The sequence below is a fragment of the Triticum urartu genome, chromosome 7A, assembly GCF_056163025.1.
Source record: "Triticum urartu cultivar PI428250 chromosome 7A, HENAU_Tu73, whole genome shotgun sequence".
NCBI classification, from domain to species: Eukaryota; Viridiplantae; Streptophyta; class Magnoliopsida; order Poales; family Poaceae; genus Triticum; species Triticum urartu.
Window position 1 is genome coordinate 131,496,419 of NC_141879.1, and position 144,179 is coordinate 131,640,597.

The 144,179-nt window shown below is 44.4% G+C and overlaps 1 long non-coding RNA gene and 3 pseudogenes across 7 annotated transcripts; 2 read left to right on the plus strand and 2 right to left on the minus strand.

Annotated features, from left to right (window-relative positions):
- The first annotated feature begins 5,754 nt into the window (after positions 1-5,754).
- On the plus strand, positions 5,755-7,946 carry LOC147958506 (protein FAR1-RELATED SEQUENCE 5-like; annotated as a pseudogene).
- A 9,951-nt stretch (positions 7,947-17,897) lies between these two features.
- Positions 17,898-46,713, minus strand: LOC125523088 (DNA topoisomerase 2-like; annotated as a pseudogene).
- Positions 46,714-49,033: 2,320 nt separating this feature from the next.
- Positions 49,034-50,165, plus strand: LOC147958507 (uncharacterized; annotated as a pseudogene).
- Positions 50,166-58,867: 8,702 nt separating this feature from the next.
- On the minus strand, positions 58,868-63,766 carry LOC147958508 (uncharacterized). 7 transcript variants are annotated; one of them, XR_015611942.1, is made up of 8 exons: positions 63,374-63,766; positions 63,206-63,290; positions 62,958-63,020; positions 62,151-62,341; positions 61,711-61,817; positions 60,948-61,072; positions 60,641-60,763; positions 58,868-60,204 (listed from the first exon to the last, which is right to left on the minus strand). It is a non-coding gene; the product is annotated as an uncharacterized LOC147958508 (long non-coding RNA). The 7 variants fall into 7 exon arrangements; XR_015611943.1 differs by lacking the exon at positions 58,868-60,204 and having other exon boundaries at positions 60,217-60,763; positions 62,151-62,274; XR_015611940.1 differs by lacking the exon at positions 58,868-60,204 and having other exon boundaries at positions 60,217-60,763; positions 62,151-62,320.
- Between the last annotated feature and the right edge of the window lie 80,413 nt (positions 63,767-144,179).

Sequence of the window (144,179 nt, forward strand, 5' to 3'; positions counted from 1 at the left end):
GTTCTCATACATGGATCCCATCTCAGATTTCATGGCTTCAAGCCACTTTGCGGAATCTGGGCTCATCATCGCTTCTTCATAGTTCGTAGGTTCATCATGATCTAGTAGCATGACTTCCAGAACGGGATTACCGTACCACTCTGGCGCGGATCTTACTCTGGTTGATCTACGAGGTTCAGTAGTATCTTGTTCTGAAGTTTCATGATCATTATCATTGACTTCCTCACTAACTGGTGTAGGTGTCACAGAAACAGTTTTCTGTGATGTACTACTTTCCAATAAGGGAGCAGGTACAGTTACCTCGTCAAGTTCTACTTTCCTCCCACTCACTTCTTTCGAGAGAAACTCCTTCTCCAGAAAGTTTCCGAATTTAGCAACAAAAGTCTTGCCTTCGGATCTGTGATAGAAGGTGTATCCAATAGTTTCCTTTGGATATCCTATGAAGACACATTTCTCCGATTTGGGTTCGAGCTTATCAGGTTGAAGCTTTTTCACATAAGCATCACAGCCCCAAACTTTCAGAAACGACAACTTTGGTTTCTTCCCAAACCACAGTTCATAAGGCGTCGTCTCAATGGATTTTGATGGTGCCCTATTTAACGTGAATGCGGCCGTCTCTAGAGCGTATCCCCAAAACGATAGCGGTAAATCAGTAAGAGACATCATAGATCACACCATATCCAGTAAAGTACGATTACGACGTTCGGACACACCATTACGCTGAGGTGTTCCGGGTGGCGTGAGTTGCGAAACTATTCCACAATTTTTCAAATGTACACCAAACTCGTAACTCAAATATTCTCCTCCACGATCAGATCGTAGAAACTTTATTTTCTTATTACGATGATTTTCAACTTCACTCTGAAATTCTTTGAACTTTTCAAATGTTTCAGACTTATATTTCATTAAGTAGATATACCCATATCTGCTTAAATCATCTGTGAAGGTGAGAAAATAACGATATCCGCCATGAGCCTCAATATTCATCGGACCACATACATCTGTATGTATGATCTCCAACAAATCTGTTGCTCTCTCCATAGATCCGGAGAACGGTGTTTTGGTCATCTTGCCCATGAGGCACGGTTCGCAAGTACCAAGTGATTCATAATCAAGTGGTTCCAAAAGTCCATCAGAATGGAGTTTCTTCATGCGCTTTACACCGATATGACCTAAACGGCAGTGCCACAAATAAGTTGCACTCTCATTATCAACTCTGCATCTTTTGGCTTCAACATTATGAATATATGTGTTACTACTATCGAGATTCAACAAGAATAGACCACTCTTCAAGGGTGCATGTCCATAAAAGATATTACTCATATAAATAGAACAACCATTATTCTCTGATTTAAATGAATAACCGTCTCGCATCAAACAAGATCCAGATATAATGTTCATGCTTAACGCTGGCACCAAATAACAATTATTTAGGTCTAATACTAATCCCGAAGGTAGATGTAGAGGTAGCGTGCCGACTGCGATCACATCGACTTTGGAACCGTTTCCCACGCGCATCGTCACCTCGTCCTTAACCAATCTTCGCTTGATCCGTAGTCCCTGTTTCGAGTTGCAAATATTAGCAACAGAACCAGTATCAAATACCCAGGTGCTACTGCGAGCATTTGTAAGGTACACATCAATAACATGTATATCACATATACCTTTGTTCACCTTGCCATCCTTCTTATCCGCCAAATACTTGGGGCAGTTCCGCTTCCAGTGACCAGTCTGCTTGCAATAGAAGCACTCAGTTTCAGGCTTAGGTCCAGGCTTGGGTTTCTTCTCTTGAGTAGCAACTTTCTTGCCGTTCTTTTTGACGTTCCCCTTCTTCTTTCCTTTGCCCTTTTTCTTGAAACTAGTGGTCTTGTTAACCATCAACACTTGATGCTCCTTCTTGATTTCTACCTCCGCAGCTTTCAGCATCGCGAAGAGCTCGGGAATAGTCTTGTTCATCCCTTGCATATTATAGTTCATCACGAAGCTCTTGTAGCTTGGTGGCAGTGATTGAAGAATTCTGTCAATGACGCTATCATCTGGAAGATTAACTCCCAATTGAATCAAGTGATTATTATACCCAGACATTTTGAGTATATGCTCACTGACAGAACTGTTCTCTTCCATCTTGCAGCTATAGAACTTATTGGAGACTTCATATCTCTCAATCCGGGCATTTGCTTGAAATATTAACTTCAACTCCTGGAACATCTCATATGCTCCATGACGTTTAAAACGTCGTTGAAGTCCCGATTCTAAGCCGTAAAGCATGGCACACTGAACTATCGAGTAGTCATCAGCTTTGCTCTGCCAGACGTTCATAACATCCGGCGTTGCTCCTGCAGCAGGCCTGGCACCCAGCGGTGCTTCCAGGACGTAATTTTTCTGTGCAGCAATGAGGATAATCCTCAAGTTACGGACCCAGTCCGTGTAATTGCTACCATCATCTTTCAACTTTGCTTTCTCAAGAAACACATTAAAATTCAACGGAACAACAGCACGAGCCATCTATCTACAATCAAACATAAACAAGCAAGATACTAATCAGGTACTAAGTTTCATGATAAATTTAAGTTCAGTTAATCAAATTTATTAAAGAACTCCCACTTAGATAGACATCCCTCTAATCCTCTAAGTGATTACGTGATCCAAATCAACTAAACCATAACCGATCATCACGTGAGATGGAGTAGTTTTCAATGGTGAACATCATTATGTTGATCATATCTACTATATGATTCACGCTCGACCTTTCGGTCTCCGTGTTCCGAGGCCATATCTGTATATGCTTGGCTCATCAAGTATAACCTGAGTATTCCGCGTATGCAACTGTTTTGCACCCGTTGTATTTGAACGTAGAACCTATCACACCCGATCATCACGTGGTGTCTCAGCACGAAGAACTTTCGCAACGGTGCATACTCAGGGAGAACACTTCTTGATAGTTTAGTGAGAGATCATCTTATAATGCTACCGTCAATCAAAGCAAGATAAGATGCATAAAAGGATAAACATCACATGCAATCAATATAAGTGATATGATATGGCCATCATCATCTCGTGCTTGTGATCTCCATCTCCGAAGCACCATCGTGATCACCATCGTCACCGGCGTGACACCTTGATCTCCATCGTAGCATCGTTGTCGTCTCGCCAAGCTTGTGCTTCCACGACTATCACTACCGCTTAGTAATAAAGTAAAGCATTACATCGCGATTTCATTGCATACAATAAAACGACAACCATAAGGCTCCTGCCAGTTGCCGATAACTTGGTTACAAAACATGATCATCTCATACAATAAAATTCAGCATCATGTCTTGACCATATCACATCACAACATGCCCTGCAAAAACAAGTTAGACGTCTTCTACTTTGTTGTTGCAAGTTTTACGTGGCTGCTACGGGCTTAAGCAAGAACCAATCTCACCTACGCATCAAAACCACAACGATAGTTTGTCAAATAGACTCCGTTTTAACCTTTGCAAGGACCGAGCGTAGCCATACTTGGTTCAACTAAAGTTGGAGAGACAGTCGCCCGCAAGCCACCTATGTGCAAAGCACGTCGGGGGAACCGGTCTCGCGTAAGAGTACGCGTAATGTTGGTCCGGGTCGTCTCGTCCAACAATGCCGCTGAACCAAAGTATGACATGCTGGTAGGCAGTATGACTTATATCGCCCACAACTCACTTGTGTTCTACTCGTGCATATAACATCAACATAAATAACCTAGGCTCGGATGCCACTGTTGGGTTTCGTAGTAATTTCAAAAAAATTCCTACGCACACGCAAGATCATGTGATGCATAGCAACGAGAGGGGAGAGTGCTGTCTACGTACCCACGCAGACCGACTGCGGAAGCGTTGACACAACGTAGAGGAAGTAGTCGTACGTCTTCACGATCCAACCGATCAAGCACCGAAACTACGGCACCTCCGAGTTCGAGCACACGTTCAGCTCGATGACGATCCCCGAACTCCGATCCAGCAAAGTGTCGGGGAAGAGTTCTGTTAGCACGACGGCGTGGTGACGATCTTGATGTACTACAGCAGCAGGGCTTCGCCTAAACTCTGCTACAGTATTATCGAGGACTATGGTGGCTGGGGGCACCGCACACGGCTAAGGAATAGATCACGTGGATCAACTTGTGTGTTTCTGGGGTGCCTCTGCCTCAGTATATAAAGGAGCCAAAGGGGAGGGGGGCGCCGGCCAGGAGGAGGGCGCAGGAGGAGTCCTACTCCTTCCGGGAGTAGGACTCCCCCCCCCCAATCCTAGTTGGACTAGGATTCCCCGAGGGGGAAAGAGGAAGAGGGGGGCCGGCCACCTCTCCTAGTCCTAATAGGACTAGGGGAGGGGGGAGGCGCGCAGCCACCTTGGGCTGCCCCTTTCTCCTTTCCACTAAATCCCATTAAGGCCCATATGGCTCCCGGGGGGTTCCGGTAACCTCCCGGTACTCCGGTAAAATCCCGATTTCACCCGGAACACTTCCGATGTCCAAATATAGGCTTCCAATATATCAATCTTTATGTCTCGACCATTTCAAGACTCCTCGTCATGTCCGTGATCACATCCGGGACTCCGAACAACCTTCGGTACATCAAAATGCATAGACTCATAATATAACTGTCATCGTAACCTTAAGTGTGCGGACCCTACGGGTTCGAGAACAATGTAGACATGACCGAGACACGTCTCCGGTCAATAACCAATAGCGGGACCTGGATGCCCATATTGGCTCCTACATATTCTACGAAGATCTTTATCGGTCAGACCGCATAACAACATACGTTGTTCCCTTTGTCATCGGTATGTTACTTGCCCGAGATTCGATCGTCGGTATCCAATACCTAGTTCAATCTCGTTACCGGCAAGTCTCTTTACTCGTTCTTTAATACATCATCCCGCAACTAACTCATTAGTTGCAATGCTTGCAAGGCTTATGTGATGTGCATTACCGAGAGGGCCCAGAGATACCTCTCCGACAATCAGAGTGACAAATCCTAATCTCGAAATACGCCAACCCAACATCTACCTTTGGAGACACCTGTAATGCTCCTTTATAATCACCCAGTTACGTTGTGACGTTTGGTAGCATCCAAAGTGTTCCTCCGGCAAACGGGAGTTGCATAATCTCATAGTTATAGGAACATGTATAAGTCATGAAGAAAGCAATAGCAACATACTAAACGATCGGGTGCTAAGCTAATGGAATGGGTCATGTCAATCAGATCATTCAACTAATGATGTGACCTCGTTAATCAAATAACAACTCATTGTTCATGGTTAGGAAACATAACCATCTTTAATTAACGAGCTAGTCAAGTAGAGGCATACTAGTGACATTTTATTTGTCTATGTATTCACACATGTATTATGTTTCCGGTTAATACAATTCTAGCATGAATAATAAACATTTATCATGATTATAAGGAAATAAATAATAACTTTATTATTGCCTCTAGGGTATATTTCCTTCAGATCGAGCCCAAGTTAGCGTGTGATATTGCTTTGCAAGACCATGAATGCACTAACGAACGACACCGTGATGTGGAAATACGTCCTCCCCCATCATACTTGAGAACTTTAGCACCCCTAAAAAGAGAGCTACCAGCGGCCCATTTTGTGTGAGTATCGTTATCAACATAATTTTTAGAAATTTCTTTAACATTCACTAACTTGTGCGACCAATGGATCATGTAATTTCAGGGTTCAACATGTACTCCCAGTTGTCATGATAACTTAAAACCGGCCTTGGGTATGACATTTAATAGTATGGAAGATGTTGAGATTTTTTACAAGGCTTATGCACACAATGTTGGATTTTCAGTCAGAATTGGGCAGAAAAAGTCCATAGATGATGTGGTGGTCTGGAGGCGATTTCCTTGTTCGAAAGAAGGTTTCCGAACGAAGAAGGAGGAGGAACGCAAGAAGGATTTGAAGGGAGGGAAGATAAGAACACATGCAAGAAAGATTACTAGATGTGGTTGTGAAGCCATGATAACTGTCAAGCGTATGCAGGATGGCAAATACTCAATATCAGATTTTCATGAAGAACACACCCATCAATTTATCACACCCACCAAGCAACATTTAATCAATTCAAATAGAGAAGTCAGCGAGAAGGTCAAGACCACACTATTCACATGTCACGCAGCTAGTATTGGCACATCTGGAGCCTTTTGATTGCTTCGTGTTGGTGAGGGTGAATTTCAGTTTGTGGGGTGCACGAAGAGAGACTTGCAGCATTATCACCGTGACATGAGAAGTACTTTCAAGGATACAGATGCTCAAATGTTTATTGACAACCTCAGAAAGAGGAAGCAAATCAACCCAGGATTCTTCTTTGAGTATGTTCTTGATGATAAAAATCAATTGAAACGTGTGTTTTGGGCAGATGCATTTTGTAGAAAGAATTATGCTTTATTTGGAGAAATGGTGTCTTTTGACTCCACATACAGCACAAATCAGTACAAGATGATTTTTTGTCCATTCACGGGAATAAACCACCATATGGGATCTGTTTTCTATGGTGCTGCCTTGATTATTGATGAGAAAGAAGAGTCGTACAACGGGTGTTTGAAACATTTTTGAAAGCCATGGATGGGGCAGCACCGAGGCTTATAGTAACTGATGAAGATGCTAGCATGAAGGCTGCCATTGATATAGTTATGCCAAACACCGTCCATAGGTTATGCATGTGGCACATAATGAGAAAGTTTCCAGAAAAGGTTGGTCCTTCACTGAAAGAGGATGAACATTTTTACAACTCAGTTAATGCATGTGTATGGGGTTCTGAAAGCCCAGCTGAATTTGAGGCAAAGTGGTCTTCCATGATTTCTGAATTTGGTCTTGAAGAAAACACATGGTTTGCTAGGAGAAATGAAATTCGTGACTCATGGATACCAGCCTACTTTAGAGGTGTATTCTTGGGTGAAACTCTGAGAACCACTTCGAGGTCAGAGAGTGCTAACTCATTCTTTAATCACTTTATTGGTTACAAGCATGCTTTGGTGGAGTTTTGGATTAGGATTGGTACAGCCCTGGAAGAACAACGTCAGAATGAACTCAAGGCTGATCATGATTGCCTCAACTCCATGTCTCCACTGATTACATCATGGGAGATCGAGAAGCATGCAAGCATATACTTCACCCATGAGGTTTTCAAAGCTTTTCAGAAGGAGGTGCGTGCGGCTAGAGATCACTGCTTAATTGAAATCATATTGCAGGAGGGTGATGTGAAAACCACGGTTGTAGGAGGTGATCGCTCTTACAAGTCTAGAGAAGTTAAGTTCAACACAACATCCATGAGTGCTCACTGCTCTTGCATGTTATTTGAGACACGTGGAATTCCATGCCGACATATCATCGTGGTTTTGAGAGGTGCAAAAATTAATGAGCTACCAAGCCATTTCATTCTAGATAGGTGGAAGAAAACAGTTAACAGGAGGTCACTATACGATAGTGGTGGCAACTTGCTTGAAGAGAACGAGAGTAGTTCTTTAGATTTGGCAAAGAGAAAACTGGTTTCAGAGATACACCAAACATTAGATGACACTATCAGGTTGGCTGAACATTCTTGTGAAGAATTGGAAGCGTTGAGAAACGGTCTCCTTGACACGAAAAGAAAGTTATCTGAAAGGGTTACTGCCAATAATCCTAGTAGACAAGATGAATTCGAGGCATACATTGGTTGTAGTATGCCTAATGAAGTTGAAATTTATCCACCAACTGATGTGCATACAAAGGGGAGGTGCAAAAGAATTAAGGGACACTTAGACAAGGGTGGAGAAGGGAAACAAAAAAAGGATGGAGAAGGGAAGCAAAACAAAAGTGGAGAGCGGAAGAAAAATGCCGGAGGACCGAAAAAGCCTCGCACGTGTGGGACTTGTAAGAAGGTTGGCTTCCATGATAGTCGTAGTTGCCCCAACAAGAACATTAGATCCGAATAGGTATTTTCCATACAGTAGTTCTTATCTATGTATATTCGCTTTCAAAAGGTGACTATATATTCCATTATAACTGATCAGATCATTTCTACTTGCAGGTTCTTTTATTCTGATTTGAGTCAACATAAGACTTTCTTTTTGGTCTTGTGCAAGATGGAAATCAAAGCTTAAGCGTTATGTACTGGGTGTTACCACTTTGTATTAATGTTAGACTGTAGTAGAAGAAGTTTATGTGTATCTCTAAATCTTGTGTTGGTCTGAAAATCCTACGAAACAGTGATATGTACTGAATGTTACCACTTGTTTTAATGCACTAGATTGTCTTATTTATCTGAAATGCTCTAGTGGTTATTTGGCATTATATTGGTGGTACCTGTCGCTGATTATTTGAGAGCTCTAGAATCCTTATACATCATGTATACTTATTCCAAGAGGATTCCAAAGCTGTACATATTTAGTTTCTCTGCTTGCTGTGGTATGCGCCAATTTTTTCTTACCACAAACAGATTGATAGAAGGCTTGCACTTTCTAACTGAATGTATGTACTGATGTATGCACTAACAGGATACAATGCTATCTTAGTCAGTGAGTATTTCTCATCTCAACTTGGAATTTCTCATCTCACTTAGTGAGTATGCATTGAAGCACACCATCCAGTCAATATATTCACACACCAAATGTTTACATAGACTTGCTTGATAAATATTTCACATCTCTGTACCTGCAAATATTCAGTACGGTTGTATACATTGTGTTCAGAAACACTATTTTCTAAATTACATGAGAAGCTCATACTACTACTGGATTCTCCTCTCCTATTCTTAGTAAACAACAAACATGCCTTTGCTCAGCTCGATAAACCATCGAGTAAAGCTATTTCAGATACAATAAAGTTGCAAAATTCAGAAATGGATGGTTGTTGAGTATAAAACAGGAAGAAGGAATGCTTGCCTCTGTACTTCAGAAAAACCAAATGACTTGAAAGTTCATTCCGCCACTTTTTTTTGGGTGCTTATAGTTGTAGTAGACTAGTAGGACTAGAACTGGGAGGCATCAGAGATGGCAACGTTTTAGATACTTCAGGAATGGGAGGCATCAGAAATATGCAGCAACCTCTTTATCAACCGTATAAAGTTTTCACCAAACTATATAATCAATGTACACTTAAATATTTGCTTCAACGGAAATGTAGACTTCAATACAATTGTGAATCTCCTAACGTATAGTGAATCACCCGACGAGTCTTATAAAACAGGCGGCAAGCAGGCGCAAATCACCCGACTGGGGCTCCTTGTAGCTCTCTTTTTTTAGCCTCTTTTCTTTTTATCCTTGTTTGATCCTAGGATCCCCACCATGTATTCCTTTTCCGCTGCTTCCTGCTGCTTCCTGCTATCATCAATGCAAGCCAGCAATGCTGGATCTTTCAAAAAAAAAAAAAAAAACGTCTTACAAACAGGGAGAAGGAATGCCTGCCTCTGTACATCAGAAAAGCCAAATGACTTGAAAGTTCACTCCGCCACCATTATTTATGGTTGATTTTAGTTGTAGTAGAGTAGTAGGACTAGAACTGGGAGGCATCAGAGATGGCAACGTTTTAGATACTTCAGGAATGACGACGCCCATCGTCAGTTAATCTAAAAATAGCCGTACAAGGTCCCCAACTGAACTTACTTCTTCGGTCGCGGCCACTATCCATTGTTGAGTACCTTCTAACATCCATGTTCGAAGTTCTGTTGCCATTAGACTTCGGTTAAACTTTGCAAGATTGGCCCTAACCAGCTAGTCTACAACTGGAGACCAGGGGCTTTCCACACCAGAAGATGCATCTCTCTAATTGATCAGCTCCCCGGAATCGATTCGTCTAGCTACACTGGTTATGCCCAAGATTCTGCAAAAGCTGGTCGTGGAATATTTCTCTGCCCATCGCAGTAACCGACTGACGGCACAAAAGGGCGAGGCCCTTGCGGGATCTTGCTACCGGAGCAGGACTCAGTCTTGCTCAAGAAGAAGGGGGACTTTGCCGTCAAAAAGCCGAGGAATAGAGATTGCACGTCCTCCGTTCCGTGAACTCTGGCACCAGATCAGCTTACAGTAGGCCCGTAGCAAGGCAAGGTGCGGGTTCGGCTCCTCCGCTGTCGAATAAAAACTCTGTACGGGAGCTGTTCTATGCTAGAGTTATGGGCTTTTTGTTACAGGAGCTTTGCTACACCTACGTATTTTTTTTACGTTTTTTTAGGATCTCACAAAGATTTATTATGACGACTCAATGTTTACACGGATGAATACAAGTTCACCGGATTGACGTAACTACACATTGCAACTAAACCCAAGGGATAAAGTATTCTTTGCAAGATTATGAGCCTCAACATTCGAGATTCTATATTCATGACTAAAGGAACAGATTGCAAAAGCTCTAGCTCTAGAAACTATTTCTCGAACTACAACACCAAAATTAGCTCCACTGCCCTCCTTAATAGCATAGCATCAACCACTACCTTGCAATCCAAAGCCACCAAAATCCTGGGAATATGTAGGTCTCCCGCTAGTGCCTGGGCCTCCCTAATCACCAAAGATACGCTTTTTTTTTTTACATAACTAACGAGCAAGCTGAGGCGGCCAGATTTGGTTGGGAGGGAAAAAAAGGGCCCTGACCCACCCCGTGAAATTCACGCCGGGGGCGGGGTGAGGGCATAATTAGTTAATGAATGCGAAGAACGTAGCTTTACGTAATAGATTACATAGGTATAGCATTTTTGTTGTTACAAATTAGAATGCACAAGGTGTCATGGCAGTAGACCACTGTCCAAATCGATCATCTGTTGCAATCTGATGGCTCTACTGTGTCCTCCCCCTTCCATCCTCGTGCGCTCTTTGCAGCAATGGAGCGACGACGACCACGACCACCAGAAGTGAACTCATTTTGTGAATCTCATTAGTGAACTTAGTCAACAGTTCATCGGGCCGGCTCTTTAGTCGGACTTTGTGAATATGTTGGCCTGGCCTCCTCGCAATACCCAGATGAACCTCTGCTTTCGCCCCTTCAGTTGTGTGCCAGCTCCATAGCTTTTTGTCCTCAGAAACATGATGGCATTCAGAAGGACATGTAGAGCACCGATGCCAGCGGCTGCTTGTCAAGACAGTCCATACACTCGTGTGGCGTCTTGGGCAACGTCCGAATGCTTGCATCCAGCATTAGATTCACTGGCCTCCGAGTGCTCAGTAAGTGCGTCCATGCCCTCGAGTGTGTGTCACATGTTCATGATAAGGCCGCCGGCCATGGCCAAGAACCCCCCTTCCGGCGACTCCTTCCCCGTCCGAAAGATTGGGAACAACTTGAGGTGGTTATCGCGTAGGACCTGGTGTCCGGGCTCCAACCATTATGTGTTGTATGAGATGGACACATATTGAAGCCTGAACGCCTCACTATTGCTCAACCATGCTTCCTCGACTACGGTGAATGACTGTCCGCCCAGGAAGAACGAATGAACGTTTTTCGTGCATTCAAAATAACCGCTCCTAGCGAACATTTAGATTGGTGTGTGAAAAACGATAAGATTGTCATGTTGTTGTAAAGGATATACCATGTTTTCAAATAAAAATTGTCATGTTGTATAAAAAGATTGTCAGAATATTGCCATGCTGCCATGCGTTTTCGGGGTTTTGCCACAAACGAAACTGACGAGAATTAGCATGCTCAGGATTTTTCGCGTTTTCTGAAAAGAATTGACATGCTACATCAACGTAAATAAATGAGAATTACCATGCTCTACAAACATAGATTGCTATCAGGAATGTGTTCGCTCAAATTGCCATCCCGAGAGAACCATTTAATGCCGTCAGCTCCTAGTTTGGTGAAGGAGGTGTGTGGGAGCGAACGTTTTAGGATTCGTGCATGGGATCCTATGTACAAAAGGGCGTCCGCGTGAGAAAACTAAAAATATGGACTTTAACTCGTAACCGTGCATGTGCCATGCACGCCCAATATTATAGTACATCAGGGAGCTTTACTATGTCGTCTTCCACTCCAATTACTCTTCTCTTTCACTACACAGATGTTTCCTAAGGTTTGGCCGTTTCAGAATGCGAGCTAAGTCTAATGCAGACCTACGCTGACGCCCCCATTTATCCACTCAAAGGATGTGTCGCGTCCTTTGGTTTCAGTTTTTTTTAGTAAACCAAGGTCCTAATTCATGACAAAAGGGTTGCCATCTTTCACGAAGCTGCTACCTTCATATGCACCACAAGTTAGATTTCTTGATCGCGTGTTGTTGCTATATTGTGAGGGTTTCTAGAAGCCATGAAGTTCATAATACGATTTGTGTCGTCATTGATGCACAAACACACTTTATCCCGCTCTTCTTACATAGAATTGGTCATGACATGATATGATTAAGTGGAAAGAAAACAATCAAGATAGGCCAATATGGAGATTATTGTGTAATTAATATTGTTTCCAAGATTAGTTGCAATTGATGATGTTTTCAAAATCAAATTAAAATAATGTAATTAATGTAGACATCATTGGAGGCATCGTGGGCATTGGATATAAGTTGTAGAATGGTTGAGACCATTTGGATGCACTTAACTCGCGCTTTTATAAGTAGTAAGTAGAAGTAGTAGTACATTCTCTTACCATATTAGTCTCACTAGAGCTATTCCTGCAACTCGTCTCTCTTTATTACCAGAAACTAAAATATTTTTGTGTGTCATCCATTTTTGTGTTGGACCCATTCTAGCGCACAGGGAAATAGGCTTGCACTGTCGCTCAGAAAGTCCACGTAAAGAATGCATCAAGTTTTTATGTGCAATGTTCCATGAATGCACATTACAACCAGTAAGAGGGGAATGGAGGTCGAACGCTGGCGTTGCCCACGTCGGATTGGGAGTAGTAGCCAATTGGTTCACGTTTCATGCGGAGAAAAGAAAAAGAGAAGAAAAATGTAGATATTTCGTTTCCTTTCCCACGAAGGAAACTCCTCATTGAGTCGCCACGCACGCACACCTCTTACCCACACGCGGCCTCCTCCTCTCCCCTTCCCTCACAACCCAACCTCTCAGCCTCACTTCCCTCGAACTCCGGCGCCGCGTCTTTTGTCCACGAAGTCCACCGCGTGCCCATCCTCCAAATCCAAAGCCATCGAGTTAGGGCCAGTTCTTTTGGTGGTTTTTTTGGTCTTCTAGTCTTCTAGAATAAGCTGCCCCCTACCCAACTTATTCTACAAGACCAACCAAAATTTTCCTTTTAGAAGCGCACTAGTCAAGTTTTAATTGGTACGCTTCTAAAAAATAAATTTGGTTGGGCTTCTAGAATAAGCTGGGTTGGGGGCAGGTTATTCTAGAAGCCAACTAAAGAACTGGTCCTTAAGGAGGCCGAGCAAGAGGAGGGGGGCGTGGGAGTAGCATCCCACACAACAAAATCCTGATAGACGTCCAACACAGGATGCTCGGGGTGGGTCGTGGTGGTGGTCCATTTAGTGGCGTCGCCCGACGATCTCCATACACGTTGGACTCTACTTTCTAGTGAGATTAATAGCACACATGATTTCTATTTGCATGTGCTTCTTAGGTCTGTAAGAAAAAGGCTTCAGTTATTTGTTTGATAGCCTTTGGTTGGTTGATGCAAAAAAAAGTACATGAAAAGTTTCAATTTTAAGTTGTACTAGCTATGAAATGATGTTCTAAATTATATTTACATCTGTTTGCCAAGCTTACCAAAATCTTTGTGCCAGATTGGTCAAAGGTTGGACATTTGAAGAGAAGAAACTTCATTGGACACTAATATACTTGTGATCAGTAGTATCATCTGTGACAAGGTAAGCTACGAAATTTATCTCTTGGCATCGGTGACATATTGCTATAAGTGTGTTGTGAATTATTTTGCAGGCAACAAAAGGATCATCTCATCATTCTCAAGGGAGCCGGCATCCGGCCGTTGCTATGGACGCCTCACCATGGCCAGGGATTGCAAGGTAGACTCCTTCACTCGGAGTATATGTTACACGGTTTCTTGTTCGACATCAATTTCTGGTTGGAGATTGAACTAAGCAATACACGCCAATGTTTCCATGTCAAGAACATACACATCAAGCCATCTCGCATCACACGCCGCCTATGCATTCACTGAGCAAAGCGACCGTATTTCGCAACAGCAGAACTAGTTAGTGTGCTTAGCTAAAAACTTTGTCTTGTCCCTTTAAGAGTACATTAGCAGTTCTTGAATTGGAAATCGTATAACATCCAAGCTTAGAAGAACATGCAATTTTTCATGATCTTTTTTTCTCAAGGCTTTTTCATCATGAGTTTCCAGGTCAACGTAGATCCTTATTCTTGCAGAAAAATCTGCAGCATTCAGGAACCCCCATCAATCATGTAACATTTTTTCACCAAACAATATAATCAATGTATACTTTAATATCCATTTCAAGAGAGAAGTAGACTTCAATACAACTGAGAAACACTCGCTGAGTCCTATAAAATGGGGAAAAGATATGCCTGCCTCTGCACTTCAGCAAAGCCGGCCAGACTTGAAGTTCATTTCACCACCATCATTGTTGGGTGCCTGCAGTAGTACTAGACTTGAGAGGCATCAGAGAAGCCAGCGTCTCCTATATTTCAAGAAGTAGACTTCAATACAACTGAGAATCACAGCTGCAGCCAGTGTCCATGAATCACAGCTCTGCTGGGCCTGGAGCCCTGGACCTTGATCAACATATGCCAAGATTGACCCAAACAGCTTCGACCACAGCCACAGCCTATGTTGCCGGGGCCTTCCACGCCCAAAGATGTGCTCCTGAAATCAGTTGTCTCTCGGGCGTCCTTTCTTCTGGCTACCCCAGTTGTGTACTTATCATCAGTGAAAGCTGGTGGTCGGAAAACTGACATCTCTCCACCGAAGTAAGCGGCTGGCAGCGAAGGCAGGAAGCCGCCCAGGATCTTGCTACTGGGGCCGCTCTCGAATCTTACTCAAGAAGATGGGCATTTGCTACTGGGGATATTACACATGCTGAGTTCTAGCAGATTGATCAACATCTTCCTCATACCCACCAACACCTTCCACAAACTGATAAGCCACCAACACCTTCCACAAACTGATAATCAAGGGGACTGAACTAAATAGTAGTAGTATTTATGTTAAATTTCACGCACACATTCCTTTTCTTTGGGTTATTATTCAGAAAAGATGTACTGCCTTCTGAATATGACTCAGTGGAGCAGTCCATATGCATACAATCAGTAAATAAAAAAAGATAACTTCTATTGCTGGCGGCAACACAGTAAATTTTCTGTTGTTCACAATGTATCTGTGTAAAATTAGCTAACATCATACTATTACTCTGCTCTCCTGCTCTTTGTTACCATGAGCATGCAAAATGGTAGGTAGTAGCAACGGACCTTTTTTCTCAAGTTGCATCTGTGGATTCTACTCACAAGAAGGAATATACTGAGATAGACGATTGGTAAAGTTGATCTACAGTATTAGGTGAATGGTGTTGGTGGGATCAAACTGATTTTCTAACTATCAGGCTCATGTGATAGTTACATACCAACTCTTTAATATACAACATTAACAATATCAACTTCTGCCCAAGGAAGGCCCAAAGAAGCGGATCTTGGACACTGCCCATGTTGCCCGTCCTTACAACAGATTCATTGCTTATTTGTAAATGAACTACATGTGTTCATCTCCGTATTGACCTGATTAACATTTGTGACTGAATTAATTGTGTTCATATCAATTGATACCCATGTCTTAGTCTCTCGAATATAAATAAAGCAGATCTTTGTCTGTCACAGGTTCTCCTGCTGCTGCAAGTTGATCAGACTGGAATTTGATCCTGAGCAGATAATCTTGAGCAGTCTGGGATCCTTTCTTGGTCGTTTGGATCTGAATACGCAGCTCAATTATTTGAGCATTTGTCATACAGCCAAGACTTCCGGGTTTTTTCAGCCACCGAGTTTGAGATCACCGAGACAAAATAGTCTCCTGAGGCATCAACACAGGCACGCCCAAAGAAAGCATAAGAGAAAGATAGAAAAAAGACCACCAAGTGACCACATCACCAGGGGGCTCGTCGCAAAGAGTGGAACCAAGCGGTGACATGTAGCGCGTCCAACATCTGCCCCAGCCGGCTGCGGTTCCAGTGCTGCAATAACAAAAGGAATTTGAGGGAGTCAGAATGCCCATGTCTTACTTCCAATTAAAGAAATTAATATACGGGATTAGGAATACCTACTCATGCCTTCTCTGCTTGCACTTGTAATCGAAGTCACGAGCCTTGTCTAAACTTGTGGTACCCTCCAGTGCAGTTCGATGACACACCTTGCCTTATACCAGTATAATTGAGCATCAGAATGCAAAAAAAAAGTATAATTGAGCATAAGAGAACTTTTTCGATGGATGTGACCTCTCTCTTCAATAGTCCACAGGTAGAAGGTCAATATGATAGCCGGGCTAGAAGTCTTGACAACATGATAGGCGGCAAAAGCTCTTCTTTGTCTCCTGAGATCTTTTCCTGAAGAGGATTGGATTTGTCACATCCACGGATGGAAGACCGTAGATTTCTGCTTGATTAGCTTGCAAACAATTAACTGTCAGCAAGTGCTCGCAGTGTCACGTTTTATTCAATTATATGTCAAACAAGTGCTTCTGAACAATTAAAGGAACACAAAAACAAGACAATCATTTATCTAAGTTAATTCGATAACACAGTACCATTTTGCTCTAAGGCTTTTCACCATCAGTTTTCAGGTCGACGTGGTGAGCTTTATTTGTGCAGAGAAATCTGCAGCATGCAGATTCTTCTTATCAACCCCGTCAGAAGTTTCACCAAACAATAATCAATGCAGGCTTGAATATAATTGAGAGTCAACTAAATGGGTGGTCTTATCTGGCTGCCAGGTTGTGGAATCAGATAAAACAGAGTACATTTCCTTTGCTCTTTCTATAAAGAGGGGAGAAGGAATGCTTGCCTACTCTATACTCAAGAGAAGCTAACTGACCTGAAGTTAATTTCACCAAGGTTAATTTCGAGTGCCTTCACTAGGACTAGGCCTGGGAGACATCCGAGAATGCAGGCCTTCATGCTCTTCATGTGTCACGACGACGCTGTTTGTTCATCTAGAGACAACCGTATTACAAGGCTCCCAATGGCATTCCATTTCACTTCCTCTCTGCGAAATACGTGCAGTTTCGTTCTAGTCCTTCCTCTCAGAAAAATATGGTGAACAAAACTGTGTCATTTCTACTACACACCGACGATGTCCTGGAGCTTGGCGGTACAGCTCTAGAAATCTGGTCAAACTGGCCGAGAATATAGGACAGATAGGAAGCTGCAGCCCAAATGAATCTTCCCAGTAAACTTGCCATCTCTTATAAATTTGAGAGAAGAGTATGCTATGGCATGATATCCAAAATCAATGCAAATTGATATGAGGTTTCTTTAAAAGTAACATCCAAAGCTCACATTCATTATCTTCCGGCATATGTAGTTATGTACTATGAACAGGGAGACATGTAAATATAGCAGCATGTATTCAAATGTTGCAACTGACTGATCATACCATGACCTTCAAGGAGGTTTCCAGTTGCCAAGCTACGAGAACTTCTATTATCATCTCAATGCCTTTTTAGCTTTCTTTTCGTCATGTTACTAATACTATGGTTTTGTTCATGAAACAATTCTGTGTTGTTTAGCAGATCAATTTTTTTAGAGCTTGAATAGACTGACCAGCTTGTTGGTCAAGTCGGATCTACTATATGATGGGGAACAGGCCGCAATAAAGCCAGGAAGAATATTGCCATTTACTTTTATATATACTTTATTTACAGTATAATTATGGTTTATATGCGAGTGGTAGATCCTTTCAAGGTGCCTCGGCATCTTCTGTTCCTGTTGAACCGCTCACAACTCTTCGCAAAACCGAGCCGCTCTTCTTGTTGAAGGGGGGAGCCCCTCATGTTTTGCACCTTCTCTTTTTCTCTGAAGAAGCACCGGAATTGTCATCAGTAGGCTTGAATATTTCTTCCATCACTTTATGCCTCATGCCTTCCCTGTCAGCTGGCACCCTCTTCCCGATGGCAGTCTTCGGCTTCTCGGCAGCTGCCTTTCCACCTATAGTTTCCTTCTCAACTTCCATGGAAAATTCCCCATCTTCGCCTGTTAAAATAAATTCGAGGCATACCGTTGATCATTCGAGGACCAAGTAATCACACGAGCACGACAGCGAGATTTGTTAACGAGGTTCACTGATATGGCTACATCCCCGGGGCCTGACTACGGGCGCTCTTCCCCGTGACACCGTCACAATACCGCACCTCGGCCACCCGGGCGCCGGCACACGCCGCCGGCTCCCCCTTGCGCGCCTGTGCTAGTATGTTGGCATAGGTTACATCGTGTGTCTACCCCCGCTATATATGAGAGGTCTAGGATATAAGTGTCCTATTAGGACACGACTCCACATCCTATGTAAACATAATACAACTCATAGTCCAACTGTAACCTACCTTGTATACTATATTCGACACAACTCTAACAAACTCCACCTTGGCAAATATTCTCCACCACCTTGAATCCGTCCATGTGTCAAACTTCCATGTACATTGGACTTGAGTTTATCCCATGAGTACCGCTGCTACTCCAAAGACCCCATATATGACTCCACCTGCAACTTGTAGTTCCTTTTTTTCTTGACAACAATCAACACTCAAGCAAAATTAAGTTCCTCGTCACTCTAGGTTGTGCTCCCAACTTTCAGAGTATCCGTCCAACGTCATCACACACTGATCACTGACCTGCGTGTAAGTGAATAACTCACATATTGAGTGTCACACATAAGAGTTACCTGAACTCAATATCACCGCTCCTTTCTTGACTGCCTATCTGAAACTTGAAGGAATTTCACCATTGCTTGTAGTCACCCTGAGTCAAATTCGCAGTTGTCTCATCACATGTATGACCACCAGAGCCCTGGCCCGTCTCCATGTCCCGTGCGTATCGCACGTCTCGTCGCTATTACCGCGTCGAGCCTCTGCTGTCCCGGTCGAGTCTCAAGGGTCGTGAACCACACCACCCAACCCCCACTGCAGAGTACCACCGATCATCACCGACCGATGACGAGTTCACACTTCCATCAGACCACTGGGCTCCAGTCCGAACTGCGTGTCACTCGCTTTTCCCGCTGAATAGGCTTCGACTCTCTGTCGACTTACGCCGTAGCCCCTCAATCAGCACCGAGTGAAGTCCTCCAGACTCCAGCTCCACCTTCAACATGACTCCATGGCAGATGATCAGTCCACCAACGCGCCTCATCGACTTCAAGCTCCGTGTATACATCATCTTGAATCAATCCCGCGCCATAGTCTTGTCAAAGCCGCACGAGCCTCGTGCCTGCACCACGTGTTTCCACGCCCAGAAGTCGGTCACCATCGCCATCACGCTCTAATGTCGTCATCGCCGATCTCACCACCATCTTCTGTATCAACCGACTTGCGTCGATCCGTCAGACTATCTAGTCCGACCCAGCCAAACCTTGTCCAACTGCGTGGCACGCACATGGCTCCCACTTCCATCTTAGCTGACACGACTTTCCGCAACGCCTGCAAGCATCTCTGTTGTGCCAACAATCTTTCACCCATATCTGCCATAACCCAAGTTTTTCAGTTCCGTTGAACTTCTCCACCTATACCCTTGGTGCCAGATTCTTTGTACGATTGACTTGTGAATAAATAACCGAGCTACTAACGTGATGCCAAAGTACACAAACAGCCTCCGCGTACTAATAGCAATTCCAACCAAAGAAAAATCTGGTCTTCTCACGTGACATGGCTTCCTTGGCACAAAACTTCCAATGCTTCTTTTGCTTACCCAAGTCCTTCTACTTCCGGTTTCAAAAAAAAAAAGTCCTTCTACTTCCGATGGATGTGCCTGCCTTGCGGCTGCATATGTCCGGCTCTGAACACGAGGACGCTTAATCCTCCAGGGACTCGGTCCCTTTTTTTTCAAAACAAATCCCGTGATCTCTTTCCTGGTCAACACCAGCAGCTGCTCCTTGCGATCGATAATCACCACGTCGTGCCTTGGTGGGTTCCCACGCTCGGGTCTTGCCTAGGCTGGCCGTCTACGCTGCTACTGCTTCGGTCTGCAGCTTGCCCGTAGCCTCTGGATCGATCCATCGCACTGCAGCTTCAAGAGTACGCGACGCTACTTCCATCAATCCGATGCAACCGCGTAGTTTGATCTCGCCGAGAACTCTGCCTCCTCCCGATTGCTATTCCAAAAAATGCCGCTGTCCGGATCACCCCTCGTCCGTACATGTCACTCGTTGCGACATCCATATGAACAATGTTAATCCACGCCGAGCGCTTCTCTCCTCTAGATCAATGATTCGCATCCTCAAATCGAACCTTGCTTATGATACCACTTGTTAGAATAAATTCGAGGCATACCGTTGATCACCCGAGGACCAAGCAATCACACGAGCACGACATCGAGATTTGTTAACGAGGTTCACTGATATGGCTACATCCCCGGGGCCTGACTACGGGCGCTCCTCCCCGTGACACCGTCACAATACCACACCTCGGCCACCCGGGCGCCCTCTTGCGCGCCTGTGCTATTATGTTGGCATAGGTTACATCGTGTCTCTACCTCCGCTATATATGAGAGGTCTAGGATACAAGTGTCCTATTAGGACACGACTCCACATCCTATGTAAACATAATACAACTCATAGTCCAACTGTAACCTACCTTGTACACTATATTCGACACAACTCTAACATCGCCATCCATGTCTTCCTCTGAAAACTCAGTCAAGGATGACAAGGCCTTCTTTGACGCGTGTCTTCTGCTTGGTTCGTTCTTTCCTTTCTCCAATTCTTTGGTCTCAGCTTCCATGGCACTCGGTTCCGTAAGGATAGAAGCAGCAAGATAGTCTCTCAGCGCAGGCAATCCCTCGTCATCATCTCTGACGGATGCACTTGCCTTCTTGGGTGGTTTCTTGTTTTGTGCTGCAGTCAGAAACGTTGATGCATGTTCTTCATTGTTATCCACAAACGAATTTTCCTTCTGAGATTTGGCCGTAGCCTTCTCAGGTTGTTGTTGGAAATATGAGCAATTTACCGAATAATTTTATTAACAGAAATACTAGATAAAACATGACTAATATAGTAGAGATAAAACAAGTCATGCGTTCGGACAGAGAGAAGGTAAAGAGCATCTGCATATATGAACTTGAACTAAACACATTTAGAACAGACACTAGATGAAGTTGCATATATGAAGTAGAACCTAACACATGTAGGACGGAAAGTAGAGCAAAGAACTGTGTCATGACATCTAACAGAAAGAGCAAGAACACGTACGGGATAACAGCAGTGGAAGTGATGGACTCGGGGTCGGTGTCCTCGCCTGCCATGTCGTCGAGGAGATCGTGGACGTCGGGGAAGTAGTCGTCGGCGACCGGATCGTCCGTGATGAAGCAGCCAGTAGTCGCTGAGCGCTCCCCAAAAACCTTATCACCCTTCTCCCGTACAGGACTCAAAAGGTGCGGTTTCGGAGGCCTACTGTCCCGACCTGTGGTGCACGCCGCAAGCCGGGATGGGGAAGATCGTAGCAGCAGCGCAGTGGTCAGGAACTTGTGGCGAGAGGAGGAAGAGGTTCTGGTGCGTCTCTCTGGGAGGAGCGACCTTCCTTTTATAGGCGCAAGAGAAGGAGGCAAGAGAGCAACGACGGGAGGCGAAACAAACAGCCAGCAGCCGAAGGGCTGCACCGTTCGCATTCGAACCCCACTTTCGCAAAAATCTTTTCAGCTTCCGTGTGACCTTTTGTATACTCGTAGTGCGTGGCAAAAATTTAGATATCGGCTCGGCTCATTCCCGCAACCCGCGGCGCGTCGTGACGTGCCGTGGCGTTGCGAGGCGGGCGGCGGAGGAGGAGCGCGCGTGGATATCCCTCTTGTTCTCACGCTCGTACAAGTGGGGAAAGAACCTCCCTTATAAGGAGGTCCAACTCCCACTCAACTAGCAATGTGGGACTAAACTTTAGTAGTATCCCTTGCCTTACACAAATGGGCTAAGTGGGCCTCTAGGATTTATTAGGAATTTCTGAAACTGCTATTGGGCTAGGCCCAAAATAGACAAAATTTCAGCAATCCCCCACCAGATCCCAGAGGCACACAAAAATTGCCTTTGGTTCCAAAACACTGTTTTATAAACCGGTACTGCAGTGGAGACTGTTAAGTTGAACTTCCATCTAGAACTCTATGCTACACTAGTAAGCAACTTGAACAGTGGACTGGGCCTTGAACTGCAAGTTTTCTGCGAATCTAGCTTCACATAAAGCCTTGACCGATACGTGGCTACCGTGGGTCTTCCCCGCGGGTGGAGCTTATACGTCATACTCCGTGACCTTTCATGAGTTTACTAGAGTGAACCCTACTCTCATAGATTGCGACGTTTGACAATCAGACTCATATAGGTGTGTTCTTCAAAAGATGTTCTGCAGGATAACATCTTTGCTTTAATGCGCCACTTAGAACACATTAAGATATATATCACCTGCCATGCAGATTAGGAGAGTATTGCATCTTCATGGAGTGGTATTGTGAATAGTAAGGATACTCTCCTCTCAGTTGACCAACAGCTTGTCTTCCACATCTAATTCACGGGATCTCCGATCACAAAGAATAGGTTATCAATGTGAACAACTCATATTGTGGGTCTAATACCCATCTCCCTCGATGCATTATCTATCACATTACGTGATAGACCCTTAGTAAAAGGATCTGCCAGATTTTTAGACGTTTGGATATAATCCAATGCAATAACTCCGTAGTTTTTCATTTTCCTGACAGACTTTAACCTTCTCTGAACGTGTCTTGATGACTTCATGTTATCCTTTGAGCTGCTCACTTTTGTGATCACAGTTTGATTGTCGCAGTTCATAAGGACACCCGGTACAGGTTTCTTAACAACCGGCAAGTCATTCAAGAGCCGACGAAGCCAATCTGCTTCAACCGTAGCTGTATCTAGTGCTGTGAGTTCTGCTTCCATTGTTGACCTCGTTAAGATGGTCTGCTTGCAAGACTTCCAAGAAACAGCGCCACCTCCATGAGTGAATACATAACCGCTCGTGGCCTTTATCTCATCAGCATCTGAGATCCAGTTTGAGTCACTATACCCTTCAAGCAACTTTGGATGCCCGGTTTAGTGAATTCCATAATTTGCAATGCCCTTCAAATAACGCAAAACTCTCTCTAGAGCTTTCCAATGCACATCTCCTGGTTTTGAGACAAACCGACTCAGTTTGCTAACAGCAAAAGAGATGTCAGGTCTTGTAGCACTTGCTAAGTACATAAGCGAGCCAATAATCTGAGAATATTTCAATTGATCTCTAGCAATTCTTCGATTCTTTCGAAGTAACACACTCGCATCATATGGTGTTGGAGAGGGCTTGCAGTCACTATAGCCAAAGCGACTCAAGATCTTTTCCACATAGTGAGATTGAAGCAATGTAATTCCACCATCATCGTCTCTCAACAACTTGATGTTCAGAATGATATTAGCCACTCCTAAATCCTTCATCTCAAAATAACGAGATAGGAAATCCTTGACCTCCTTAATAACATTCACATTTGTTTCGAAAATCAGTATGTCATCAACATACAAGCAAAGGATAACTCCCTCGCCCCCACCATGGCGATAGTACACACATTTGTCAGCTTCGTTTACAACAAAGCCTGCAGTTGTTAAAGTTCTTTCAAACTTCTCATGCCACTGTTTGGGTGCTTGCTTGAGTCCATACAAAGACTTCAGCAACTTGCACATTTTTCCTTCCTGGCCATCTAGTACAAACCCATCTGGTTGTTCCATATAAATTTCCTCGTCCAACTCTCCATTTCGGAAAGCAGTCTTAACATCCATTTCATGAACGAGAAGACCATGTGAGGCAGCTAGTGAAAGTAGAACTAGAATAGTGGTCAGTCAAGCCACAGGTGAGTAAGTATCAAAGAAGTCTTCACCTTCCTTTTGGGTATAACCCTTAGCCATGAGCCGAGCCTTGTACTTTTCAATAGTACCATCAGGCCTAAGCTTCTTCTTGAATATCCATTTGCATCCTATAGGTTTGCACCCATAAGGACGATCAGTTATCTCCCAGGTTTCATTCGCCAAGATGGAATCCATCTTGCTACGAACCGCTTCCTTCCAGTAGTCAGCATCTTCAGATGCATAGGCCTCTGAAATAGAACTGGGAGTGTCTTCTATGAGATACACAAGAAAATCATCACCAAAAGACTTTGCAGTCCTCTGTCTCTTGCTCCTAGTAGGAACTTCATTGTTCTCCTCCACAGGACTTTCAAAGTGTTCCATCGAAATGGCAGGTTCGGTAATTGTAACTGGTTCCTGATTCGATGAACTAGGCATCTCCTAATTAGATGAGGTAACCATATCCTTCAAGGGAAAGATATCTTCAAAGAAAGTTGCATCATTCGACTCCATGATCGTACCGACATGCATGTCAGGTATCTCAGATTTTACAACCAACAATCTATGGCCAATGCAATGAAAAGCATATCCCAGGAAAACAAAATCCACAGTCTTTGGTCCAAGCTTCCCCTTCTTTGAAATTGGAGCATTGACTTTCGCCAAACAACCCCATGTTCGCACATAAGAGAGTTTTAACCTTTTCTTCTCCCATTCCTCGAATGGAGTTATCTCTTTGTTCTTTATGGGGACTCGGTTCAGGACATGACATGCTGTCAATATCGCCTCCCCCCACCATGCCTTGGAGAGACCCGATGTGTCTAACATGGCGTTAACCAAATCAGTTAGAGTACGGTTCTTTCTTTTGGCCACCCCATTTGACTGAGGTGAGTAGGGAGGCGTCCTCTCATGGATTATACCATGTTCCGCACAAAAAGCATCAAACTCATTGGAAAAATACTCTCCACCACGGTCGGACCTAAGCCTCTTGATTTTCCGATCAAGTTGGTTTTCCACTTCAGCTTTATAGATCTTGAAAAAGTTCAAAGTCTCATCCTTAGATTTCAGAAGATACACACGGCGGTATCTACTGGAGTCGTCAATTAATGTCATGAAATATTTCTTTCCACCTTTTGTCAAAACACCATTCATTTCACATAGATCTGAATGTCTGAGCTCTAGTGGTGCAAGATTTCTCGTTTCCGCAGTCGTGTGAGACTTACGAGGTTGTTTAGCTTGCACACACACTTGACACTTAGATCCCTTGAAAGTGGTGAAACTAGGGATTAAGTTCAACTTTGCCAGTCGCGACATGCAACCAAAGTTAACATGACAAAGACGTGAATGCCACACATTTGATTCACTATTGTTGCAAACATGATTAACAACTTTATTGCAAACGTTTGATAAGGATAAACGAAACAGGCCTCCTGACTCATAGCCTTTACCAATATAGGTTCCATATTTGGATATTACAAATTTATTCGACTCAAAGACAAGCTTGTAGCCATCTCTACACAGAAGAGATCCGCTAACAAGATTTTTATTGACGGAGGGGACATCATGCACGTTCTTCAGCCGCACGATCTTCCCCGAAGTAAACTTCAGATCGACCGTGCCAACACCACGAACAGAAGCACTTGAACTGTTGCCCATCAGCACGGTTGAAGTCCCTACGGTCTGACAAGACGAAAACATGGAAGTATCACCGCATACATGCACATTAGCACCCGTGTCAATCAACCAATCAGGAGAATGACATACTGAAAGAATAGTGGGAAATATACCATACCCAGCATCCTTCATGTCAGTGTCTCCAATGACAACATTAGTGGTCTTGCCGCCTTTCCCAGGATGACGCTTGTCATAGCGATTAGGGCAACTAGGAGCCCAATGATCAGGATCCCCACACACATGACAAGCACCTTTCTTCTTGCCATTCTTCTTCTTGAAGTTCGTGTGTTACACAGCCTTGTTCTTCCCATCAAACTTTGCTTTTCCATCAAACTTGCCCTTGTTCTTGAACTTGTGGGGCTGGAAGTTCTGCTTCTGTACCACATTGGCACTAGATCCTCCCTCAATACCTCGAGCACGTGTGTCCTTTGCTCTCGCCTTTTCTTCCACATCAAGAGTGCCAATGAGATCCGGGACGGAAAACTCCTGCCTCTTATGCTTCAGCAAGGTAGCAAAGTTCCTCCATGAAGGAGGAAGCTTAGTGATGATACCTCCGGCAACAAACTTGTCCGGTAGCATACAACTGAAGTGCTCAAGTTCTCTAGCAAATGACTGTATCTCATGAGCTTGCTCAACCATGGAGCGCTCTTCAGTCATCCTGTAATCATAGAATTTCTCCATGATGTACAACTCAGTGCCAGCATTCGAGACCCCAAACTTGGCCTCGAGTGCATCCCACATATCTTTTCCATTATCAATTGACGCATAAGCATCAACTATGTTCTCACCAAGAACACTCAAGAGAGCAGCCTTAAACAGAGTATCCATTTTCTAAAAAGCTTGTGCCTGTTGAGCATGAAGCTCTCCTTCAGGTTTGCCGAGAGTGGCGTCATAGCAACTCATGGTTTGAAACCATAAGACTGCTCTCACGCGCCACCTCTTACAGTGGATACCCTCAAGCATAGGAGGTCTCATGGAAGCAGCAAAACCACTCGGGGTAAATTGCCTATAATAAGGTTTTTGGATTGTTGGAAATATGAGCAATTTACCGAATGATTTTATTAACAAAAATACTAGATAAAGCATGACTAATATAGTAGAGATAAAACAAGTCATGCATACGGACAGAGAGAAGGCAAAGAGCATCTGCATATATGAACTTCAACTAAACACATCTAGAACAGACACTAGATGAAGTTGCATATATTAAGTAGAACCTAACACATGTAGGACGGAAAGTAGAGCAAAGAACTATGTCATGACATCTAACAGAAAGAGCAAGAACACGTACGGGACAACAACAGTGGAAGTGCTGGACTTGGGGTCGATGTCCTCTCCTGCCATGTCGTCGAGGAGATCGTGGACGTCGGGGAAGTAGTCGTCGGCGACCGGATCGTCCGTGATGAAGCAGACAGTAGTCGCGCTGGGCGTTCCCCAAAAACCTTATCACCCTTCTCCCGTACAGGACTCAAAAGGTCTAGTTTCGGAGGCCTAGTGTCCCGACCTGCGGTGCACGCCGCAAGCCGGGATGAGGAAGATCGTAGCAGCAGCGCAGTGCTCAGGAACTTGTGGCGAGAGGAGGAAGAGGTTCTGGTGCGTCTCTCTGGGAGGAGCGACCTCCTTTTTGTAGGCGCAAGAGAAGGAGGCGAGAGGGCAACGACGGGAAGAGAAACGAAGAGACAGAGACAAAGCGAACAGCCAGCAGCCGAAGGGCTGCACAGTTCGCATTCGAACCCCACTTTCGCAAAAAAAAATTCAACTTCCGTGTGACCTTTCGTATACCCGTAGTGCGTGGCAAAAATTTAGATATCAGCTCGGCTCATTCCCGCAACCCGCGGCGCGTCGTGACGAGGCGTGGCATGGCGAGGCGGGCGGCGGAGGAGGAGCGCGCGTGGATATCCCTCTTGTTCTCATGCTCGTACAAGTGGGGAAAGAACCTCCCTTATAAGGAGGTCCAACTCCCACTCAACTAGCAATGTGGGACTAAACTTTAGTAGTATCCCTTGCCTTGCACAAATGGGCTAAGTGGGCCTCTAGGATTTATTAGGAATTTCTGAAACTGCTATTGGGCTAGGCCCAAAATAGACAAAATTCCAGCAATCCCCCACCAGATCCTAGAGGCACACAGAAATTGCCTTTGGTTCCAAAACATTGTTTTATATACCGGCACTGCAGTGGAGACTGTTAAGTTGAACTTCCACCTAGAACTCTATGCTACACTAGTAAGCAACTTGAACAGTGGACTGGGCCTTGAACTGCAAGTTTTCTGCGAATCTAGCTTCACATAAAGCCTTGACCGATACGTGGCTACCGTGGGTCTTCCCCGCGGGTGGAGCTTATACGTCATACTCCGTGAACTTTCATGAGTTTACTAGAGTGAACCCTACTCTCATAGATTGCGACGTTTGACAATCAGACTCATATAGGTGTGTTCTTCAAAAGATGTTCTGCAGGATAACATCTCTGCTTTAATGCGCCACTTAGAACACATTAAGATATATATCAACCTGCCATGCAGATTAGGAGAGTATTGCATCTTCATGGAGTGGTATTGTGAATAGTAAGGATACTCTCCTCTCAGTTGACCAATAGCTTGTCTTCCACATCTAATTCACGGGATCTCCGATCACAAAGAATAGGTTACCACTGTGAACAACTCATATTGTGGGTCTCATACCCATCTCCCTCGATGCATTACCTATCACATTACGTGATAGACCCTTAGTAAAAGGATCTGCCAGATTTTTGGACGTTTGGATATAATCAAATGCAATAAATCCGGAGTTTTTCATTTTCCTGACAGACTTTAACCTTCTCTGAACGTGTCTTGATGACTTCATGCTATCCTTTGAACTACTCACTTTCGTGATCATAGTTTGATTGTCGCAGTTCATAAGGACACCCGGTACAGGTTTCTCAACAACTGGCAAGTCATTCAAGAGCCGACGAAGCCAATCTGCTTCAACCGTAGCTGTATCTTGTGCTGTGAGTTCTGCTTCCATTGTTGACCTCGTTAAGATGGTCTGCTTGCAAGACTTCCAAGAAACAGCGCCACCTCCATGAGTGAATACATCACCGCTCGTGGCCTTTATCTCATCAGCATCTGAGATCTAGTTTGAGTCACTATACCCTTCAAGCACCTTTGGATGCCTGATTTAGTGAATTCCATAATTTGCAGTGCCTTTTAAATAACGCAAAACTCTCTCTAGAGTTTTCCAATGCACATCTCCTGGTTTTGAGACAAACCGACTCAGTTTGCTAACAGCAAAAGAGATGTCAGGTCTTGTAGCACTTGCTAAGTACATAAGCGAGCCAATAATCTGAGAATATTTCAATTGATCTCTAGCAATTCTTTGATTCTTTCGAAGTAACACACTCGCATCATATGGTGCTGGAGAGGGCTTGCAGTCACTATAGCCAAAGCGACTCAAGATCTTTTCCACATAGTGAGATTGAAGCAATGTAATTCCACCATCATCGTCTCTCAACAACTTGATGTTCAGAATGACATTAGCCACTCCTAAATCCTTCATCTCAAAATAACGAGATAGGAAATCCTTGACCTCCTTAATAACATTCACATTTGTTCCGAAAATTAGTATGTCATCAACATACAAGCAAAGGATAACTCCCTCGCCCCCACCATGGCGATAGTACACACATTTGTCAGCTTCGTTTACAACAAAGCCTGCAGTTGTTAAAGTTCTTTCAAACTTATCATGCCACTGTTTGGGTGCTTGCTTGAGTCCATACAAAGACTTCAGCAACTTGCACACTTTTCCTTCCTGACCATCTAGTACAAACCCATCTGGTTGTTCCATATAAATTTCCTCGTCCAACTCTCCATTTAGGAAAGCAGTCTTAACATCCATTTGATGAACGAGAAGACCATGTGAGGCAGCTAGTGAAAGTAGAACTCGAATAGTGGTCAGTCGAGCCACAGGTGAGTAAGTATCAAAGAAGTCTTCACCTTCCTTTTGGGTATAACCCTTAGCCACGAGCCGAGCCTTGTACTTTTCAATAGTACCATCAGGCCTAAGCTTCTTCTTGAATACCCATTTGCATCCTATAGGTTTGCACCCATAAGGACGATCAGTTATCTCCCAGGTTTCATTCGCCAAGATGGAATCCATCTCGCTACGAACCGCTTCCTTCCAGTAGTCAGCATCTTCAGATGCATAGGCCTTTGAAATAGAACTGGGAGTGTCATCTATGAGATACACAAGAAAATCATCACCAAAAGACTTTGCAGTCCTCTGTCTCTTGCTCCTAGTAGGAACTTCATTGTTCTCCTCCACAGGACTTTCAAAGTGTTCCATCGAAATGGCAGGTTCGATAATTGTAACTGGTTCCTGATTCGATGAACTAGGCATCTCCTGATTAGATGAGGTAGCCATATCCTTCATGGGAAAGATATCTTCAAAGAAAGTCGCGTCATTCGACTCCATGATCGTACCGACATGCATGTCAGGTACCTCAGATTTTACAACCAAGAATCTATAGCCAATGCTATGAAAAGCATATCCCAGGAAAACAAAATCCACAGTCTTTGGTCCAAGCTTCCCCTTTTTGAAATTGGAGCATTGACTTTCGCCAAACAACCCCATGTTCGCACATAAGAGAGTTTTAACCTTTTCTTCTCCCATTCCTCGAATGGAGTTATCTCTTTGTTCTTTGTGGGGACTCGGTTCACGACATGACATGCTGTCAATATCGCCTCCCCCCACCATGCCTTGGAGAGACCCGATGTGTCTAACATGGCGTTAACCAAATCAGTTAGAGTACGGTTCTTTCTTTCGGCCACCCCATTTGACTGAGGTGAGTAGGGAGGCGTCCTCTCATGGATTATACCATGTTCCGCACAAAAAGCATCAAACTCATTGGAAAAATACTCTCCACCACGGTCGGACCTAAGCCTCTTGATTTTCCGATCAAGTTGGTTTTCCACTTCAGCTTTATAGATCTTGAAAAAGTTCAAAGCCTCATCCTTAGATTTCAGAAGATACACACGGCGGTATCTAGTGGAGTCGTCAATTAACGTCATGAAATATTTCTTTCCACCTTTTGTCAAAACACCATTCATTTCACATAGATCTGAATGTCTGAGCTCTAGTGGTGCAAGATTTCTCGTTTCCGTAGTCGTGTGAGACTTACGAGGTTGTTTAGCTTGCACACACACTTGACACTTAGATCCCTTGACAATGGTGAAACTAGGGATTAAGTTCAACTTTGCCAGTTGCGACATGCAACCAAAGTTAACATGACAAAGACGTGAATGCCACACATTTGATTCACTATTGTTGCAAACATATTAACAACTTTATTGCGAACGTCTGATAAGGATAAACGAAATAGGCCTCCTGACTCATAGCCTTTACCAATACAGGTTCCATACTTGGATATTACAAATTTATTCGACTCAAAGACAAGCTTGTAGCCATCTCTACACAGAAGAGATCCGCTAACAAGATTTTTATTGACGGAGGGGACATAATGCACGTTCTTCAGCCGCACGATCTTCCCCGAAGTAAACTTCAGATCGACCGTGCCAACACCACGAACAGAAGCACTTGAACCGTTTCCCATCAGCACGATTGAAGTCCCTACGGTCTGATCAGATGAAAACATGGAAATATCACCGCATACATGCACATTAGCACCCGTGTCAATCAACCAATCAGGAGAATGACATACTGAAAGAATAGTGGGAAATATACCATACCCAGCATCCTTCATGTCATTGTCTCCAATGACAACATTAGCGGTCTTGCCGCCTTTCCCAGGATGACGCTTGTCATAGCGATTAGGGCAACTAGGAGCCCAATGATCAGGATCCCCACACACATGACAAGCACCTTTCTTCTTGCCATTCTTCTTCTTGAAGTTCGTGTGTTACACAGCCTTGTTCTTCCCATCAAACTTTGCTTTTCCATCAAAATTGCCCTTGTTCTTGAACTTGTAGGGCTGGAAGTTCTGCTTCTGTACCACATTGGCACTAGATCCTCCCTCTGTACCTCGAGCACGTGTGTCCTTTGCTCTCGCCTTTTCTTCCACATCAGGAGTGCCAATGAGATCCGGGACGGAAAACTCCTGCCTCTTATGCTTCAGCAAGGTACAAAGTTCCTCCATGAAGGAGGAAGCTTAGTGATGATACCTCCGGCAACAAACTTGTCCGGTAGCATACAACTGAAGTGCTCAAGTTCTCTAGCAAATGACTGTATCTCATGAGCTTGCTCAACCACGGAGCGCTCTTCAGTCATCCTGTAATCATAGAATTGCTCCATGATGTACAACTCAGTGCCAGCATCCGAGACCCCAAACTTGGCCTCGAGTGCATCCCACATATCTTTTCCATTATCAATTGACGCATAAGCATCAACTATGTTCTCACCAAGTACACTCAAGAGAGAAGCCTTAAACAGAGTATCCATTTTCTAAAAAGCTTGTGCCTGTTGAGCATGAAGCTCTCCTTCAGGTTTGCTGAGAGTGGCGTCATAGCAACTCATGGTTTGAAACCATAATACTGCTCTCACGCGCCACCTCTTACAGTGGATACCCTCAAACATAGGAGGTCTCATGGAAGCAGCAAAACCACTCGGGGTAAATTGCCTATAATAAGGTTTTTGGATTGTTGGGAATATGAGCAATTTACCGAATGATTTTATTAACAAAAATACTAGATAAAGCATGACTAATATAGTAGAGATAAAACAAGTCATGCATATGGGCAGAGAGAAGGCAAAGAGCATCTGCATATATGAACTTCAACTAAACACATCTAGAACAGACACTAGATGAAGTTGCATATATGAGGTAGAACCTAACACATGTAGGACGGAAAGTAGAGCAAAGAACTGTGTCATGACATCTAACAGAAAGAGCAAGAGCACATACGGGACAACAACAGTGGAAGTGCTGGACTTGGGGTCGGTGTCCTCGCCTGCCATGTCGTCGAGGAGATCGTGGACGTCGGGGAAGTAGTCGTCGGCGACCGGATCGTCCGTGATGAAGCAGCCAGTAGTCGCGCTGGGCGCTCCCCAAAAACCTTATCACCCTTCTCCCGTACAAGACTCAAAAGGTCTAGTTTCGGAGGCCTAGTGTCCCGACTTGCGGTGCACGCCGCAAGCCGGGATGAGGAAGATCGTAGCAGCAGCGCAGTGCTCAGGAACTTGTGGCAAGAGGAGGAAGAGGTTCTGGTGCGTCTCTCTGGGAGGAGCGACCTCCTTTTTATAGGCGCAAGAGAAGGAGGCGAGAGGGCAACGACGGGAAGAGAAACGAAGAGACAGAGACAAAGCGAACAGCCAGCAGCCGAAGGGCTGCACAGTTCGCATTCGAACCCCACTTTCGCAAAAATCTTTTCAGCTTCCGTGTGACCTTTTGTATACCCGTAGTGCGTGGCAAAAATTTAGATATCAGCTCGGCTCATTCCCGCAACCCGCGGCGTGTCGTGACGTGGCGTGGCGTGGCGTGGCGTGGCGAGGCGGGCGGCGGAGGAGGAGCGCGCGTGGATATCCCTCTTGTTCTCATGCTCGTACAAGTGGGGAAAGAACCTCCCTTATAAGGAGGTCCAACTCCCACTCAACTAGCAATGTGGGACTAAACTTTAGTAGTATCCCTTGACTTGCACAAATGGGCTAAGTGGGCCTCTAGGATTTATTAGGAATTTCTGAAACTGCTATTGGGCTAGGCCCAAAATAGACAAAATTCCAGCAATCCCCCACCAGATCCCAGAGGCACACAGAAATTGCCTTTGGTTCCAAAACACTGTTTTATATACCGGTACTGCAGTGGAGACTGTTAAGTTGAACTTCCACCTAGAACTCTATGCTACACTAGTAAGCAACTTGAACAGTGGACTGGGCCTTGAACTGCAAGTTTTCTGCGAATCTAGCTTCACATAAAGCCTTGACCAATACGTGGCTACCGTGGGTCTTCCCCGCGGGTGGAGCTTATACGTCATACTCCGTGACCTTTCATGAGTTTACTAGAGTGAACCCTACTCTCATAGATTGCGACGTTTGACAATCAGACTCATATAGGTGTGTTCTTCAAAAGATGTTCTGCAGGATAGTATCTCTGCTTTAATAAGCCACTTAGAACACATTAAGATATATATCAGCCTGCCATGCAGATTAGGAGAGTATTGCATCTTCATGGAGCGGTATTGTGAATAGTAAGGATACTCTCCTCTCAGTTGACCAACAGCTTGTCTTCCACATCTAATTCACGGGATCTCCGATCACAAAGAATAGGTTACCACTGTGAACAACTCATATTGTGGGTCTCATACCCATCTCCCTCGATGCATTACCTATCACATTACGTGATAGACCTTTAGTAAAAGGATCTGCCAGATTTTTAGACGTTTGGATGTAATCCAATGCAATAACTCCGGAGTTTTTCATTTTCCTGACAGACTTTAACCTTCTCTGAACGTGTCTTGATGACTTCATGCTATCCTTTGAACTGCTCACTTTCGTTATCACAGTTTGATTGTCGCAGTTCATAAGGACACCCGGTATAGGTTTCTCAACAACCGGCAAGTCATTCAAGAACTGACGAAGCCAATCTTCTTCAACCGTAGCTGTATCTAGTGCTGTGAGTTCTGCTTCCATTGTTGACCTCGTTAAGATGGTCTGCTTGCAAGACTTCGAACAAATAGCGCCACCTCCATGAGTGAATACATAACCGCTCGTGGCCTTTATCTCATCAGCATCTGAGATCCAGTTTGAGTCACTATACCCTTCAAGCACCTTTGGATGCCCCGTGTAGTGAATTCCATAATTTGCAGTGCCTTTCAAATAACACAAAATTCTCTCTAGAGCTTTCCAATGCACATCTCCTGGTTTTGAGACAAACCGACTCAATTTGCTAACATCAAAAGAGATGTCAGGTCTTGTAGCACTTGCTAAGTACATAAGTGTAACACCCCGGATGTAATTTACCTTTTATGTATCCCAACTCTTGTCGTTTCCGGCACTAAGTTATTTTATTTCCTCGTTGTTGGGTTGTTGCCTTCGTGTGTTTTTGTCTTTGTCATGCATCTCATACCATATCATCATGTGCATTGCATTTGCATACGTGATCGTCTCTTGCATCCGAGCATTTTTCCCGTTGTCCGTTTTGCTTTCCGGCGCTCCTATGTCCTCCGGTGTCCCTTTCTACCTCTTTTCGTGTGTGGGTGTTAAACATTTTCGGATTGGACCGAGACTTGTCATGCCGCCTTGGTTTACTATCGGTATACCGCCTGCCAAGTTTCGTACCATTTGGACTTCGTTTGATACTCCAACGGTTAACCGAGGGACCGAAAAGGCCTCGTGTGTGTTGCAGCCCAACACCCTTCCAAACTGGTCCTAAACCCACCTAAAACTCTTCTATCATCTAGAGCGTTCGATCATGATCGCGTGGCCGAAAACCGCACTCCATTTGGAGCTTCCTAGCCTCCTCTACCCCTATTTAAAGACCTTCCCTGAAATTTCCGGATCAAAACACCCCTAACCCTAGCCCCGCTCCTCTCTGCGTGGGCGGACACGTCCGCCGCCGCCGGACATTCCCGCCGCCGCCACTCCCGTCGCGCCACGTGGCGCCGCCGCCCCACATCGCCGCCTCCTCCGCGCAGGCCCGCCGAGCCCGTGGCCGGCCCCCGCGGCCCATCGCGTCCGCCGCCGCCTGCCTCTTCTCCTCGCCCGAGCCGGTGAGCTCCCGCGGCCGCACCGCCGCGGTCGCCATCGTCGGCGACCTCGCCGCCCCAGGCGCCGCCGCTCTCCTCCAGGGCCGCCCCGCCTCGCTCCGGCCGGCCTCCTCCGACCTCCGGCCGAGCCCCGCCGCCGTCCTCCTCCACGCAGCCAAGGCCGGCGTGCCTCCTCTCCTCCAAGTCCGGCGACGTCCCGCAGCTCCGGCGAACAGTAGCTCCCCGGTGAACCTCGGGTCGCATGCACCCGGATCTGGATCTAGATCATCATGAGGGTTGACTTTTTCCCCTCCAACCCTAATTTTCTTGCATACTTTGACATGCCATAACTCTGCATCCATAGCTTCGATTCGTGCGTGTAGCATATCAAAATGTTCATCTCGACGAGTACATCATTTCATCTCATTGCATCATTTTCATTTGAGTTCATCTTTATGCCCGAAATGCTGTTGGAAGAGGGCTATGTGATGAATATGTCGGATTTGTTTCAGCAAATAGCCGTTTGTCATTTTTGCCATGATTAATGTGTGCATGCTATGATCCTGAGCTCTACATGTGTTTTGATGTATGCCTTGCCATCTTTACAGGGGTGTATACCATGTATTTTTGTGATCTTTGTGGTGACTAGCACAAGCATGCAAAGTAGCTTACTCAATGATGCTGATTTCAGGGACTTAGAATTTCACACAGTCCTTGTCCTGTTCTTGTTTTTATGCCATATGTTCATATTGTTTCCTAGTGATCCGTGCCTTTTTTGAGCATGATCAGTAAGGATGTTTTGTAGATAATGTTGAGATCTTTCCATCTATGTCTTTGTTTGCATTTATGGAACAGCTTAGCTTGAGTCAATCGAGCTCTACTTTTGCTATAAAATGTTCCTGGCAGATTGTTAACATGTTTAGCGATTTTGCCGAGCTTGTTGTTGTTGATCCGTGCATTCTATGTTGTTGTTCTTGCCATGTCTAGCTTATATGCCATGTCTTCTTGCTGGGTGTATGCTTAGATTATCATGCAGTACCTCGTAGTGAGTGCATCGAGCTCGTAAACATGCCTACTTGTTAATCTGTTTTGCATGCTCCAGTTTTTCACTAAGTCTGAATCTGTTTGTGTTTTTGCTATGTTCACATGCTTGCAAATGTATTTTCTGATCACTTTGGCTCAAGGTCACTAAGGGACTTTTGTTATATGCTTTGAGTGGCTTCATGCCATGCCTTCCTTTGCCATGATATGTTCCTGTAGCATGTAGTTATCATGCTCTAAAGTTTGCTTCCTGATGATAAATGCCTGATTTGTTGTTATTTCACTAAGTCTGAAACCTGTTATCTTTTGCACTTTTGCCATGCTTGTTTGAACCTGTTAATGGATGAATTAGCCATAGCTCAGTGTTCATCTTTTGTCAAGCATCATGGGTGGATCCCTGCCATGTATTTTTTTACTATGTTTGGGTGTTGTAGCATATTTATCTTGATGCATTTAGAGGGCTACTTGCTGATTATCGCAGACCGGTGCCACATTTGTTTTGCTTGCCATTTCCAGACCGTGCATCCGGTTCTGGTGATCTTTATATCAATTTCAACCGAAATCATCTCATCTTTCAAGTGGCACTCTTGGTTTTCCAAGTTGAGGCCAGGTTCATTCATTCCTTTCCAAATCATGCATATGCATTACATACCGCATCCCACATATCATACCATGTTTGCATCATAATTGATCGAGCATTGCACGTGGTTGATTGTGTTCCTTTGTGCTTGTTGTTCTTGTTTGGGTAGAGCCGGGAGACGAGTACGTGATCGAGGAGCCTGTTGAGTACGCTTATGAGGATCAAGGCAACTCTGAGAACTTTGCAGGCAAGATGACCATACCCTCGAAATCACTTCTATCTTTGCTTGCTAGATGCTCACTCTTTTGCTTTGCCTATGCTACGATACCTACCACTTGCTTATCATGCCTCCTATATTGCCATGTCAAACCTCTAACCCACCATGTCCTAGAAAACCGTTGTTTGGCTATGTTACCGCTTTGCTCAGCCCCTCTTATAGCGTTGCTAGTTGCAGGTGAAGATTGGAGTTTGTTCCTTGTTGGAACTTGTTTATTGTTGGGATATCACAATATTATCTTGTTTATCTTAATGCACCTATATACTTGGTAAAGGGTGGAAGGCTCGGCCTTATGCCTGGTGTTTTGTTCCACTCTTGCCGCCCTAGTTTCCGTCATATCGGTGTTATGTTCCCGGATTTTGCGTTCCTTACGCGGTTGGGTTATAATGGGAACCCCTTGACAATTCGCCTTGAATAAAACTCCTCTAGCAATGCCCAACATTGGTTTTACCATTCGCCACCTAGCCTTTTTCCCTTGGATTTCGTGGACTCAAGGGTCATCTTATTTTAACCCCCCGGGCCAGTGCTTCTCTAAGTGTTGGTCCAACTGAGCGATGTCCGGGGCTACCAGGGGCAAGTCTGGGCTAGCCTACCCGACGTCTGGCTCATCTGGTGTGGCCTGAGAACGAGATATGTGCAACTCCTATCGGGATTTGTCAGCACATCTGGGTGGTGTTGCTGGTTTAGTTTTACCATTCTCGAGATGTCTTGTAACCGGGATTCCGAGTCTGATCTGTTTGTCTTGGGAGAAGGAATATTCTTCGTTGACCGTGAGAGCTTGTGATGGGCTAAGTTGGGACCCCCTGCAGGGATTTGAACTTTCGAAAGTCGTGCTCGTGGTTATGGCCAGATGGGAATTTGTTAATGTCCGGTTGTAGAAAACCTGAAACTTAACTTAATTAAAAGGCATCAACCGCGTGTGTAACCGTGATGGTCTCTTCTCGGCGGAGTCCGGAAAGTGAACACGGTGTTGGAGTAATGCTTGACGTAGGTTGTTCTAGGATCACTTCTTGATCATAGTTGTTTGACCGTGCCTTTGCCTTCTCTTCTCGCTCTCATTTGCGTATGTTAGCCACCATATATGCTAGTTGCTTGCTGCAGCTCCACATCATACCTTTGCCTTTCCTATAAGCTTAAATAGTCTTGATCGCGAGGGTGTGAGATTGTTGAGTCCCCGTGACTCACAGATTCCTTCCAAAACCAGATGCAGGGACCGATGATTCCGCTCCAGGTGACGCGTTTGAGCTCAAGTGGGAGTTCGATGAAGACTCTCGTCGTTACTACGTTTCTTTCCCAGATGATCAGTAGTGATGCCCAGTTAGGGCGATCGGGGACTTTGTCGCATTTGGGAGTTGATCTTTATTTTGGTTCCGTAGTCGGACCCTGAGTGTATTGGATGAATGTAATGACTTATTTATGTATTTGTGTGACGTGGCGAGTGTAAGCCAACTATGTATCTTTCCCCTTTATTTATTTACATGGGTTGTTGTGAAGATTACCTCACTTGCGACATTGCTTTCAATGCGGTTATGCCTCTAAGTCGTGCTTCGACACGTAGGAGATATAACCGCATCGAGGGCGTTACAATAAGCGAGCCAATAATCTGAGAATATTTCAATTGATCTCTAGCAATTCTTCGATTCTTTCGAAGTAACACACTCGCATCATATGGTGTTGGAGAGGGCTTGCAGTCACTATAGCCAAAGCGACTCAAGATCTTTTCCACATAGTGAGATTGAAGCAATGTAATTCCACCATCATCATCTCTCAACAACTTGATGTTTAGAATGACATCAGCCACTCCTAAATCCTTCATCTCAAAACAACGAGATAGGAAATCCTTGACCTCCTTAATAACATTCACATTTGTTCTGAAAATCAGTATGTCATCAACATACAAGCAAAGGATAACTCCCTCACCCCCACCATGGCGATAGTACACACATTTGTCAGCATCGTTTACAACAAAGCCTGCAGTTGTTAAAGTTCTTTCAAACTTCTCATGCCACTGTTTGGGTGCTTGCTTGAGTCCATACAAAGACTTCAGCAACTTGCACACTTTTCCTTCCTGACCATCTAGTACAAACCCATCTGGTTGTTCCATATAAATTTCCTCGTCCAACTCTCCATTTAGGAAAGCAGTCTTAACATCCATTTGATGAACGAGAAGACCATGTGAGGCAGCTAGTGAAAGTAGAACTCGAATAGTGGTCAGTCGAGCCACAGGTGAGTAAGTATCAAAGAAGTCTTCACCTTCCTTTTGGGTATAACCCTTAGCCACGAGCCGAGCCTTGTACTTTTCAATAGTACCATCAGGCCTAAGCTTCTTCTTGAATACCCATTTGCATCCTATAGGTTTGCACCCATAAGGACGATCAGTTATCTCCCAGGTTTCATTCGCCAAGATGGAATCCATCTCGCTACGAACCGCTTCCTTCCAGTAGTCAGCATCTTCAGATGCATAGGCCTTTGAAATAGAACTGGGAGTGTCATCTATGAGATACACAAGAAAATCATCACCAAAAGACTTTGCAGTCCTCTGTCTCTTGCTCCTAGTAGGAACTTCATTGTTCTCCTCCACAGGACTTTCAAAGTGTTCCATCGAAATGGCAGGTTCGGTAATTGTAACTGGTTCCTGATTCGATGAACTAGGCATCTCCTGATTAGATGAGGTAGCCATATCCTTCATGGGAAAGATATCTTCAAAGAAAGTCGCGTCATTCGACTCCATGATCGTACCGACATGCATGTCAGGTACCTCAGATTTTACAACCAAGAATCTATAGCCAATGCTATGAAAAGCATATCCCAGGAAAACAAAATCCACAGTCTTTGGTCCAAGCTTCCCCTTTTTGAAATTGGAGCATTGACTTTCGCCAAACAACCCCATGTTCGCAGATAAGAGAGTTTTAACCTTTTCTTCTCCCATTCCTCGAATGGAGTTATCTCTTTGTTCTTTGTGGGGACTCGGTTCACGACATGACATGCTGTCAATATCGCCTCCCCCCACCATGCCTTGGAGAGACCCGATGTGTCTAACATGGCGTTAACCAAATCAGTTAGAGTACGGTTCTTTCTTTCGGCCACCCCATTTGACTGAGGTGAGTAGGGAGGCGTCCTCTCATGGATTATACCATGTTCCGCACAAAAAGCATCAAACTCATTGGAAAAATACTCTCCACCACGGTCGGACCTAAGCCTCTTGATTTTCCGATCAAGTTGGTTTTCCACTTCAGCTTTATAGATCTTGAAAAAGTTCAAAGCCTCATCCTTAGATTTCAGAAGATACACACGGCGGTATCTAGTGGAGTCGTCAATTAACGTCATGAAATATTTCTTTCCACCTTTTGTCAAAACACCATTCATTTCACATAGATCTGAATGTATGAGCTCTAGTGGTGCAAGATTTCTCGTTTCCATAGTCGTGTGAGACTTACGAGGTTGTTTAGCTTGCACACACACTTGACACTTAGATCCCTTGACAATGGTGAAACTAGGGATTAAGTTCAACTTTGCCAGTTGCGACATGCAACCAAAGTTAACATGACAAAGACGTGAATGCCACACATTTGATTCACTATTGTTGCAAACATATTAACAACTTTATTGCGAACGTCTGATAAGGATAAACGAAATAGGCCTCCTGACTCATAGCCTTTACCAATACAGGTTCCATACTTGGATATTACAAATTTATTCGACTCAAAGACAAGCTTGTAGCCATCTCTACACAGAAGAGATCCGCTAACAAGATTTTTATTGACGGAGGGGACATAATGCACGTTCTTCAGCCGCACGATCTTCCCCGAAGTAAACTTCAGATCGACCGTGCCAACACCACGAACAGAAGCACTTGAACCGTTTCCCATCAGCACGATTGAAGTCCCTGCGGTCTGATCAGATGAAAACATGGAAATATCACCGCATACATGCACATTAGCACCCGTGTCAATCAACCAATCAGGAGAATGACATACTGAAAGAATAGTGGGAAATATACCATACCCAGCATCCTTCATGTCATTGTCTCCAATGACAACATTAGCGGTCTTGCCGCCTTTCCCAGGATGACGCTTGTCATAGCGATTAGGGCAACTAGGAGCCCAATGATCAGGATCCCCACACACATGACAAGCACCTTTCTTCTTTCCATTCTTCTTCTTGAAGTTCGTGTGTTGCACAACCTTGTTCTTCCCATCAAACTTTGCTTTCCATCAAACTTGCCCTTATTCTTGAACTTGTGGGGCTGGAAGTTCTGCTTCTGTACCACATTGGCACTAGATCCTCCCTCAATACCCCGAGCATGTGTGTTCTTTGCTCTCGCCTTTTCTTCCACATCAAGAGTGCCAATGAGATCCGGGACGAAAAACTCCTGCCTCTTATGCTTCAGCAAGGTAGCAAAGTTCCTCCATGAAGGAGGAAGCTTAGTGATGATACCTCCGGCAACAAACTTGTCCGGTAGCATACAACTGAAGTGCTCAAGTTCTCTAGCAAATGACTGTATCTCATGAGCTTGCTCAACCACGGAGCGCTCTTCAGTCATCCTGTAATCATAGAATTGCTCCATGATGTACAACTCAGTGCCAGCATCCGAGACCCCAAACATGGCCTCGAGTGCATCCCATGTATCTTTTCCATTATCAATTGACGCATAAGCATCAACTATGTTCTCACCCAAAACACTCAAGAGAGCAGCCTTAAACAGAGTATCCATTTTGTGAAAAGCTTGTGCCTGTTGAGCATCAAGCTCTCCTTCAGGTTTGCCGAGAGTAGCGTCATAGCAACTCATGGTTTGAAACCATAAGACTGTTCTCACGTGCCACCTCTTATAGTGGATACCCTCAAACATAGGAGGTCTCATGGAAGCAGCAAAACCACTCGGGGTAAATTGCCTATAATAAGGTTTTTGGATTGTTGGAAATATGAGAAATTTACCGAATGATTTTATTAACAGAAATACTAGATAAAGCATGACTAATATAGTAGAGATAAAACAACTCATGTGTTCGGACAGAGAGAAGGTAAAGAGCATCTGCATATATGAACTTGAACTAAACACATCTAGAACAGACACTAGATGAAGTTGCATATATGAAGTAGAACCTAACACATGTAGGACGGAAAGTAGAGCAAAGAACTGTGTAATGACATCTAACAGAAAGAGTAAGAACACGTACGGGACAGCAGCAGTGGAAGTGCTGGACTTGGGGTCGGTGTCCTCGCCTGCCATGTCGTCGAGGAGATCGTGGACGTCGGGGAAGAAGTCGTCGTTGGGGAAGTAGTCATCGGCGACCGGATCGTCCGTGATGAAGCAGCCAGTAGTCGCGCTGAGCGCTCCCCATAAACCGTATCACCCTTCTCCCGTACAGGACTTAAAAGGTGCAGTTTCGGAGGCCTACTATCCCGACCTGCGGTGCATGCCGCAAGCCGGGATGGGGAAGATCGTAGCAGCAGCGCAGTGCTCAGGAACTTGTGGTGAGAGAAGGAAGAGGTTCTGGTGCGTCTCTCTGGGAGGAGCGACCTCCCTTTTATAGGCGCAAGAGAATGAGGCGAGAGGGCAATGACGGGAGGCGAAACGAAGAGACAGAGACGAAGCGAACAGCCAGCAGCCGAAGGGATGCACCGTTCGCATTCGAACCCCACTTTCGCAAAAATCTTTTCAGCTTCCGTGTAACCTTTCATATACCCGTAGTGCGTGGCAAAAATTTAGATATCGGCTCGGCTCATTCCCGTAACCCGCGTCGTGGCGAGGCGGGCGGCGGAGGAGGAGCGCGCGTGGATATCTCTCTTATTCTCATGCTCGTACAAGTGGGGAAAGAACCTCCCTTATAAGGAGGTCCAACTCCCACTCAACTAGCAATGTGAGACTAAACTTTAGTAGTATCCCTTACCTTACACAAATGGGCTAAGTGGGCCTTTAGGATTTATTAAGAATTTCTGAAACTGCTATTAGGCTAGGCCCAAAATTGACAAAATTCCAGCAGTTGTATCCTGGGTGCTGTTGTAGATGCCTTCGCACGTTCAGAAAAAATATGCTGGCGCTCATATCTTCTTTGCTCCTGTTGAGCTTCAAATTTTGCATCAAGCACATCCAGTTCCTTCTCAAGAGCATCATGATCTCTCAGCCAAAGAATTTCCGGTTCTGTATTAGGCAGGCTTTCAAGTTCGCCCTCTAACTTCTCCTGTTGCGTAATGAGGTCCTCCACATTCTCCGTAAACAAGGCAACGAAAAGATAATGATAATCACTTGCATTAACCCCTGCTGCAGCTTCAGCAAGTCTGTTGTCAATTATTTCTTCTATGGGGTTTTTCTCTCGGAAAGGAGGATACTCCTTCCGCTTCAGCTCCAGCAATAGCTCTACTCTCTCCCTGTTAATGATAATGATGTCCCTAGAAATATAAGCAAGAATAAACCTAACTTTATTCTTAACCTTCAGCACCTCTTTCCTAATATTTTCCACCATTACCGCCTTTCTTCTCGCATAGAATTCGAGCCTCAGGGTGAAGAACTCTTCAAGTACGTCTTCTGGGCTGTCATATTTTCTGATTTTAACTTTATTCTTAACCTACAGCACCTCTTTCCTAATATTTTCCACCATTACCGCCTTTCTTCTCGCATAGAATTCGAGCCTTAGGGTGAAGAACTCTTCAAGTACGTCTTCTGGGCTGTCATATTTTCTGATTTTACTATGTGAGTCAAACAAGTACATTGTTGGTCCTATTGTGGTTGTCAGTTTGAATTTCTTCTCAAGGCCCTCTTGCTTAGCAATATTCATGTTTTGCTCACTCAATATAACCTCAAAATCCACATCTGCATGACTACATCGCGACCTATATCCCTCTAGAAACGGTGGCTCCTTGTCCTTATCCATGCCCTTACCATTTTCCTTTTCCTTATGAGGACACATGGATTTAAGAAAATGTTCGTAATCTGCCGACCAGCAGCGGACGGGAAGCTCAGTAATTGTAAGCATGGTGCAATCAACTTCCTCTATAACACCAGTGATGGTATATGTCACACCAGTTTCCTTTGATCTTGTCTTAGTCAAAGAACCCTGGAACCCCTTGTACCAAGGGTCCATTGGTATAATAGGCTCTTTGTTTAGCATCCTTTTCAGATTAGCAATGATGTCTCTTGGATTATAGTTTGGGACATAACCAGTGCCAACATCTTCACTTCCATTGACCAAAACCATGGGAATGATTGGTATATGCCAACTGGGTTCAATTGACTGTCCATCTTCATTCAAATAGTTCAGAAGAATATCATCATCCTTTGGAAAAATTAAACGGGTGACAGGTGGTAATCTGGTGTAGAGGTCCTTAGTACTACCAGCATCTTTTCCCCCCAAATTTCTGGTCCCAAACAGGCCACCAGGCTCCAAAAGACTAATATTATTGCTGCCAACAAATTCCTGAGCCATTCCTATAATTATGCTTGCTAGACTCTGCTTACTATATGCTGAGTGTGCTGACGCATAACCAATGAGCTCGGTGACAAAAGCTTCTTCAACAAAATTCCTCTTGAATGAGCAAAACAAAACTTTCCTCTGTCCTCGTTTAAGGCCGTCAACCATTGAAGGTACAGACGATTCAAGGTCTGCCATCGGGAAGAGTATCAGCTATTTGTTGATAAAATCACTGTATTTGATGTGTTGCCATTCCTTCCTCCCAGCGATCCATTCACCATCTTTGTCATCTGCCCAAACAAAATCCTTGTGATGGCAGATATCTTCAAAGCAATCCCGACCTTCTTGTGTTGTGCTGGTTCCAAATCCCTTGTAGTACTTTATAGACCACAAACTTGAATTCCCTCCTAACTTGTCTTTGCATGCTTCATAGTCTGGCAATGAGTAAAATGACTTGACAGATTTGCTCATGTTACTGGTTTTCTTGATAATTGGACTGATGAACTCAACCAAGAAAGAAGGAACTTTGAGGAGAGATGGCCAGGATGAGTGAATGAAATTGAGCAGCAACCCTTTGATGTGGGAACCATCGTGGTCAGCAAAAGCCTTCGCTGAATCTCGTTCAGTAAGTATCAAGGTGCACTTTTCAGAGTCCCTCCCACCAGCGTCATCTGCATTCTCTAGCTTAGGGATGGCAACAAAACTTTCCTCTTGCTTCCATCAGTCTTATTTAGTCCCTTGCTTAGTCTGAACTCAGCAAAAGAAAGGAGCTTGTTGACAACACCCGAGTTGGAGACTCTGTTAAGGAAATCTTCAGAGAGCTCGCACTTGGACCCAAAGGTTCCTTGATGAGTGGTCAAGGTCTCTTTGGTCTGTAAATCAAATGCAGGGTTATCAATGAGCGCATTAACAAATACCCATAGGTAGCCCTTCACCGTATGCAATTTCATGTTAGCATGCTTGTTCCTCTTGTTCACAACGCCCATCACATGGTTGGCAATTTGGTCTGCAACGTAGTCAACATGAGTTCCACCTCTTAAGGTCGCAATTCGATTTACAGAACTAACCTGCTGAAACTGGCCTTCATTTAGACTGACACACACCTCCCAACGATCGTTTACCCTTTGGTAAATTCTTGGTAGCTCGATTCCTTCTTTTGAAGCAGAGTCAATATACAGTTGCACGTAATCTGAGAAGCTTTTTGCCGACAACTTCTCACCATTCAACTCAACCTTCACGGTTTCGCCAAGGGTGCCCGCCATATCAACAACTCGCTTCCTCATGAGCGCCACGGCATCATCTTCGAGCACGGTCATGTTGAATTTCGCAAGGTCAGGCTTGAAGGTAACTCTGGTCCAGTTATCTGACGGCTCACACTCTGTAATCTCAGGCTCCGACTTCTTCCCCATGTTTTCAGAGAAAACCTGCTTGAACTTCTTCTGCCAGCGCCCATCAGCGGTCTCGATGACGAACTCGGTGGAGAAGATGTTGGCGAGTACGGCGCCGTAGCTCATTCGCAGCATCTCCGGCACGTAGAGGCCCTCCTCCTGGTGGATTTCGACGGGCATGCCGTTTCCATTGTTGTAGGCAGAGATACAGCACCGCTCGACGTCGATGTCGACCCGGAGGGAGTCCATGGAGGGGTCGCGCTGCAAGTTATCGGCGGCCTGGACGAGGATCTCGTCGAAGATGTTGTGGAGGCCGGGGACGTAGGTGACGGGCCTATGCACCATGGCACCTTCCTTGTAGACCCAGAGCGTCTGCGTGTGCTTCTCGACCGAGCCGACGTGGGTGTCCGGGCGCAGCAGGATTTGCTCCAGCGGCGTGTTCTTCTTCTTGTACATCTCCTCGATAGTGTTCTCCCCGCCGCCGCCCGCGGCGTAGTTGTGCGAGAAGCTGGGGTTCGCCGGCGGCGGGGGACGATGGCAGCACACAGAGGTGAGATTGTGTGTGCGCTAGGGTTTTGGGTGTGGTGGGATTGGGGATTTGAGAATTTGGCCAAAGGACGTATTTTTGAGAACTCGATTCTGGGGACTTCCCTTTCTTGAGAACTCGATTCTGGGGACCTATTCGGCGCTACAGTCGACGAAAAGGATCCCTTGCGCTAGCTAGCTCAGTTCGTGGGCTGCAGCACAAGAACTCCATCTCATGATATCAGCTGACTGCAAGCAACTGGTGTCCGACATCTCCAAAGAAACCTTAGGGACACATGGGGCGATTATTAATAAGATCAGGGCAAAAGCCACTTCTTTTAATTCTGTTTTCATTTTCGAGGGTCGTGCTGTGAATTATGAGGCACCCAAATTAGCTCGCTTTTCTCTTTTTCAGGGCTTGGGCCGCCATGTTTGGCTTGGCACACCCCATGATCTTCGTTGTATCCCACATCATGTGGTTTTCGGTGATGAATAAAGTTCTTTTCACCCCTCAAAAAAAAAGAGGTCTTCTGGTATGTCTCATAGAAACAACGACGTCTTCTGGTTCAAGCCGTTCTTTTTTTTCATTTGCTATTTCCTACTATGATGGCCACCGGTTTTTACATAGTTTATTTAAAATAATTTGAGCATTAGGAAACTTTAAAAATTCAAGCGATTTAAAAAATGCAAATTTGAAAAAAGTTCATTGATTTTTAGAAAAAGTTCATATGTTTTGAAAAATGACAATTTGAAAAATTCATAATTTTTTTACAAAAGTTCATCAAATATTAAAAAGCTCATCGAATTGAAAAAATGTTCACAATATTTGAAAAAAGTTCATGAATTTTGAAAAATAAACTTGATCACAACTTAAAAAATCATTGAGTTTGAAAAAAGTTAACAGTTTTTAAAAAAAACACGGCTTTAAGAAGAATAATAATAAAAGAAAAAAATAAGAAAGAAGAAAAAGGGGTGCAACTGAACACAACAGGTGTGGTTTCCCTCGGCTGCAACGCCGTTAATACAGAATAAAGAGATCTTGGGTTCAAGCTGTTGGGAAACCGGGGCCACCGAGGGGTGGCGGCAGGCACGTGCGTATCGCATGGGGTAGCCCCTCCCGTTTTCCCCATTTTACGTTAAATGGGTACTTATCCCTTAATCCTGGAGTCCCTATATAAAACAACGAGGAGCTATCATTGTAATCTCTGATTATTGATTAATAAAGCTGGTCTTCTCCATATTTCTCTGTGTCATTTACTTCCGTGTATTCGACTACTTCGTTTACGACGCTCGCCCTCGCTCCGCAACCTCGGACCGGACTCGCCGGCGGAGTTGCGGAACACGTTATCAGCACGCTTCGCTCCATCAAGCCTGCGTCAAGCCTGCATCACGTAGGCTTTCGTCGATCCCGCGGAGGTATAAGATCCGATCCCCCTTTTTGCAGAAATGGATTCCTCTCGTTACCGCGATTCCGTTTTTGCGATTAGTTTATTTTTCGGATTTTATCTACCTATGGTGCGCATTTTCCTCCCAAGAACCGAGCTGACGAATACGTCGCCGACCAATGTCGATGTTCTTGGACTAAGAGGAACTTGTTGACTGCAATATAGGGAGTCGGTACGCATCGCGATCCAGATGGTCGCGGTACCGCCGCAAAAGCACCAGATGTGCCATGCGCCGTCGGAGTTCCGGATGAACGCGACGAAGATCGCATCCCGAGATGTACTGGCAGCGACCCCGCTGGTTGCCGGCGTCGCGCCGCTGGCTGCCGCCGCCACGTCCTGCTAACGCCGTGCTCACGTGCCCTACTGGCTGCCATCGCCGCGCTCGCGTGCCTGTTGCACGCGCAGCCGCCATGCCCTGCTTCGAGGCCCGCCGTGCCCGCGCAGGCCTGCTGGCCGCGCCGCGCCGTGGCCGCGCTGTGGCCGCTGGCCGCACTGGCCGGCCCTGGTCGCCGCTCCGGCGAGCCGCGCGCGCCTAGCTAGCCCCGGCCGCGCCCCCGTGTGCGCCGCCGCCGCACCCCGATGCGGGCGCTAGGGGAAACCCTAGCGTCGCTACGGGAAACCCTAGCGTCGCTACGGGAAAGGCCGTCGGCTGGCTCCTGGGCCGGATGGGCCGCGACAGTGGGGATCCCTTCATAAAAAAAGGGGGCGCCGGCTGTAGTGCGGGATTTTTGCAATTTAGCCCCCGTAGTTTCCAGATTTTACGCAAGTTTTATTCCTGCTGTAATATTTCGCGTAGAAGCCCCTGGAACTGTCTGTTTTCACCGAAAACACGTATTTGAGCTTAAAAATGCCTCGGGAATTCAATGTTTGGGCTAGTTTTGGCATACGAGATGCGCTTAACATGCTATCCTTTGTAGCATGATATTATTATATGATTTTACTGCTGTAGATTAATTGTTTAGCACACTTAATCATTTAGTAAGTCATATAACAGCATGTCTTAAATATTGGAACATCATTTTAATTGAATAAGTTTATCAACATCGCATTTGTGCAAAAGATTACCTGCTGTAATCTCATGATTTTTGCATAAATTGCAGATGGCAGGAATTGTCCACAAGGAGTTTGCTGAGTTGGCCCAGACGGGGATGAACTACCTGTCATGGGCTTCGGACTGTGAGATTTTTCTCCAGGGCAGAACCCTCCTGAGGGCGATCGGTAAGGGGACCCAGCTGGCCCCCACCGATCCCAAGTTTGAAACTGAGAATGCGCAGGCTCTGCATTTTCTCCGTCATCACCTGTCACCTACTCTGAAAGATGAGTATATGGCTGAACGGAGTGCTTCTGGCCTTTGGACCGCTCTTAAGCAGCGGTTTGAGCGGCTGAAGTACACTGTTAAGCCACGTGCAGAGGCAGAGTGGATCCGTCTGAGGTTTGCGGACCTCAAGACGGTTGGGGAGTACAATTCGGCTCTACACCGGATTTGTACGACTCTTCAGATGTGTGGTACTCAGATTACCGACACTCAGAAGATTGAGAAAACCCTATCCACTTTCCACCCTGACGCGGTCCTGTCCGCACGGAACTACCGCCAGGGCAACTACACGAGGTATTCAGAGTTGATTGACGTCCTCCAGGTGGCAGAGGAGTAGGGCGAGGTTCTGAAAAAGAACTTTGCCGCGCAACCACTTGGGGGGGGGGGGTTCTCGCCAGGAGGTGAATGCTCTCAAAGTTCGCAAGCCTCAACAGAAGAAGTGGGGCCGCAAGGGCAAGAAGAAGGGCCCTCAGCCCTCCGCCCCGGCTAAGTAGCAAAAGTCGGGCAAGGGGGGGGGGGCAGAGGCCTCAGGACTGCTTTCGGTGTGGCTCGGTGGAGCATTTCTCCCGCCAGTGTCGCGCACCACAGGAGGTCGTTGATGCATATAAGGCCCGGAAGGGCGTGATACGCAACTCGCCTTGGTTCAGGAGGGAGCACCACTGGCGCCCATGGCGGCACCCGTGATGATCTCTACGCCCCCTGCTGCGCCCATCGCGGCGACCCCCGTGGTGCCCATCGCGACGGCTTTGGCTGTCTCTAGTGACGCCAACGTTGCCATGGAGGTTGACCACATGGTGGCCTCGGCGGTACCGCAACTAGATGTTGATGTTGCCTCCAAGATGATTTCTAAGGAGGATCAGCTCACTAGTATGGAGATTGCGACTGAGGTCAATGGCTTCTTCACTGAGTCTACTTAGCATACCCCTTTGGTTATCATGATTCCATGATTTGATACAATAAATTCGATTTGGTTGTAAGCTCTATAAGAGCATAAACTTATTCTTTACTTTGGCGATTGGATGATATTTATTCATTTATTCCATTATTTATACATGATAGTATGTTATGTTCTAGAATGTGTGCATTTATTATTAATGTAGCGTCTTCCTTATTACATTAATTATATGTCATATTTTAGAACGCGTGTGGCGCCCGAATGGAAGAAACGTGCCTTGTCGATAGCGCAACTACACATACCATTTTACGAGAAACTAAGTATTTTGAGTCTATTAAAAAATCTCCAGGAAGTATTATGACAATCGCCGGCTGCGGTTCGCACATAGTTGGCTCCGGACGAGCCACTATTATACTTCCTATGGGAACAACTTTGATCATTAATGATGCGTTGTTGTACCCCGAGTCGACTCGTACTCTTTTGAGCTTTAGAGACATCCGCGCCAATGATTTTCATGCTGAGACCGATGATGAGAACGGCAAGGAGTGCCTACTTATCACAAAGCGGGATGCAAATGGTAAACATGTTATCGAAAGGCTTCCTTCATTCGACACAGGGCTATACTACACTAAAATAGTAGCACCGCATGTGTACACTACCCTCAAGACCGTTTTTAGAAGCTCTGAACTCTTCTGCCTCTGGCACGATAGGTTAGGCCACCCCGGACTTAGGATGATGAGAAATATAATTAATAACTCGCATGGCCATAATGTTAACGTGAAGAACTTCCCAAATCCCGATGATTTCGTGTGCTCCGCATGCGCTAAGGGGAAGTTAGTCATTAGGCCATCGCCCCTCAAGGTGAGGGATGAAATCCCCTCGTTTTTGGAACGTATCCAAGGGGACATATGCGGTCCAATTCAGCCCTCACGGGGCCGTTTCGGTACTTCATGGTGCTCATTGATGCTTCCTCTAAATGGTCCAATGTTTGCCTGCTGTCAACACGGAAGCATGCCTTTGCAAATTTGATCTCACAGATCATACAAATGAGGAATAATTTCCCGAATTATCGTATAAAGTCTATTCGAATGGACAACGCCGGAGAATTTACTTCAAAGGCGTTCGATGATTATTGCATGGCAATGGGAATCAAAGTTGAGCACTCGGTACCCCATGTTCATAGACAAAATGGACTTGCCGAGGCATCCCATGTTCATAAACAAAATGGACTTGCCGAGGCATTAATTAAAAGAATTAAATTCATTGCCCGACCGCTCCTTCAGGGTTGTAATTTACCAACTACATGTTGGGGCCACGCAGTGTTACACGCGGCCAATCTCATCAACTTTAGACCATCGGCCTACAACATCCACTCTCCTGTTCAGCTTACGCAAGGGTCGACACCGAAAATTTCCCACCTTCGCAGGTTTGGTTGCCAGGTATATGTACCAATACCACCCCCTCAGCGATCGGCGATGGGCCCGCTCCGTAAGTCGGGGATATACGTTGGTTATGAGACTGTGTCCATAATCAGGTATGTGGACCCCATGACAGGTGACTATCACACGACCCGTTTTGCTGATTGCATTTTTGACGAGGATCTTTTCCCGACTTTAGGGGGGAGAGAATCAACCCCTTGATGCTAAAAGTCGAGAAATCACGTGGCAAGCCACGGGGATCCACGCTCATGACCCGCACACTGCTGAGACTGAGAGAGAAGTCCAAAAGATAATAGATTTGCAGTCATTAGCAAATCAACTGCCTGACCACTTTAGTGACTTAAAGACTGTGACAAAATCGCATGTGCACGCGCGCAATGCACCGGAAAGGGTTGAAATACCGAAGAAAAATGATGGTATACCCGCTCCCGTCCAAAGGCCTAAAAGGACGAGAGATCCGGCTTCTCAAATCCCAAGTACTCGGGGACGCCCGACGAAAAAGGATAAGAGAGATTTATTACAGCCTGTCACCAAAGTACCCCAAAATGAAACGGGGAGCCAGTCGAGACCTGGAACAAGTATGGAAAATTCAGTGCATGAAATTTCGGACTTAAACTTTCCCATAGGGGAAATACCCAGCGGAGATGTGAGCGCACACATCAGCGCGGGAAATCTAAAGGATTTTTCTCCCATAATGGGAAATTTGGTAGAGCAAGTGTTAGCGCCGGATGCGCTCCATGACGAAATGGCCATAAATTATATTTATACGAGGGAGTCCCTGAACCGAGCAACGGTGGTTGTCGACATTAACTTTGCTACGAAAATTGCCTCAATCATAGATCTTGACCCTGAGCCTAACACGCTCGCTGATTGCAAGAAAAGGTCGGATTGGAAAGATTGGCAACATGCAATTACTGCCGAATTATTATCTCTCAACAAAAGGAAGGTGTTCGGACCAGTTTGTCGAACTCCTCCCCACATTCGCCCTGTTGGCCATAGGTGGTTTTTTGTTCGAAAGAGAGATGAAAATAATAAGGTAGTACGGTACAAAGCAAGGCTCGTCGCTCAAGGGTTCACTCAACAACCAGGTGTCAATTTTAAGGAGACTTATTCCCCGGTCATGAATGGAGTTACCTTTAGATACTTGATCTCGATGGCAGTAAACATGGGCTTGAAAATGAAACTAATGGATGTTGTCACTGCTTACCTGTATGGTAACTTGGATTCGAACATATACATGAAGGTTCCAGAGGGTATCCCCGTTCCGAACCATGATAGAGCAAACAGGGGTCTATACAGTGTTCAACTTCAAAAGGCACTGTACGGACTCAGACAGTCTGGTAGAATGTGGTACAATCGTTTAAATGATTTCCTTCATGTGAAGGGCTACACGAGCAATAAAGATTGCCATGTGTTTTTATACGGCGATCCCAAGATGGATTCTGTATAATCTCGGTGTACGTGGACGATTTAAACATAATCGGTACGCCTGAGGATATTGAGGAAGCGAGTTCCTACCTGATGTCGGAATTCGAGATGAAGGATTTGGGTAAAACCAAGTTCTGTCTAGGTCTGCAACTTGAACATTCCCCTGATGGGATTCTAGTGCACCAGTCGGCCTACACCCAAAAGGTGTTGGAGAGATTTGGATTTGATAAGGCATATCCTTCTAAGACCCCGATGGTCGGAAGATCTTTACAGCCAGACAAGGACCCGTTCAGGCCAAAGGAAGAGGGGGAGGAAACTCTGGGACCAGAGGTTCCTTACCTGAGTGCAGTTGGAGCACTCATGTATCTTCCAAACTGTACATGGCCAGACATTGCGTTCGCCGTCAGTTTGCTTGCGAGGTACAGTTCTGAACCTACCAAGAGGCATTGGAAAGGTGTCAAGGACGTCTTCCGTTACCTGTAAGGGACCAAAGATCTTGGCTTGTTTTATAAAAGAAACCAAGACCTATCTATTATAGGCTATGCCGATGCTGGGTACCTATCGGACCCGCATGATTGCAAATCGCAGACTGGATATGTTTTCCTTTGTGGTGGAACTGCGTTTTCCTCGAAATCGTCCAAGAAAACACTTGTGTCGACTTACACGAACCACTCGGAAATCATGGCACTATTCGAAGCATCAAAAGAGTGTGTATCGCTTCGGCGGATGATCGGCCACATTCAGCAGACATGTGGGCTGAACACCGTACGAACCCCTACCATTATCTATGAAGATAATGCTGCTTGTGTTGCACAAGTCCAGATGGGTTATGTGAAGAGTAACCTCACAAAGCATATTAGTCCCAAGTTCTTCTATGCACATGAGCTGCAACAGTTGAACGAGGTGAGAGTTTTGCATACTAAGTCCCGTGACAATCTTGCTGATATGTTCACTAAATCATTACCGACATCAACCTTAGAGAGGTGTGTGCGTGGAATCGGTATGATGAGACTTAGAGAGATGCAAGGTTCAGGGGGAGAAACTTCACAAACTCGTCGCTAAAATCTCAATCCTGATGATCGAGTACTCAACTCGATGGTTGAGTGGATAGTACTCTTTTTCCCTTGAGTGAGTTTTCCTGATGTTTCTCACACGAGGTTTTTGACGAGGCAATTCGTGCAATACAACAACGTATACTATGTGCTCTTTCTCCATATTTTTTCCCACTGGGTTTTTCGGAGTTTTGAGGCATGGATATACGGATAATTACCCAAGGGGGAGTGTTGGGAAACCGGGGCCACTGAGGGGTGGCGGCAGCCTCGTGCGTATCGCACGGGGTAGCCCCTCCCGTTTCCCCCACTTTACGTTAAGTGGGTACTTATCCCTTGACCCCGGAGTCCCTATATAAAGCAACGAGGAGCTATCATTGTAATCTCTGATCATTGATTAATAAAGCTGGTCTCCTCCATATCTCTCTGTGTCATTTACTTTCGCGTATTCGACTACTTCGTCTACGACGCTCGTCCTCGCTCCGCAACTTTGGACCGAACTCGCCGGCGGAGTTGCGGAACACAAGCCACCCCACGCACTTGTCTTTTGCGTTTTAACGGGACAAAAAAACCTAAAGCAGGTCGGCCCAGCGGGGAGGGCGGTTGCACATCGGTTTGCAGTTTATACGTTAATTGCACCAAATAGGAAATGTCTCGGTTCTGTTTCTTGGGAACTGAAGGTTTGAAGGCGATTTTTTTTTCTTTTTAGAAGAATTTAGAAGCGAATTAACACCAACAGGCCGAGCTGGCACAAAATATATCCGTTTGGATAGCTAAATTGACACAAAATTTATCCATGGTCAGGCAAACTCCAACACAGCACGCCATTTCGTCTGTTTGTGTCGTTTGTGTCCATGTGGAAAAGAACGTGGACCAATCCAGAGAGCCATCTCATTTTTCTGTGTGTTGTGTGTCGGCTTGGACCTATTTTCTCTTCAAATTTGGGGAGAAACTGGGTATGAACGGACACAAAACAGATGTTATGTTTGTCCTTATCGTGCGCTACATGTCCGGCATGGTTCATATGTCATCCACCCACACCCATCCCTACCTCTCTCTCTCTCTCTCTCTCTCTCTCTCTCTCTCTCTCTCTCTCTCATCCTCCTCCTATTCTCTCTCTCTTAACCACCCACCCACCCACGCATGGCCTGCAAATGGAGCACGCCCGGTCGCCGCGTTGGGCACCGGCTGCTGCTTGCCACCGCCGCCTGCCTTCGCCACCGCTTCTGCCCCCACATTGGCCGGATCCATAGCTAGTAAGTCAGCGCCCCCTCCTTTCCTTTCTCCATAGCCAGCAAGAACTCGAGAGAGAGGCCAACTATAGAGTAGGATGTCGTGTGCTACTACCTCGGCTGCAATGACTGGGACCTCAACACCGTCATGCGCTACACCTACCACCCACGCATCGAGCCGCCGCCAAGGCAAGAGCAGCGGGAGTGTCATCGTCCCCTTGGGCGTGGTTGCGGGCTCACGACAACCATGGCGGTTAGGTCGCAGGGGAGGGGCACAGGTGGATGGTAAGGGCATGTACAGCGGTGTCCATTCAGCCGTCTGTAGCACATACCAGAGAGGATATTTGTCTAGCTGGAGGGGGGAGAACTAGGAGAGAGAAGAAGGGCGTCTGTAATTTGGCAGACGGTCGATAGCGCTGGAAATTCGCTAGCTATCGACGGCCTCTTTGCCGTTGTACGACTGGGCGTCTGTAGTTTCCTGAACCGTCAAACCACGTCCTTCACAAATCTAATCCACGGAACATGTTTTGCTTTTCTCCGTCGCTATCTACTCCGGCAAGACCTGCACGGTTGGGGACCGCCGGACTGCTGGGATCGATAGATGCCTCGAACGAATGAGCTGCAGGCCTGCAGTGATCAAAATAATCGATCAACGGATCAGCTACCTAGCTAGGCATCACGCTAGACGTCTATGGAGAGGTCCAACGAGGAACTGATTAGATTCATGTAGGTGCTCCTCGATCGATTCTTAAACGCACTCCTTCTTGGGATGCATCACGCCGGACTGCCGCGCCGGCGCCAACGCCAACGCTGTCGTCAGTCTCTTCACGCTCGGAAGGGGTAGCTGATGGAGGTGGATAATTGGAATAATTTTCACTATAATGGCATAATTTTAGAGGGCTATAGACAGCAAAAGAAGATAGTCCATTGTAGAGGGCGTTTTCCCTATTGTCTGTAGATGACGTGGATCGTTGCTATAAACAGTAGCCGTCTAAACTAATGTACATGCCCTAAGGAGTCAGCTGGTGATGATGAGTGGGCCGTAGAGTGAGCGAGGAGGGTCGGACAGTCGTTCTGGGAGGGCAAAAATGTCGGGAGGGGGGTGGGGTGGTTCATGGTCTACCGGACTGGATATTTCACAATCAGGCGCATGCAAAACTATGAACATCTGCCTCTTTTTTGTTGTGATTTGGCGCTATGAACACCGCACTTTAATTTGCTCGTATTTCTATGAACTTGAAATGAAGAATGACTGGATCGGACCGGACATTTAGGGGATGTGGTTGGATGTCGCTCTGTTATTCGTGTCCACAGACTGGTCTGGACCAGTCCGCTGACAAATAGTGTGTCCTTTTTAGAAGACGCCGTTCAGATGTCCTTAAAGGATTCAAACCGTCAAAATTCTCCTTGATATTTAACGATACTTCTCAATCCCTTTGTGGGGGAAAGAGATTAACCGAACAAGCCACATGTGAATATAAAATTATTATTTTGTGATTCACTAGTAAACCTGTTTTAAATGAATGTGCATCTGTTATTTTGTGGATCCTTTTGTGAAGGAAATATGCCCTATAGGCAATAATAAAGTTATTATTTATTTCCTTATATCATGATAAATGTTTATTATTCATACTAGAATTGTATTAAGCGGAAACATAATACATGTGTGAATACATAGACAAACAGAGTGTTACTAGTATGCCTCTACTTGACTAGCTCGTTAATCAAAGATGGTTATGTTTCCTAACCATAGATATGAGTTGTTATTTGATTAACGGGATCACATCATTAGGAGAATGATGTGATTGACTTGACCCATTCTGTTAGCTTAGCACTTGATCGTTTAGTATGTTGTTATTGCTTTCTTCATGACTTATACATGTTCCTATGACTATGAGATTATGCAACTCTCGTTTACTAAAGGAACACTTTGTTTGCTACCAAATGTCACAACATAACTAGGTGATTATAAAGGTGCTCTACAGGGGTCTCCGAAGGTACTTGTTGAGTTGGGGTATTTCGAGATTATGATTTGTCACTCCAATTGTCAGAGAGGTATCTCTGGGCCCTCTCGGTAATGCACATCACTATAAGCCTTGCAAGCATTGTAACTAATGAGTTAGTTGCAGGATGATGCATTACAAAACGAGTAAAGAGACTTGCCGGTAACGAGATTGAACTAGGTATTGAGACACCGACGATCGAATCTTGGGCAAGTAACATACCGATGACAAAGGGAACAATCTATGTTGTTATGCGGTTTGACCGATAAAGATCTTCGTAGAATATGTGCGAGCCAATATGAACATCTAGGTTCTGCTATTGGTTATTGACCGAAGACATGTCTCGGTCATGTCTACATAGTTCTCGAACCCGTAGGGTCCGCACGCTTAAAGTTCGGTGACGATCGGTATTATGAGTTTTTGTATTTTGATGTACCGAAGGTAGTTCGGAGTTCCGGATATGATCACGAACATGAAGAGGAGTCTCGAAATGGTCGAGACATAAAGATTGATATATTGGACGACTATATTCGGACACCAGAAGTGTTCCAGATGATTTCGAAGAAAACCGGAGTGCCAGAAGGTTACCGGAACCCCCCTCAGGAGAAATAATGGGCCTTATGGGCCTTAGTGGAGAGAGAGGGCTGGCTTAGGGCAGGCCGCGTGCCCCTCCCCCTCTGGTCCGAATTGGACTAGGAGAGAGGGGGCGGCGCCCCCCTTTCCTTCTCCCTCTCCCCCTTCCTTTCCCCTCCTATTAGGAGTAGGAAGTCCTACTTCTACTAGGAGGAGGACTCCTCCTGGCGCGCGAAGAGGGCCGGCCGACCTCCCCCTTGCTCCTTTATATACGTGGGCAGGGGGGCACCTCTAGACACACAAGTTGATCATTTACCCCTTAGCCGTGTGCGGTGCCCCCCTCCACCATAATCCACCTCGATCATATCGTAGCGGTGCTTAGGCGAAGCCCTGCGTCGGTAGCAACATCATCACCGTCATCACGCCGTTGTGCTGACGGAACTCTCCCATAAAACTCTGCTGGATCGGAGTACGCGAGACGTCATCGAGCTGAACGTGTGCTGAACTCGGAGGTGTCGTACGTTCGGTACTTGGATCGGTCGGATCGTGAAGACGTACGACTACATGAACCGCGTTGTGCTAACGCTTCCGCTTTCGGTCTATGAGGGTACGTGGACACACTCTCCCTCTCGTTGCTATGCATCACCATGATCCTGTGTGTGCGTAGGAATTTTTTTTTGAAATTACTACGTTCCCCCATCATTTTGAATGTATTGTCTTGGAGTGTTGTAAACTTTGTCTTCTAGCCGTTGATAAACTGCTTGGTTCGGCATCAAAGTTTGACTTTTCATGCCATTATCTTTCAACAATTAGTAATACTAGATGACCCGTTGCGCCAATGGCGCAAAGAGCGAGAGCAAACCATGCACGTATAAGAATATTTAAACACCGATTAGAGCATAAGGAAATAGATACCGAGGTACAATGTTGATACATGTTCTAAAAAGTTTACGATAGCTTATAACAAGCAAACTACATAGGTAGAGATGCATCATATAGACAGTTGTAGGTATGAAGTGGTGAACATCAGGTATGCTGCATGTGCAATCGGTATGTCGTGTAAGCAGCTCTTCATAGTGGCTGTCATTGCCTAAAGCAAAAATGCCTTCCATATCATCGTCCAGCCCCAAATAATACTTGTTTGTTTTCTGTAGAATGTTTTCTGATTCTAAAGATGTATTGCTAAGATGACACTGTAAGTAAGTGCAGTGTGTGTCTTATCATTTCGGCTGAGATACCCAATGTTGATAGTAACTGGATAATTCTGTGCTAGTTAGCTAATCCTAAAGCTGTCAAAAGGTGATAAAAGAATCGAGAATAGCAAGGGTTTGAGCTTTCTTAAACTGTAGATTATACATGCTTGTACTATTTCTCAGGCACCAAGAAAATAGGGGATCAATAGGTATGACTATGTACCAAGTGATTAGTCAGGTGTTTATTAGGAAGCATACACACACTGAGCAGAGAAGAAACAGCTAAATCGAATGGCATGGAATCATTACTAAAAACAACTAACCCCAATTTTCCTATATATTAATTAACTGGTAAACAAAGCAGTGTCTCTCTCTAATTGTTATAGATGAGTAAGTGAGATTCCTATACAAATGAGGCAAACATAGCATACAAACAACTCAATAAAGCATAAAGCAGGCTGAGAAACAATCTATATAGATTAATAAATATCGTAGATGACAGGAGACAAATCAGTCCCCTTTCCAAGTTTTCACATCACAGACCCACATAATTTTCTAGCAGGAACATGTCACAAGACATTGGGACATATATCTATTTCAGTAGGAAGCAAGACTCAATGCTCACACAAGGTAACACTTCATATCATGGTGGTAAAAGCGCTGCTTATTTTTCTTGCCTGGCTCAAGCACATAGATTCTAAATGGAATTAATTCAACAGGCAAACTTCATACATCTCAAGTCATGATATTAGTCACCAAATTAAGTTCTACTTTAGCCATGGTTGTTCATACATCTCAAGTCATGATATTAGTCACCAAATTAAGTTCTACTTTAGCCATGGCTACAACCGCAAGACACTCAAGTGCTCATAACAGAGAAGAGCATATGTACATGTCAAGTTATGATATTTTTCATATGGTAATAAACACTATTAGATTAACATTGTACGGAATATGTGTGTGCATGCACACGACACAACAATAATAGATTGTGCTCTTCCGCACGACTACCTTTTCACATGGTAATAATAACTTAGGATGGATACTATCTTACAGAATGATTTCTTGATATGTTACATTTTTGTGATGCACTGGTCTTGGCCCTCCTAGGAGGCATAGATGGCTGCTCTAATTTTTAGTTTGGCTGCCAAAACAAATCGTAAGGGGAAAATAAGACAAAACTGAATTTCGAATATACAATCTACAAATCATAACAACAGTGATAAGAATGACAACCCATCTGCAGATAAATATAATCCCAAATTATAAAGCTAGATCATACTGAAGGAAGCATAGGCGTCAACACAAATGCCATAACCTAAATTGTACCAAAAAGAAAGTATTATGAAGTGCAAACCAATTTTATACAAAAAGAACTCTATATTTCCTTAGCTGCTCTAGAAGGCCTATTTGCATCTGTAACCAATGCAGGAGATGCATATACATATGAATCCTAGTTACTTTTTTGTGTGTACCAATAAGGACTGGAAAACACAACGGCACAACACTTTAGAATTCATATACAAAATTCCCATCGCTCTGCTTTCAAGTTCAGTGACAAGATGATGGCTACCTACTACCTGTCATGATGTACTCCATGGCGGTATAGCCATAGGAGACTATGATGTAGGTCAAGATGTGACTCGTCACTGACCGGTCCAGTCTTTCGCTAGGCTGAAGTCAGAGAGCTTTGCATTGTACTCCTGATCATGAATGTAAGCAAGCAAGAAGTATTAGTTTCATGCCACCAGTCATGAAAAATGATAGGTGTTCATTCTGCTTTCTGAACTATTTATGTGAATCATTCTACTATTTTTCATGTATAAGGAGTCTTGAATTTGTGTGGATGAAAGCGAACATCAAAGCGATCAAACACGGTATATATACCTCATCGGGCAATATGTTGGATGTCTTGAAATCCCTGTAGATGACGGGCTTCTCAGCTTCGTGCAGGAAGGCAATCCCCCTTGCAGCACCGAGTGTGGTGGACCATGGCAATGGCAGCATTACCCCTGCATTAGCAAATCACAAGTACTTGAACAAATCTACATAATGTAGTATTTGATACCATGTGAATAAATAATACTCCCTCCGTTCCTAAATATAAGTCTTTTTATAGATTTCAATGGAAAAGGAAAGGATTGTCAGTACATAATTAAACAAAAAATGATGTACGGGGAACAGTATAGAATTAAACACTAATATCCTATTCCAAAAAAATGCATTATCAAAAGAAAAATAATCTTCCTTGCCTCTGTAACACATGCCTCGCCCTTATGAGGCATAACACAAAACCAAGTCTCTGGAATTGAAACCAAGTATTATGAGGCATAACACAAAACAACTCTAAAATCTTTTAAACACACATCATATTCCTCCCCAAGGCCGCTAATTATTCAACTGCGGTGATCTAATCAGATTCACATTTCATGACCAAACAGAGCAAACTCATAGTATGTTACTTGGTCCTAGTTAACTTCAAGAAGTTTTAACAAAATACATGTTACTTCTTTTTGACTGTATATATACTGTGGACCAGAAGCCCCATAATCCTTTATTTCAATCAAAGCAAATATATACAAAGAGACAATAAATGGTCCCAACACGAAAGAAAGAAAGAAAGAAAGAAAGAGAAAGAAAGGAAACTTACCTAAGAGAGCACATCCAAAACCGAAGGGGGGCTTTGGATCCAGGCCAAGAGTGGAGTAAAAACAGGAAGCATGGCATTCCTTTGTATGAATTGTGAATTTCCTTTTCCTGGAATATGCACATGTCAGAATGTAGAATGGATACCATAATTTCCACTAATGCTTACAGTAGAAAATTCAGGTTTTTTTGTTGGTGAAAGTTAACATTAAAAACTTAACTCTAAGAATTCTAGCTCGTATACCTCTATCATCACAACAAGAATTTCAGTAGAGAGATGATTACTAAGGTAAACTACTTTTTCCACTATTTCTCATACACATACAGCTACAAAACATTGATTTTTTCAGGGAACTTAGCACCTGGGGCATACAGTTTAACAATGATAACTTGACATGAAGAATATGTTTGTGAGATTAAAAAGGACGAGAAAGTGGCCCTAACCTGTGCGCAACGACGATGACCTAGTCGGGGAAGCATGGCATGCTGATATCATGTATCCCATTGCGCCGCCAGGAGATCCACATTAGCTTCCCATGGTCCCCACAAGCTTTAGTGATGACCAAAACTGGTACAAATAGTATCGAACATGGTATTGTTTTCTTGTTGATTGCCTGCTTTAGTCAAAACCACAACTAAAAAGGCGGAAAGAACTAACATAAGCAACTATCTAGCTAAATAGATCTGAAAAAGTGGAACCTAATTATTTTCTGCCCTACATCCAAAGTAATGATGTTGTGGTATATCAAAAATTAATAGCTGCCCTCAAAAGAAGTAACTATCATGGAACAGGCAAGGAGAAGAATAATCATTTGGCAGAATTGCTGCACATATCAGAAACTGGAATGTAGAACCTGAAATATATTTTTAGGCTCTAACGGAAATAAAGGGTGAAGAAAAGAAAACTATTAGCTGCCTATGTGTGCACCTGTAGCACAAAATAATCCTAACTTGTACAACCCAAGTGGCCAAAGGGTACAGCTGTACGCCTTAGTTTCATGAACACCAACTAAAGAGGCCAGAAAGTCTTTTTGCGTTTTTGGATTAGGGTTAGGGCCACAAAGAAGGGTAATCCAGCTAGTATGGTTTACTTCCCAACATCATCTCTCGTCCGTGCCATTTTCTATCATTTGCAATCTACAAAGCATAACCTTCATCATTGCAGCCCTAATTTGCAATCTACAAATCATATGACCCTAAACATATGACATAGACTCATATCATTTGAATCATATGGGTTGTGGCCCTAACCTGTTTGTCATATGGTTTACTTCCCAACATCATCTCTCGTCCGCGCCATTTTCTATCATTTGCCTAAAAACTGCAGTATTAGCCTTACTTAAAACAGGAGGGGAAGTCGCATTTGTATCCTAAGCTGCAGTTAAACTATTGCCAAATATCATGTGTGCATAGCTAAACTGATTTGAACTACATGAGACAAAATCATAAATCAATTCTACCAAAACCTACTGACAAGAGAGGGGTGATCTTGCACACACCTCAACCAAAATCACATGTACAGAAGGCAGCCAGATTGATATGGTCGTCGAGGGGAATCATCCTAATGGAGAGCCACAAGAAAATCTGAAAGAAATATAATCAAGCATCAACTTAGCATTTTGTAAAATTGGGAACAGAGAAATAGGAGGAAAATAGAGAAATCATACAGATCAGCACATCCCGGTACCCTTCTCCATGCCCGCGCCAAACAGTAGCTGGTGGTGAGTCGCTCACCAGCCGGCGTCACCTCTCCCACTACGCCGCAGATCCGCGTCTCCGGTGACGACGCCTGGCCTCTGCCCACCTTGTCTCCCCTCTCCTCTGCATCGGTTCTCTCTCTCCTCAATCTCCCATCCTCTCCCACCATCGATCCTCTTCTCCGCTGCCACCGAGCTCTGGTGCGAGGATGGGATGGGGGCTCCTCAGAGGGCAGGGAAAGAACCGGGGAGCGGCGGCTCCTGCGAGATGGGGGGATGGGGAGAGGCGGCGGCTGCACGGGGAGCGTGGGAGTGGAGAGTGGGGAAGGAGGAACCGGACGTGGTGGAGCGTGGGGATTGGTTGTAGGGTTTCACGTTTGACCCTGCTGCGGTAAAACTTTCACGTACGCAAACTCGAAAGAAAACCACCTGGTACTCTCGACCGTACGGCTAACGAGCCCCACCTGTCATCCACTCCTGAAGCAGCTGTAATTGTAAAAAAGAAATTGACGGCTGACCCAGCGCCAGCGGTGAGAATTGAGCGACAGTAAAAGAATTGTGCGGTCGAACAGGCTTGGCGCACGCGGTAGCTCCAGAATGGCGGGTTGGGTAGCGTCCTTTATATGTTCCATATGGTTATGTGCATCTACTATGTAGAGATCCAGGTTTTATCCCCCATTTGAAAAAATACCTAGTGTGATTAATTAGCTAAAAGCTTTGTTTCACCTCCTTGAGAATAATATTAACAGTTCTCGAATTGGTAACTTTAACTAACAATCCAAGCTTAGTAGAACACACTAGTAGAAAACAGGGCTTTGGTCACAGCGCAATATACACATTAGTCCCGGTTGCATTACGAACCGGGACTAATGTGAGCATCAGTCCCGGTTCGAGTGGCTAAAGACATTAGTTCCGGTTCAAATGGGTCCTTTAGTCCTAGTTTGAGACACGAACCGGGACAAAAGGGCATCACATCCTTTAGTCCCGGTTCGTGTCTCAAAACGGGACTAAAGATTAGACCTTTAGTCCCGGTTTGAGATATGAACCGGGGCTTCGTGTCTCAAACCGGGACTAAAGGGCTCATTTCTTAAACTCTACCCCCCCCCCCCATGTATCGCCATTTTAGTTAAAAAAAATAAAATGATAAAAACTTCAAAAAATAAAACCTTCGAGATGTAGGTATATTATTACATCTACTAGTTAGGAAAATTAAAAAACTTAAATTTGGACATGTTTTATGAAAAAGTGTCATGAAAAAGTAAAACGACCATAACTTTTACATACGATGTCGGAAAAAAACGTATAATATATCAAAATGTTCAACACGAAAATCCGCATCCGCATCCGTATAATATATCAAATTTTTAGAATCCTCAGATTCCAAAAGGAAAAAAGATATGCTCAAATTTTAGTTTTTTAAATTTTGGTTAAATCTGGTCAAACTATTTATTCAAGAAGTATTAGTGTTACTACATAATTATTCAAGAATATTAGTGTTACTAAATAATTATTTCAATTTTTTTGAATTTTGGTCAAATATGGTCAAACTATGGTCAAACTACTTACTCAAGAAATATAAGTGTTACTAAATATTTATTGTTTTTTAGAATAAGAGTTTCAAACTCAAACAGTGAAACGTGTGACTTCATGCTCAAGCTAAACTCCCGAGGGTTAATAGGATTGACATCTTACTATTGTCAGGAAAACAACAAGTGTAGACTTGGAAAGGAGGGGGAATAGAACCCGGAAGTTAAGCATGCTCAGGCTGGAGTAGTGAGAGGATTGGTGACCGTTCGGAAAGTTAGATGATTTGGAATGATAAGGGATGATTTGAGATTAGAGGTTAAATTGAGTAGTGATGAGGGGTGATTAGAGATTAAATTGTAAAATAATTTAGAAATTTGAAAATAAGAAAAAAAATCATTTTTTAAATCATAAAATTTCATTTAGTCTCGGTTGGTGTTACCGAGACTAAAGGTGGAGCTCCAAACAACAGCCACGTGGAGGGCATTTAGTACCAGTTCGTATAAGAACTGGGACTAAAGGCGAGGGGCCTTTCGTATCAACCCTTTAATCCCGGTTCCAGAACCGAGACTAAAGACCCTTTAAAACCGGGACAAATGATCATTTTTCTACTAGTGACAGGCAACTTTTTCATGAGCATTTTTGCTCTAAAGCTTTTGCACAACGAGTTTTCCAGTCGACGTAGTGAGCCTTATTGATGCAGAGAATCTGCTGCATGCAGTAACCTCTTTATCTACCTATAATTTTCATCGCCAAACAGTATAATCAATGTAGATTTAAATACAACCGAGAATCAGTAATGTGAAATGTATGGTTGTGAGAATGACTAACCGAGTACATCATTCTGGGAACCATCTATGGTCGTGTGGTTGTTGAACCGAGTACATCATTCAAACCATGTACAATTCCATTGTTCGTCCTATAAAATAGGAAACAAGGCATGCCTCTCCACTTCAGTAAGGGTGACCGGCTTGAAGTTCATTTAGCCACCACTATCCTTGGGTGCATGTAGTTATACCTAGGAGGCATCAGAGAAGGCAGCGTTCCATGCCGTTCAGGAATAACGATGCGCTTCATTAGCGCGTCTAGAGATAACAACACAAAGTCCGGCACAATGCCCTACATCAGTAGTAGCAGTTGTTGTACGGCTTTGTGTGCCTCTTGGATCTTCCATATTCGTGGCCAACATCGATATGGTTTTCCTATAGGGCGAGATCGGATCTGCTATTATCCAACTAGAGCACTTATTTTGTTAATGGTTGGGGCGCTTAACCGGTGATAATTTGGCCCAAGAAGAATAGTGAGCATGTCACGCCCGGCACTGGACCCCAGACCAGCGCGTGCTTCCTCGAACAGGCGGGCCCAAGCGACAGCGAGCCAGGCAAGGGCAAGACAGATTATTTCCAGATGAGCTATGGCCGATTGGGTTAGCTGATCTATGGGGTGCATGCGTGGGTGGAGAGGAGCATATAGGCTCGGTGGGTGTGAGCCAAAAAAAGGCATCGATTGGAATCTGAATCAGACTAACCAGGAGAGCTGCGCTCTCTCTCTCTTAATACTTATCCCCTCCTCCTCTACCTACCCTGCTGTTCTTCCTCCCCTTCCTACCCCGATCCGATCTCACCACTAGTGGTACGTTACAACTTGGTATCAGAGGTCAGTCGATCTGGAGACGGCATACCCGAAACCGCGCTACACCACCAAGCAGGCTAGCAAGACGGCGGCGATGGAGGAGCAGTTGGCAGCGCTCATCAAGTTCGTCAACGACAGTTGGGCAGCGACAGATGCAAGGCTGGATGCGATCCAGACCTCCCTGGAGCTGTGGCGGCCAACGGTGACACACATCCAAAACCAAGTCAACGAGCTGCGGTCACGAGTCGGGCACATCGCAATCCACCCGGCGCTGGCGGCGCCTTCGGATCCAGATCCAGTTCTGGAGGGCGACGCGGTGGGGCACAAGGCTTCCTCCTCGACGCGCAACAGCCTGGGGCCCCACGGGCCAGATGGCCACGGCGAGATCCACAACTCCGGAGGACAGGTTCATGGGGTTGTCACCATCCTGGAACCGCCTCCGGTCAACGGTGCGTTCCACTCCCGAAACTTCCCCCGTGCTTTGTCTGGTCTCGATCTGGTAGAACAAGGGCGAGGAATGGAGAGTAGGGGGTACCAGCCAGGGGGCATGTCAATTGGGCTCTGCCCAAAGTGGATTTTCCTCCATTCGATGGGGATAACCCACAATTCTGGAGATCGCGTTGTGAGAAGTATTTTGAAGTTTATGGGGTGCAGCCAGAGTTATGGGTTCATGCTACCTCTTGAGCTTGCGTTGGATTTCCCCGAAGAGGAAAGGATGATGCAACAGAGTAGCGTAAGTATTTCCCTCAGTTTTTGAGAACCAAGGTATCAATCCAGTAGGAGGCCATGGTCAAGTCCCTCGTACCTGCACAAAACGATAGCTACTCGCAACCAACGCGATTAGGGGTTGTCAATCCCTTCACGGTCACTTACGAGAGTGAGATCTGATAGATATAATATTTTTGGTATTTTTGGTATAAAGATGCAAAGTGAAAAGTAAAGGCAAAGTAAAAAAGCAAAGCAAGGTTAAAGTGATGGAGATTGATATGATGAGAATAGACTCGGGGGCCATAGGTTTCACTAGTGGCTTCTCTCAAGAGCATAAGTATTCTACGGTGTGTGAACAAATTACTGTTGAGCAATTGACAGAATTAAGCATAGTTATGAGAATATCTAGGCATGATCATGTATATAGGCATCATGTCCGTGACAAGTAGACCGAAACGATTCTGCATCTACTACTATTACTCCACTCATCGACCGCTATCCAGCATGCATCTAGAGTATTAAGTTAAAAAACAGAGTAACGCCTTAAGCAAGATGACATGATATAGAGAGATAAATTCATGCAATATGAAATAAACCCCATATTGTTATCCTCGATGGCAACGATGCAATACGTGCCTTGTTGCCCCTTCTGTCACTGGGAAAGGACACCGCAAGAACAAACCCAAAGCTAAGCACTTCTCCCATGAAAAGAATTACCAATCTAGTTGGCCAAACCAAACGGATAATTCGAAGAGACTTACAAAGATAACCAATGATACATAAAAGAATTCAGAGAAGATTCAAATATTATTCATAGATAGACTTGATCATAAACCCACAATTCACCGGTCTCAACAAACACACCGCAAAAAGAAGATTACATCGAATAGATATCCACAAGAGAGGCGAAGAACTTTGTATTGAGATTCAAAGAGAGAGAAGAAGCCATCTAGCTACTAACTATGGACCCGAAGGTCTGAGGTAAACTACTCACACTTCATCGGAGAGGCTATGATGATGTAGAAGCCCTCCGTGATGACGGCCCTCTTCCGGCGGAGCTCCGGAACAGGCCCCAAGATGGGATCTCATTGATACAGAATGTTGCGCGGTGGAATTAGGTTTTTGGCTCCTCCTCTGTTCGTTTGGGGTACGTAGGTATATATAGAAGGAAGGAGTACGTCGGTGGAGCTCCGAGGGGCCCACGAGGAAGGGGGCGCGCCCTAGGGGGGGCGCCCCCCATCCTCATGACCGCCTCTTTTGTTCCTTGGAGCAGGGTCCAAGTCTCCTGGATCACGTTCGGTGAGAAAATCACGTTCCCGAAGGTTTTATTCCGTTTGGACTCCGTTTAATATTTCGTTTCTTCGAAACACTGAAATAGGCAAAAAACAACAATTCTGGGTTGGACCTCCGGTTAATAGGTTAGTCCCAAAAGTAATATAAAAGTGGAAAATAAAGTCCAATATAGTCCAAAACAGTAGATAATATAGCATGGAGCAATGAAAAATTATAGATACGTTGGAGATGTATCAGTTCGCCTGGCAACTCTTCACTTCTCTGGCAACGCAGCTCGCTGGTTGCAGTTGCAGGAAGCGAAGAACGCGAACCTTACATGGGAGGATCTTTGTTTGGGGTTGTGTGACAAGTTTGGGCATGAGCAGTATCAAGCCCACATCCGCCACATTAACATGTTGCGGCAGAAGGGTAGTGTGAGCGAGTACATGAACAAATTTGAAGAGTTGATGCATCAAATCCTAGCTCACAATCCGGGTTTCGATACTGTGTATTTCACTACACAATTCCTCGAAGGTCTCCGGCACGACATTCGCGCTGGGGTCATGTTGCCTCAGCCCAAGGATCTTTGGCCTCGATGCAGGAAGAGCTCTTGGAGGCGATGCCGCGATGGAATTTCAGACGCCAAGACCCAGTGCCTCCACCCACGAAGGCGGCACGGCCCCTCCTCGTGATGGGGGCTCCTCCGGCGCGCCCCTTGCTATAGGTGCCACCTGCAGCCGCGGAAGATCGCTGAGCCTTGGACGCAGCCAACGCTCCAGACCGGGCGGCGCGCGGCGAGGATCGTGTGGCGGTGTTGCGAAATTACAGGCGTGCACGCGGCCTGTGCTTCAAGTGTGGTGAAAGATGGGGGCAGGTGCATCAATGTGCTCCTGCAGTCCAATTGCACGTTGTTGAGGAACTCCTCGAGTTACTGCAAGCAGAGAAAGTAGTGCTATCGAACCAGGCAGACGATTCAGTTGAAGAAATTCTCATGTCCATATCCAAGGTGGCAACGATTGGGAAAACAACGCCACACGATTCGCTTGTTGGGAGAGGTGGCTGGGCTCGAGGTTCTAATCTTGGTGGACTCAGGGAGCTCGCACAGCTTCATGAGTACATCAGTAGCCGCACATATGGCCAACCAGATCAGGCCTATCGAGCAAGTATCTGTGAAGATCGCTGATGGGGGTACTCTGCTCTGTTCGGGGTTTTTTCCAAACTGTAAGTGGCGTACACAGGGTTAGGAGTTTCAGACTCACTTTTGGGTTCTTTCGATTGGCTGCTATGACATGGTGGTGGGCATGGACTGGTTAGTCCAGTGCTGGCCAATGTGGGTGGATTGGGCAGATAAGATCCTCCAATTCCACCACAACGGGGACACTATCCTGCTGCGCGGGGTCCAAAACAACTTGTCTAAGGTAGAACCAATCTCAACAATGGAATTGCACAGGTTGGAGCAGAGCAATGGCATGGCTCATGTCATGATTCTATGTGCGATGACAGAAGGATAGAGGAAGCAAGACTTGCCATCGGAAATTGTGGAGCTTCTGGACCAATTTTCCTTGGTGTTCTCGGAACCAAAAACTCTTCCCCAGCATCGGTCGTGGGATCACACAATTCCTATGATCCCAGACGCGAAACCAGTAAATATATGGTCGTACAGATATACCCCAAAGCAGAAGACAGAGTTTGAACAAAAAGTTAAGAGATGTTGTTGGCCAGTCTGATTGTTCCAAGCTGCAGTCCTTTCGCGTCCCTAATGCTATTGGTGAAGAATAAGGATTTTACTTGGAGGTTTTGCGTGGATTTCCGGCATCTCAATGCTATCACGATTCATAACTCATACCCTCTTCCAGTTATAGATGAATTGTTGGATGAATTGAGTGGCTCTAGCTGGTTTTCCAAGCTGGACTTAAGGGCAAGATATCACCAAATACGACTCGTGGAAGAAGATGAAGCAAAGACGGCCTTCAGAACATACAACGGCCACTACCAGTTCCGTGTGTTGCCATATGGTGTGTCAGGTGGCCCGAGAACCTTTTAGAGTGGCATGAACACAGTGTTCTCCCCCCTCTTGAGACACGGGGTCTTGGTCTTTATGGACGATATCTTGGTTCATTCGAAAACCCTCAAGACAGATATCCGGCTGCTCAGACAAGTGTTGACGCTCCTCCGGGGCAACACTCTTCATGCAAAGCGCTCCAAATGTGAGTTTGCACAACGGCAAGTTAAGTACTTGGGACATTGTATCAGCGAGCGAGGGGTGGCCACTCTCGATGAACACGTGCAAGCAGTTCAGACATGGGAGCAGCCAACGCCAGTCAAACAATTGAGGGGATTCTTGGGCCTCGCAGGGTACTATCGCAAATTTGTTCACAATTTCGGAGTGCTCACGGACATGCTTAAGAAGAATGTGCTCTTTGTTTGGACGCTGAAAGATCGTGGATGTCGCCTAGAGAGGGGAGGGGTGAATAGGCACTTTAATATAATTACGGTTTAGGCTTGAACAAATGTGGAATAAAACTAGCATTTAATTTGTCAAGCAAAAAACCTAAAACAACAAGGCTCACCTATGTGCACCAACAACTTATGCTAAGTAATATAAACAACCATGTGATAGCAATATATATAACATGAAACATTATGGCTATCACAAAGTAAAGTGCATAAGTAAAGGGCTCGGGTAAGAGATAACCGAGGCACGCGGAGACGACGATGTTGAAGGAAATATGCCCTAGAGGCAATAATAAAGTTGTTATTTATATTTCCTTATATCATGATAAATGTTTATTATTCATGCTAGAATTGTATTAACCGAAAACTTAGTACATGTGTGAATACATAGACAAATAGAGTGTCACTAGTTTGCCTCTACTTGATTAGCTCGTTGAATCAATGATGGTTATGTTTCCTAACCATAGACATGAGTTGTCATTTGATTAACGGGGTCACATCATTAGAGAATGATGTGATTGACTTGACCCATCCGTTAGTTTAGCATGATGATTGTTTAGTTTGTTGCTATTGCTTTCTTCATGACTTATACATGTTCCTATGACTATGAGATTATGCAACCCCCGAGTATCGGAAGAACACTTTGTGTGCTACCAAACATCACAACGTAACTGGGTGATTATAAAGGTGTTGTACAGGTGTCTCCGATGGTACTTCTTGAGTTGGCATAGATCGATATTAGGATTTGTCACTCCAATTGGCGGAGAGGTATCTCTGGGCCCTCTCGGTAATGCACATCATTATAAGCCTTGCAAGCATTGTGACTAATGAGTTAGTTGCGGGATGATGCATTACGGAACGAGTAAAGAGACTTGTCGGTAACGAGATTGAACTAGGTATAAGGATACCGACGACCAAATCTCGGGCAAGTAACATACCGATGACAAAGGGAACAACATATGTTGTTATGCGGTTTGACTGATAAAGATCTTCGTAGAATATGTAGGAACCAATATGAGCATCCAGGCTCCGCTATTGGTTATTGACCGAAGACGAGTGTCGGTCATGCCTACATAGTTCTCGAACCCGTAGGGTCCGCACGGTCATATCGCAGCGGTGCTTAGGCGAAGCCCTGCGTTAGTAACATCATCATCACCGTCATCATGTCGTCGTGATGATGGAACTCTCCCTCGAAGCTCTGCTAGATCGGAGTTCGTGGGATGTCACCGAGCTGAACGTGTGCTGAACTCGGAGGTGCCGTACGTTCGGTACTTGGAGCGGTCGAATCGTGAAGACGTACGACTACATCAACTGCATTCTCATAATGCTTCCGCTTACGGTCTATGATGGTACGTGCACGACACTCTCCCCTCTCGTTGCTATGCATCACTATGATCTTGCGTGTGCGTAGGAAAATTTTGAAATTACTACATTCCCCAATAGTGGCATCCGAGCCAGGTTTATGCGTAGATGTTATATGCACGAGTAGAACACAAAGGAGTTGTGGGCGTGGATATATACATATTGCTTGCCGTCACTAGTTGATTCTTGATTCAGCGACATTGTTGGATGAAGCGGCCCAGACCGACATTACGTGTACGCTTACGCAAGACTGGTTCTACCGACGTGCTTTGCACACAGGTGGCTAGTGGGTGCCTGTTTCTCCAGCTTTAGTTGAATCGGATTCAATGAACTGGGTTCTTTCTGAAGATGAAAAAGCAATCACTATACCGCGTTGTGGTTTTTGATGCGTAGGTAAGAATGGTTCTTGCTCAGCCCGTAGCAGCCACGTAAAACTTGCAACAACAAAGTAGAGGACGTCTAACTTGTTTTTACAGGGTATGTTGTGATGTGATATGGTCAAGACATGATGCTAAATTTTATTGTATGAGATGATCATGTTTTGTAACACAGTTATCAGCAACTGGCAGGAGCCATATGGTCGTCGCTTTATTGTATGAAATGCAATCCCCATGTAATTGCTTTATTTTATCACTAAGCGATAGCGATAGTCGTGGAGGCAATAGTTGGCGTGACGACAATGATGCTTCGATGGAGATCAGGGTGTCAAGCCGGTGACGATGGTGATCATGACTGTGCTTTGGAGATGGAGATCACAGGCACAAGATGATGATGGCCATATCATATCACTTATATTGATTGCATGTGATGTTTATCTTTTATGCATCATATGTTGCTTAGATCGACGGTAGCATTATAAGATTATCTCTCACTAAATTTCGAGGTATAAGTGTTCTCCCTGAGTATGCACCATTGTGAAAGTTCGTCGTGCCGAGACACCATGTGATGATCGGGTGTGATACGCTCTACGTTCACATACAAACGGGTGCAAGCCAGTTTTGCAGACGCAGAATACTCGGGTTAAACTTGACGAGCCTAGCATATGCAGATATGGCCTCGGAACACTAAGACCAAAAGGTCGAGCGTGAATCATATAGTAGATATGATCAACATAGTGATGTTCACCATTGAAAACTACTCCATCTCACGTGATGATCATACATGGTTTAGTTGATATGGATCATGTGATCACTTAGATGATTAGAGGGATGTCTATCTAAGTGGGAGTTCTTAAGTAATATGATTAATTGAACATTAATTTATCATGAACTTAGTACCTGATAGTATTTTTCATGTGTATGTTATTGTAGATAGATGGCCCGTGATGTTGTTCCGTTTAATTTCTAAGGTGTTCCTAGAGAAAGAAAAGTTGAAAGATGATGGTAGAAATTACACGGAGTTGGTTCGTAACTTGGGGATTATCCTCATTGCTGCACAGAAGAATTACATCCTGGAAGCACCGCTAGTTGTACCACCCGCGCCAGCAACTGCAGACCTTGTGAATGCCTGGCAGTCGCGTGTTGATGACTACTCGATAGTTCAGTGTGCCATGCTTTACAGCTTAGAACCGGGACTTCAACGGTGTTTTGAACGTCATGGAGCATATGAGATGTTCCAGGAGTTGAAGTTAATATTTCAAGCAAATGCCCGGATTGAGAGATATGAAGTCTCCAATAAGTTCTACAGCTGCAAGATGGAGGAGAATAGTTCTGTCAGTGAACATACACTCAGAATGTCTGGGTACCACAACAACCTGTCTCAACTGGGAGTTAATCTTCCTGATGATAGTGTCATTGACAGAGTTCTTCAATCACTTCCACGAAGCTACAAGAGCTTTGTGATGAACTATAATATGCAAGGCATGAATAAGACGATTCCTGAGCTCTTTGCAATGCTAAATGCTGTGAAGGTAGAAATCAAGAAGGAGCATCAAGTGTTAATGGTCAACAAGACCACGAGCTTCTAGAAAAAGGGTAAAGGGAAGAAGGGGAACTTTAAGAAGGATGGCAAGCAAGTTGCTGCTCAAGTGAAGAAACCCAAGTCTGGACCTAAGCCTGCGACTGAGTGCTTCTACTGCAAAGGGACTGGTCACTGGAAGCGGAACTTCCCCAAGTATTTGGCGGATAAAAAGGATGGCAAGGTGAACAAAGGTAGATGTGATATACATGTTATTGATGTGTACCTTACTAATGCTCGTAGTAGCACCTGGGTATTTGATACTGATTCTGTTGCTAATATTTGCAACTCGAAACAGGGGCTACGGATTAAGCGAAGATTGGCTAAGAACGAGGTGACGATGCGCGTGGGAAATGGTTCCAAAGTCAATGTGATCGCGGTCGGCACGCTACCTCTACATCTACCTTCAGGATTAGTTTTAGACCTAAATAATTATTATTTGGTGCCAACGTTGAGCATGAACATTATATCTGGATCTTGTTTGATGCAAGATGGTTATTCACTTAAATCTGAGAATAAAGGTTGTTCTATTTATATGAGTAATATATTTTATGGTCATTCACCCTTGAAGAGTGGTCTATTTTTGATAAATCTCGATAGTAGTGATACACATATTCATAATATTGAAGCTAAAAGATGCATAGTTGATAATGATAGTGCAACTTATTTGTGGCACTGCCGTTTAGGTCATATTGGTGTAAAGTGCATGAAGAAACTCCATTCTGATGGACTTTTGGAATCACTTGGTACTTGCGAACCATGCCTCATGGGCAAGATGACTAAAATGCCGTTCTCCGGAACTATAGAGCGAGCAACAGATTTGTTGGAAATCATACATACTGATGTATGTGGTCCGATGAATATTGAGGCTCGCGGCGGGTATCGTTATTTTCTCACCTTCACAGATGATTTGACCAGATATGGGTATATCTACTTGATGAAACATAAGTCTGAAACATTTGAAAAGTTGAAAGATTTTTAGAGTGAAGTGGAAAATCATTGTAACAAGAAAATAAAGTTTCTACGATCTGATAGTGGAGGAGAATATTTGAGTTATGAGTTTGGTCTTCATTTGAAACAATGCGGAATAGTTTCGCAACTCACGCCACCCGGAACACCACAGCGTAATGGTGTGTCCGAACGTTGTAATCATACTTTACTAGATATGGTGCGATCTATGATGTCTCTTACTGATTTACCACTATCGTTTTGGTGTTATGCTTTAGAGACGACTGCATTCATGTTAAATAGGGCACCATCTAAATCCTTTGAGACGACGCCTTATGAACTGTGGTTTGGAAAGAAACCAAAGTTGTCGTTTCTTAAATTTTGGGGCTGCGATGTTGATGTGAAAAAGCTTGAACCTGATAAGCTCGAACCCAAATAGGAGAAATGTGTCTTCATAGGATACCCAAAGGAGACTGTTGGGTACACCTTCTATCACAGATCCGAAGGAGTTTCTCTCGAAAGAAGTGAGTGGGAGGAAAGTAGAATTTGATGAGGTAACTGTACCTGCTCCCTTATGGGAAAGTAGTTCATCACAGAAATCTGTTCCTGTGACTCCTACACCAATTAGAGAGGAAGCTAATGATGAAGACCATGTAACTTTAGATCAAGTTATTACCGAACCTCGTAGGTCAACCAGAGTAATATCCGCACCAGAGTGGTACAGTAATCCCGTTCTGGAAGTCATGTTACTTAACCATGACGAACCTATGAACTATGAGGAAGTGATGATGAGCCCAGATTCCGCAAAATGGCTTGAGGCCATGAAATCTGAGATGGGGTCCATGTATGAGAACAATGTGTGGACTTTGGTTGACTTGCCTGATGATCGGCAAGCCATCCAGAATAAATGGATCTTCAAGAAGAAGACTGACGCTGACGGTAATGTTACTATCTACAAAGCTCGACTTGTTGCGAAAGGTTTTCGACAAGTTCAAGGAGTTGACTACGATGATACTTTCTCACCCGTAGCGATGCTTAAGTCCGTCTGAATCATGTTAGCAATTGCCGCATTTTATGATTATGAAATTTGGCAAATGGATGTAAAGACTACATTCCTGAATGGATTTCTGGAAGAAGAGTTGTATATGATGCAACCTGAAGGTTTTTTCGATTCAAAGGATGCTAACAAAGTGTGCAAGCTCCATTGATCCATCTATGGACTGGTGCAAGCATCTCGGAGTTGGAATAAATGTTTTGGTAGTGTGATCAAAGCATATGGTTTTATACAGACTTTTGGAGAAGCCTGTATTTACAAGAAAGTGAGTGGGATCTCGGTAGCATTTCTAATATTATATGTGGATGACATATTGCTGATTGGAAATGACATAGAATTTCTGGATAGCATAAAGGATACTTGAATAAGAGTTTTTCAATGAAAGACCTCGGTGAAGCTGCTTATATATTGGGCATCAAGATCTATAGAGATAGATCAAGATGCTTAATTGGACTTTCACGAAGCACATACCTTGATAAAGTTTTGAAGAAGTTCAAAATGGATCAAGCAAAGAAAGGGTTCTTGCCTATGTTACAAGGTGTGAAGTTAAGTCAGACTCAATGCCTGACCACTGCAGAAGATAGAGAGAAAACGAAAGATGTTCCCTATGCTTCAGCCATAGGCTCTATCATGTATGCAATGCTGTGTACCAGACCTGATGTGTGCCTTGCTATTAGTTTAGCAGGGAGGTACCAAAGTAATCCAGGAGTGGATCACTTGACAGCGGTCAAGAACATCCTGAAATACCTGAAAAGGACTAAGGATATGTTTCTCGTTTATGGATGTGACAAAGAGCTCGTGGTAAATGGTCACGTCGATGCAAGCTTTGACACTGATCCGGATGACTCCTAGTCACAAACCGGATACGTGTTTTTATTGAACGGTGGTGCTGTCAGTTTGTGCAGTTCTAAGCAAAGCGGTGTGGCAGGATCTACGTGTGAAGCAGAGTACATAGCTGCTTCGGAAGCAGCAAATGAAGGAGTTCATATCCGATCTAGGTGTCATACCTAGTGCATCGGGTCCAATGAAAATATTTTGTGACAATACTGGTGCAATTGCCTTGGCAAAGGAATCCAGATTTCACAAAAGAACCAAGCACATCAAGAGACGCTTCAATTCCATCCACGATCAAGTCAAGGACGGAGACATAGAGATTTGCAAGATACATACAGATTTGAATGTTGCTTACCCGTTGACTAAGCCTCTCTCACGAGCAAAACATGATCAGCACCAAGACTCCATGGGTGTTAGAATCATTACTATGTAATCTAGATTATTGACTCTAGTGCATGTGGGAGACTGAAGGAAATATGCCCTAGAGGCAATAATAAAGTTGTTATTTATATTTCCTTATATCATGATAAATATTTATTATTCATGCTAGAATTGTATTAACCAGAAACTTAGTACATGTGTGAATACATAGACAAATAGAGTGTCACTAGTTTGCCTCTACTTGACTAGCTCGTTGAATCAATGATGGTTATGTTTCCTAACCATAGACATGAGTTGTCATTTGATTAACGGGATCACATCATTAGAGAATGATGTGATTGACTTGATCCATCCGTTAGCTTAGCATGATGATCGTTTAGTTTGTTGCTATTGCTTTCTTCGTGACTTATACATGTTCCTATGACTATGAGATTATGCAACTCCCGAGTACCAGAAGAACACTTTGTGTGCTACTGCTACCTCTTGAGCACTGCGTTGGATTTCCTTGAAGAGGAAAGGATGATGCAACAAAGTAGCGTAAGTATTTCCCTCAGTTTTTGAGAACCAAGGTATCAATCCAGTAGGATGCTGCATGCAAGTCCCTTGTACCTGCACAATAACTCCTTGCAACCAACGCAATAAGGGGTTGTCAATCCCTTCACGGGCACTTACGAGAGTGAGATCTGATAGATATGATAGAATAATATTTTTGGTATTTTTGTGATAAAGATGCAAAGTAAAATAAAAGCAAAGGAAATAACCAAGTATTGAAAGATTAATATGATGAAGATAGACCCGGGGGCCATAGGTTTCACTAGTGGCTTCTCTCAAGAGCATAAGTATTTTACGGTGGGTGAACGAATTACTGTTGAGCAATTGACAGAATTGAGCATAGCTATGAGAATATCTAGCTATGATCATGTATATAGGCATCACATCTGAGACAAGTAGATCGACTCCTGCCTGCATCTACTACTATTACTCCACTCATCGACCGCTATCCAGCATGCATCTAGAGTATTAAGTTCATGAAAACAGAGTAACGCCTTAAGCAAGATGACATGATGTAGATGGATAAATTCATGCAATATGATCAAAACCCCATCTTCTTATCCTCGATGGCAACAATACAATACGTGCCTTGCTGCCCCTACTGTCACTGGGAAAGGACACCGCAAGATTGAACCCAAAGCTAAGCACTTCTCCCATTGCAAGAAAGATCAATCTAGAGGCCAAACCAAACTAATAATTCGAAGAGACTCACAAAGATAACCAATCATACATAAAAGAATTCAGAGAAAATTCAAATATTGTTCATAGATAATCTTGATCATAAACCCACAATTCATCGGTCTCAACAAACACATCGCAAAAAGAAGATTACACCGAATAGATCTCCACAAGAGAGGGGGAGAACATTGTATTGAGATCCAAAAAGAGAGAAGAAGCCATCTAGCTAATAACTATGGACCCGAAGGTCTGAGGTAAACTACTCACACTTCATCGGAGAAGCTATGGTGTTGATGTAGAAGCCCTCCGTGATGGATGCCCCCTCCGGCGGAGCTCCTAAACAGGCCGCAAGATGGGATCTCATGGATACAGAAAGTTGCGGCGGTGGAATTAGGTTTTTGGCTCTGTATCTGATCGTTTGGGGGTATGTAGGTATGTATAGGAGGAAGGAGTACGTCGGTGGAGCAACAGGGGGCCCACGAGGGTGGAGCGCGCGTCTGGGGGGGGGTAGGCGCGCCCCCTACCTCATGGCTTCCTCTATTTCTTGACGTAGGGGTCCAAGTCTCCTAGATCATGTTCAGTGAGAAAATCACGTTCCCGAAGGTTTCATTCCGTTTGGACTCCGTTTGATATTCCTTTTCTTCGAAACCCTAAAATAGGCAAAAAAACAGCAATTCTAGGCTGGGCCTCCGGTTAATAGGTTAGTCCCAAAAATAATATAAAAATGGATAATAAAGCCCAATAACGTCCAAAACAGTAGATAATATAGCATGGAGCAATCAAAAATTATAGATACGTTGGGGACATATCAAGCATCCCCAAGCTTTATTCCTGCTCGTCCTCAAGTAGGTAAATGATAAAAACAGAATTTTTGATGCGGAGTGCTACTTGGCATAATTTTAATGTACTTCTTCTTAATTGTGGTATGAATATTCAGATCCGAAAGATTCAAGATAAAAGTTCATATTGACATAAAAATAATAATACTTCAAGCATACTAACTAAGCAATTATGTCTTCTCAAAATAACATGGCCAAAGAAAGTTCATACCTACAAAATCATATAGTCTAGTCATGCTCCATTTTTGTCACACAAGAATGCTCTCATCATGCACAACCCCGATGACAAGCCAAGCAATTGTTTCATACTTTAGTAATCTCAAACCTATAAACTTTCACACAATATATGAGCGCGAGCCATGGACATAGCTCTAACATCCCAAAATTCTACATTTTGGAATGTTATAATAAATAGATAGATTGATTGATTGTTTGATTGTTGTGTGATTGATTGAGTGAAATTCGAAACTTTTGAAAGTTAAATGAGAGGGAATAAAAGGACTTTCCCAAACTTTCATTTTTGCATTTATGCTCTCCGTGAAATCAAATACTTTTTATCACGAAACCCTAGAGAGAAGATGACATGACTTCTTCCATTATTTAAATGACGAGGGGTGTTGAAAATATTTGAATTTCATTTGAGAATATTTCCAATTCCGCAACTTTATGCAACTCAATGATTTTCACGAGCGAAGATAAAATGACTTCTTCAAATTATATGAAATATGAGTTGGGAGTTTCAAAGAATTAAATTCAAAGTTCTTTTGAATTTATTTTCAATTTGGAGATATTTGAGTTTTATTCAAATTATTTTTCTCCAAAATAAAAACATATGGAAAATAGGGTAACATGATTCCCTACAATAGAAAAATTGGAGAAAAATTAATTTGAAATCATTTTGGTATTTTTAAAATGTTTTTTGTTGGATTTTAATAGACCAGTAGCACTCTTTGATTTATCTGAATTTGTGTGAATTTTCTTTAATGCTAGAAAAATGTTCATGTCATAGAAAATCTTTTTCTGAAAATTTTGATATATTATATGCCCATATAATATTTTATTTATTTGCTTTTTTTATTTTTATTTGTCTAGAAATGTTTTTTTTAAAAAAAATTTCCTCGCCGACTAGGCCGGCCCAGCACCAGGCCAGGCCACGGCCCAGACGCAGCGCCGCCTTCCTCCTCCCGTGTGCATCGCGGACTCGCCGGAGTCCAGCGCTCCTACGCCGCCCGTCGCCCCCTCGCGCACGCCAAGCCACCGCCTCGCCTCCCCTATAAGTCGCTGCCCCGGACCCCGATCCCCTCTCGCTCCTCTCGCCGCCGCTGCACAACCACGCTGCCACTGCATCTCGCCGCCGCCTGCCGCTGCATCTGCTGCTGCTGTTGCCGCGCCGCCGCCGCTGCTGCTGTCCGCGCCGCTCGCCCCCGACGCCGCTACCGCACACCGCTGGAGCCACCGTGCCGCCGTCCCGTCGCCGGGGATCGTCGGAAATCACCGCCGTTGCTGGAACCGCCCGCCGGCCGATCCACCAGCCGACTCGCCGGTTTCTCCCGGTCCGGTATAAAACCGTCCCCGGTTCGCCGGTTTTCCTTTAGGTTTAGGTTTTCTTTGGTTTTGTTTAAAAAAACTGTTTTTTTGTTTTAGTTAAGTAATGAACGTTTTCTGTTTAGGAAGTTTAATGAACGTATTCTTTCTATAGATCTGCGTAGCGAACGTTCGTTCGATAGTTTTTTTTCCTTTTCTTATTAATTTCGGCCAGGGACCTATATGTGAGGATTTTCTTTACAGATCAGCCCCTGGTTTTCAAATGACTATAACTTTTTACTCGTTTGTCCAAATCCAACGAAACCAACGCCCACCTCTTTGTTACGATCTCCTCTATCCATTAATCCAACTCAAACATGTTTTTGAAAAGTATAAAATTTGAATTAGATCAGATTTGAATTCAAACTTCGTTTGATCATAACTTGAGTTTCGTAGCTCCGTTTGAGTTGATTCTTTTTGCAAATCGAAGCTCTTGACCTAAACTTTCTGATAAGGCCAAATTCACATAATTTTGGTACTGATAGAAATTGTTTTATGTTGCAAGAGATATTTGCTTGGTTTTGATGTTTTCTGAATCGTCTTCTTTGATCTTTCTGGTCTTTTGAGTGATTGCTTATGTGTGGTTACTATTGCTTGCTTACGATAGATTGACCGGAGTGTGACGAGTAGAACTATCAAGAGTTATGAGTGCGAATCATCTTCATCAACATTGCAGGCAAGTTCACACTTTGATCATACCTTTCCTACTACCCAGTTTTATTGCATTAGATCAAATCCTCAAATATTGCATGATTAGGATCTAATTAAATTGTGGGATGGGAAGTAGTTGAGGTAGTACCTATTACCTGTTTATTATCAAACCTTTGGGAGTTACTTCTACGTTGCTTATTGTGCCATGCTATGCTAGTAGACGTGGATTGGGTGAGTGATATCCACGACAAATGTGAGTTTGTTAATTAATGGTTTATCTAAGGTGGCAACTTAAACACACATCTGGGTGGATTGAGGCACCTGGGTAATCCAGGATTTGCCTGTTTTCTTTTGGACCGCCACCCAGGCTCAAAGGGATCATGAGATTATTCATGCTAGAAACTTCTGTGTGCAGCCACAAGCTATTATGGGCTCTAGCATAGTTGACTAAGTCGTGCGAACTCTTACAGTGGTAGACTAGCAGATGTAGGGGATGTAGGTGGTACGGTCTACCCGATCATAAGGTGCTAGCCCTTCTGAAAGACTATGTCTCGGTCATCCGTTTCTCAAACACCATGCAGTGCGAGATATCCAACGAAAGAGATCGAGTCTTGTGGGGAAAAGTGCGCAAACCTCTGCAGAGTGTATAAACTAATCATGGTTAGCCGTGTCCCCGGTTATGGACATCTTGAGTATCTAGTACCTGGATTATCATGTGAATCTCATCATGTTACTTTAAATTAAGTTTGTTGGGTTTAATGATGTTACTTAATTGGGATTGAGAATGCTGTCAACCATTCTCAATGTTCAACCACCACCATGATAGTTAAATAAAATTTATTCCTTTGTAGTAGGGAAAAATTGGCTTTTCGCAAAACCCTATAACCATAGAGCTTTTCCACCAGCCAAATATGCATGTAGTGATAGCCTTTATTCATCATTCTCTATGGTGTGAATTTGCCAGTACAATCAATGTACTGACCCTTTGTGGCCGCAACGTCTCATGTTGCAGGATTATCTTACGACGAGTAAGTGATACGTTAGGGTTACGATTTCTACACTCAACTTTGCCGTTGGTGTTGATGGGAATCCACAACCTTGTTACTTCCGCTATTTGGATTGAGGTAATAGTATTTACGTTACTTTTACATGTGATTTACCTCTGTTATAAATCCTCGAGTACTCTGTGTGTCAGCATACCGATCCAGGGTTGACACTTAAGCACAGAGACTTGATCCATTCGGGTCGGGTCGCTACAAGATGGTATCAGAGCACATGTTGACTGTAGGACGTGACCCTAGAAACTGGCAAGCCCATAGCAAAGATTTTTCTATACAACTTTCCCTTTCAAAAAGATCTTTTACCTCTCTTCTCTTGTGAGCTTATTCAAAAATTCCCTTTAGTGAGACCATACCCCTTTCCCCTTTTGACCACACGAAGATTCGACTGATGAGACCACTCCAAGAAGTTCAAGATATTGGACAACTAAGACCGCTTCAGAATGAAGAGGATTTTACTGTGCATCTGAATAATGGAAACTACAACGGTTGAAGACTCCGAAGACTAGGAGATTTTGAAGGCTCTGAAGAATCCCTAGATTTGTATGACCTAGGAAGGCTACCCTTATGGAACTTGGCAGACTATGGAAGCTGCCAATACTGAGATCAAGGTGTATCGGAGAAAGACTGAAACAAGGAGCATGAGAACTCGAAGTTTTGTCAAGAAAACCCTAAGGCAGGAGATATCAACTATGGAATGAAAGCTCATGGAAATGACAAGGGCAGAAACACGGTTATCTGTGATGACATCGCCCGCTGATGCTATTGTCACCGTGCTGAGTTAAGGATGCATTTCTTCGGAAGGATTGGATGGTAGAAGGCTGATGGAGCATCTATCAGCAAAGGATGCAGTTTTAACCTTAGCGGTGTATCACCAGGATCTGGAGTAGTACATCAAGAAGTTTAAGGTGGAGCTCCATGAAGCCGTATTAGACAAGGAAGCATTTCGTGAAGAACTTAGGAACCAAAAGCTGAAAGTAGCCAAGCTGGAGGAGCTACAACCTCGAGATACCGGAGATTTGTCAGGAACTGAAGGACAGTATGACCATGATTCAGGTGAAGGATGTTGAAACCATAAGTTTGGAAGGCAACTCCAGAATATTAAAGGACATCACGAGAGACTTCGCGTCAACAGAGTTGATCTGGCAAAAGAACTTGAGAAAGACAAGCATGATTGGAAGAAGCCATTGGAGGCATGAACAAGGCTTGAAGAGTTTGGAGACGTTGAAGATTTATTGACCTTAGAAGACCAAACCCCTGTTATATACCTATGTTAGATACGACATTTGTGAGCTGTCAATTGTTTGATGTTTTTCCCGACAGCCACAAATAAAATCTGTCTTTTCAAAACTTTTGTTTGTATTGTGTGTATCCCTCTCTATCTCTCTTATCTCACCCCAAACCCTTGGACCCAATAGAGGATGAATGAAGATGAGCTTGTATTTTCTAAACCGATGAGTCAATTGGAGACAGACCGATGGATTCAGAACATGGAGGATCACATGGAGAATAACCCTATAGTTGGAAATGATATGACCCAGCATGCTCTTCAGTGCTTTGAAAGAGGTGCTGCTACTTGGTGGAGGATGTACCAAACCATCAATGGATGGCAAGGAGTAACCACTTGGAAAGAATTTAAGTTGACTCTGCCAAAGTCTCGGCTTGTGTCCCAGAAGTTGAAGCCTTATGGAAAGGATATGAAGAAATCTTGTGCATGCAAAATTTGTGGAGAAATAGGACACACCCATAAAGAACACAATGATGAATGCCCTAATTGTGAAGGAAGTCACCCAGTTGAAGAATGCTCAACTAGGCCGATTACTTGTTTCTTGTGTGAAGGGACTACCCACTATCCTGCTCAGTGTCACATTTACCCCATGGTACAACGAACCATCCAGCAGAAGAAAGAAGTAAAGGAAGGAGCCCTTATGGAAATTTTAGAAGAACATGTGATGAAGGAAGAGACAGAGGACACGCCCAAAGAAGAACTAATTAAACCCTGCACCAAGTCATGCTATTCATGTGGAGAAGAAGGACACATCTCCCAAAATTGTTTGAATGTGGATCTAGTAGAATTCCCGATAGAGGAAGTAGAATATGACCCACAGGAGATAGAAGCCCTGATTGGAACGGAAAAGTCCAGGAAGAGAAGCAGGTTGGATTCCAGGAAGGACCTGAGTCATATCACCTGTTAAAGGTGCAAGGAGTCAGGGCACTACCTCAACAGTTGCCCAAAAAGGAAACCTCGATACTTGTCAGAAGTAATATGTTTTCATTGTAATGAAGCAGGGCACTTTGCCAGAGATTGTCCCAAAGAGAAGGAAACTTGTGCTAGATAGTTGAGTTTGCAACAAAAGAAATGGAGTAGTAGAAGTGAGAACATTTTCTCTTATATTGAGGTGTTGAGTTGAGATATGTAATGGAAAACCGAGAGATTGTAATCATTAGAGAATGAATAAAGTTAGCATCGTTGGTACTGATATGGATTTTATGAGTTGTTACTCTATGAAGAAGAATTTTGGCCATTCTGAGGATATGAGAAATATGGTCTAGGGAAGATTTGTGCATTTTAAGGGTGGTAGTACCCTGTAAGAACCGTTGACCCCTGGAAAAGATAAGGATACTCCACTGAGTGGATTTCGGACAAAATGAATACGAGTTTTGTCTCGATATGTGTGATACCCCAAGAGTATGTGGGATGAAATTGGAGACCGTCAGATGTTTTGGACCAAATGTGATCAAGGAGTCAGAAGAGAATGTTAAGTTGATTCGAGATAGACTGAAGGTAGCTTAGTCCAGGCAGAAGAGTTATGCAGACTTAAAAAAATGCAAGGAGGTAGTCTATGAAATTGGAGACAGAGCATGTCTTCATGTGCCCCCTCTGCGAGGAATTAAAACAATTTGGAGTTAAGGGAAAATTAGCCCCGAGATTTGTAGGACATACTGAGTTTTGGATTGTATGAGAGAAGTGGCCTACAAGTTGGAGTTACCCAAAGGACTGTCAGGAGCTCATGATGTATTTCATGTTACACAGTTGAAGAAGTGCCATGCAGAGATGGCCAATATTCCCCTGTAAGGACGTTTGACCCTGGAAAGGATAATGATATTCCACGAAGTGGAATATGGACTGCATAAGTATAAGTTTTTATCTCGGTATGTGGGATATCCCACGAGGATGAAGAGATAAATTACTATTGGATATAAAGGAGGTATGATGTCGAAAATATGGATCAATGGAAACTCCATGATGAGTCTGAGTAATCATGTCCTAGTTTGGTGTCAATAGAAGGAAGGAAGACAATACAATTGGATGGATTTAAGAATACTAGGAAGTTGGAATAATGATCAGTTGCCCGATGATAAGTTCAAGGACTACAAGAGATGAGATGGGCCATAACCCACATGCCCCAGGACCTGCCAAGAAGCAAGCACATTCTTGCTGAAGGAAAAACCCTGAAAGAAGTTACGATTTTATCGACAGACGATCTTATAGGAGTTACGCAAAACCTGAGAGTTGTGAAGGAACGATAGATGGTTGTTTGGCTTGCAGAATCTATGGATTTAACCCAACTTGGTTCGTCGACAAGAGAAATTCTGCAATGCTTGTGAGGATGACCGAGTGTTAGAATGCGAGATTCACTAAAGCATATACAGGGTAATGATTTGGGTGCGGGATGCATTGATCACCATACTGACTTACTCTTATTATTCGCCTTGCTATACGGGATGGTAAATCTGAGTGACTTACCTATAGTAGAGAGACGACGATCAAAATCCTGTTTAAACCTTAGAATGGTATAACAATTTTTCCCTTGTATAAGGCAGCTTTTGCCAACCGTAGGTTATACGGTGAGGATCAACCCAGACCCATTTCCTGCAGGAGAAACCATAAATTGTTGACCACCATGAGATATCGATTAGTTGTTTAGTACTGACGCCAGACCCGTCAGCTAAGAAGACCCAATCTCAGAATAACCTTACCAAGAAGAAAGTACAGAAGAATTGAGGAAAAGGTTATGCTGCTACCGGAAGAGCCAGAGAAAGAATCATCCCTACGATCTGAGAAGACCGACACTGTTAAGAATAAGGATGAAGTATATGAGTTTTGATGGAACAGTAACCATGCTTCTAAGGGTGGTAGCACCCCAAACCCCCTCCTGCGACAATTGATGGATTTTGAGAAGACCCCGAACCTAACCTATTTCTTTCTAGCCTCTCCGAATCTCGAGGACGAGATTCATTTTAAGGGTGGTAGGTTTGTAACATCCCAAAATTCTAAATTTTGGAATGTTATAATAAATAGATAGATAGATTGATTATTTGATTGTTGTGTGATTGATTGAGTGAAATTCGAAACTTTTGAAAGTTAAATGAGAGGGAATAAAAGGACTTTCCCAAACTTTCATTTTTGCATTTATGCTCTCCGTGAAATCAAATACTTCTTATCATGAAACCCTGGATAGAAGATGACATGACTTCTTCCATTATTTAAATGACGATGGGTGTTGAAAATATTTGAATTTCATTTGAGAATATTTCCAATTCCGCAACTTTATGCAACTCAATGATTTTCACGAGCGAAGATAAAATGACTTCTTCAAATTATATGAAATATGAGTTGGGAGTTTCAAAGAATTAAATTCAAAGTTCTTTTGAATTTATTTTCAATTTGGAGATATTTGAGTTTTATTCAAATTATTTTTCTCCAAAATAAAAACACATGGAAAATAGGGTAACATGAGTCCCTACAATAGAAAAATTGGAGAAAAATTAATTTGAAATCATTTTGGTATTTTTAAAATGATTTTTGTTGGATTTTAATAGACCAGTAGCACTCTTTGATTTATCTGAATTTGTGTGAATTTTCTTTAATGCTAGAGAAATGTTCATGTCGTAGAAAATCTTTTTCTGAAAATTTTGATATATTAGATGCCCATATAATATTTTATTTATTTTGCTTTTTTTATTTTTATTTGTCTGGAAATGTTTTTTTTAAATTTCCTCGCCGACTGGGCCGGCCCAGCACCAGGCCAGACCACGGCCCAGATGCAGCGCCGCCTTCCTCCTCCCGTGTGCGTCGCAGACTTGCCGGAGTCCGGCTCTCCTACGCCGCCCGTCGCCCCCTCGCGCACGCCAAGCCACCGCCTCGCCTCCCCTATAAGTCGCCGCCCCGGACCCCGATCCCCTCTCGCTCCTCTCGCCGCCGCCGCACAACCACGCCGCCGCTGCATCTCGCCGCCGCCTGCCGCCGCATCTGCTGCTGCTGTTGCCGTGCCGCCGCCGCTGCTGCTGTCCGCGGCGCTCGCCCCCGACGCCACTTCCGCACCCCGCCGGAGGCACCGCGCCGCCGTCCCGTGGACGGAGTTGCTGCCCGCCGTCGCCGGGGATCGCCGGAAATCACCGCCGTTGTTGGAACCGTCCGCCGGCCGATCCACCACCCGACCCGCCGGTTTCTCCCGGTCCGGTATAAAACCGTCCCCGGTTCGCCGGTTTTCCTTTAGGTTTAGGTTTTCTTCGGTTTTGTTTAAAAAAATTGTTTTTTTGTTTTAGTTAAGTAATGAACGTTTTCTGTTTAGGAAGTTTTAGTGAATGTATTCGTTCTATAGATCTGTGTAGTGAACGTTCATTCGATAGTTTTTTTCCTTTTCTTATTAATTTCGGCCAGGGACCTATATGTGAGGATTTTCTTTACAGATCAGCCCCTGGTTTTCAAACGACTATAACTTTTTACTCGTTTGTCCAAATCCAACGAAACCAACACCCACCTCTTCGTTACGATGTCCTCTATCCATTAATCCAACTCAAACATGTTTTTGAAAAGTTTAAAATTTGAATTAGATCAGATTTGAATTCAAACTTCATTTGATCATAACTTGAGTTTCGTAGCTCCGTTTGAGTTGATTCTTTTTGTAAATCGAAGCTCTTGACCTAAACTTTCTGATAAGGCCAAATTCACATAATTTTGGTACTGATAGAAATTGTTTTATGTTGCAAGAGCTATTTGCTTGGTTTTGATGTTTTTTGAATCGTCTTCTTTGATCTTTCTGGTCTTTTGAGTGATTGCTTATGTGTGGTTACTATTGCTTGCTTACGATAGATTGACCGGAGTGTGACGAGTAGAACTATCAAGAGTTATGAGTGCGAATCATCTTCATCAACATTGCAGGCAAGTTCACACTTTGATCATACCTTTCCTACTACCCAGTTTTATTGCATTAGATCAAATCCTCAAACATTGCATGATTAGGATCAAATCCTCAAACATTGCATTGATTATCTATTAGGAAGTGGTTGAGGTAGTACCTATTACCTGTTTATTATCAAACCTTTGGGAGTTACTTCTACGTTGCTTATTGTGCCATGCTATGCTAGTAGACGTGGATTGGGTGAGTGATATCCATGACAGATGTGAGTTTGTTAATTAATGGTTTATCTAAGGTGGCAACTTAAACACACATCTGGGTGGATTGAGGCACCTGGGTAATCCAAGATTTGCCTGTTTTCTTTTGGACCGCCACCCAGGCTCAAAGGGATCATGAGATTATTCATGCTAGAAACTTCCGTGTGCAGCCACAAGATATTATGGGCTCTAGCATAGTTGACTAAGTCGTGCGAACTCTTACAGTGGTAGACTAGCAGATGTAGGGGATGTAGGTGGTACGGTCTACCCGATCGTAAGGTGTTAGCCCTTCTGAAAGACTATGTCTCGGTCATCCGTTTCTCAAACACCATGAAGTGCGAGATATCCAATGGAAGAGATCGAGTCTTGTGGGGAAGAGTGCGCAAACCTCTGTAGAGTGTATAAACTAATCATGGTTAGCCGTGTCCCCGGTTATGGACATCTTGAGTATCTAGTACCTGGATTATCATGTGAATCTTATCATGTTACTTTAAATTAAGTTTGTTGGGTTTAATGATGTTACTTAATTGGGATTGAGAATGCTGTCAACCATTTTCAATGTTCAACCACCACCATGATAGTTAAATAAAATTTATTCCTTTGCAGTAGGGAAAAATTGGCTTTTCGCAAAACCCTATAACCATAGAGCTTTTCCACCAGCCAAATATGCATGTAGTGATAGCCTTTATTCATCATTCTCTATGGTGTGAATTTGCCAGTACAATCAATGTACTGACCCTTTGTGGCTGCAACATCTCATGTTGCAGGATTATCTTACGACGAGTAAGTGATACGTTAGGGTTACGATTTCTACACTCAACTTTGCCGTTGGTGTTGATGGGAATCCACAACCTTGTTACTTCCGCTATTTGGATTGAGGTAATAGTATTTATGTTACTTTTACATGTGATTTACCTCTGTTATAAATCCTTGAGTACTGTGTGTGTCAGCATACTGATCCAGGGATGACACTTAAGCACAGAGACTTGATCCATTCGGGTCGGGTCGCTACAATAGCACTATGGGTGGAATAGAATATGATGATGGGGGTTATGTGGAGAAGACAAAAAAGGAGAAAGTCTCACATCAACGAGGCTAATCAATGGGCTATGGAGATGCCCATCGATTGATGTTAATGCAAGGAGTAGGGATTGCCATGCAACAGATGCACTAGAGCTATAAATGTATGAAATCTCAACAAAAGAAACTAAGTGGGTGTGCATCCAACTTGCTTGCTCACGAAGACCTAGGGCACTTGAGGAGGCCCATTGTTGGAATATACAAGCCAAGTTCTATAATGAAAATTCCCACTAGTATATATGAAAGTGACAAAACAAAAGACTCTCTATCATGAAGATTATGGTGCTACTTTGAAGCACAAGTGTGGCAAAGGATAGTAGCATTGTCCCTGCTCTCTTTTTCTCTTATTTTTTCCTTTTCTCTTTTTTTGGGCCTTCTCTTCTTTTTTTATGGCCTTTTTCTTTTTTTATTTCCTCACTTGGGACAATGCTCTAGAAAATGATGATCATCACACTTCTATTTATTTACAACTCAATGATTACAACTCGATGCTAGAACAAAAGATGACTCTATATGAATGCCTCCGGCGGTGTACCGGGATTGCGATGAATCAAGAGTGACATGTATGAAAAATTATGAGCGGTGGCTTTGCCACAAATACTATGTCAACTGCACGATCATGCTAAGCAATATGACAATGATGAATGTGTCATGATAGACGGAATGGTGGAAAGTTGCATGGCAATATATCTCGGAATGGCTATGGAAATGCCATAATAGGTGTCGAGTAACGTAGTAATTTCAAAAATTTCCTACGCACACGCAAGATCATGGTGATGCATAGCAACGAGGGGAGAGTGTGATCTACGTACCCTTGTAGACCGACAGCGGAAGCGTTATATTAATGCGGTTGATGTAGTCCTACGTCTTCACGATCCGACCGATCCAAGCACCGAAACTACGGCACCATCGAGTTTCAGCACACGCTTAGCTTGATGACGATCCCCGGACTCCGATCCAGCAAAGTGTCGGGGAAGAGTTCTGTCAGCACGACGGCGTGGTGACGATCTTGATGTTCAACTGTCGCAGGGCTTCGCCTAAGCACCACTACAATATTATCGAGGATTATGGTGGAAGGGGGCACCGCACACGGCTAAGAAAACGATCACGTGGATCAACTTGTGTGTCTAGGGGTGCCCCCTGCCTCAGTATATAAAGGAGCCAAGGGGGGGGGGTGTGGCCGGCCCTAGTATGAGGCGTGCAGGAGGAGTCCTACTCCTACCGGGAGTAGGACTCCTCTCCCTTTCCTTGTCCAAATAGGAGAGGGGGAAGGAAGGGAGAGTGGAGAGGAAGGAAAGGGGGGGCGCCGCCCCTCCCTCCTTGTCCAATTCGGACTAGGGGGAGAGGGGGCGTGTGGCCTGCCCTGGCAGCCCCTCCTCTTCTCCACTTTAGGCCCATGAGGTCCATTAACCCCCCGGGGGGTTCCGGTAACCCCCCGGTACTCCGGTTTTATCTGAAACTTCCCCGGAACACTTCCGGTGTCCGAATATAGCCGTCCAATATATCAATCTTTATGTCTCGACCATTTCGAGACTCCTCATTATGTCCGCGATCATATCCGGGACTCTGAACCAACTTCGGTACATTAAAACTTATAAACTCGTAATATAACTGTCATCGAAAGCTTAAGCGTGCGGACCCTACGGGTTCGAGAACAATGTAGACATGACCGAGACATGTCTCCGGTCAATAACCAATAGCGGAACGTGGATGCTCATATTGGCTCCCACATATTCTACGAAGATCTTTATTGGTCAGACCGCATAACAACATACGTTGTTCCCTTTGTCATCGGTATGTTACTTGCCCGAGATTCGATCGTCGGTATATCAATACCTAGTTCAATATCGTTGCCGGCAAGTTTCATTACTCGTTCCATAATACATCATCTCGCAACTAACTCATTTAGTTGCATTGCTTGCAAGGATTAGGTGATGTGCATTACTGAGAGGGCCCAGAGATACCTCTCCGACAATCGGAGAGACAAATGCTAATCTCGAAATACGCCAACCCAACATGTACCTTTGGAGACACCTGTAGAGCTCCTTTATAATCACCCAGTTACGTTGTGACGTTTGGTAGCACACAAAGTGTTCCTCCGGTAAACGGGAGTTGCATAATCTCATAGTCATAGGAACATGTATAAGTCATGAAGAAAGCAATAGCAACATACTAAACGATCGAGTGCTAAGCTAACGGAATGGGTCAAGTCAATCACATCATTCTCCTAATGATGTGATCCCGTTAATCAAACAACAACTCTTTGTCTATGGTTAGGAAACATAACCATCTTTGATTAACGAGCTAGTCAAGTAGAGGCATACTAGTGACACTCTGTTTGTCTATGTATCCCCACATGTATTATGTTTCCGGTTAATACAATTCTAGCATGAATAATAAGCATTTATCATGAAATAAGGAAATAAATAATAACTTTATTATTGCCTCTAGGGCATATTTCCTTCAGTCTCCCACTTGCACTAGAGTCAATAATCTAGATTACATAGTAATGATTCTAACACCCATGGAGCTTTGGTGCTGATCATGTTTTGCTCTTGGAAGAGGCTTAGTCAATGGGTCTGCAACATTCAGATCCATATGTATCTTTCAAATCTCTATGTCTCCCACCTGGACTAGATCCCGGATGGAATTGAAGCGTCTCTTGATGTGCTTGGTTCTCTTGTGAAATCTGGATTCCTTTGCCAAGGGAATTGCACCAGTATTGTCACAAAAGATTTTCATTGGACCCGATGCACTAGGTATGACATCTAGATCGGATATGAACTCCTTCATCCAGACTCCTTGGTTTGCTGCTTCCGAAGCAGCTATGTACTCCACTTCACATGTAGATCCCGCCACAATGCTTTGTTAGACCTGCACCAACTGACAGCTCCACCGTTTAATGTAAATACGTATCCGGTTTGCGATTTAGAATCGTCCGGATCAGTGTCAAAGCTTGCATCAACGTAACCATTTACGATGAGCTCTTTTTCACCTCCATATATGAGAAACATATCCTTAGTCCTTTTCAGGTATTTCAGGATGTTCTTGACCGCTGTCTAGTGATCCACTCCTGGATTACTTTGGTACCTCCCTGCTAGACTTATAGCAAGACACACATTAGGTCTGGTACACAGCATTGCATACATGATAGAGCCTATGGCTGAAGCATAGGGAACATCTTTCATTTTCTCTCTATCTTCTGCATTGGTCGGGCATTGAGTCTTACTCAATTTCACACCTTGTAACACAGGCAAGAATCATTTCTTTGCTTGATCCATTTTGAACTTTTTCAAAACTTTGTTAAGGTATGTGCTTTGTGAAAGTCCAATTAAGCGTCGTGATCTATCTCTATAAATCTTAATGCCTAATATGTAAGCAGCTTCACCGAGGTCTTTCATTGAAAAACTCTTATTCAAGTATCCCTTTATGCTATCCAGAAATTCTATATCATTTCCGATTAGTAATATGTCATCTACATATAATATCAGAAATGCTACAGAGCTCCCACTCACTTTCTTGTAAATACAGGCTTCTCCAAAAGTCTGTACAAAACCGAATGCTTAGATCACACTATCAAAGCGTTTATTCCAACTCCGAGAGGCTTGCACCAGTCCATAAATGGATCGATGGAGCTTGCACACTTTGTTAGCTCCCTTTGGATCGACAAAACCTTCCGGCTGCATCATATACAACTCTTCTTCCAGAAATCCATTCAGGAATGTAGTTTTGACATCCATCTGCCAAATTTCATAATCATAAAATGCGGCAATTGCTAACATGATTCGGACAGACTTAAGCATCGCTACGGGTGAGAAGGTCTCATCGTAGTCAATCCCTTGAACTTGTCGAAAACCTTTTGCGACAAGTCGAGCTTTGTAGATAGTAACATTACCGTCAGCGTCAGTCTTCTTCTTGAAGATCCATTTATTCTCAATTGCTTGCCGATCATTGGGCAAGTCAACCAAAGTCCATACTTTGTTTTCATACATGGATCCCATCTCAGATTTCATGTCTTCGAGCCATTTTGCGGAATCTGGGCTCACCATCGCTTCTTCATAGTTCGTAGGTTCATCATGATCTAGTAGCATGACTTCCAGAACAGGATTACTGTACCACTCTGGTGCGGATCTTACTCTGGTTGATCTACGAGGTTCAGTAGTAATTTGTTCTGAAGTTTCATGATCATTATCATTAGCTTCCTCACTAATTGGTGTAGGTGTCACGGAAACCTGTTTCTGCGATGTACTACTTTCCAATAAGGGAGCAGGTACAGTTACCTCATCAAGTTCTACTTTCCTCCCACTCACTTCTTTTGAGAGAAACTCCTTCTCTAGAAAGGATCCATTCTTAGCGACAAATGTCTTGCCTTCGGATCTGTGAGAGAAGGTGTACCCAACAGTCTCTTTTGGGTATCCTATGAAGACACATTTCTCCAATTTGGGTTCGAGCTTATCAGGTTGAAGTTTCTTCACATAAGCATCGCAGCCCCAAACTTTTAGAAACGACAACTTTGGTTTCTTGCCAAACCACAGTTCATAAGGCGTCGTCTCAACGGATTTTGATGGTGCCATGTTTAACGTGAATGAGGCTGTCTCTAGAGCATAACCCCAAAACGATAGCGGTAAATCTGTAAGAGACATCATAGATCGCACCATATCAAGTAAAGTACGATTACGACGTTCGGACACACCATTACGCTGTGGTGTTCCAGGTGGCATGAGTTGCGAAAGTATTCTGCATTGTTTCAAATGTAGACCAAACTCGTAACTCAAATATTCGCCTCCACGATCAGATCGTACAAACTTTATTTTCTTGTTACGATGATTTTCAACTTCACTCTGAAATTCTTTGAACTTTTCAAATATTTCATACTTATGTTTCATTAAGTAGATATACCCATATCTGCTTAAATCATCTATGAAGGTGAGAAAATAACGATATCCTCCACGAGCTTCAACATTTATTGGACCACATACATCTATATGTATGATTTCCAACAAACCTGTTACTCTCTCCATAGTACCGGAGAACGGTGTTTTAGTCATCTTGCCCATGAGGCACGGTTCGCAAGTACCAAGTGATTCATAATCAAGTGGTTCCAAAAGTCCATCAGTATGGAGTTTCTTCATGCGTTTTACACCGATATGACCTAAACGGCAGTGCCACAAATAAGTTGCACTACCATTATCAACTCTGCATCTTTTGGCTTCAACATTATGAATATGTGTATCACTACTACCGAGATTCATCAAAAATAGACCACTCTTCAAGGGTGCATGACCATAAAAGATATTACTCATATAAATAGAACAACCATTATTCTCTGATTTAAATGAATAACCGTCTTGCATCAAACAAGATCCAGATATAATGTTCATGCTCAACGCTGGCACCAAATAACAATTATTTAGGTCTAATACTAATCCCGATGGTAGATGTAGAGGTAGCGTGCTGACCGCGATCACATCGACTTTGGAACCATTTCCCACGCACATCGTCACCTCGTCCTTCGCCAGTGTTCGCTTAATCCGTAGTCCCTGTTTCGAGTTGCAAATATTAGCAACAGAACCAGTATCAAATACCCAGGTGCTACTGCGAGCTCTAGTAAGGTACACATCAATAACATGTATATCACATATACCTTTGTTCACCTTGCCATCCTTCTTATCCGCCAAATACTTCGGGCAGTTCCGCTTCCAGTGACCAGTCTGCTTGCAGTAGAAGCACTTAGTTTCAGGCTTAGGTCCAGATTTGGGTTTCTTCTCTTGAGCAGCAACTTGCTTGCTGTTCTTTTTGAAGTTCCCCTTCTTCTTCCCTTTGCCCTTTTTCTTGAAACCAGTGGTCTTGTTGACCATCAACACTTGATGCTCCTTTTTGATTTCTACCTCCGCAGCTTTTAGCATTGCGAAGAGCTTGGGAATAGTCTTATTCATCCCTTGCATATTATAGTTCATCACGAAGCTCTTGTAGCTAGGTGGCAGTGATTGCAGAATTCTGTCAATGACGCAATCATCTGGAAGATTAACTCCCAATTGAATCAAGTGATTATTATAAACAGACATTTTGAGTATATGCTCCCTGACAGAACTGTTCTCCTCCATCTTGCAGCTATAGAACTTATTGGAGACTTCATATCTCTCAATCCGGGCATTTGCTTGAAATATTAACTTCAACTCCTGGAACATCTCATATGCTCCATGACGTTCAAAATGTCGTTGAAGTCCCGATTCTAAGCCGTAAAGCATGGCACACTGAACTATCGAGTAGTCATCAGCTTTGCTCTGCCAGACGTTCATAACATCTGGTGTTGCTCTAGCAGCAGGCCTGGCACCCAGCGGTGCTTCCAGGACGTAATTCTTCTGTGCAGCAATGAGGGTAATCCTCAAGTTACGAACCCAGTCCGTGTAATTGCTACCATCATCTTTCAACTTTGCTTTCTCAAGGAACGCATTAAAATTCAACGGAACAACAGCACGGGCCATCTATCTACAATCAAACATAAACAAGCAAGATACTATCAGGTACTAAGTTCATGATAAATTTAAGTTCAATTAATCATATTACTTAAGAACTCCCACTTAGAAAGACATCCCTCTAATCTTCTAAGTGATTACGTGATCCAAATCAACTAAACCATAACCGATCATCACGTGAAATGGAGTAGTTTTCAATGGTGAACATCGCTATGTTGATCATATCTACTATATGATTCACGCTCGACCTTTCGGTCTCAGTGTTCTGAGGCCATATCTACATATGCTAGGCTCGTCAAGTTTAACCTGAGTATTCTGCGTGTGCAAAACTGGCCTGCACCCGTTGTAGATGGACGTAGAGATTATCACACCCGATCATCACGTGGTGTCTGGGCACGATGAACTTTGGCAACGGTGCATACTCAGGGAGAACACTTCTATCTTGAAATTTAGTGAGAGATCATCTTATAATGCTACCGTCAATCAAAGCAAGATAAGATGCATAAAAGATAAACATCACATGCAATCAATATAAGTGATATGATATGGCCATCATCTTCTTGTACTTGTGATCTCCATCTCCGAAGTACCGTCATGATCACCATCGTCACCGGCGCGACACCTTGATCACCATCGTAGCATCGTTGTCGTCTCGCCAATCTTATGCTTCCACGACTATCGCTACCGCTTAGTGATAAAGTAAAGCATTACAGCGCAGTTGCATTGCATACAATAAAGCGACAACCATATGGCTCCTGCCAGTTGCCGATAACTCGGTTACAAAACATGATCATCTCATACAATAAAATTTAGTATCATGTCTTGACCATATCACATCACAACATGCCCTGCAAAAACAAGTTAGACGTCCTCTACTTTGTTGTTGCAAGTTTTACGTGGCTGCTACAGGCTTAAGCAAGAACCAATCTTACCTACGCATCAAAACCACAACGATAGTTTGTCAAGTTGGTGCTGTTTTAACCTTCGCAAGGACCGGGCGTAGCCAAACTCGGTTCAACTAAAGTTGGAGAAACTGACACCCGCTAGCCACCTTTGTGCAAAGCACGTCGGGATAACCGGTCTCGCGTAAGCGTACGCGTAATGTCGGTCCGGGCCGCTTCGTCCAACAATACCGCCGAACCAAAGTATGACATGCTGGTAAGCAGTATGACTTATATCGCCCACAACTCACTTGTGTTCTACTCGTTCATATAACATCAACACATAAAACCTAGGCTCGGATGCCACTGTCGGGTAACGTAGTAATTTCAAAATTTTCCTACGCACACGCAAGATCATGGTGATGCATAGCAACGAGGGGAGAGTGTGATCTACGTACCCTTGTAGACCGACAGCGGAAGTGTTATATTATCGCGGTTGATGTAGTCGTACGTCTTCACGATCCGACCGATCCAAGCACCGAAACTACGGCACCTCCGAGTTTCAGCACACGTTCAGCTCGATGACGATCCCCGGACTCCGATCCAGCAAAGTGTCGGGGAAGAGTTCCTTCAGCACGACGGCGTGGTGACGATCTTGATGTTCAACTGTCGCAGGGCTTCGCCTAAGCACCACTACAATATTATCGAGGATTATGGTGGAAGGGGGCACCGCACACGGCTAAGAAAACGATCACGTGGATCAACTTGTGTGTCTAGGGGTGCCCCCTGCCTCCGTATATAAAGGAGCCAAGGGGGGGGGTGTGCGGCCGGCCCTAGTAGGAGGCATGCAGGAGGAGTCCTACTCCTACCGGGAGTAGGACTCCTCTCCCTTTCCTTGTCCAAGTAGGAGAGGGGGAAGGAAGGGAGAGAGGAGAGGAAGGATAGGGGGGGCGCCGCCCCTCCCTCCTTGTCCAATTCGGACTAGGGGGAGAGGGGGCGCGCGGCCTGCCCTGGCAGCCCCTCCTCTTCTCCACTTTAGGCCCATGAGGCCCATTAACCCCTCGGGGGGTTCCGGTAACCCCTCGGTACTCCGGTTTTATCCGAAACTTCCCCGGAACACTTCCGGTGTCCGAATATAGCCGTCCAACATATCAATCTTTATGTCTCGACCATTTTGAGACTCCTCATTATGTCCGCGATCATATCCGGGACTCCGAACCAACTTCGGTACATCAAAACTTATAAACTCATAATATAACTGTCATCGAAACCTTAAGCGTGCGGACCCTATGGGTTCGAGAACAATGTAGACATGACTGAGACATGTCTTCGGTCAATAACCAATAGCGGAACCTGGATGCTCATATTGGCTCCTACATATTCTACGAAGATCTTTATCGGTCAGACCGCATAACAACATAGTTCAATCTCGTTGCCGGCAAGTCTCTTTACTCGTTCCGTAATACAGCATCTCGCAACTAACTCATTTAGTTGCATTGCTTGCAAGGATTAGGTGATGTGCATTACCGAGAGGGCCCAGAGATACCTCTCCGACAATCGGAGTGACAAATCCTAATCTCGAAATATGCCAACCCAACATGTACCTTTGGAGACACCTGTAGAGCTCCTTTATAATCACCCAGTTACGTTGTGACGTTTGGTAGCACACAAAGTGTTCCTCCGGTAAACGGGAGTTGCATAATCTCATAGTCATAGGAACATGTATAAGTCATGAAGAAAGCAATAGCAACATACTAAACGATCGAGTGCTAAGCTAACGGAATGGGTCAAGTCAATCACATCATTCTCCTAATGATGTGATCCCGTTAATCAAACAACAACTCTTTGTCTATGGTTAGGAAACATAACCATCTTTGATTAACGAGCTAGTCAAGTAGAGGCATACTAGTGACACTCTGTTTGTCTATGTATTCACACATGTATTATGTTTCTGGTTAATACAATTTTATCATGAATAATAAACATTTATCATGAAATAAGGAAATAAATAATAACTTTATTATTGCCTCTAGGGCATATTTCCTTCAATAGGTAGGTATGGTGGCTGTTTTGAGGAAGATATAAGGAGGTTTATGTGTGAAAGAGCGTATCATATCATGGGGTTTGGATGCACCGGCGAATTTTGCACCAACTCTCAATGTGAGAAAGGGCAATGCATGGTACCTAAGAGGCTAGCAATGATGGAAGAGTGAGAGTGGGTATAATCGATGGACTCAACATTAGTCATAAAGAACTCACATACTTATTGCAAAAATCTACAAGTCATCAAAAACCAAGCAATACACGCATGCTCCTAGGGGGATAGATTGGTAGGAAAAGACCATCGCTCGTCCCCGACCACCACTCGTAAGGAGGACAATCAAAGAACACCTCATGTTTCAAATTTGTTACATAATGTTTAGCATACGTGCATGTTACGGGACTTGCAAACTTCAACACAAGAATTTCTCAAATTCACAACTACTCAACTAGCACGACTTTGATATTATTACCTCCATATCTCAAAACAATCATCAAGCATCAAACTTCTCTTAGTATTCAAAAACACTCATAAGAAGATTTTTACTAATCTTGAACACCTAGCATATGAAGATTATTTAAGAAAATTACCATGCTATTTAAGACTCTCAAAATAATCTAAGTGAATCATGAGAGATCAATAGTTTCTATAAAACAAATCCACCACCATGCTCTAAAAGGTATAAGTGAAGTACTAGAGCAAAACTATATAACTCAAATGATATAAGCGAAGCACATAGAGTATTCTAACAAATTCTAAATCATGTATGGCTCTCTCAAAAGGTGTGTACAGCAAGGATGATTGTGGTAAACTAAAAAGCAAAGACTAAAATCATACAAGACTCTCCAATCAAAACACATATCATGTGGTGAATAAAAATATAGCTCCAAATAAAGTTATCGATAGAAGTAGACGAAAGAGGGGATGCCTTCCGGGGCATCCCAAGATTTGGATTTTAGGTGTCCTTAGATTATCTTGGGGGTGCCATGGGCATCCCCAAGCTTAGGCTCTTGCCACTCCTTGTTCCATAATCCATCAAATCTTTACCCAAAACTTGAAAACTTCACAACACAAAACATAAAGTAGAAAATCTCGTGAGCTCCGTTAGCGAAAGAAAACAAAAGACCACTTTAAGATACTGTAATGAACTAATTCTTTATTTATATTGGTGTTAAACCTACTGTATTCCAACTTCTCTATGATTTATAAACTATTTTACTAGCCATAGATTCATCAAAATAAGCAAACAACACACGAAAAACAGAATCTGTCAAAAACATAACAGTCTGTAGTAATCTGTAGCTAGCGCAAGATCTGGAACCCCAAAAATTCTAAAATAAATTGCTGAACGTGAGGAATTTATCTATTAATCATCTTCAAAAATAATTAAATAAATAGCACTTTCCAAATAAAAATGGCAGCAGTTCTCGTGAGCGCTAAAGTTTCTGTTTTTTACAGCTAGATATCAAGACTTTCCCCAAGTCTTCCCAGAGGTTATACTTGGCACAAACACTAATTAAACATAAAAAACACAACCAAAACAGAGGCTAGGTAAATTATTTATTAAAAAACAGGAGCAAAAAGCAAGGAATAAAAATAAAATTTGGTTGCCTCCCAACAAGCGCTATCTTTTAACGCCCCTAGCTAGGCATAAAAAGCAAGGATAGATCTAGGTATTGCCATCTTTGGTAGGCAATCCATAGGTGGCTCTCATAATAGATTCATCAGGTAATTTAATTTTCTTTCTAGGAAAGTGTTCCATGCCTTTCCTTAACGGAAATTGGAATCTAATATTTCATTCCTTCATATCAATAATTGCACCAATCGTTCTAAGGGAAGGTCTACCAAGGATAATAGGACATGAAGGATTGCAATCTATGTCAAGAACAATAAAATCTACGGGCACATAATTTCTATTTGCGACAATAAGAACATCATTGATTCTTCCCATTGGTTTCTTAATAGTGGGATCCGCAAGGTGCAAGTTTAAAGAGCAATCATCAAAATCACGGAAACCTAACAAATCACACAAGTCTTTGGAATCGTGGAAAGACTAGCACCCAAATCACATAAAGCATAGAGCTCATGATCTTTAATCTTAATTTTAATAGTTGGTTCCCACTCATCATAAAGTTTTCTATGGATAGAAACTTCCAACTCAAGTTTTTCTTCATAAGATTGCATCAAGGCATCAACGATATGTTTAGTAAACACTTTATTTTGACTATAAGCATGAGGAGAATTTAGCACGGATTGCAACAAGGAAATACAATCAATCAAAGAGCAATTTTTATAGTTGAGTTCCTTGAAATGCAAAATAGTGGGTTTAGCAACATCTAGGGTTTTAATTTCTTCAATCCCACTTTCATCAAATTTAGCATCAAGATCTAAAAACTTCAAATTTTTGGAACGCCTTCTAGGTAAAGGTGGATCATATTCAGTCCCATCATTATCAAGATTCATATTGCAAAACAAAGATTTAATAGGGGACACATCAATAACATTTAGATCTTCATCTTCATTTTCATAGGAACTAGAAAAACACGCTCTTATAAAGGCATCTTTCTTAGCACGCATCCTAGCAGTTCTTTCTTTGCACTCATCAATGGAAATTCTCATGGCTTTGAGAAAATCATTGATATCATGCTTAGGAGGAATAGATCTAAGCTTTAAAGAATCAACATGAAGAGAAATTCTATCAACGCTCCTAGCCAAATCATCAATTGTAAGCAATTTTTCTTCAATCAAAGCATTGAAATTATTTTGCGAAGTAATAAATTCTTTAATATTAGATTCAAAATCAGAGGGCACCTTATTATAATTTCCATAAGAATTGTTGTAGGAATTACCATAATTATTAGAGGGATTACTAGGATAAGGCCTAGGATTAAAATTTCCTCTATACGCGTTGTTACCAACATTATTCCTACCAACAAAATTCACATCCATAGATTCATTATTATTCTCAATCAAAGTAGACAAGGGCATATCATTAGGATCATAAGAAACACTCTTACTAGAAAATAATTTCATAAGTTCATCCATCTTTTCACTCAAAACATTAATTTCTTCTATCGCATGCACCTTTTTATTAGTAGATCTTTCAGTATGCCGTTGAGAATAATTAACCATAATATTATCTAGGAGTTTAGTAGCTTCTCCTAAAGTGATTTCCATAAAAGTGCCTCCGCGGCCGAATCTAAAAGATTTCTAGAAGCAAAATTCAATCCGGCATAATTTTTTTGTATAATCATCCACAAATTCAAACCATGAGTAGGGCAATTACGTATCATTAATTTCACCCTCTCCCAAGCTTGTGCAACATGTTCATGATGAAGTTGCTTAAAATTCATAATATCATTTCTAAGGGAGATGATCTTAGCGGGAGGAAAATACTTACAGATAAAAGCATCTTTGCACTTGTTCCAAATATCAATACTATTTTTTGGCAAAGACGAAAACCAAGCTTTAGCACGATCTCTAAGCGAAAAAGGAAATAGATTCAACTTAACAATATCATTGTCCACATATTTCTTCTTTTGCATATCACACAAATCAACAAAGCTATTTAGATGGGTAGCGGCATCTTCACTAGGAAGGCCGGAAAACGGATCTTTCATGACAAGATTCAGCAAAGCAACATTAATTTCACAAGATTCAGCATCGGCAAGAGGAGCAATCGGAGTGCTAATAAAATCATTGCTGTTGGTATTGGTAAAGTCACACAATTTAGTGTTATCTTGAGTCATCGTGACAAGCAAGCAATACATCACACAAGCAAACAAAATGCAAGCAGGCAAAAAGAGGCAAATAGAGAAAGAGAGGGAGGATAGAGAGAGAGGGCGAATAAAACAGCAATGGTGAAGTGGGGGAGAGGAAAACGAGAGGCAAATGACAAATAATGGAATGCGGGAGATAAGGGTTGTGATGGGTACTTGGTATGTTGACTTTTGCGTAGACTCCCCGGCAACGGCGCCAGAAATGGCTCGTTGTCGGAAGTCAAATCTTGACTTGCGCCAACCTCCCCGGCAATGGTGCCAGAAATTCTTCTTGCTACCTCTTGAGCACTGCATTGGATTTCCTTGAAGAGGAAAGGATGATGCAGCAAAGTAGCGTAAGTATTTTTCTTGGTTTTTGAGAATCAAGGTATCAATCCAGTAGGAGGCTGCACGCAAGTCCCTTGTACCTGCACAAAACAAATAACTCCTCGCAACCAACGCGATAAGGGGTTGTCAATCCCTTCACGGTCACTTACGAGAGTGAGATTTGATAGATATGATAGAATAATATTTTTGGTATTTTTGTGATAAATATGTAAAGTAAAATAAAAGCAAAGGAAATAACTAAGTATTGAAAGATTAATATGATGAAGATAGACCCGGGGGCCATAGGTTTCACTAGTGGCTTCTCTTAAGAGCATAAGTATTTTACAGTTGGTGAACGAAATACTGTTGAGAAATTGACAGAATTGAGCATAGTTATGAGAATATCTAGGTATGATCATGTATATAGGCATCATGTCCGAGACAAGTAGACCGACTCCTGCCTGCATCTACTACTATTACTCCACTCATCGACCGCTATCCAACATGCATCTAGAGTATTAAGTTCATGAAAACAGAGTAACGCCTTAAGCAAGATGACATGATGTACAGGGATAAATTCATGCAATATGATAAAAACCCCATCTTGTTATCCTCGATGGCAACAATACAATACATGTCTTGCTGCCCCTACTGTCACTGGGAAAGGACACCGCAAGATTGAAACCAAAGCTAAGCACTTCTCCCATTGCAAGAAAGATCAATCTAGTAGGCCAAACCAAACTGATAATTCGAAGAGACTTGCAAAGATAACCAATCATACATAAAAGAATTCAGAGAAGATTCAAATATTGTTCATAGATAATCTTGATCATAAACCCACAATTCATCGGTGTCAACAAACACACCGCAAAAAGAAGATTACATCGAATAGATCTCCACAAGAGAGGGGGAGAACATTGTATTGAGATCCAAAAAGAGAGAAGAAGCCATCTAGATAATAACTATGGACCCGAAGGTCTGAGGTAAACTACTCACACTTCATCGGAGAGGCTATGGTATTGATGTAGAAGCCCTCCGTGATGGATGCCCCCTCCGGCGGAGCTCTGGAACAGGCCCCAAGATGGGATCTCGTGGATACAGAAAGTTGCGGCGGTGGAATTAGGTTTTTGGCTCCGTATCTGATCGTTTGGGGGTACGTAGGTATATATAGGAGGAACGAGTACGTCGGTGGAGCAACAGGGGGCCCACGTGGGTGGAGGGCGCGCCTGGGGGGGTAGGCGCGGCCCCTACCTCGTCGCTTCCTCCTTTATTTCTTGATGTAGGGTCCAAGTCTCCTGGATCATGTTCGGTGAGAAAATCACCTTCCCGAAGGTTTCATTCCTTTTGGACTCCGTTTGATATTCCTTTTCTTCGAAACCCTAAAATAGGCAAAAAACAGCAATTCTGGGCTGGGCCTCCGGTTAATAGGTTAGTCCAAAAAATAATATAAAAGTGAATAATAAAGCCCAATAATGTCCAAAACAGTAGATAATATAGCATGGATCAATCAAAAAATATAGATACGTTGGAGACATATCAGTTACCAAACATCACAACGTAACTGGGTGATTATAAAGGTGATCTACAGGTGTCTTCTATGGTACTTGTTGAGTTGGCATAGATCAAGATTAGGATTTGTCACTCCAATTGTCGGAGAGGTATCTCTGGGCCCTCTCAGTAATGCGCAGCACTATAAGCCTTGCAAACAATGTGACTAATGAGTTAGTTGCGGGATGATGCATTACAGAACGAGTAAAGAGACTTGCCGGTAACGAGATTGAACTAGGTATAAGGATACCGACGATCAAATCTCAGGCAAGTAACATACCGATGACAAAGGGAACAACGTATGTTGTTATCCGGTTTGACGGATAAAGATCTTCGTAGAATATGTAGGAACCAATATGAGCATCCAGGTTCCGCTATTGCTTATTGATCGGAGACGAGTCTCAGTCATGTCTACATAGTTCTCGAACCCGTAGGGTCCGCACGCTTAAAGTTCATTGATGATCGGTAATATGAGTTTATGTGTTTTGATGTAACGAAGGTAGTTTGGAGTCCCGGATATGATCACAGACATGACAAGGAGTCTCAAAATGGTCGAGACATAAATATCGATATATTGGAAGCCTATATTTGGACATCGGAATAGTTCCGGGTGAAATCGGGATTTTACCGGAGTACTAGGAGGTTACCGGAACTCCCCCGGTAAATTTACGGGCCTTATTGGGCCATAATGAAGAGAGAGAGAGAGAGAGAGAGAGGAGACCAGGGCAGGCCGCGCGCCTCCTCTCCCTCTGGTCCGAATTGTACTAGGAGGGGGCGGCACCCCCCTTTCCTTCCTCCCTCTCTCCCCCTTCCTTCTCTCCTAGTGCAACAAGGAAAAGGGGAGGGATCCTACTCCCGATGGGAGTAGGACTCCTCCTGGCACACCCTCCCCCCTTGCTCCTTTATATACGGGGGCAGGGGGTACCCCAAGACACACAAGTTGATAAGTTGATCTTTTAGCCGTGTGCGGTGCCCCCCTCCACCATAATCCACCTCGGTCATATTGTAGCGGTGCTTAGGCGAAACCCTGCGTCGGTAGCATCATCATCACCATCATCACGCCGTCATGCTGACAGAATTCTCCCTCGAAGCTCTGCTGAATCGGAGTTCATGGGACGTCACCAAGCTGAACGTGTGCTGAACTCGGAGGTGCCGTACGTTCGGTACTTGGATCGGTTGGATCGTGAAGACGTACGACTACATCAACCGCGTTCTCTTAATGCTTCCGGTTACGGTCTATGAGGGTACGTGGACGACACTCTCCCCTCTAGCTGCTATGCATCACCATGATCTTGCGTGTGTGTAGGAAAATTTTGAAATTACTACGTTCCCCAACAGATGTATCCCGAAGTTCACACCCTTGCGGATGCTAATCTCCGTTTGAAGCGGTGTGGAGGCACAATGCTCCCCAAGAAGCCACTAGGGCCACCGTAATCTCCTCACGCACTCGCACAATGCAAGATGTTCTGATTCCACTAAGGGACCCTTGAGGGCGGTCACCTAACCCGTACAAATGCCAACCAGTGGGGGCAGTCACCAAACCCGTACACTTTGGCAACCCTTGGGGGCGGTCACCGGTACCCGTCAAATTGCTCGGGGCGATCTCCACAACTTAATTGGAGACCCCGACGCTTGCCCGGAGCTTTACACCACAATGATTGAGCTCCGAACACCACCAACCGTCTAGGGCTCCCAAGCACCCAAGAGGAACAAGCTCAAGGGTACCAAGCACCCAAGAGTAATAAGCTTCTCAACTTGTAACTTCCACGTATCACCGTGGAGAACTCAAACCGATGCACCAAATGCAATGGCAAGGGCACACGGAGTGCCCGAGTCCTTCTCTCTTAAATCCCACCGAAGCAACTAATGCTAGGGAGGAAAATGAGAGGAAGAACAAGAAGGAGAACACCAAGAACTCCAAGATCTAGATCCAAGGGGTTCCCCTCACATAGAGGAGAAAGTGATTGGTGGAAATGTGGATCTAGATCTCCTCTCTCTTTTCCCTCAAAAACTAGCAAGAATCCATGGAGGGATTGAGAGTTAGCAAGCTCGAAGAAGGTCAACAATGGGGGAAGAACACAAGCTCAAAGGATAAAGTTCATTGGGGAAGAAGACCCTCTTTTATAGGTGGGGAAAAGTCCAACCGTTATGCTCACAGCCCGCACGGAGCGGTATTACCGCTCGACCTCACGGTACTACCACAAGGGGTAGCGGTACTACTACTTGCGAGCGGTACTAAAAAAACACATCCGTGCCTACCACCACTGGACTTGTGATGAGTTTTTGGTCCGTAGCGGTACTACCGCTGTAGTAGCCGTGGTAGTACCGCTCTGGAGCGGTAGTAAAAAATTACATCCGCTCTTGTCCGCGGTAGTACCGCTGCAGCCTTTTCAGAACAACCAAAACTGCCACAACTTCTACAAACGGACTCCGAATTCAAGGAAACCAAGTTTGTTGGAAAGCTAGCGACAAGGGAAAACACAATCTTGAAAGAACTAACAATAAGAAGGAAATTAGAAAATTCCCAAGAGAAAATGGTGAGAACCCTTCCTCGAAAAAGACCGGTAAAACCTCCAACACCGAAAACGAGATAGAAGAAGCATATGAAATCCGTTTTCGATGTACTAGAGCTTGTCACGAAGATAACCACAAGCTGTAAAATCTAAAAATAAAATACAAATAAGAATCAAGAAATATGATGCAAGGATGCAATGGTTTGAGCTCTCGACAAACGATACGATCACGCTACTCACTTGAGAGCCCCCCTTGATAGTACGGCTATCGATCCTATAACCCGGTCTCCAAACTATCACCATGAGACCGGTAAAATATAAAACCTATCAAGGGAAAATCTTTGACTTGCATGAAGTCCACTTGAGCTAGATGATGATGATCTTGACTCCCTCAAGTTGGACCATCTTTCTTGATTGCGTTGGGTCGATGAAGACTAGATGATTTCTCCCCCATACTCCACTATGGGTGAGCCACTCTTCAGCACATCTTTAAAAGTCCATTGACACCACAATGGACTGCAAGCATCAAGCACTTGATCTCTTTGTGATGCTCCACTTGAACTTGCGCACGGAATTCTTGATCATGATCACCACTTGATGTCTTCCTCTCCATTGGTTGAGTGATATCTTCCTCTTGACGCAAGCCCATGAACACATACATAACCCCACATAGAAATCTCACATAGACCATGGGTTAGTACACAAAGCACAATGGACAATGCTTACCATACCATCAGATCACTTGATCCCACTCGGTGTATCTTCTACGCTTTGTGTGATGATCAACTTGAATCACTCTTTGTACTTAGTCTTGATCAACCTTGACTCTTTCCAACTCTATGACCAATCTTTGGATAATTCCTTAATACCACCTTGGTCAACTCATAAACTCCTTGAAACTAACACATGTACTTCAAGAAATGCCTATGGACAAATCCTCACACTGCCAGATTTACAAAAGGAGCTTGTGGTGGAAACAGATGCAAGTGCCATTGGCATCGGTGCGGTCCTTATGCAAGAGGGACACTCGATCGCTTATCTCAGCAAGGCATTGTCGCCGTGAAATTTGGGACTCTCAGCTTATGAGAAAGAATGTTTAGCGCTGTTGCTTGCGGTGGATAAATGGAGGCCCTACTTGCAGCACTCAGAATTCTTGATTAGAACATACCAGCGCAGTTTGCTTAATCAGACGGACCAACTTCTCAATACTCCTTTCCAGCAGCGGGCCTTCACCAAGGTGGTAGGCCTCCAGTTCAGGATCCAATACAAACCAGGGATATCGAACAAAGCAGCGGATGCCTTATCTAGGCGGGTGCTGGATGCCAATGCTGAACTTGCAGCAATCTCGCTTTACAAGCCGGTCTGGCTGGAGGCGATCACCAACAGCTACAAATAGGATCCGGTAGCACAACAACTGCTTACTCGGCTGGCTCTCACTGCAGACAAGGACGATGAGTTTACCCTTCAGGATGGGGTCATACGCTTCCAAAAGAGCATCTGGATTGGCAATGACGAGGGGATCCAAACATCGTTGATCCGGGCACTTCATGACAGCGCCACAGGGGGGCACTTGGGATTCCACGCTACATACAACAGAGTTAACTGTCTGTTCTTCTGGAAGGGCATGAACGGAATGGTGCAACAGTTTGTTTGGGGCCGCACCACCTGCCAACAAGCAAAAACGGATCGCGTCTCCCCAGCCGGTCTGCTCCAGCCACTACCAATTCCAAAGCAGCCGTGGGAAGTGGTGTCGCTAGATTTCATTGAAGGACTGCCAAAGTCGGGAGGATACGATGTGATACTGGTGGTGGTGGACAAGTTCTCCAAGTACGCTCACTTTATTGCAATGAAGCATCCCTTCACAACTCTGACCGTTGCTACCACTTACATACAAAACATCTTCCGCCTTCATGGACTACCCTTGGCAATCATCTCCGACCGGGACAGGATATTCACAAGCACTCTTTGGCAAGAACCGTTCACTCTCTCCAATACACAGCTCCGGACCAGTTCTTCCTACCACCCCCAAAAAGACGGCCAGACCGAGCGAGTGAACCAGTGCCTGGAAACATATCTCATATGTGTTGTTCATTCGTGCCCCGCTAACTGGATCAAATGGTTGTTCTTAGCAGAGTACTGGTACAACACGCACTGTTCAAGATATCTTCCGATATTCCGATAAATCGGCCGATTTATCGCTTACCGTTGTTTGACCGATAAGATAAATCGGCCGATATATCAGCCGATATGGCGATAAATCGGCCGATATGCCGATAAATTGGCCGATTTAGCCCTTATCATGGGTCGACCGATAAGTTCCCGATAAGTGATATCCCCAACATTGACAACACGTCTTACCACACAGCCCTGGGAAGAATACCCTACGGAGTATTCTATGGGACACTGCCAAGGGAATTCGGGGTTACACAAGTCGACATGTGCTCGGTTCCTGATTTGGCAGCGTGGCAACAAGAGCGGGAGGTGATGAGAGAACTATTGCAGCAACAGTTGAAGAAAGCGCAAGACCGCATGAAGCAGCAAGCGGACAAACACCACACTAATAAGGAGTTCCAGGTTGGTGAGATGGTCTATCTCCGACTACAACCGTTTATCCAAATTCCTTGGCTTAGAGGCCATACCAGATGCTGGCATTCCGGTACTATGGGCCATACAAGATTGAAGATCGCATTGGCGCATTGGCGTACAGATTGGCATTGTCGGAGACCAGCAGAATCCACAATGTGGTACACATCTCCGAGCTTAAGAGTGCGCTGGGTACCAGCGAGAGCGCGGATGAGCAGCTGCCGCCGTCCAACGGCATCCTTCATGCACTTCATGTGCCACTCCAGGTAACTAAATAGCGTATTCTGCAGGTTCAAGGGAAAGCTACGGAGCGCGTGCTCGTGCAGTGGCATGATCTGCCGCCATCCCTCTCAACGTGGGAAGATCCAAAGACCCTCCTCCTCCGTTTCCTGACGACAACTTGGGGACAAGCCGGACTTCAAGGGGGGGGGGGGATGTCACGCCTGGCACTGGACCCCAGACCAGTGCGTGCTGCCTCGAACAGGCGGGCCCAGGCGACAGCGAGCCGGGCAAGGGCAAGACAGACTATCTCTAGATGAGCTATGGCTGATTGGGTTAGCTGAGCTGTGGGGTGCGTGCGTGGGTGGAGAGGAGTATATAGGCTCGGTGGGTGTGAGCCAAGAAAGGCATCGATTGGAATCTGAACCAGACTGACAAGGAGAGCTACTCTCTCTCTCTTAATACTTATCCCCTCCTCCTCTACCTACCCTGCTGTTCTTCCTCCCCTTCCTACCCCGATCTGATCTCGCCACTAGTGGTACGTTACAGAGCATTTGTCAGTACAATAGATGAGTAGAAGTACTTTGTGTTGGATCATTTCCAATCGCCTGACGGCCTCAACAAAGTTGGCAGTCGATGCTTCTATGCCCATTTCTCCTGTCATTTTTTTCTGCTTGTAGGTACGAGAATTATCTCTGGAAATATGTACACATTACGAAAATCAGAAGGAAATGTACCAGGAAGAGACCTCACTCTCATCTGAGATGTTGCATAAGAGTGGTAGTTAGTTGTCGGCTCACCCGTCCAGACCCTAACCTGATGGTACTCACATGTTTCTCCACACTAGCTTAAGTCAATGGAAGGGATAAAAGAAAGTAGACAAAAAAGATAAATAAAAAGGAATAGCACCATCAGAAGGAGATAAAAGTGGCAGGTTGATTACAGCCAGATTGTCAGGCGCAATAATCCGATTGAACGAAGGAAAAAAATAGTGTGCTGTGGTAAAATATCGCGGCCCATAAAATCCGCTACAATATATCACGCTATAGTGGATGATTGTACATTGACTTTATTTAGTGAGACATTGCTCAAAACACTATAGTCGGCTTGTTTTTTCCTAGGATATAAACACACTTACAATTAATCAGGGACTCAACCGTATCACAATTGGCCTCTGGCCGTTATAGTACAAGGACAGACTAACTTATTTGTCGAAGTCAATAAAGTGATCGTACAAGCTATTATTTCAAAATTACGACGTTCACAGTTTTACGATAGGACTTACCATACAATAGCATAAATCTGTATTGTCAACAGATTAGATGTTTATAAGTGAAGCACATCTTCCTCATAGTAGTTTGTTATTTCCTTGTCAGTAATTATTGGCATTTATTGGCATTATAAGTGAAGCACATCGTGTGTGCCATTGGGGCACTTTGCTTACAGCGCAACAAGTATTTCTGTCTGGAGCAAGGGCAGCGGCCATGACGTGAGGAGATTCAAGGCGCCAGTAGCTGCATCCGCCGCTAATGAATTCGAGGCACACCAACAGTTCCTCGCTAGCTCCGCGTCAGCGGTCCGGATGTTATCGTGGATGCTTTAGGATGCGTTTGATTGAAGGTGTGGTATGAATGGGTTGAAACCGTCCAATTTTTTTGATATTGAACCATTCAATTCATCTGTTTGGCTATAAGAGATGAGCTAGTTATTTAGGATGGGACCACCAGTCATGCTTACATGGTCATGCATGCAAAGGGTGACCATTTGATTCGACCGATTTCGTTGGATGGAACGGTTCGGCATCTTCAAGGCATATTCTCTTTTTTTGACTCGAACCATTTAAATGCTTTATAATCAAACATGTCTATTTTTGGAATGATCCCAATCCATCCGCTGCCACCGTTGCAACCAAATGCACCCTTAGTGTGTCTCGCGCCGTTCTGGAGTCGCATGGAGTAAAGGCATGCCACGTACCCCCCTCTATGGTCATGATGGTGGTCTAAGGTGGGAAATTGTCCACCATTCTGCTACGGGACAAATGCCAGTTGCCATGAATAACAGAATAATTCGATAAACATAAACAATACTTGAGTTACTGTGGAAGAAACCATATACACTCTAGCCCACTAAAAATATTTGCATACCACACAAAGGCTAGGAAACCTCCAGTTTAATGTATTTGCGCTATGACCTCTCGAATCCAATGACTTCCCTAGCTAAGTTAAGCTATGTGAAAGTCGTCAATCAAAAGTAATCTATACTTGTTTTATCGATCATCAAAAGCATATTGGCTTTGGAGAGTTAATCTGAAGCTTATGTGTTGTTCTCAACTTCTTCATGGTTCCTTTCTCCTTCCCTTTGGTCCTTTGAGTTTTTCTTTATCATAAGAACAGTAGAAAGAAAAGTTTAGTGTACAATGATCATATTTTGAGTAAAGAAAAGTTTAGTGTACGAGGAAGAATCATATTTTTGAGAAAAAAATGTACAACTCAAAATTCAGTTGCTTTTGAAGTTTGTCTAATAAATGGAAAAAACAGTGAAGTGTGTATAAGAACAATACAAATTACAATCTTCCTCAAAAAAAATATTGAAACCACCTTTCGTTATATCCCAATTCTTGATTTAAAGTAAAAAAAAGGTTTCAGCTTCAGAATTACATAGAAAGGAGGGCAAATGATTTTCATGTCTGCATGGCAACAATATTGACAACATCAACAGTTCAGCAGGATTAGTTTCTTCTACAATATAGGCTGGATATGGTATCCATGACCACTGCTTTAACGGCCTGTCCAGAGCAAAAGACCAAACCTGCGTTACCTGTCTATTCATTTCAAATTTGTTTAAATATTGTTAAGTATCGTGATTATAAGGAAACATAGGATATCATATGATTTATTCTATCTTGTCTTATACTCCATAATATCATATACTCCTATATATATGTCCACGAGACTCAAACAATAAATCATCAATTCCACCAACATTCCTCTCTATTTCTCTTACATGGTATCAACCCTTTGGGCGGTAGCACTGCGACACGTGCTCCACGCCGCCGCCCCGAGGCCGTCCCAGCAGTTGTACCAACCTGCGCGCTGCAGCTGCATTGACCCTTCGGGCCGTAGCGTCCCGGCCTGCGGCAGTCCCCGCGGTTGCACCGATCCACGCGTAGCCTTTATGTCGCCACTTCCAGTCGTATTTTCATGGCACGCGGTCGACACCGTCGCCCCGAGGCCGTCCCACGGCTGCATCGACTCTTGCGCTGCCGCTTTGTCACCCCTTCGGGACGTAGCATGTGTGGCATGCGGTCCTTCCCACCGCCCCGAGGTATTCCCGCCGTCACCCCCACCCGCGTGCTGCTGCTGCGTCGCCCCTTCGAGCCGTAGCGCCGTGGCACGCAGTTCACCCCGTTGTCCTGACACATCGACTTCTACGTGGTATGCATTGCGCCACCTTCCTAGGAGCGGGAACGCCACCGTCCACGCCTGTCTTTGTCACGCTACCGAGTTCTTTATCGCCTACTTTGAGCACCGTTACCGTGCTCCTAACCTAACCGCCGCCGCCATCTCCTCAGGCCACCGCCGCCGGTCTTCTTCTGCCAACAACGCAACTACTACCCCCGTAGCCGCCGCCGCTGTCACCTTCTACCTCTTCATCTTCGTTGAGCACCGGCTCAACAACCATGAAAGTATGTGGATCATATCCTCATTGACTCCCTTTCGTACTTCATCGTACAATATCATGTGGGATGCACGTTATTTGTCATTGACTAACTTTGGTATAGTGATGAAATCAACATGAAAATAATATATTTACCTTGTTACTCCCCTTTATCCAAAGGGCAATGTTTAGATCCGGCACGCCGGCCCAAACTTCCGTCGGTCGCGTGACACGCTGGCACTCACAACGTGCTGCAGCCTTGTATTCCCTTCACGGGAAAGGTTCCGCGCGAGACGTGTGCGTGGTGGGTCCGTGCGAACCGTTTTTTTACCTTATCTCTTTCTTTCTCCTCTTTTTTCCTGGACACACAAGGCCACATCGGTTTTCTTCCACCTCCGGCCCGCGCGACTGAACTTCTCTCGTCCGTGCTCCATTGCCCTCGTTAATAGCTTCAACCGGCTTCAGAAAAAGCTTCAACCGTCCGCATTTTTTGCTACAACCGACCGTCACCGGAACCAGCACTGTTTTGCTTGAACCGGCCGGAGAGGGAGCTGGAACCAGCAATTTTTTTGCTGCATCTGGCGACAACATCTTTTTCGATAAGGAGCTGCAACCCACAACAGCGGGAATGACGATGCTACAAGCATGAACTGGGCACCGGCGCCTGCAAGCGCCGACGTGCTGCACGGGGATGCTTCAACCATCTACGAAAAAGTTGTTAACGGCACTCGACGAAGCTACAAGCAGCGACGGAAATTGCTACATGCGTCATTCTTTCTTGCAGGGACAGGAGAGAAGCAGGTGTTACAACCGGTGCACATCGGAGCTACAACCGTCAACCTAAAATGCTACGACCGGTGGCATTTTTTGCTAGAACCAGAGAAAGAATAGGCGTCGACGGACGTGCGTCATAGCTGCAACCATACTGAAAAATGCTACGTCCGGCAACCAAAAAAGCTACATCCGATTTTGAAAAAAGCTTCAACTGGATACGGGGTAGCTGGAGGTCAGCCACCGCGCAGCCAAAAAAGCTGCATCCGGCGTCGAGAATAGCTACAACCCGATTCTAAAAAGCTTCAAACTGAAAACAGCTAGATAACAATGGCGACCGGCAACGACGGTGCTGCGTGGCGGTTCTGCGATGGGCGCATGGCAAGCTTCGACAGCAGGCTGGTGGCAATGCTGGAACCCACATTTGGTGGTGCTGCAATCAGGGGGTGTGACACACGTCGAGATGCAAGGCGGAGCTGCATCCGGCGAGCTGCATCGGCCTCGGCGATCTGGCTAACATCAGCGTGCTACGATGGCGGGGTTGCTATGGGACGACGGCGAGGGGCGAGCCGGTGGCAGGGGTGGAGGTGCGGGGGCGCGCGGGACATGCATGGAGGGAGTGGGTCAGACAGGGAGGAGATGCGGGGTAGTTCGTGGGAGCGAGGAAGGAGGCGACCGATTCCAGAGCGAAGCGTTTTTTCGATGCGAGCGTGCGTGTGATCCAACAGTCGTTGCGGTCCTGTGCGGGTCAGATCCAACGGCCCGCAGACGACCGGCTAAGTGTTTGGGCCGGTGCGCCGACGCAGATCATTGCCCTTATCCAAAACTACCGAAGTAGAACAAAGTGCAGCAGCACCCACATCCTCATAGATGCCACCATGGGGATAAGCGACGCCTCAAGGTGTTAACATCATTGGTTCTAGAACACGGGAAGAACATGGCTTTCTCCCACAATGCCTCACGTCACACCGGTCACACCCAACCATGGCAAACACTAGTTGTCATCGCCCTCTAATCGCATCCTTCATGCCTACAACATCATGAGGGGCGACCGCGAGGAAGACCGCGGGGGGCCGGCCACGGCAGCGACCCGGTCGACCTCATCTTCTCCGGGCCATGGCAGTCGGTTCTGGGACCTCGCCGGCGAGGACTCTGAGGACTCCGACGAGGAAGAGATCCGGGACGGAGACAACTTCGGGGCGGGGGAGTATTCCCCAACGCCCAGTGATCACATCTTCGAGGCATTACAGATTGTATACTCCGACGAGGAGGCGGCCGGACTAGTTGAGGAGATCGTTTCGGTGACTGATAGAGCTTGGGATGGACTGGGCAAGGCGGAAGCGGTCGAGGTACTCCGGTGGGTTGTGCATCGCCTGACGACACCGTCGGCGATTCGTTCTTGGAAAGGACCTCTACCTAAGGTACGTCTCCCATCTCTTACCCTTGGCGATTTTTTAGGCTCTTGGAAGGTAGTCAAAGGTTGCCGGAAGAAGAACCGGCCGGTGGCGGCGCCGGCGCCGGTCTTGGATCTCCGTGAGATCCAGGCGGCCAGGAAAGCTCGTTTGAATCTATTGCTGGGCCATGATGGGCCGATTTTGGAGGAGGTGGGCTTGGGCGCAAGAGCACCTGGGCAAGTGGCCCAGGAAGCGACCCAAGTCCCCACCGAGATGGGCCGATCGGGGTACGTGGTGCGGGACTCGGGACTCGGGAACACGAGCAGTTTTCGGTCACGTACGGTGCTATCCCAGGATCTCTAAGCCTCACTAGTAGAAAACAGGGTTTTGGTCCAGGCCGAGGTGGCCCATTAGTCCCGGTTCAGTCCAGAACCGGGACCCATGGGGCCATCTGTCCCGGCTCGTGAGGCCAGGGGCCTGCCGGGCCTCGTGGGGGCATTGGTCCCGGTTCGTCATGCCCCTTTGGTCCCGGTTGGTGGGACGAACCTGAAAGAAATATGCCCTAGAGGCAATAATAAAGTTATTATTTATTTCCTTATATCATGATAAATGTTTATTATTCATGCTAGAATTGTATTAACCGTAAACATAATACATGTGTGAATACATAGACAAACAGAGTGTCACTAGTATGCCTCTACTTGACTAGCTCGTTAATCGAAGATGGTTATTTTCCTAGCCATAGACATCAGTTGTCATTTCATTAACGGGATCACATCATTAGGAGAATGATGTGATTGACTTGACCCATTCCATTAGCTTAGCACTTGATCGTTTAGTTTGTTGCTATTGCTTTCTTCATAACTTATACATGTTCCTATGACTATGAGATTATGCAACTCCCGTTTACCGGAGGAACACTTTGTGTGCTACCAAACATCACAACGTAACCGGGTGATTATAAAGGTGCTCTACAGGTGTCTCCGAATGTACTTGTTGGGTTGGCATATTTCGAGATTAGGATTTGTCACTCCGATTGTCGGAGAGGTATCTCTGGGCCCTCTCGGTAATGCACATCACTTAAGCCTTGCAAGCATTGCAACTAATAAGTTAGTTGCGGGATGATGTATTACGGAACGAGTAAAGAGACTTGCCGGTAACGAGATTGAACTAGGTATTGAGATACCAACGATCGAATCTCGGGCAAGTAACATACCGATGACAAAGGGAACAACATATGTTGTTATGCGGTCTGACCGATAAAGATCTTCGTAGAATATGTGGGAGCCAATATGAGCATCCAGGTTCAGCTATTGGTTATTGACCGGAGACATGTCTCGGTCATGTCTACATAGTTATCGAACCCGTAGGGTCCGCACGCTTAAAGTTTCGGTGACGATTGTATTATGAGTTTATGTGATTTGATGTACCGAAGGTAGTTCGGAGTCCCGGATGAGATCGGGGACATGACGAGGAGTCTCAAAATGATTGAGACGTAAAGATCGATATATTGGACGACTATATTCGGACATCGGAAAGGTTTCGAGTGATTTGGGTATTTTCGGGGGTACCGGGGAGTTACGGGAATACGAGGAAGAAGTAATGGGCCTCATGGGACAAGTGGTGGAAGAGAGGAGGTAGGGCGCGCGGCCCCCCTAGCCCAAACCGAATTGGACTAGGGGGCCGTTCCCCCTTTCCACTTTTTCCTCCTTCTCCTTCCTTCTCCTTCTCCTCCTTCGTTTCCTCCTCCTAGTAGGAGTAGGAAAGGGGAGTCCTACTCCTACTAGGAGGAGGACTCCTCCTGGCGCGCCCATAGAGGGTCGGCCAGCCTCCCCCCTTGCTCCTTTATATACAGGGGCAGGGGGCACCTCTAGACACACAAGTTGATCAGTTGATCTCTCCCAGCCGTGTGCGGTGCCCCCCTCCACCATATTCCACCTCGGTCATATCGTAGTGGTGCTTAGGCGAAGCCCTACGTTGGTAGCAACATCATCACCGTCACCACGCCATCGTGCTGACGGAACTCTCCCGTGAAGCTCTGCTGGATCGGAGTTCGCGGGACGTCATCGAGCTGAACGTGTGCTGAACTCGGAGGTGCCGTGCGTTCGGTACTTGGATCGGTCGGATCGTGAAGACGTACGACTACATCAACCGCGTTGTGCTAACGCTTCCGCTTTTGGTCTACGAGGGTACGTGGACAACACTCTCCCCTCTCGTTGCTATGCATCACCATGATCTTACGTGTGCGTAGGAATTTTTTTGAAATTACTACGTTCCTCAACAGTGGCATTCGAGCCTAGGTTTTATGCGTTGATGTTGTGCACGAGTAGAACACAAGTGAGTTGTGGGCGATATAAGTCATACTGCTTACCAGCATGTCATACTTTGGTTCGGCGGTATTGTTGGATGAAGCGGCCCGGACCGACATTACGCGTACGCTTACGCGAGACTGGTTCTACCGACGTGCTTCGTACACAGGTGGCTGGCGGGTGTAAGTTTCTCCAACTTTAGTTGAACCAAGTGTGGCTACACCCGGTCCTTGCGAAGGTTAAAACAGCACCAACTTGACAAATTATCGTTGTGGTTTTGATGCGTAGGTAAGAACGGTTATTGCTAAGCCCGTAGCAGCCACGTAAAACTTGCAACAACAAAGTAGAGGACGTCTAACTTGTTTTTGCAGGGCATGTTGTGATGTGATATGGTCAAGACATGATGCTAAATTTTATTGTATGAGATGATCATGTTTTGTAACCGAGTTATCGGCAACTGGCAGGAGCGATATGGTTGTCACTTTATTGTATGCAATGCAATTGCGCTGTAATGCTTTACTTTATCACAAAGCGGTAGCGATAGTCGTGGAAGCATAAGATTGGCGAGACGACAACGATGCTATGATGGTGATCAAGGTGTCGCGCCGGTGACGATGGTGATCATGATGGTGCTTCGGAGATGGAGATCACAAGCACAAGATGATGATGGCCATATCATATCACTTATATTGATTGCATGTGATGTTTATCTTTTATGCATCTTATCTTGCTTTGATTGACAGTAGCATTATAAGATGATCTCTCACTAAATTTCAAGATAAAAGTGTTCTCCCTGAGTATGCACCGTTGCCAAAGTTCGTCGGGCCCAGACACCATGTGATGATCGGGTGTGATAAGCTCTACGTCCATCTACAACGGGTTCAAGCCAGTTTTGCACACGCAGAATACTCAGGTTAAATTTGACGAGCCTAGCATATGCAGATATGGCCTCGGAACACTGAGACCGAAATGTCGAGCGTGAATCATATAGTAGATATGATCAACATATTGATGTTCACCATTGAAAGCTACTCCATTTCATGTGATGATCGGTTATGGTTTAGTTGATTTGGATCACGTGATCACTTAGAAGATTAGAGGGATGTCTTTCTAAGTGGGAGTTCTTAAGTAATATGATTAATTGAACTTAAATTTATCATGAACTTAGTACCTGATAGTATCTTGCTTGTCTATGTTTGATTGTAGATAGATGGCCCGTGTTGTTGTTCCATTGAATTTTAATGCGTTCCTTGAGAAAGCAAAGTTGAAAGATGATGGTAGCAATTACACGGACTGGGTCCGTAACTTGATGATTATCCTCATTGCTTCACAGAAGAATTACGTCCAGGAAGCACCGCTAGGTGCCAGGCCTGCTGCTGGAGCAACACCAGATGTTATGAACGTTTGGCAGAGGAAAGCTGATGACTACTCGATAGTTCAGTGTGCCATGCTTTACGGCTTAGAATCGGGAGTTCAACGACGTTTTGAACGTCAGGGAGCATATGAGATGTTCCAGGAGTTGAAGTTAATATTTCAAGAAAATGCCTGGATTGAGAGATATGAAGACTCCAATAAATTCTATAGATGCAAGATGGAGGAGAATAGTTCTGTCAGTGAACATATACTCAAAATGTCTGGGTATCATAATCACTTGACTCAACTGGGAGTTAATCTTCCTGTTGATATTGTGATTGGCAGAGTTCTTCAATCACTGCCACCAAGCTACAAGAGCTTCATGATGAACTATAACATGCAAGGGATGGATAAGACAATTCCCGAGCTCTTCGCAATGCTAAAGGCTGCGGAGGTAGAAATCAAGAAGGAGCATCAAGTGTTGATGGTCAACAAGACCGCCCGTTTCAAGAAAAAGGGCAAAGGGAAGAAGAAGGGGAACTTCAAGAAGAACAGTAAGCAAGTTACTGCTCAGGAGAGGAAACCCAAATCTGGACCTAAGCCTGAAACTGAGTGCTTCTACTGCAAGCAGACTGGACACTGGAAGCAGAACTGCCCCAAGTATTTGGCGGATAAGAAGGATGGCAAGGTGAACAAAGGTATATGTGATATACATGTTATTGATGTGTACCTTACTAGAGCTCGCAGTAGCACCTGGGTATTTGATACTGGTTCTGTTGCTAACATTTGCAACTCGAAACAGGGACTACGGATTAAGAAAACACTGGCAAAGGATGAGGTGACGATGCGCGTGGGAAATGGTTCCAAAGTCGATGTGATCACGGTCGGCACGCTACCTCTACATCTACCTTCGGGATTAGTATTAGACCTAAATAATTGTTATTTGGTGCCAGCGTTGAGCATGAACATTATATCTGGATCTTGTTTGATGCGAGATGGTTATTCATTTAAATCAGAGAATAATGGTTGTTCTATTTATATGAGTAATATCTTTTATGGTCATGCACCCTTGAAGAGTGGTCTATTTTTGATGAATCTCGATAGTAGTGATACACATATTCATAATGTTGAAACCAAAAGATGCAGAGTTGATAATGATAGTGCAAATTATTTGTGGCACTGCCGTTTAGGTCATATCGGTGTAAAGCGCATGAAGAAACTCCATACTGATGGACTTTTGGAATCACTTGATTATGAATCACTTGGTACTTGCGAACCGTGCCTCATGGGAAAGATGACCAAAACGCCGTTCTCCACTACTATGGAGGGAGCAACGGATTTGTTGGAAATCATACATATAGATGTATGTGGTCCAATGAATATTGAGGCTCGTGGCAGATATCGTTATTTTCTCACCTTCACAGATGATTTAAGCAGATATGGGTATATCTACTTGATGGAACATAAGTCTGAAACATTTGAAAAGTTCAAAGAATTTCAGAGTGAAGTTGAAAATCATCGTAACAAGAAAATAAAGTTTATACGATCTGATCGTGGAGGAGAATATTTGAGTTACGAGTTTGGTCTACATTTGAAACAATGGGGAATAGTTTCGCAACTCACGCCACCCGGAACACCACAGCGTAATGGTGTGTCCAAATGTCGTAATCGTACTTTACTAGATATGGTGCGATCTATGATGTCTCTTACAGATTTACCGCTATCGTTTTGGGGTTATGCTTTAGAGACGGCTGCATTCACGTTAAATAGGGCACCATCGAAATCCGTTGAGACGACGCCTTATGAACTGTGGTTTGGCAAGAAACCAAAGTTGTCGTTTCTGAAAGTTTGGGGCTGCGATGCTTATGTGAAAAAGCTTCAACCTGATAAGCTCGAACCCAAATCGGAGAAATGTGTCTTCATAGGATACCCAAAGGAAACTGTTGGGTACACCTTCTATCACAAATCCGAAGGCAAGACTTTCGTTGTTAAGAATGGATCCTTTCTAGAGAAGGAGTTTCTCTCGAAAGAAGTGAGTGGGAGGAAAGTAGAACTTGATGAGGTAACTGTACCTGCTCGCTTATTGGAAAGTAGTACATCACAGAAACCGGTTTCTGTGACACCTACACCAATTAGTGAGGAAGCTAATCATCATGAAACTTCAGATCAAGTTACTACCGAACCTTGTAGATCAACCAGAATAAGATCCGCACTAGAGTGGTATGGAAATCCTGTTCTGGAAGTCATGCTACTAGATCATGATGAACCTACGGACTATGAAAAAGCGATGGTGAGCCCAGATTCCGCAAAATGGCTAGAAGCCATGAAATCTGAGATGGGATCCATGTATGAGAACTAAGTGTGGACTTTGGTTGACTTGCTCATTGATCGGCAAGCAATTGAGAATAAATGGATCTTCAAGAAGAAGACTGATGTAGACGGTAATGTTATTGTCTACAAAGCTCGACTTGTTGCAAAATGTTTTCGACAAGTTCAAGGGATTGACTACGATGAGACCTTCTCACTTGTAGTGATGCTTAAGTCTGTCCGAATCTTGTTAGCAATTGCCGCATTTTATGATTATGAAATTTGGCAAATGGATGTTAAAACTACATTCCTGAATGGATTTCTGGAAGAAGAGTTGTATATGATGCAGCCAGAAGGTTTTATCGATCCAAAGGGAGCTAACAAAGTGTGCAAGCTCCAGCGATCCATTTTATGGACTGGTGCAAGCCTCTCGGAGTTGGAATAAACGCTTTGATAGTGTGATCAAAGCATTTGGTTTTGTACAGACTTTTGGAGAAGTCTGTATTTACAAGAAAGTGAGTGGGAGCTCTGTAGCATTTCTGATATTATATGTAGATGACATATTATTGATTGGAAATGATATAGAATTTCTGGATAGCATAAAGGGATATTTGAATAAGAGTTTTTCAATGAAAGACCTCGGTGAAGCTGCTTACATATTGGGCATTAAGATCTATAGAGATAGATCAAGACGCTTAATTGGACTTTCACAAAGCACATACCTTGACAAAGTTTTGAAGAAGTTCAAAATGGATCAGGCAAAGAAAGGGTTCTTTCCTGTGTTATAAGGTGTGAAGTTGAGTAAGACTCAATGTCCGACCACCGCAGAAGATAGAGAGAAAATGAAAGATGTTCCCTATGCTTCAGCCATAGGCTCTATCATGTATGCAATGTTGTGTACCAGACCTGATGTGTGCCTTGCTATAAGTCTAGCAGGGAGGTACCAAAGTAATCCTGGAGTGGATCACTGGACAGCGGTCAAGAACATCCTGAAGTACCTGAAAAGGACTAACGATATGTTTCTCATATATGGAGGTGACAAAGAGCTCATCGTAAATGGTTACGTTGATGCAAGCTTTGACACTGATCAGGACGATTCTAAATCGCAAACCGGATACGTGTTTATATTGAACGGTGGAGCTGTCAGTTGGTGCAGTTCTAAACAAAGCGTCGTGGCGGGATCTACATGTGAAGCGGAATACATAGCTGCTTCGGAAGCAGCAAATGAAGGAGTCTGGATGAAGGAGTTCATATCCGATCTAGGTGTCATACCTAGTGCATCGGGTCCAATGAAAATCTTTTGTGACAATACTGGTGCAATTGCCTTGGCGAAGGAATCCAGATTTCACAAGAGAACCAAGCACATCAAGAGACGCTTCAATTCCATTCGGGATTTAGTCCAAGTGGGAGACATAGAAATTTTCAAGATACATACGGATCTGAATGTTGCAGACCCACTGACTAAGCCTCTTCCTCGAGCAAAACATGATCAGCACCAAGGCTCCATGGGTGTTAGAATCATTACTGTGTAATCTAGATTATTGACTCTAGTGCAAGTGGGAGACTGAAGGAAATATGCCCTAGAGGCAATAATAAAGTTATTATTTATTTCCTTATATCATGATAAATGTTTATTATTCATGCTAGAATTGTATTAACCGGAAACATAATACATGTGTGAATACATAGACAAACAGAGTGTCACTAGTATGCCTCTACTTGACTAGCTCGTTAATCGAAGATGGTTATGTTTCCTAGCCATAGACATGAGTTGTCATTTGATTAACGGGATCACATCATTAGTTGAATGATCTGATTGACATGACCCATTCCATTAGCTTAGCACCCGATCGTTTAGTATATTGCTATTGCTTTCTTCATGACTTATACATGTTCCTATGACTATGAGATTATGAAACTCCCATTTACCGAAGGAACACTTTGTGTGCTACCAAACGTCACAACGTAACTGGGTGATTATAAAGGTGCTCTACAGGTGTCTCCGAAGGTACCTGCCGGGTTGGCGTATTTCGAGATTAGGATTTGTCACTCCGATTGTCGGAGAGGTATCTCTGGGCCCTCTCGATAATGCACATCACTTAAGCCTTGTAAGCATTGCAACTAATAAGTTAGTTGCGGGATGATGTATTACGGAACGAGTAAAGAGACTTGCCGGTAACGAGATTGAACTAGGTATTGAGATACCAACGATCGAATCTCGGGCAAGTAACATACCTATGACAAAGGGAACAACGCATGTTGTTATGCGGTCTTATCGATAAAGATGTTCGTAGACTATGTGGGAGCCAATATGAGCATCCAGGTTCCGCTATTGGTTATTGACCGGAGACATGTCTCGGTCATGTCTACATAGTTCTCGAACCCGTAGGGTCCACACGCTTAAAGCTTCGGTGACGATTGTATTATGAGTTTATGTGATTTGATGTACCGAAGGTAGTGCGGAGTCCCGGATGAGATCGGGAACATGACGAGGAGTCTCGAAATGGTCGAGACGTAAAGATCGATATATTGGACGACTATATTCGGACATCGGAAAGGTTCCGAGTGATTCGGGTATTTTCGGGGGTACGGGGGAGTTACGGGAATACGAGGAAGAAGTAATGGGCCTCATGGGCCAAGTGGTGGAAGAGAGGAGGCAGGGCGCGCGACCCCCTAGCCCAAACGGAATTGGACTAGGGGGCCGTTCCCCCTTTCCTCTTTTCCCTTCTTCTCCTTCCTTCTCCTTCTCCTCCTTCCTTTCCTCCTCCTAGTAGGAGTAGGAAAGGGGAGTCCTACTCCTACTAGGAGGAGGACTCCTCCTGGCGCTCCCATAGAGGGCCGGCCGGCCTCCTCCCTTGCTCCTTTATGTACAGGGGCAGGGGGGCACCTCTAGACACACAAGTTGATCAGTTGATCTCTCCCAGCCGTGTGCGGTGCCCCCCTCCATCATATTCCACCTCGGTCATATTGTAGCGGTGCTTAGGCGAAGCCCTGCGTCGGTAGCAACATCATCACCGTCACCATGCCGTCGTGCTGACGGAACTCTCCCGTGAAGCTCTGCTGGATCGGAGTTCGCGGGACGTCATCGAGCTGAACGTGTGCTGAACTCGGAGGTGCCATGCATTCGGTACTTGGATCGGTCGGATTGTGAAGACGTACGACTACATCAACCGCATTGTGCTAACGCTTCCGCTTTCGATCTACGAGGGTACGTGGACAACACTCTCCCCTCTCATTGCTATGCATCACCATTATCTTGCGTGTGCGTAGGAATTTTTTTGAAATTACTACGTTCCCCAACAGAACCGGGACCAATGGGCCTCGCTCCTGGCCCACCACCATTGGTCCTAGTTGGTGGCTTGAACCGGGACCACAGGCTTCCCTTTGGTACCGGTTCATGCCACGAACCGGGACCAATGAGGTGCCTATATATACCCCCTCGCCGGCGAGCAGAGCACTCCACACTGCTCTGTTTTTTCTGGCCGGCTAGGGGAGAGCTTTGTGGTGCTCTAGCTCACCTCCTATGCACATGAGGTGTTCGATGAAATTCCCGAGCCACACTAGTTAAGCTTTCTCCTCTCGAAGCTCGACCTCAAAGCTCCATTTTCCTCGAGATTTGTCTAGGTTTAGCGGCCCATCACGTCCCACTCCCATCTTCACCGCCGTGGATCGCCCGCACCGATCTCGTCGCCGGCACCACCGTGGTGAGCCTCTTGTTCTTATCTTCTTTATGAAAGAAAAAATTCTTACTTTAGCTAGATAGATACTTGTCTAATTTTCTTACTTTTATTATTGCTTGTTATTATATAGTGCGATGGTTTTGGTATCCGCCCCCGTCGACCCTCGTCCTGGCTATGATTCGGATGTGGTATATATATTATCTTTTTATAACTATTTGGTTCATTTATTGTTTATGACAATTATGCCGACCAACGTGACATAGATTCTATTTATCTAGGAGGTAGTTGAACCGGAAATTCCAACCGACCCTATTGTCGAGAGGTTAAATTAAGTTGAAGAAGAAAACAATTATTTGAAGGAAAAAATAAAAAAATTGAGGAGGAGAAGATGATATTGGAGTTGCATGTTGCGGATGTCGTCGATGATCACAAGATCAAGATGGATGCAATGCGGTTGAAGATGAGAAAGATTAGAAAATATGCCATTCATACCGAGGCTTGGTATCATTATGCCGTTTGATCAATTGTTACCTTGGTTGCGATTATGATCGCATTTGTTTTCACATTGAAATGTTTTACATAGTTTCAATGTATGATTTAATTAATGAGATGCTCTGGAGAGCTATATGTTGTTAGATGAGAACTATGTATGTAGTTTGGTTTTAATGTGATGATGAACTTTTATTAATTTGGTCACTTAATTATCTATTCATGATGTTCTGTAATGGTTTTTGACACACTTAATTATATATAATGCACGTAGATGAACCGGCAATGGATGTACGGTGGCAGACACACCTCCGAGTACATTAAGGGCGTGCATGATTTTCTCAAAGTGGCTGAGGCAAACAAGAAGAATGGTTTTATGTGTTGTCCATGCCCTAAATGTGGGAATACGAAGTCTTACTCTGACCGGAAAATCCTTCACACCCACCTGCTTTACAATGGTTTCATGCCACACTATGATGTTTGGATGAGGCACAGAGAAATAGGGGTTATGATGGAATACGGTGCAGAAGAAGAGGACGATGACAACTATGTGCCCCCTGAATACAGTGATGCTGCAACGGGGGAAGCTGCTGAAGATCAAGAGGAACCAGACGATGTGCCCAATGATGCTGCAACGGGGGAAGTTGCTGAAGATCATGAGGAACCAGACGATGTGCCCGATGATGATGATCTCCGCCGGGTCATAGTCGATGCAAGGACGCAATGCGAAAGTCAAAAGGAGAAGCTGATGTTCGATCGCATGTTAGAGGATCACAAAAAAGGGTTGTACCCCAATTGCGAAGATGCCAACACAAAGCTCGGTACCATAATGGAATTGCTGTAGTGGAAGGCAGAGAATTCTGTGTCTGACAAAGGATTTGAGAAGCTACTGAAAATATTGAAGAAGAAGCTTCCAAAGGATAACGAATTGCCCGACAGTACATACGCAACAAAGAAGGTTGTATGCCCTCTAGGATTGGAGGTGCAGAAGATACATGCTTGCCCTAATGACTGCATCCTCTACTGCGGTGCATACAAGGATCTGAACGCATGCCCGGTATGCGGTGCATTACAGTATAAGATCAGACGAGATGACCCTGGTGATGTTGACGGCAAGCCCCCCAGGAAGAGGGTTCCTGCGAAGGTGATGTGGTATGCTCCTATAATACCATGGTTGAAACGTCTGTTCAGAAACGAAGAGCATGCTAAGTTGATGCGATGGCACAGTGAGGACCATAAGAAAGATGGGAAGTTGAGAGCGCCCGCTGACTGGTCGCAGTGGAGAAAAATCGAGAGAAAGTACTGGCCTGAGTTTGCATGTGACCCAAGGAATTTATGGTTTGGTTTAAGTGCGGATGGCATTAATCCTTTCAGGGAGCAGAGCAGCAATCACAACACCTGGCCCGTTACTCTATGTATGTATAACCTTCCTCCTTGGATGTGCATGAAGCGGAAGTTCATTATGATGCCAATTCTCATCCAAGGCCCTAAGCAACCCGACAACGACATTGATGTGTTGCTAAGGTCATTAGTTGAAAAACTTTTACAGCTGTGGAATGGAAACGGTGTACATACGCGAGATGAGCACAAACAGGAGGAATTTAACCTGCACGCGTTGCTGTTTGTAACCATCAACGATTGGCCCGCTCTCAGTAACCTTTCAGGACAGACAAACAAGGGATACCACGCATGCATGCACTGTTTAGAAGAAAATGAAAGTATATGCCTGGACAAATGCAGGAAGAATGTGTATCTGGGCCATCGTTGATTTCTTCCGACCAACCATCAATGTCGAAAGAAAGGCAAGCATTTCAAAGGCGAGGCAGATCACCAGAAGAAGCCTGCCATGTGTACCGGTGATCACGTGCTTGCTATGGTCAATGATTTACACGTAATCTTTGGAAAGGGTCCCAGCAGACTAGCTGTTCCGAATGACGCTGAGGGACACGCACCCATGTGGAAGAAGAAATCTATATTTTGGGACCTAACCTACTGGAAAGACCTAGAGGTCCGCTCTTCAATCGACGTGATGCACGTGACAAAGAACCTTTCCGTGAACCTGCTAGGCTTCTTAGGCGTGTATGGGAAGACAAAAGATACACCTAAGGCACGGGAGGACCTGCAACGTTTGCACGAAAAAGACGGCATGCCTCCGAAGCAGTATAAAGGTCCTGCCAGCTACGCTCTTACGAAAGAAGAGAAAGAAATCTTCTTTGAATGCCTGCTTAGTATGAAGGTCACGACTGGCTTCTCGTCAAATATAAAGGGAATAATAAATATGGCAGAGAAAAAGTTCCAGAACCTAAAGTCTCATGACTGCCACGTGATTATGACGCAATTGCTTCCGGTTGCATTGAGGGGGCTTCTACTGGAAAACGTCCGATTAGCCATTATGAAGCTATGTGCATTCCTCAATGCAATCTATCAGAAGGTGAGCGATCCAGAAATCGTACCAAGGCTAAGGAGTGATGTGGCGCAATGTCTTGTCAGTTTCGAGCTGGTGTTCCCACCATCCTTCTTCAATATCATGACACACGTCCTAGTTCATCTAGTCGAGGAGATTGTCATTCCGGGGCCCGTATTTCTACACAATATGTTCCCCTTTGAGAGGTTCATGGGAGTCCTAAAGAAATATGTCCGTAACCGCGCTAGGCCAGAAGGAAGCATCTCCATGGGCCATCAAACAGAGGATGTCATTGGGTTTTGTGTTGACTTCATTCCTGGCCTAAAGAAGATAGGTCTCCCTAAATCGCGGTATGAGGGGAGACTGACTGGAAAAGGCACGCTGGGAGGGGCCTCAATAATATGCAGGGATGGATATTCTTGGTCTAAAGCACACTACACAGTTCTACAGAACTCTACCTTGGTTACCCCGTATGTCGATGAACACAAGAACAGTCTGCGCTCCAAACACCCGGAGCAGTGCGATGACTGGATTACATGTGAACACATCAGGACTTTCAGCAGTTGGTTGGAAACACGTCTCAGAGGTGACAACACTGTTTGTGATGAGCTGTACTTGTTGTCCAGGGGACCATCTTTGACTGTATTGACTTATAAAGGATACGAGATAAATGGGAATACATTTTACACGATCGCCCAAGATCAAAAGAGCACCAACCAAAACAGCGGTGTCCGCTTTGATGCAGCAACCGAGAGGGGAAAGGACACATATTATGGTTACATAGTGGACATATGGGAACTTGACTACGGACATGATTTTAAGGTCCCTTTGTTTAAGTGCAAATGGGTCAATATGTCAGGAGGCGGGGTACAGGTAGACCCACAGTACGGAATGACACCAGTGGATCTCAACAATCTTGCGTATGCAGACGAACCGTTCGTCCTAGCCAATGATGTGGCACAGGTTATCTATGTGAAGGACATGTCTACCAAACCGAGAAAAAGAAAAGATAAGGAAGCGAATACATCATACGATGAGCCAAAGCGCCACATAGGTCTTTCAGGAAAAAGGGACATCGTGGGAGTGGAGGGCAAGACAGACATGTCTGAAGATTATGAAAAGTTTCATGAAATTCCTCCCTTGAAAGTCAAGGCTGACCCAAGCATCCTGATAAATGATGAAGATTATCCATGGTTACGGCGCAATAAGCAAATGACACAAGCGAAGAAAAAGTGAAGACTTTCTCCCACAACTATTATGATGATACCATGTCAACTTTGTAACAGACGAGTATGATACCATTCTCCGTTTTGTACATGCACATGCTATGTGGGTGAAATTATGATACGATGCCAACTTTCAACTTTTTTAGACTTCATTTGAAATGCTTTAATGTCTTATGGTTCGGCCCCCGTAATACCATTATTCAAATTTTAACTATTCAAATTTGAAAACTAATGGCACTAACAGAAAGCTTATAATTTTTTCTAAAACTAATGGCACTAACAGAAAGTTTATAATTTTTCTGACCTAAAAGCAAAAAGAATTAAAAAATAAAGCAAAAAACAAAATAAAATAAATAATGCAAAAAACAAAACAAAAAAACTGGAAAAAAAAAACTATTTTTATAATAAAGTTAATCACAAACTTGTGATTCACACAAATTTCAAAGAATTCAAATTTTAACTATTCAAATTTGAAAACTAATGGCACTAACAGAAAGTTTATAATTTTTCTAAAACTAATGGCACTAATAGAAAGTTTATAATTTTGCTGACCTAAAAGCAAAAAAAATAAAAAAAGCAAAAAACAAAAGAAAATAAATAATGCAAAAAACAAAACAAAAATGGAAAAAAGCTATTTTTATAGTAAAGTTCATCACAAACTTGTGATTCACACAAATTTCAAAGAATTCAAAATTTAACTATTCCAATTTGAAAACTAATGGCACTAACAGAAAGTTTACAATTTTTCTGACCTAAAAGCAAAAAGAATTAAAAAAATAAAGCAAGAAACAAAAAAAATAATGCAAAAAACAAAATAAAAAATTGGAACAAAAATAAAAAAACCGCCACCTATTGGGCCACTATGGCCTAAGTACGACTAGAAACCCAACCTGGGCCAGGATTCATGCCCGCAGAAGGTCCAATAGGCCCACAGACAACATAGTGTGAGATTAGGCCCGTAAGCCTGCATTTGAGAGGAGCTCGAGAGGGCAGCCGAAGTGGGGCTTATAAACCACTCCGAGCCCCTCTCAACTAGCGAGGTGGGACTAAACTTTTGGCCGCGGGCAGCGCAAGGCCTTTGGTCCCGGTTGGTGCCACCAACCGGTACTAAAGGGGGCAATGGTCCTGGTTCGTGGCACCAACCGGGACCAATGCTCCTCGCCCCTGGCCCATGACCATTAGTCCCGGTTTGTGCCACAAACCGGGACTAAAGGGTTGGTCCTCGTTGCGGGCAGAGTTTAGTCCCACCTCGCCAACCGAAGGGGGCTCACACCGGTTTATAAGCCCTTCCCTCTCTGCCTTGTTGAGCTCCTCTCAAAGTGAAAATAGATGCCCTAATAGAGAAAAATTTAACCTAAATTCAGAGTGAATTTCTGTGAAATTCATAGAAATTTACTTTGAATTTAGGTTGAATTTTCTTTCTAAGTGCATCTATTCTCATTTTTAGTAAGTTAATCACAAACTTGTGATTCACACAAATTTCAAAGAATTCAAATTTTAACTATTCAAATTTGAAAACTAATGGCACTAACAGAAAGTTTATAATTTTGCTGACCTAAAAGCAAAAAGAATTAAAAAATAAAGAAAAAACAAAAGAAAATAAATAATGCAAAAAACAAAACTAAAAACAGGAAAAAAACTATTTTTCTAGTAAAGTTAATCACAAACTTTTGATTCACATAAATTTCAAAGAATTCAAATTTTAACTATTCAAATTTGAAAACTAATGGCACTAACAGAAAGTTTATAATTTTGCTGACCTAAAAGCAAAAAAAATTATAAATAAAGCAAAAAACAAAAGAAAATAAATAATACAAAAAACAAAACAAAAAAAACTAGAAAAAAACTATTTTTCTAGTAAAGTTAATAACAAACTTGTGATTCACATAAATTTCAAAGAATTCAAATTTTAACTATTCAAATTTGAAAACTAATGGCACTAAGAGAAAGTTTATAATTTTGCTGACCTAAAAGAAAAAATAAAGCAAAAAACAAAAGAAAATAAATAATACAAAAAACAAAATAAAAAAACTGGAAAAAAACTAATTTTCTAGTAAAGTTAATCACAAACTTGTGATTCACATAAATTTCAAAAATTCAAATTTTAACTATACAAATTTGAAAACTAATGGCACTAACAGAAAGTTTATAATTTTTCTAAAACTAAAAGCAAAAAGAATAAAAAATAAAGCAAGAAACAAAAGAAAATAAATAATGCAAAAAACAAAACAAAAAAACTGGAAAAAAATAAAAAAAACTGCAACCTATTGGGCCACCACGACCTGAATACGACTAGAAACCCAACCTGGGCCTGGATTCAGTCCCGCAGAAGGCCCAATAGGCCCACACACAGCATAGTGTGAGATTAGGCCCGTAAGCCTGCATTTGAGAGGAGCTCGAGAGGGCAGCCGAAGTGGGGCTTATAAACCACTCTCGAGCTCTCTCAGCTAGCGAGGTGGTACTAAACTTTTGACGTGGGGCAGCACAAGGCCTTTGGTCCCGGTTGGTGCCGCGAACTGCGCGCGACTAAAGGGGTGCATTGGTCACGGTTCGTGGCACCAGTCGGGACCAATGCCCTCCTTTAGTCCCGGTTGGTGGCACCAACCGGGACCAAAGGCCTCCGCTTCCCGCCCTTTGGGCTGCTGAAAAGAGACCTTTGGTCCCGGTTGGTGGCACCAACCGGGACTAAAGGGGGGCATTGGTCCCGGTTTGTGCCACGAACCGGGACCAATGCTCTTGGTATATAAGTGGCACTTAGAAACTTTGCAGAGTTCATCACACCAGTTGCCCCCGACGACGCCGAGCACATCGACGCCGCCAGGCTGCTCCACCTCGCCATCTACGCCGCCGCCGCCAACGCCGTTGCCACCCCGAGCCCGCGTCGTCCTCGTCGCCGGCATCCCCGAGCCCGCCGTCCTCGTCGTCCCTGTCGCCGCGTGCCTCCCCGAGCCCACCCTCCTCGTCCCTGTCGCCCCGTGCCGTCCCCGTCACCGCGTGCCGCCCCGAGCCCGCCGTCCTCGTCGCCGGACTCCTGCCATCGGCGCCCCCCTCAAAGTGAGCCCCCCCTTTCCCATGGTCCCGATCAAGCGCCGCTCTTGCGCCCGAGCGTCCTTGCTCTCTGCCCCTGCTCCATGGTCGCCGCCGGCCCCGACGCATTGAAGAGCATAAGGAGAGGAGGAGGAGAGGAGAGGAGAGGAGAAGGAGTGGAGCAGCAGCAGCAACACGCCCCTGCTCCATGCTCTGAAATTTTTGATTTTTTTTCAAATATGAACAGTGCATAAAGGGTGTTTGATCAAATGCTAGATGGCTTTGGGCATTTTTAGAATTTAGGATATTTTTTGTGGTGAGGTACTGATGCAAGACAAAGGTGATGGCAAAATTTCAGAATTATTGGATTGGTTTAGAATAGGTTTTCAGCAAGGAATTTGAATCTGGTTAAAATTTCATTTAAATGAAATTTGAAAATTTTGAACTATGGATAAGAAGGTTTTTGGTGAAATGGAGTGTGGGTACTGTCATGAAGTTGGAGTAATTTTGTGGTTGTAAAAGAGTTAGGAAAATTTAGAATGTGCTAAATATGTCAAAAATGTTTTTTTGTTCATATACAATTTTTTTTATATATGACTATGGATATATGGGCAATGATGATCCATGGATGTGTGCATTGATATATATGTATTTTTGTTCATATCATTTTTTTTCATTTATATATGTATGTGGCTATAGATGGATATATATATATATATATAGATCCATGGAAAAGTTTTATATATGCAAAAGTTACATTTTTAGAAAAGTTTTATATATCTAGCTAGGAAAGGAAGAAGAAGAAAAATAATGAGAGGAAAAAGGAAAATAAGAAGAGGAAGAAAGGAGAAGAAGAGGAGAGGAGCCCGTGATGACGGCTCCGGTGACCGAACAGAGTCCGGCCAGGTAAATATATTAGTTAAGCCTGTGATGACTAGCTAATTGATGCATTCATTGTTTTGGTATGTACACATATTAATTAACTCTCGTCTAATTCTTCTTTTTTCTAGCCCTCCGGATCGAGCACAACTTTGGTAAAGAGACAAGGCCCAAAGAAAAAGTTGCACTCGGATGAAAGGTTTGAGATCACAGAAATCGCGCGCGATGGCATGCCGATTGAACCCATCCTGACAAAGGAAGAATTTTCTGCTCAGTGCGGGGTTCTTGTTAGGGACAAGATCCCGATCAGCATCCAGCAATGGTATAAGCCTAAGAACAAAGACCCTGAGGTGTCTTATGTCAATGATATGCAGAAAGATGATCTTTGGACTGAGCTGAAGGCAAATTTCACCCTACCGCCAGAGGAGGATCCGGAGAAGCCAGTTAAAGAGCAATTAATCAAGTTTCATGCCCTTAAGAAGATGGCAGAGCTATTCAGGAGGTGGAAGAATGAGCTAAAAACGTTTGTCGACAACGAAGAGACACCACAATTCATCAGCAGATATGAGAAGATCAGAGATCACTGGCCCGCATTTGTGGCCTACAAGACATCGGAAAAGAGTAAGAAGATGTCGGCGACAAACAAGAAAAATGCTGCAAAGAAGAAGATTCACCATCGCACGAGGTCAGGTGGCTACCTCAAAGCCCGGCCTAAGTGGGCCAAGGCTGAGAATGATCTGCTTGATAAAGGGATCGAACCAGAGACAATGAACTGTCCAGACCGTTGCCGGACTTGGTTCTTCGGGGCTGGCGGAACCGTGGACCCTGTATCAGGGAAATGCTTTGGACGGACGAGCAAATGAACATACCAGTCAAGAAGCTAAAGCACTATATCGATGCAGCGCAGCTAGGGACGTTCATTCCAGACAGAGAGAACGACGAGCTCACAATGGCCCTCGGGAATCCTGAGCACCCTGGACGGACACGAGGTACGCCAGGCTCCGTTTCGTGGAAGGCTGGTTTTCCGGACGCAGGCGGTTACAAATACCAATAGAGGAGGAAAAAAGTGCAGCAGACCCAAATGCAGGCGCTGCATGCAAGGGTGCAAGCGATAGAGGAACCAGAAGCAAATCGCAGCAAACGAACTGCCGAAGCTTCCCTCGAAGCTACCCCGCCATCTCAGCGGAGAAGCAGCGTGGCTTCCACTGAGCTGCTTCAGCCGGAGCATGTCTTGACGGCTCCTGCTAGCTATCCCGTGGATGCTATCACGGAGTCTCAAAATTGCCACCTTATGACGCAATGGATGAATTTGAAGGTCAAGGCGGCTGTTGGCTCTGTTTTTCCTACTGAACCCGGCGCAACTTTTCACTGCCAGCCGACTCCAGAAGGATATGCTAGGGTGATGGTGGATGAAATAACGGAGGGATTTGAGGACCTCCAGCTTGACCAGCCTACCGGTGAACGGGAGACTCAGTTGGGTTCTGCTCTGAAGACTCCATGCCTATGGCGGAAGGAGCTCATCAACCTTCCGAACTGGACGGCTCCGCCTCCTCCTCCTCCTCCTCCTCCTCCTCCTCCGGCGAGTCAGGGCACTCCGCCTCCTCCTCCTCCTCCTCCGGCGAGTCAGGGCACTCCGCCTCCTCCTCCTCCTCCTCCTCCGGCGAGTCAGGGCACTCCGCCTCCTCCACCGCCTCCTCCTCCGTGAGTGACGATCAGGGCACTCGGCCTCCTTCTCCGGTGCGTGGCGGCACTCCGCCTCCTTTTGCGCCTGCGCCGGCGCACCCGAGTAGCCAGCCTCCTCCTTCTCCGCCTCGCCACAAGGGCGGAAGAGACCCGCTGCCGCTCCGGCTGCTCCGGTGCGTCGTAGTCCTTCTCGTCCTCCTCGTAAGCAAGGAAAGAAGACAACCGCAGCCGCTCCGTCTGCTCTGCCAGCGTCTAGCAGTACAGCCAGAGGCCGGAGGCAATACAGATTCGATCCTTCTCTGAATACACCAGAGAAGTGACCATACGAGAGGACCCCGAAGGAGAACGCCGAGATCGCGCGAGAAGAAGTGAGGAACTTCTTTGAAGGGCTGAAAGCAAAGAAACATCCACCTCCGGAGGAGAAGGTAGATCCGGTGAAAGCGAAGTGCACTCTGGCTGCCCTGAAAAAACCAGCAAAGTCTCCGCCGAAAGGCAACTATGAGCGCATTATTGAAAAGTCATTTGTCGAAGCAGAGCGGTCGGGAAGTACTATCAGTGATCAAAGGTTAAAAGAACGACGAGCTAGGAAAATAATTGCCCAGCTCGGCGAACAAGCGAACCAATTGTGCCCCCCGCTCAAGGTGCCTACTAATGATCCGAGGATGGTGCCCGGTTATAACAATCTTGGTGATTTCCTGCCCGACGATGTACATTATGAATTCTTGGAGGTGGAGGAACACAAATATGAGTACGAGAAGCCTCTCGTCGAAGATAAAAGATCTCTAACAATGATGATGCGAAGATTCCATGATTGGTACATGAAAACCTGTAGAGATTCTGGGGGGAGGAATACTTTGACACTGAGAGTTAGAGAGGAGCATGACCTCGTTGGAATTGAACTGTTGAATGTTCCATTTGAGGAGTTCTTCTAGTTTTTCAATCAAAAGGCACTTGATAAAAGCAGCGGTCACTTGCTACTGTCTGTAAGTAGTACTACTTCTGTCATTAAGTCTCTTTATATAGGTCAGCTCTTTCATTGCATGTATTTATAATTATCCTCACTATATTATGCAGATTGAAGATCACCGAATTGAAGAGAAGACAAATTGGTGATATTGGGTTCATTAATACAAATCTCATAGATGCAACTGAGGTTAAATATCGTGCCGACGATACCGAGGCCAACTTGCTACGATCGTTGGAAATAAATGAAAACAAAGATATAATACTCTTTCCTTACAACTTCAAGTGAGTGTTACTGTCTTGTGCATATTCGGTTTCCCTTATTAGTCCAGGTTATAGTAATGTAATTGATGAGTTATGCATGCGTGCACAGGTTCCAATATATTCTCCTAGAGATTAAGCTTGAGCAGGGACTAGTAACCGTCTTAGACTCGAGACGAAAAGATCCCCAGGACTATGCGGACATGACTCAAATGCTCTAGAAGTAAGTTAAATCGATCATTATCCACCATATCAGCAACTTTGTTCATTTCCTGATATCAAGTAATTTTTTTCTTTGTCTGGCAGGGTTTGGAGAAAATTCACCAAAAAAGCTCCGGGACTGTCGAAGAAGCTACAATTTAGACACCCGAAAGTAACTACTATAGTAACATGTTCCGTGCATCTCCTAGTGATTCAACCGCTAGTTTGATTGACCTCTATTTCTTATAAAGTGGTTGTGGCAGGAACTAGGGAATGATTTCTGTGGATACTACGTTTGCGAGTCCATCCGCCACACGACATGTGAACGAGGGTACTCTAACGAACAATATGAAGTGCGTAAGCAATAATATTCACAATTTTATTTTATTACCATCATTTGTGTTGAGTTCCATTGATATATATATATATATATATATATGTATATATATAACCCCCTTCTTCAAATTAGATCTTTTGGATGCGGGATGAACTCTTGGCACCAGCTCGTATGCGAGCAATTCAAGAGGAATTGGCGGCATTCTTCCGTGACCACGTGATCGTTGAAGACGGAGAATACTATGTGGATCATGTGTTCGTATATAATTAGGAAATTATATTGTAAGAGATAATTATTGTATATATGTAGCCGGTAGTGCCGGATAGATATACGAGAACTTGTTTTTCGACCAATCTCTCGGAGAAGGAGAGGTGGTCGATATCACTTCTCTCTGTATGCATATATGTTCATGACGATCTTCTGTTTCCTTCGTTTGCTTACTAGCTAGCTAGCGTGTCTAGTCCTCTCTATACGTATATAGTACGTAGCGTCTACCAAGCACGGACATAAGAGAGGACACTTCTCTCTATTAATTAGCTAGCTAACACAATATATGAAACACCTAAATTAACCTCCCAAAACCCCCACCCCCCCCTTTCAAAAAAACAAAACCCTAGCCCCTGAAATGCTGACGCGTGGATGCCTATTGGTCTCGGTTGGTGCCACCAACCGGAACCAAAGGCAAAAAAACAAAAACCTCAGCCCCTGAAATGCTGATGCATGGATGCCTATTGGTCCTGGTTGGTGCCACCAACCGGGACCAAAGGAAAAAAAACAAAAACCTCAGCCCCTGAAATGCTGACGCGTGGATGCCTATTGGTCTCGGTTGGTGCCACCAACTGGGACCAAAGGCCCTCCTGCACTAGTAGAAAAAGGGTCAAACGTGAAGCACATTAGTGCCGGTTTGTATTTGAGCCGGCACTATTGTATACATTAGTGCCGGTTCCAACGGCTAGCCGGGCCGCTTTCATTAGTACCGGTTCATGGCGAACCTTTAGCACCGGTTCGTGCCACGAACCGGTACTAATGAGAGTGGTGGCAGGATGTTGTTAGACTGGGGCCCCTCCAGCCCCTTTAGTACCGGTTCTTGGCACGAACCGGTACTAAAGGTCGTCCTACATAAACCCTTCGTCCACCCGAGCTCGCTCTGTTCTTCCCCTTTCCCCTCTCCTCTCTATTCTTCCCCTCTTCCTCTCGAGCTCATCACACATTTTGCCCAAAATTTGTCAAGATTTGAAGGCCCCCATCCATTCAAATGATCACAAAGGTTAGCAACTTTGTCCTTTCATCTCTCATTGCTAGATTAGCTCTTGCAATGCTTTATATAGTGATTAATTTGTGAGTTTAGTAATTTGGGAGGATATATATATGTGCTAGTATTTGATTTATATGCAATTTGAGGTCAAAAATAACACTTAGTTTGCATATGGAGGTGTGGTTTACTTAGTGCCTTCTAAATCTCCGTCGTAACCACCGTCGATCCCCGCACCGTCCCGTCACCGGCACCACCTTGTGGTGAGCCTCTTGTTCATGAAATTTTATATAAAAATTGATGTTTGTGTGATTTGGATATATAGTTACTCGTATAATTATCTTACCCGTACGTTGTTTGTTATACATATAGTGCCACGGTTTTGATATCCGTCCCCGTCGGCCCTCGTCCTTGTTATGATTCGGATGTGGTATATATATATTCTCTTTTAAAACTAGTTGCATTTCGTGCCCATCAAGTTGACATAGAAATTTTTTCTAGGAGGTATGTGAACCGGAAATTCCAACCGATCCTATTGTCGAGAGGTTAAATTTAGTTGAAAGAGAAAACGAGTACTTGAAAGAAAAATTGAAAAGAATTGAGGGGGAGAAGATGGAATTGGAGTTGCATGTTGCCGATGTCGTCGATGATCACAAGATCAAGATGGAGAAAATGCGCTTGAAGATTAGAAATATTAGAAAATATGCCATCGATAGTGAGGCTTGGTATCATTATGCTGTTGGATCCATTGTTACCTTAGTTGCGATCTTGATCGTATTTGTTGTTGCATTTAAATGCTTTAGCTAGAGAGTTATTTGTTTGTTGCATTTAAGTGTTGTATGAACTTTATGTATGAACTTGTATTAATTTGGTCTATTCGGTGTTGTGTAATGAAGATGAGCCGGCAATGGATCTACGATGACCGATGCTCTCCCCAGTTCGTTGAGGGCGTGCATACTTTTCTGCTTGCGGCTGAGGCAAACAAGCGGGCAGATGGTTTTATGCCTTGTCCATGTGCTCGCTGTAAGAATGGTCACAATTACTCTACGTCAAGAACCATTCACGTCCACCTGTTTAAGTCCGGTTTCATGCCCCACTATAATGTTTGGACCAAGCACGGAGAAAGAGGGGTTATGATGGAAGACAATGAAGAAGAAGAGGACGATGATAGCTATCCTGGCCATGGGTTCCCTGAATACGATGATACAACAATGGGGGAAGAAGCTGAGCCGGTAATGTGGGAAGAAGCTGAGCCGGCAATGCGGGAAGAAGCTGAAGAAGAGGCATCAGATGAGCCCGTTGATGATCTAGGTCAGGCCATTGCCGATGCAACGAGAAACTGCGCAAGTGATTTGGAGAAGAAGAAGTTGCAGCACATGTTAGAGGATCACAAAAAATTGTTGTACCCAAATTGCGTAGGTGACAAGAAAAGCTGGGCACCACACTGGAATTGCTGCAATGGAAGGCAGAGAATGGTGTATCTGACAAGGGATTTGGAAAGTTGCTGGTAATGATAAAGGATATGCTTCCAAAGGACAACGAATTGCCCGAGAGTATGTACAAAGCAAAGAAGGCTGTCTGCCCTCTAGGGTTAGAGGTGCAGAAGATACATGCATGCCCTAATGATTGCATCCTCTACCGCAGTGAGTACGCGGATTTGAACGCTTGCCCGGTATGTGGTGCATTGCGCTATAAGATCAGCCGTGATGACCCTGGTGATGTCGAGGGCGAGCGCCCCAGGAAGAAGATTCCTGCCAAGGTGATGTGGTATGCTCCTATAATACCACGGTTGAAACGTTTGTTCCAAAACAAAGAGCATGCCGAGGCGATGCGATGGCACAGAGAAGACCGTAAGAAAGACGGAAAGTTGAGAGTACCCACTGATGGGTCGCAGTGGAGAAAAATCGAAAGAAAGTACGGGAAGGAGTTTGCAGATGACGCAAGGAGCGTATGGTTTGGTCTAAGCGCAGATGGCATTAATCCTTTTGGGGAGCAGAGCAGCAACCATAGCACCTGGCCTGTGACTCTATGTTTGTATAACCTTCCTCCTTGGTTGTGCATGAAGCGGAAGTTCATTATGATGCCAGTGCTCATCCAAGGCCCTAAGCAACCAGGCAACGACATTGATGTGTACCTAAGGCCATTAGTTGAAGAGCTCTTACAACTGTGGAATGGAACAGGTGTACGTGCGTGGGATGAGCACATGGGGGAAGAATTTGACCTAAAGGCGTTGCTGTTCGTGACCATCAATGATTGGCCTGCTCTCAGTAACCTTTCAGGATAGACAAACAAGGGATACCGCGCATGCACGCACTGTTTGGACGATACCGATAGTATATATTTGGCTAATTGTAAGAAGAATGTGTACCTGGGACATCGTCGATTTCTTCCGAGCAGGCATCCCGTAAGAAAGAAAGGCAAGCATTTCAAAGGTGAGGCGGATCACCGGATGAAGCCTCGCCACCGTACTGGTGCTGATGTACATGATATGGTCAAGGATTTGAAGGTGGTCTTTGGAAAGGGTCCTGGTGGACAACCTGTTCCTAATGACGCTGACGGACGCGCACCCATGTGGAAGAAGAAATCTATATTTTGGGACCTGCCCTATTGGAAAGACCTAGAGGTCCGCTCTGCAATCGACGTGATGCACGTGACGAAGAATCTTTGTGTGACCCTACTTGGCTTCTTGGGCGTGTATGGAAAGACAAAAGATACACCTGAGGCACGAGAGGACCAGCAACGTATGCACGGAAAAGACAGCATACATCAGGGTCATGCAAGCTACGCTCTTACCAAAGAAGAGAAGGAAATCTTCTTTGAATGCCTGTTCAGTATTAAGGTACCGTCTCGCTTCTCGTCGAATATAAAGGGAATAATAAACATGGCAGAAAAAAAATTCCAGAACCTAAAGTCTCATGACTGCCACGTGATTATGACACAACTGCTTCCGGTTGCATTGAGGGGGCTTCTACCGAAAAACGTTCGATTAGCCATTGTGATGCTATGTGCATTTCTCAATGCAATCTCTCAGAAGGTAATCGATCCAGAAATCATACCAAGGTTATAGAATGATTTGGTGCAATGTCTTGTCAGTTTCGAGTTGGTGTTCCCACCATCCTTCTTCAACATCATGACGCACGTCCTAGTTCACCTATGCGAAGAGATTAACGTTTTGGGTCCTGTATTTCTACACAATATGTTCCCCTTTGAGAGGTTCATGGGAGTCTTAAAGAAATATGTTCATAACCGCGCTAGGCCAGAAGGAAGCATCTCCAAGGGCCGTCAAAATGAGGAGGTCATTGAGTTTTGTATTGACTTTATTCCTGACCTTAAGCCGATTGGTGTTCCTGAATCACGGCATAAGGGCAGACTGGATGGAAAAGGCACGCTAGGAGGGGAACAAATAATATGTATGGACGAACATTCTCTCACTGAAGCACACTACACAGTTCTATAGAATTCTGCCTTGGTGGCTCCGTATATGGATGAACACAAGAATTTGCTACGCTCCAAACACCCGGAGCGGTCTGATGACTGGATTACACGTGAACAAACCAGGAGTTTCGCCAGCTGGTTGCAGACACGTACCATGCATGACACCTCTATTGAAGATGACCTGTACTTGCTGTCCCAGTTACCATCTTGGAATATAATGACTTTCAAAGGGTACGAGATAAATGGTAATACATTTTACACGATCTCCCAAGATAAGAAGAGCAACAACCAAAACAGTGGTGTCCGCTTTGATGCAGAAACTAAGACAGGAAAGGAAACATATTGTGGTTATATACAGGACATATGGGAACTTGACTATCGACGTGGTTTGAAGGTACCTTTGTTTGTGTGCAAATGGGTCAATATGACACGAGGCAGGGTAACGGAAGACCCGCAGTACGGAATGACAACAGTGGATCTCAACAATCTTGCGTATGCAGACGAACCATTCGTCCTAGCCAATGATGTGGCACAGGTTTTCTATGTGAAGGACATGTCTACCAAGCCAAGAAAAAGAAAAGATAAGGAAGCGAATGCATCGTACGATGAGCCAAAGCGGCACATAGTTCTTTCTGGGAAGAGAAACATCGTGGGAGTGGATGACAAGACAGACAAGTCAGAAGATTATGAAAAGTTTGATGAATTTGCTCCATTCACAGTGAATATTGACCTGAGCATCCCGTTAAATGATGAAGATTTTCCATGTTTACGGCGCAAAGGGACACACGCGAAGAAAAAGTTTCACACCCAAAGATCTGGGATGTGATTGGCTTCACTATCATCACTTTCTTCTGTGTTTCACACCCAAAAGGGAATCTCTGTAATAGTTAGGGTAGTTAATTATGTGTTTTGGCATTTGAAACGCGAAGAAATTTTATGTGTAAACAAATTCTTTCATGCCTTTACTGATTTTTAAAGTTAAGTTATTCACAAACTAGTGATTCACACTAATTTCAAATAATTCAAAATTTAAACTATTCAAATTTCAAAACTACGGGCACTAACAGAAAGTTTGTAATTTTTTGTACCTAAAGCAAAAATATTCACAAAGAAACTCTAAATACACAAAAAAACAACTCAAAAATAAATAAAGCAAAAAAAATAAAAAAGCCCGCCTACTAGGCCAGAGCGGCCGGCATACGACTAGAAACCCAACCTGTTGTTGGGCCAGGATGCAGGCCCGCAAAGGCCCAGTGGGCCAACAGGGCAGCACAGAACATGTAGGCCTAGTAGGCCTGCTTTGGAGAGGAGCTCGAGATTATAAACCAGTGCGGTCGCCCCTCGGCTAGCGAGGTGGGACTAAACTTGTCGCACCGCACCTGCGCCAGCGCACCCCCTTTAGTACCGGGTCGTGGCACCAACTGGTACTAAAGGGGGGCCTTTAGTACCGGTTGGAGCCACCACCCGGTACTAAAGGGGGTCGCTTCCCGCCGCTTGGCCTGGCCAAAACAGGCCTTTAGTACCGGTTGGTGGCTCCAACTGGTACTAAAGGCCCCTCCTATATAAACAACACTTACGAAAATTTCAGTTTCTCATCTGCTTCTTCTCCTCTGCACCGTCGCCCGCCGCCCCCTTACGTCTCCATCCCTCGTCGCCGCCCCCGTCGCCGCCCCGTCATCCCCGTCCCCGTCATCCCCGTCGTCACCGCCGCCCCGTCCCGCGTCGTCGTTGTCCCCGTCGTCGCCGCCCCGTACGTCCCCGTCGTCATCGCCTCCCAGGCCCGTACGTCCCCGTCGTCATCGCCTCCCAGGCCCGTACGTCCCCGTCCTCGTCAT